At 43.3% G+C, this 144179-nt stretch overlaps 6 protein-coding genes and 1 pseudogene across 9 annotated transcripts; 3 read left to right on the forward strand and 4 right to left on the reverse strand.

Annotated features, from left to right (window-relative positions):
* Window positions 1-36127: 36127 nt before the first annotated feature.
* LOC311131893 (protein N-terminal glutamine amidohydrolase-like) lies at window positions 36128-37444 on the forward strand (annotated as a pseudogene). Its single transcript has 6 exons — window positions 36128-36207; window positions 36289-36387; window positions 36479-36529; window positions 36853-37001; window positions 37084-37205; window positions 37343-37444. The product of its transcript is annotated as a protein N-terminal glutamine amidohydrolase-like (transcript).
* A 2922-nt stretch (window positions 37445-40366) lies between these two features.
* Window positions 40367-48193, reverse strand: LOC311132281 (proteasome subunit alpha type-2). Its single transcript, XM_084165514.1, has 8 exons — window positions 48138-48193; window positions 47333-47409; window positions 46833-46965; window positions 46455-46577; window positions 41164-41245; window positions 40992-41065; window positions 40799-40856; window positions 40367-40651 (listed from the first exon to the last, which is right to left on the reverse strand). Exons 1-8 carry the CDS (start codon window positions 48176-48178, stop codon window positions 40535-40537), a joined length of 705 nt encoding a protein of 234 aa, XP_084021640.1. The 5' UTR covers window positions 48179-48193; the 3' UTR covers window positions 40367-40534.
* Window positions 48194-50746: 2553 nt separating this feature from the next.
* On the reverse strand, window positions 50747-61499 carry LOC311132399 (succinate dehydrogenase [ubiquinone] flavoprotein subunit, mitochondrial). The gene is made up of 15 exons (XM_084165675.1): window positions 61147-61499; window positions 59565-59642; window positions 59210-59371; window positions 58757-58900; window positions 55628-55792; window positions 55288-55436; window positions 54944-55068; window positions 53930-54098; window positions 53186-53381; window positions 52751-52925; window positions 52494-52612; window positions 52207-52318; window positions 51909-52039; window positions 51510-51623; window positions 50747-51307 (listed from the first exon to the last, which is right to left on the reverse strand). The coding sequence occupies exons 1-15, from the start codon at window positions 61204-61206 to the stop codon at window positions 51221-51223; spliced, it is 1986 nt and encodes a 661-aa protein (XP_084021801.1). The 5' UTR covers window positions 61207-61499; the 3' UTR covers window positions 50747-51220.
* On the forward strand, window positions 61476-66918 carry LOC311132400 (coiled-coil domain-containing protein 127-like). Of its 2 annotated transcripts, XR_014613519.1 has the most exons (4): window positions 61481-61547; window positions 63735-63866; window positions 64223-64971; window positions 66586-66918. XR_014613519.1 is itself a non-coding variant. In XM_084165676.1 (3 exons), the coding sequence occupies exons 2-3, from the start codon at window positions 63740-63742 to the stop codon at window positions 64912-64914; spliced, it is 819 nt and encodes a 272-aa protein (XP_084021802.1). In that variant the 5' UTR covers window positions 61476-61547; window positions 63735-63739; the 3' UTR covers window positions 64915-66918. The 2 variants fall into 2 exon arrangements, 1 of the variants encoding a protein (XP_084021802.1); XM_084165676.1 differs by having other exon boundaries at window positions 61476-61547; window positions 64223-66918.
* A 5248-nt stretch (window positions 66919-72166) lies between these two features.
* Window positions 72167-78877, reverse strand: LOC311132160 (uncharacterized protein). Its single transcript, XM_084165380.1, has 9 exons — window positions 78721-78877; window positions 78501-78635; window positions 77893-78042; window positions 77579-77761; window positions 75211-75354; window positions 74947-75099; window positions 74668-74838; window positions 74388-74549; window positions 72167-74237 (listed from the first exon to the last, which is right to left on the reverse strand). The coding sequence occupies exons 1-9, from the start codon at window positions 78737-78739 to the stop codon at window positions 74080-74082; spliced, it is 1275 nt and encodes a 424-aa protein (XP_084021506.1). The 5' UTR covers window positions 78740-78877; the 3' UTR covers window positions 72167-74079.
* A 236-nt stretch (window positions 78878-79113) lies between these two features.
* Window positions 79114-84196, reverse strand: LOC311132282 (putative lysine-specific histone demethylase 1). Of its 2 annotated transcripts, XM_084165515.1 has the most exons (7): window positions 84127-84196; window positions 83709-83899; window positions 83436-83552; window positions 83004-83326; window positions 82166-82892; window positions 81462-81614; window positions 79114-81192 (listed from the first exon to the last, which is right to left on the reverse strand). In XM_084165515.1, the coding sequence occupies exons 5-7, from the start codon at window positions 82565-82567 to the stop codon at window positions 81154-81156; spliced, it is 594 nt and encodes a 197-aa protein (XP_084021641.1). In that variant the 5' UTR covers window positions 82568-82892; window positions 83004-83326; window positions 83436-83552; window positions 83709-83899; window positions 84127-84196; the 3' UTR covers window positions 79114-81153. The 2 variants fall into 2 exon arrangements, with proteins under 2 accessions (XP_084021641.1, XP_084021642.1); XM_084165516.1 differs by having other exon boundaries at window positions 82166-83326; window positions 84127-84195.
* A 3301-nt stretch (window positions 84197-87497) lies between these two features.
* On the forward strand, window positions 87498-96985 carry cfap69 (cilia and flagella associated protein 69). The gene is made up of 19 exons (XM_084165517.1): window positions 87498-87568; window positions 87653-87829; window positions 87952-88104; window positions 88465-88642; window positions 88810-88933; window positions 89086-89134; window positions 89289-89410; window positions 92188-92419; window positions 92705-92869; window positions 93019-93134; window positions 93316-93434; window positions 93528-93609; window positions 93705-93897; window positions 94630-94770; window positions 94908-94984; window positions 95204-95401; window positions 95524-95610; window positions 95708-95812; window positions 96595-96985. The coding sequence occupies exons 1-19, from the start codon at window positions 87565-87567 to the stop codon at window positions 96766-96768; spliced, it is 2496 nt and encodes an 831-aa protein (XP_084021643.1). The 5' UTR covers window positions 87498-87564; the 3' UTR covers window positions 96769-96985.
* Window positions 96986-144179: the final 47194 nt, after the last annotated feature.

Raw genomic sequence — 144179 nt, forward strand, 5'->3', positions numbered from 1 at the left:
GGAAAAATGAATGTCCGATTCTTAGGTCTAGGGGTAAATTCAGTAAATCGAGGCCTGCAGCGTTAGCAGCGCCTGTTCCACATCAGTTCACTCCTGACGCATTGTCTCATGCCCAGAGCCAGGTGAAAGGTTATATTGATCCCGACTATTTACCTTTCGTTACGGAGGGTTTTGTGTCTATGGTAGGAAGTAAGAACCTAGTGCCAGTAAAGATCCTAAGAGACACAGGTGCCTCTGAATCATTTGTGTTGGAATCTGTGTTACCCTTCTCTGCGGAGACTGATTCGGGGAATAGTGTTCTAATTAGGGGAATAGGTTTGAACACTCTGTCAGTTCCATTGCATAAACTGATGTTGGATTGTGGACTGGTGAAAGGTGAGGTTGTTGTGGGGGTGCGTCCTTCATTGCCTATTGAGGGTATTGACGTGATCCTTGGAAATAACTTGGCTGGGGAGCGTGTGTGGCCTATCGCGTTTCCATCTTTAGTGGTTTCCATTAAGCCGTCAATTGTAGGGATTCCTGATGAGAGTGCGCAGAATTTCCCAGAGGTGTTTTCTGCGTGTGCAGTGACGCGTTCTATGATCCATGACGACCTGGTCACGGAGCTGGCTAACGAGAATACCACAAAGAAGTCTGTTACTGTTTTCCCTGTTATCCCGTTATCTATATCCCGCTCCGATTTAATCGAGGCGCAACGGACTGACCCTACATTAGAAGAGTTGCGGGACCAAATTGTGCCTGTGGAACAGTTGGGAGATGTCGCACAGGGCTATTTTCTCCAAGAAGAGGTCCTGATGAGAAAGTGGATGTCTCATGGTAGTTGTTTTCTGGGGGAGGCGATTAGTCAGGTGGTGGTACCAGTTAAGCTTCGTGAGTTGGTGCTAACAACTTCTCACAATGACGTTGCTGGGCATATGGGTGTGAGAAAAACCTACAATCGTATATTACGACATTTCTTTTGGCCAAGATTAAAGAGGGATGTTTCTGATTTCATCAAGACTTGTCACACCTGTCAATTAACTGGTAAACCTAATCAAGCTATTAAGCTGGTACCACTGTTCCCTATTCCTGTACTCAGTAAACCTTTTGAGTATTTGATTATTGATTGTGTTGGTCCTCTGCCTCATTCTAGAAAGGGTAGTAATTATTTGTTGACTGTGATGTGTCAGACCACTAGGTTTCCTGCTGCCTATCCTCTCCGGTCTATCACGACTAAGGCTGTGTTAAAAGCTTTGACTCAGTTTCTCTCACTGTTTGGAATCCCTAAGGTCATTCAAAGTGATCAAGGATCTAATTTCACCTCTAATCTCTTTGGTCAGGTTCTCCAACAACTCCATATTAAACACAAATTGTCTAGCGCCTATCATGCCCAAAGTCAAGGAGCACTGGAACGTTTCCATCAAACACTTAAGTCGTTGTTGAGAGCTTATTGTACTGAGATGGAAAAGGATTGGGAGGAGGGGTTGCCTTGGTTATTGTTAGCTGCTAGGGAGGTTTCACAGGAGAGCACGGGTTTTAGCCCAAATGACCTAGTGTTTGGACATCGGGTGCGTGGGCTTTTATCTGTTCTCCAGGATGACTGGAAGTCTCCCGAGCCTCCTCAGTCCCTGTTATCATATGTGGGTGATTTTCGGCGACGCTTGTATGCCGCTGGTGAAATGGCTAAAGAGAAGCTATCATCTTCACAGGACAGGATGAAGAGCATATATGATCGCCGAGCTGAGCCTCGTCACTTTAGTCCAGGTGATCAGGTTCTGGCTCTGCTGCCAATTGTTGGTTCTCCTTTTCAAGCCAAGTTTCAAGGTCCATATACAGTGGTGCGCCAGTACACTGAGCAAAATTATCTAGTTGCCACTCCAGAACGGAGGAAAGCACACCAACTGTGCCATGTAAATTTGTTAAAACCCTATTATGCACGTTCCTCTGAGACTGAACAGTGGGAGTCTACAGAGGACGGTAAGGCTGTTCTTTTGGCTGATACTGTTTATTCCAAGAGTTCTGGTCATGCTAGGTCTGTGCAGGAGCAGGAAGATGTTTCTGGTCCCGACGATTGCATACTGCAGGGTAGATTGAAAAATTCTTAGACACTGGAGATTTTAGATAGCCTTCTTACTCATCTACCTGTTGATGGGCGGAAAGAGATAGTTGGTTTGATTCGGAGATTTCCAGGGTTGTTTTCTGATACACCTACACGTACAAACTTAATAGAACATGATTTTGACATTGGAGATGCTGACCCCATTCGTCAACGGTTCTATAGAGTTTCTTCAGAGAAACTGCGTTGTCTGGATGCTGAGGTCCGGTACATACTGGAGAGTAAAATAGCAGAGCCTTCTTTCTCCAGTTGGGCTTCTCCCTGTATCTTGGTCAGTAAATCGGATGGAACAAATAGATTTTGTACGGACTACCGTAAGGTAAACGATGTCACTAAGCCGGATTCATTTCCTCTTCCTCGGATGGAGGACTGCGTTGATCAAGTCGGCGCAGCTAAGTTTGTGAGCAAATTTGACCTGTTAAAGGGCTATTGGCAGGTGCCACTGACGAGTAGGGCACGTGAAATCTCTGCCTTTATTACACCTTTTGGTCTGTACTCGTATTCGGTTATGAGTTTCGGACTGCGTAATGCGCCTGCCACTTTTCAGCGACTTATGAACAGGGTTGTCTCTGGTCTGGCCGGGTGCGCTGTTTATCTGGACGATGTAGTGATATATGCAGATACTTGGGAGGAACATCTGTCCCGTATTCAAGCCTTGTTTGGACGTCTGGCTGCGGGTCGCCTCACGATAAATTTGGCTAAATGTGAGTTTGCTCAGGCGACTGTTACATACCTTGGAAAGGTGGTTGGGCAGGGTGAAGTGCGTCCTGTTCGGGCTAAAGTGGTAGCTATTGATGCTTTTCCACTACCAGCTACTAAAAAGGAACTGATGCGTTTCTTGGGAATGATTGGGTATTATCGTGGTTTTTGTAGGAACTTCTCTACTGTGGTCGCTCCCTTGACAGATTTGCTGAAAGCTAAGGCTGTGTACGTATGGTCTTCTCATTGTCAACAGGCTTTAGAAGATGCAAAGAGGTTGCTTACTTCAACTCCGGTACTGGCTGCTCCTCGTGTGGATTTGTCATTTACCTTGCAGGTGGATGCTAGTCATCTGGGGGCGGGTGCAGTTTTGCTGCAAGCAGATGTGGCTGGGGTTGAGAGGCCTGTTAGTTTCTTTTCCAAAAAGTTTAACCATTATCAGTTGAACTATTCGGTCATTGAAAAAGAAGCATTAGCACTTATATGGGCGCTACAACACTTTGAAGTGTATGTTGGGTCGGGTGTAGTACCTATTGTGGTCTACACCGACCATAACCCTCTCACCTTTTTGAGGTCCATGAGGTGTCCTAATCAGAGGATAATGAGATGGTGTTTATTTTTACAATCCTTCCATCTAGATGTGCGGCACATCCGGGGGACTGATAGCGTGATTGCTGATGCGCTCTCTCGTGCGCCCTGTTCATGAATATTGATGTGACCGACCATTGTTTGATTTTGTCATGTTCTATCTTTCCTGTTTGTCCCTTCCTAGTCTTGTGTTCTTCTTTCCTCTTAAAGGTTGCTTCCTGTGTAAAGGTTGCTGAGGTCTGGAGAGGAGGATGATGGGTGGGGCAAGTGGAGGTGTGAACATGTACAATTTGTCGGTTTGGGACGCAGGGGCTGGTACGTTGGTCCGGGGTCCTTGTTGGGCCCCGGTCTTATGGGGGGGGGGGGGGGTGTGACGACCCTCCCACTCTGTCTGCCGTATTCTCTCTTTGCTCTTGTTTCCTTATTAGGATGCCGGTGGGCGGAGTTGGGAGGGTCGTCAGCTACATGGGAAACACCTGGGCCGGGTGTGTCCCAGCATAAATGGACCTCTTCCACATTCATGAAGGAGACTCTCTCCAGGCAGATACTTTGACTTTGGTTGTGGTATTTTTGTGGCCTTTTTGGTTGTTTGCTTTGGCACCTCTCAACACTTTTCCATATTACATTTATGCAAGCAAACACTCACTTACACTACTGATTACTGATTACACACCCCATTGTTATTTGAGTTAGTTTACTTTAGTTAATAAATATGTACTTTAAGTATTCCTTGTCTCCACGTGTCTCCCTTTTGTTACGAACTTGAGCCGGTTCGTGACAAGTCTAACAGTAATCCTTCTACACCCCCACTCCCCCAGTGGTGGTTGTCCCACTGGCTATCCTAAGTTGAATGCACCAATTTGTAAGTCGCTCTGGATAAGAGCGTCTGCTAAATGAATTAAATGTAAATGTAATCCAATGGTCCCCTGACACCTAAATTTAACTCAACATTACATTTTACATTTTACATTTTAGTCATTTAGCAGACGCTCTTAACCAGAGCGACTTACAGGAGCAATTAGGGTTAAGTGCCTTGCTCAAGGGCACATTAACGTAATTTAGCAGACGCTCTTAGCCAGAGCGACTCACAAATTGGTGCGTTCACCCTATAGCCAGTGGGATAACCACTTTACAATTTGGGGGGGGGGGGGGGGGGGGGGGGGGGGTTAGAAGGAATACTTTAGCCTATCCCAGGTATTCCTTAAAGAGGTGGGGTTTCAAATGTCTCCGGAAGGTGGTGAGTGACTCCGCTGTCCTGGCGTCGTGAGGGAGCTTGTTCCACCATTGGGGTGCCAGAGCAGCGAACAGTTTTGACTGGGCTGAGCGGGAGCTGTGCTTCCGCAGAGGAAGGGGAGCCAGCAGGCCAGAGGTGGATGAACGCAATGTCCTCGTTTGGGTGTAGGGACTGATCAGAGCCTGAAGGTACAGGGGTGCCGTTCCCCTCACTGCTCCAAAGGCAAGCACCATGGTCTTGTAGCGGATGCGAGCTTCAATTGGAAGCCAGTGGAGTGTGCGGAGGAGGGGGGTGACGTGAGAGAACTTGGGAAGGTTGAACACCAGACGGGCTGCGGCATTCTGGATGAGTTGTAGGGGTTTAATGGCACAGGCAGGGAGCCCAGCCAACAGCGAGTTGCAGTAGTCCAGACGGGAGATGACAAGTGCCTGGACCAGGACCTGCGCCGCTTCCTGTGTAAGGCAGGGTCGCACTCTCCGAATGTTGTAGAGCATGAACCTGCAGGAGCGGGTCACCGCCTTGATGTTGGCGGAGAACGACAGGGTGTTGTCCAGGGTCACGCCTAGGCTCTTCGCACTCTGGGAGGAGGACACAGCGGAGTTGTCTACCGTGATGGCGAGATCATGGAACGGGCAGTCCTTCCCCGGGAGGAAGAGCAGCTCCGTCTTGCCAGGGTTCAGCTTGAGGTGGTGATCCGTCATCCATACTGATATGTCTGCCAGACATGCAGAGATGCGATTCGCCACCTGGTTATCAGAAGGGGGAAAGGAGAAGATTAGTTGTGTATCGTCAGCGTAGCAATGATAGGAAAGGCCATGTGAGGATATGACAGAGCCAAGTGACTTGGTGTATAGGGAGAAAAGGAGAGGGCCCAAAACCGATCCCTGGGGGACACCAGTGGTGAGAGCACGTGGTGCGGAGACAGCTTCCCGCCACGCCACTTGGTAGGAGCGACCGGTCAGGTAGGACGCAATCCAGGAGTGAGCCGCGCCGGAGATGCCCATTTCGGAGAGGGTGGAGAGGAGGATCTGATGGTTCACAGTATCAAAGGCAGCAGACAGGTCTAGAAGGACAAGAGCAGAGGAGAGAGAGTTAGCTTTAGCAGTGCGGAGAGTCTCTGTGACACAGAGAAGAGCAGTCTCAGTTGAATGACCAGTCCTGAAACCTGATTGGTTTGGATCAAGAAGGTCATTCTGAGAGAGATAGCAAGAGAGTTGGCTAAAGACGGCACGCTCAATAGTTTTGGAAAGAAAAGAAAGAAGGGATACTGGTCTGTAGTTGTTGACATCAGTGGGGTCGAGTGTTGGTTTTTTGAGAAGGGGAGTAACTCTCGCTCTCTTGAAGACGGAAGGGACATGGCCAGCGGTCAAGGATGAGTTGATCAGCGAGGTGAGGTAGGGGAGAAGGTCACCGGAGATGGTCTGGAGAAGGGAGGAGGGGATGGGGTCAAGCGGGCAGGTTGTTGGGCGGCCTGCAGTCACAAGTCGCAGGATCTTATCTGGAGAGAGAGGGGAGAAAGAAGTCAAAGCATAGGGTAGGGCAGTGTGAGCAGGACCAGCAGTGTCATTAGACTTAACAAACAAGGATCGGATGTCGTCAACCTTCTTTTCAAAGTGGTTGACGAAGTCATCCACAGAGAGAGAGGAGGGGGGGGGGGGGGAGGGAGGATTCAGGAGGGAGGAAAATGTGGCAAAGAGCTTCCTAGGGTTAGAGGCAGATGCTTGGAATTTAGAGTGGTAGAAGGTGGCCTTAGCAGCAGAAACAGATGAAGAAAATGTAGAGAGGAGGGAGTGAAAAGATGCCAGGTCGGCAGGGAATTTAGTTTTCTTCCATTTCCGCTCCGCTGCCCGGAGCTCTGTTCTGTGAGCTCGCAATGAGTCATCAAGCCACGGAGCTGGAGGGGAGGACCGAGCCTGCCGGGAGGATAGGGGACACAGAGAGTCAAAGGATGCAGAAAGGGAGGAGAGGAGGGTTGAGGAGGCAGAATCAGGAGATTGGAGGGAGAAGGATTGAGCAGAGGGAAGAGATGATAGGATGGAAGAGGAGAGAGTAGTGGGAGAGAGAGAGCGAAGGTTGCGGCGGCGCATTACCATCTGTGTAGGGGCAGAGTGAGTAGTGTGGGAGGAGAGTGAGAGAGAAAAGGAAACAAAGTAGTGGTCGGAGACTTGGAGGGGAGTTGCAGTGAGATTAGTAGAGGAGCAGCATCTAGTGAAGATGAGGTCAAGCGTATTGCCTGCCTTGTGAGTAGGGGGGGACGGTGAGAGGGTGAGGTCAAAAGAGGAGAGGAGTGGAAAGAAGGAGGCAGAGAGAAATGAGTCAAATGTGGACATAGGGAGGTTGAAATCCCCCAAAACTGTGAGGGGTGAGCCATCCTCAGGGAAGGAACTTATCAAGGCGTCAAGCTCATTGATGAACTCTCCAAGGGAACCTGGAGGGCGATAGATGACAAGGATATTAAGCTTAAATGGGCTAGTGACTGTGACAGCATGGAATTCAAATGAGGAGATAGACAGATGGGTTAGGGGAAAAATTGAGAATGTCCACTTGGGAGAGATGAGGATTCCTGTACCACCACCCCTCTGACCAGATGCTCTCGGGGTATGCGAGAACACATGGTCAGACGAGGAGAGAGCAGTAGGAGTAGCGGTGTTTTCAGTGGTGATCCATGTTTCCGTCAGCGCCAGGAAGTCGAGGGACTGGAGGTTGGCATAGGCTGGGATGAAGTCAGCTTTGTTGGCAGCAGAACGGCAGTTCCAGAGGCTGCCTGCGACCTGGAACTCCACGTGGGTGGTGCGTGCAGGGACCACCAGATTGGAGAGGCAGCAGCCACGCGGTGTGGTGCGTTTGTGTAGCCTGTGCAGAGAGGAGAGAACAGGGATAGGCAGAGGCATAGTTGACAGGCTGTAGCAGATGGCTACAAAAATGCAGAGGAGATCGGAATGAAATGGGCTAAGCATCTGGGAGTGGAGAGAGCAGGGCCTCCCTCACCAAAACTTCTACCTCGGAAACTAAAATTGTTTCACTGAACCACCCGAAGAAAAAACTCTCCCAACTTCCGCCTTTGGAAATCAGAATTGTTGTGAACCACAGCGGTTCAATGTTTAAAGGAGTAGACTCAACCCACTTTGTTCAGCTAGCCAACTATGACTCCATAGCCAACTAGCAGACTAGCATCCAATAACAATAACACACCGTTTAGCGCCAACACTTGGTCACAACAAACCACCAATATTGTGATAACACACTAAACAGATCATTCGTGTCTGTGTCAAGTTCCTTACATGACGCAGCAATGATTAGACGTTGGCTAGCTAGGACAAGTAAATTGTGGTTAGCTACTTCAGTACAGCCAAATGGTCATGTTGGGTAGCTAGCAATGGCCACTGTGTCGACTCTGTTTGAAGAACGGCTAGCTAGCTAGCTTCGTGCTACAGCTGGCACGGCCGAGGACACTGCCAAGACACAGTAACTACCCACAACAACCCACGAAGCCTAGCTATGACGCCGTAGCCAACCTGCAAGCTAGCATCCATTAACACACAACTTAGCATCAACACCTGGCCACAACAAACTGCCAAGAGTGTGTCAGCACACCAAACAGACAATTCAAGTCCGTGTCGAGTTCCCTTCGCAACGCAGCAAAAAAAATAAAATAAATAATAATAATAATAATAATAATAATAATTAAACGTTGGAACCAGCTCTCCAGCGTTGCTAATCGTTACCAATAGCTACCCGCTAGCTAGCTAGCTTCGTGCCTCAATTCTAACCCACAATTACCCACGGAAAGCTACAATAACAACAATACTAACCTACAATAAATACAATACCTAACTACAGCTAACTACCTACCTACGATCTAGTACATGGTTAAGCAAAAGTTAAACGTTGGGTAGGACTACATTACCGTTGGAACCAGCTCTCCAGCGTTGCTAATCGTTACCAATAGCTACCCGCTAGCTAGCTAGCCTCGTGTCTCGATACTAATCCACAATTACCTATGGAAAGCTACTACAACCACAATACTAACCTACAATAAATTCAATACCTAACTACAGCTAGCTACCTACCTACGATCTAATACATGGTTAAGCAAAAGTTAAACGTTGGGTAGGAGTACATTACCGTTGGAACCAGCTCTCCAGCGTTGCTAATCGTTACCAATAGCTACCCGCTAGCTAGCTAGCCTCATGCCTCGATACTAACCCACAAATTACCCACGGAAAGCTACAATAACAACAATACTAACCTACAATAAATACAATACCTAACTACAGCTAACTACCTACCTACGATCTAATACATGGTTAAGCTTTACTCAACACTACATGTAGCTTACCCCTACTTACCTCCAGCCAGAGAAAAACACGTCCTCTCCCGTCAGCACTCAGCACTCAGCACTCATGACCAGAGGTTGGGTAGAAACCCATCATGCATTATTTCATCGCTCCTGCGCTTCCTGTCATACACCGCCTGATGTGGTAGTGGGTGACCAGTGACCACACATACACACACAGACACACACACGTCCCGCACCGCCTGAGTGGTACTGTTACTGTAGTAGTGACCAAAGATAATCTCATTAGATTGGTGTGGCTAGCAGAAGATCACACGCACCCGAACTCACACATACCCTTATGCACACACATCCTCATCACCTCATTACATTCCACCAATATGCCCGACGGCCGTAACGCTGTGGTAACAAGGTCTGAACAACATCCCCTCCGAAAGGATAACCCGACCGAAAGCACGGACCTATTGCCCTGCCAGCCTCGGTCAGTCCGATTGATCCCTCTGGTCCTGGCCTTATACTGTAACACCCTCCACTCTCCCTCTTTTCCTCCCTCCTTCCCACCCTCCCAAATTCCCTCCCTGCCTCCTGGTGTTATTGTTGGGGGGTTGTTTCGAGAACTACAACAGACTAGTCCTCTGTGGTGCCCCATAGCTGCATACAAACATGGTCTCTTTTTTGCTTTCTTGAGTAAGGCAGCTCCAAAATGCAGGTGTTTCAGCCTACCTCAGTGCTTTCTGTGGTGGTAGGGCAGCCAGCAGAAAATATGAAGCGTAGGGGTTGGTAATGTTCTCTAGTTGTGCCGTGATTGGCTCAGTGTTCTGTCACTCATGGGGACACTATGTCAATGCAAGATCTACGGGTAGAGCTCTAAAATTCAAGCCCCTTGGGTGCTGTCATAGAGTTACATTAGAAGTGCCCATCCAAGAAGGCTCAAGGTCATTGGCCACATAAATGACGTCAAATCACGTTATATCTATCGTAGCTTTGATTGGACTGATTATGTCAACATCATACTTTCAAAATCTTAGCATGCTAGCAGTCATCATCATGAATCAAGTCAACAATCTACTGGCTAATCCTTTTCAATCTTTGTCATATGAAGAGAAATGATGAAGAGAAATGATAGATAAAACGTATCGGTGCTCATCGGCCATTGCACATAAACATTACACAACAAGTTGGAAATCACAAATTCAACAATGAGTGGTTTGGAAGGAATCAGTTGCTAACTGCAAGCGTTGCAAAGCAATCACTAGCCTGCTATTCAGTGGAGTGGGTGTGTGGTCCAAGTCTGGGTTTAAGGGTCTCTTTTCCAAGCTTAAAAGGATAAACATTCAACATTGGCCATGCTGTCAAACCAGCATGACTTCTGCCGCGCTCAGAACAACTGGAAACTCGGAACTGGGAAATCTCAGACTTCAGTTCAAGACAACTGGGAACTTGGAAAAAAACGAGCTCCGACTAAGAAAATACGTTTTGAACGGTCATCCAACTCGGAACTCCAAATCAGGAACTCGGCCCTCTTTCTAGAGCTCCGACCTGAAGAACACTGACGTCATGATTCAACCTTGTTTTTTTCAGAGTTCCCAGTTGTCTTCAAAGCACCACAAATCCAGATAATGCCAGACTTTAATGACAAAGTTTGATGACAAAATTTGCCCACAAAGGACCGTCGTGCCACCTTCCTGTTCAAGTGAGGAAAGCACAACAACGTGAGTCCAAAAATGTATTGTATGCTGCTGATGTAATATGCCAGGGAGATATGTATACTGTAGCTAAGAAAGTAATACTAAGTGTATGTTGTGTAGTAAGCTGTTAGTAGCCCATGTGCCTTAACCTAATAATTTGGTCCCTTTCCCCCTCACAATTTCACCTACTGTTCTGTCTTGGTGGTGCATATGTAGCCTATAGCCTGTTTTAGAGAAATGTAATCATCGCATATTGTAAGAGCTTTCATTGTCTGCTTATATGCCCCCTTTATTTATCCTACGGTTCTGACTTGGTGTACAGGGAGAATACTGTACGAACGGCCCATGTTCTGAATTCTGTCGCTGTTCATTTCAAAAGTGCTGAACAAATAGTTACAGTGCATTCGGAAAGCATTCAGACACTTCCCTTTTTCCACATTTTGTTACAGCCTTATTCTAAAATGGATTAAATACTTTTTTCCCCTCATCAATCTACACACAATACCCCATAATTACAAAGCGAAAACAGGATTTTAGACATTTTTGTTAAACATTTATTAAAAATAAAAAACAGAAATACCTTATTGACATAAGTATTTAGACCCTTTGCTATAAGACTCAAAATTGAGCTCAGGTGCATCCTGTTTCCATTGATCATCCTTGAGGCCAGCTCTAGGAAGAGTCTTGGTGGTTCCAAACTTCTTCCATTTAAGAATGATGGAGGCCATATTTTGGTACCCTTTCCCAGATCTGTGCCTCGACACAATCCTGTCTCGGAGCTCTACGGACAATTCCTTCGACCTCATGGCTTGGTTTTGGAAAGGTGTGTGCCTTTCCAAATCCTGTCAAACAAATTGAATTTACCACAGATGGACTCTAATCAAGTTGTAGAAACATCTCAAGGATGATCAATGGAAACAGGATGCACCTGAGCTCAATTTCGAGTCTCATAGCAAAGGGTCTGAATACTAATGTAAATAAGGTATTTCTCTTTTTAATTTTTAATAAATGTGCTAAAATTTCTAAAAACCTGTTTTCGTTTTGTCATTATGGGGTATTGTGTGTAGATTGATGAGGGGGGAAAATCATTTAATCCATTTTAGAATAAGACTGTAAAGTAACAAAGTTTGGAAAAAGGGATATGTCTGAATACTTTCCGAATGCACTGTACACTGAGTATACCAAACATTAGGAACCTCTTCCTAATATTGAGTTGCGCCGTCAGAACAGCCTCAATTCGTTGGCGCATGGAGTCTACAAGGTGTAGAAAGCGTTCCACAGGGATGCTGGCCCATGTTGACTCAAATACTTCCCACAGTTGTGTCAAGTTGGCTGGATGTCCTTTGGGTGGTGGACCATTCTTGATACACACAGGAAACTGTTGAGCGTGAAAAACCCAGAAGCGTTGCAGTTCTTGACACAAACCGGTGTGCCTGGCACCTACTACCATTCCCAGTTCAAAGGCACTTAAATCCACATACACAATCCATGTCTTAGAAATCCTTTAACCCGTCTCCTCCCCTTCATCTACACTGATTGAAGTGGATTTAACAAGTGACATCAATAAGGGATCATAGCTTTCACCTGGTCAGTCTATGTCATGGAAAGAGTATACTGATAATAATAATAATATTAAAATGTATTTGAAAAATGCCTTTCAGGACACTCAAGGACATATTTCTTTACAATTTGTTTTAAAAGTTTTTTCCCTGGTAAATAGTCAAGCATAATTCAAATTCATTACATAGGCCTACATGTAATTTAATTATGTACAGCACTAGATTTTATGTAACAACAATCAGCTTATCAATTTCTAAATAATGGGCAGGTTCTGGCACGTGTCACACCGCACTGATATCATGTGCAGTAACAGTAGCTATCGCTGTGTAGGCTAGGCTACACTGTGTAGGCTACTCACCGTTAGCTAGCTAGCGAAGACTCACTAGCCAACTTGGATAGCAAAAACAAGTAAAATGGCCAAACAAAGCTCACTGTTCAATTTTTTCAAGAGACCTGTATAGAAGACGATGTTGGAGCATTTGCCAAGTTATTTGATATCAGCGATTTCGCCATGAAGGGCCTCCAGTCCCCCTCTATATCAATCACTGATTGCATTGATCTAATCCAGGGCCTTAAAGACAGTTTTAGTACATTCAGAGACAATTCTAAAGTTGCTCAGCACTGCAATGCTTTATTTAGAAATCACTTTTAGAAATCATGAAACACGCTTCTCCACTTCGACTTGCACTCTCTCTCTCCCTCCGCTGAGACATGACCATCAGTCCAGTGAAATAAAAAATATTTTATTTCAATTTATGCTCCGATGTGCCACGCAAGTAGGCTAATAGGCTACAACAACTGACCTATAACCAGTGTTATCATAGCCTAGCTTGAGACTTGAGTTTTGAAATATAAGGGACTCTACGTTATTTATAATAAGAGGTGGGCATTCATGGAGAAAATCAGACCTCTCTTATTATACATGAAAATAAGCAAATGCATGGAGCAATATTTATTCCCAGTCAATGTAAATAGCCCATACATTTTTGGAATTTAATTTAATTGGAAATAGATCTTCGCCCTGTGCTTCTCCGCCCATTCACTATAGTTAGGCCCTATAGGCCATTGATCATTTCATTGATATCACACAATACATTGTAGGAGCACTTGATCTCCAGCACCCAGCAGAGAATTACACTCGGCTTGCATTTTAAAGTGATCTCGACTAAGAAAACGTTTGTGACCAGTGTTGTAGCCTATAGGCTATGCCTGCCGATTGTGATTATTACTGTTATATCTAGTCCCATAGTCTATGAATTATAGGCCTATGATTTGTTATGTGTAGGTCTATGTGAGTCACATGTTAAATGCAAGAGTCATGGATTTACATATTTTTACAAGACTGTCACATGTTAGATGGTTTGTTGTGCGATCGATAGGGTAGGAATGGGTAAGTTTGTTGGGGTGGGGGCCACAAAAAAACGGAATTCATCATGAGGGGCCACAGTGGCTCGTGTGTCTGCGTAACCACATCCATACCACCCGCATTTTAGCAGCCCCCCTCGTGACAGCGAAGAGAAAAAAATATACATTTTAAAGTTAATTTCCCTGCAATTCTACACATTTTGTCATGGGGCGGAGAGAAGGTTTTGCAATTTAATAACTAATTTCATGCAATTCTACACATTTTGCCATAGCGTGGAGGCAAATGTTTTTAGTTTTTAATATGGTAACTGATGATCAATGATCAGTTGGTAATTCAACCATGCTTACTACAAGTTTAGATAGCTGGTCGCTAGACTAACTTACCAATACAACAAACAAAAAAAATGCTGGCATGCGCTAATTAAGTGACTGCAATTTCTAAATTGCACCTTGAGTATTTTATTATTCTTACTCTCAACAGGAAGTTGAGACCAAGGCCCGTGGGCCGCCAGTTGCCCATCCCTGCAGTAGGGTATAGGGTAGGCTTTTATGATAATTTAATTATGATGATTTGAGTGCCCATTTTGGCCCACCTACAATAGTGCTGGCCCTGAAATTAAGAGAGAAAGCGCTAGAGAGAGGGGGTGTTGCAAAAGCGAGAGAGATAGAGTTAGTCTGTAGTGTTAGCCTCCATTTTCCCAGTTAGCCTCCATTTCCCAGGACCCCCTGGGGGCAACCTTTAGGCTACATTAGAACAACATGACAGACGCACATATGCCCAGGCCGTGAGCAGAGCAACAGGCCCAACCCCCACTAATAAACCCGCCCAAGCCCCATCTGCGACCTAACGGGTATGTATCAAATCCTTAATATGCTCCATAATATGACTTTTGAAATGTCTCTATTCCTTTGAAACTTTTGTGAGTATAATGTTCACTGTTCATTTCTGATTGTTTATTTCAATTTTGTTTATTATCTATTTCACTTGCTTTGGCAATGTAAACATATGTTTCCCATGCCAATAAAACCTTTTGAATTGAATTGAAAGATAATTGAGAGAGTGCGAGAGAGAGAGAAAGAGAGAGAGAGAGAGAGAGAGAGAGAGAGAGAGAGAGAGAGAGAGAGAGAGAGAGAGAGAGAGAGAGAGAGAGAGAGAGAGAGAGAGAGAGAGAGAGAGAGAGAGAGAGAGAGAGAGAGAAACTGATAGACCTCTGCATTATTTTGGGGTCTGGAGTGGAGTGGAGTGGTAGAGAAAACAGCTGCAGGCAAAAGGAGCCCCACATGACTGTGATAAGCACGGTACCAAGTCAAGCAATGCCGAAGCCGGCCAGAGTATTGCAGAAAAATCGGATGAATCCCAGGCTTATAGTTGGAGCAGGGATGTGATTCTGTCAACAAAGCACTATTGATTTCTAAATCCAGAGCAGTGTTAATTTCATAAACAATAACTATGACAAAAAATATTAGTCAACAACCTATTTTTCCAGATGTAAACTAATGACGATAATTAGACGCCATGAAAAAAACGATTACTATAAAAAATTAGTTTTCATTTTAGTTGACGAAAATGTGACGAGAATTCCAAGTGAGACTAATGGACATTCAATTTGACATGAAGCTCATTTTCATCTGTTTTGTCCAATCATAAGCATGCATGGCTTTGGAGAATATGTAACGCAATCCTCTAATTGGAAGAATTAATGTATTTCAGTTGCGCAGTCTGATTGAGCTGATCTGCCTGGCTCTCCCACACAGCTCCTGTGTAGTCACTTCAGTCACTCTTCAATCTTTTTAACTGATGCGCAGCCAGCGAGCCAAGACACTTAAATTATAACTAACCTCAACTAGAAACAATCATGTTTACTCTCTCTTACTTTCATGTAGGCTATTTTTGCTTTGATCAAATGCGAGTCCAGTAGAATTTTTCTGATTGAAAATATAAATGCTATTTTCTGAATATTAGGAGTACAATAATAATTCCGAAATTGTTGTAAAGCTCAGATTATTCCCTTTTTAAAGGAAGCACTGTTATTTATCCCCATCACAAGGTTATGATTGGGAGAAAAGAGCTGTATGCCTAAATTGTTTAACCTGTAGTCAAGGCTTTGTAGCCTACATATTTTAACAGTGGCGTGTATTCATAAATTCCAAGGGAAGCCAGGCTTCCCCCAAAAACGTACCAATGAAACAAATATATATACAGTGCCTTCGGAAAGTATTCAGACCCCTTTACTTTTTCCACATTTTGTTACATTACAGCCTTATTCTAAAATGGATTAAATAAAACATTTTCCTCAGCAATCTAAACACAATAGCCCATAATGACGAAGCAAAAAAAAAAAGGGGGAAATTTTAGCAAATGCATTAAAAATGGAAAACAGAAAGACCTTATTTACATAAGTATTCAGACCCTTTACTATGAGACTCAAAATTGAGCTCAGGTGCATCCTATTTCCATTGATCATCCTTGAGATGTTTCTACAACTTGATTGGAGTCCACCTGTGGTAAATTCAATTGATTGGACATGATTTGGAAAGGCACACACCTGTCTACAGTGAGGGAAAAAAGTATTTGATCCTCTGCTGATTTTGTAAGTTTGCCCACTGACAAAGACATGATCAGTCTATAATTTTAATGGTAGGTTTATTTGAACAGTGAGAGACAGAATAACAACAACAAAAATCCAGAAAAATGCATGTAAAAAAAAATATAAATTGATTTGCATTTTAATGAGGGAAATAAGTATTTGACCTCTGCAAAACATGACTTAGTACTTGGCAAAACCCTTGTACTTGGCAAAACCCCTTAGTACTTGGCAAAACCCTTGTTGGCAATCACAGAGGTCAGACGTTTCTTGTAGTTGGCCACCAGGTTTGCACACATCTCAGGAGGGATTTTGTCCCACTCCTCTTTGCAGATCTTCTCCAAGTCATTAAGGTTTCGAGGCTGACGTTTGGCAACTCGAACCTTCAGCTCCCTCCACAGATTTTCTATGGGATTAAGGTCTGGAGACTGGCTAGGCCACTCCAGAACCTTAATGTGCCTCTTCTTGAGCCACTCCTTTGTTGCCTTGGCCGAGTGTTTTGGGTCATTGTCATGCTGGAATTCCCATCCACGACCCATTTTCAATGCCCTGGCTGAGGGAAGGAAAAACACCCCAAAAGCATAATGTTTCCACCTCCATATTTGACGGTGGGGAGGGTGTTCTTGGGGTCATAGGCAGCATTCCTCCTCCAAACATGGCGAGTTGAGTTGATGCCAAAGAGCTCCATTTTGGTCTCATCTGACCACAACACTTTCACCCAGTTCTCCTCTGAATCATTCAGATGTTCATTGGCAAACTTCAGACGGGCCTGTATATGTGCTTTCTTGAGCAGGAGGACCTTGCGGGCGCTGCAGGATTTCAGTCCTTCACGGCGTAGTGTGTTACCAATTGTTTTCTTGGTGACTTTGGTCCCAGCTGCCTTGAGATCATTGACAAGATCCTCCCGTGTAGTTCTGGGCTGATTCCTCACCGTTCTCAGGATCATTGCAACTCCACGAGGTGAGATCTTGCATGGAGTCCCATTTGCGAATAATCGCACCAACTGTTGTCACCTTCTCACCAAGCTGCTTGGCGATGGTCTTGTAGCCCATTCCAGCCTTGTGTAGGTCTACAATCTTGTCCCGGACATCCTTGGAGAGCTCTTTGGTCTTGGCCATGGTGGAGAGTTTGGAATCTGATTGATTGATTGCTTCTGTGGACAGGTGTCTTTTATACAGGTAACAAGCTGAGATTAGAAGCACTCCCTTTAAGAGTGTGCTCCTAATCTCAGCTCGTTACCTGTATAAAAGACACCTGGGAGCCAGAAATCTTTCTGATTGAGAGGGGGTCAAATACTTATTTCCCTCATTAAAATGCAAATCAATTTATAACATTTTTGACATGCGTTTTTCTGGATTTTTTTGTTTTTATTCTGTCTCTCACTGTTCAAATAAACCTACCATTAAAATGATAGACTGATCATGTCTTTGTCAGTGGGCAAATGTACAAAATCAGCAGGGGATCAAATACTTTTTTCGCTCACTGTATATAAGGTCCCACAGTTGACAGTGCATGTCAAAGCAAAAACCAAGCCATGAGGTCGAAGGAATTGTCCGTAGAGCTCCGAGACAGGATTGTGTCGTGGCACAGATCTAGGGAAGGGTACCAAAAAATGTCTGCAGCATCGAAGGTTCCCAAGAACACAGTGGCCTCCATCATTCTTAAATGGAAGAACTTTGGAACCACCAAGGCTCTTCCTAGAGCTGGCCGCCCGGCCAAACTGATAAATCGGGGGAGAAGGGCCTTGGTCAGGGAGGTGACCAAGAACCCAATGGTCACTCTGACAGAGCTCTAGAATTCCTCTGTGGAGATGGGAGATCCTTCCAGAAGGACAACCATCTCTGCAGCACTCCACAAATCAGGCCTTTATGGTAGAGTAGCCAGACGGAAGCCACTCCTCAGTAAAAGGCACCTAAAGACCCTCAGACCATGAGAAACAAGATTCTCTGGTCTGATGAAACCATGATTGAACTCTTTGGCCTGAATGCCAAGCTTCACATCTGGAGGAAACCTGGCACCATCCCTATGGTGAAGCATGGTGGTGGCAGCATCATGCTGTGGGGATGTTTTTCAGCGGCAGGGACTGTGAGACTAGTCAGGATCGAGGCAAAGATGAATGGAGCAAAGTACAGAGAGATCCTTGATGAAAACCTGATCCAGAGCGCTCAGGACCTCAGACTGGGGGTGAAGGTTCACCTTCCAACAGGACAGCACACAGCCAACACAACGCAGGAGTGGCTTCGGGACAAGTCTCTGAATGTCCTAGAGTGGCCCTGCCAGAGCCCGGACTTGAACCCAATTGAACATCTCTGGAGAGACCTGAAAATAGCTGTGCAGCAACACTCCCCATCCAACCTGACAGAGCTTGAGAGGATCTGCAGAGAAGAATGGGAGAAACTCCCCAAATACAGGTGTGCCAAGCTTGTAGCGTCATACCCAAGAAGACTCAATGCTGTAATCGCTGCCAAAGGTGCTTGGCAGTGAAAGCATCTCACTTTTTGTCTGGTCAAAAAGAGTATGATATCCTGAGAGGATGGAAGTTCAATATGTACTGTAGCTAGATGTAGTAGACTAATGTTAACTAGCTGGCTAATCGTTGCCCATGAAAGGAAGTTAGGCTAGCGAGCAAGCATTTTAGCCAGGTAGCCTATGACAACATAAACTAAAAGCATGTACTGTATGACAGAGTCATAGACCGTTTCAGCATCATGAAAGAGAGGAGGATGGCATTGGCGTTTCTATACAAGTAGGGTGAGTCAACATGTTTTTTCTACTTACGCACACACACACAGAAATCAGTACCATGGACAGCCACATTATATTTAGGTTATGTTGATTGGAATAAATAGTTTTGGGAATCTTTTAGTTGTCACTTTATTAGACTAAGCATAGGTGATTTGATGATGTTGAAATATTTTATTCTGCCACTGTGTCTTCTTATTGTCTCGGCCTTAGTCCTATATATCACAGTGGCAAGGCATATGAACTAACAGGTTATAGAGCAAACAACACAATTATCACAACACATAGGTTGTAATATGGCTTTTATTCGCTGGCTTGGCGCATGATCACAGTTCTGGATCCAACAGTTGAGCGAGTTCAAAATATGGATTGGTGCTAATCAGTCAACTTGCTGCCCTCTAAACAGAGTTAGATGTGGCTGCAGGGCTAAGCAGGCTTTGGACAGCTGCCATATGATTATCAATCAGTGGGCGCAGTTGGCGCTGGGCCGGATGGGCAGACTTTCAGGAGGCTCAGAAGGGCACATTTTCACCTCTCACAACACACACACATACAATATTCACTTATACACATGCCGTACACACACATATTCATATGTTAGACTTGGCTTTCCTGTATTGTGGCCTGATTCACCCCTTGAAGTAGCTAGTGAAAGTATACACACCCTTTGCACAGTCTTCACATTTAACTGCCTTAAAATGTAATCCCTTTTTAGATTACATTTTATTTGAATTTCTTCCTACAGATCTATACAACTTATTCCACATTTTCAAAGTGTAAGAAACATTCTAGAAAAACTTCAAAATTATAAAAAAAAAAAAAAAAAATGGAAGATATATTGATTGCGTATGTTTTCACACCCCAGAGTTAATACTTGGTGGAAGCACCTTTGACAGCCACTATAGCTGTGAATCATTTTGAATAAGATTCCACCAACCTTGCACAACTCTTAGGGCAGGGGTGTCAAACATACGGGCCGCAGCGAGGGGGTCCAATCCAGCTCGCGGTTAGTTTGAGTAAACACAACAAAAATAAACTCACTATACTTTAAAATGACTAAAACCAAATCGAAACTGTGTAGAAATTATAATGGACCTACATTCATACATTCATACAGTTTCGTGACTGTCCAGCTCGCTAATAATCACTAGACAGTCAAGGAGCATAGGGAATTCCCAAAACGATGGATAGAGGACTATTCTTTGCAAATTTTGACGACAAGGAAATATACCACATTTTCAGTGTGGCCCCCGGAAGAACAAGGCAAAATGAGTTCGACCCCCCTGTCTCAGGGCAACATATAGCCATTGTTTTTAGTCAAAATTGCTCAAGCTCAGTAAATTTGGTTGAGAATCATTGATGAATTACATTTTTACATTTTAGTAATTTAGCAGACGCTCTTATCCAGAGCGACTTACAGTTAGTGAGTGCATACATTTTTTGATGAACAGTAATATTCAAACCTCTCAGATTTAAGTCAGGGCTGAGACTGGACCATTCAGGAGCACATACCTCTCGGAAAGCTATTTTGGTGTGTTTTTGGCATTAAAATGTGTGTGACTGTCCAGCTGAAAAATAAAACTCTATCCCAGGGTTTTCAGAAGACTGTGGTGGGTTTTTCTTCTAACATTTTACCTGGGCTTTGCTCCTTTTATATTTATTTTGATCCTGACAAACTCCCTATTCCCTGCCGGTGACAAGCATACCCATAACATGATGCTGCCACCACAATATTTGAAAATACAGAGGGTTTCACTCTGTGTTGTATTGGATTGGATTGGAGCCTGTAGTTTTTAATTTAGGCCAAAAAGTGAAATTCTTTGGTGTGTTGTGTTGCAGTATTACTTAACAGCCTTGTTGCAAACAGAATGGATTAAGTGAATTTCTAAATGCAGGCTTCCTTCTTTTCACTTTGTCATACAGGCCAGTAATGTGGAGTAAATACAATGTTGTAGATCCTCTGTATTTTCAAGTATTGTGGTGGCAGCATCATGTTGGGGAGTATGTCAGGATCAAAATAAATATGACAGGAGCAAAGCCCAGATAAGTGAAAAATAAACCCTGCCTCAGTCTTCTGAATACCTAACCCTGGAATAGGATTGTATTTTTCCGTGTTACAACTACACACCAGAATGGCTTTCCAAGAGGAGTTGAGTGTTCCTGAGTGGTCCAGTCTCAGTCCTGACGTAAATTTGCTTGACAATCAGAGACAAAGTTTGAATATTGCTGTCCATCACTAATTCCTAACCAAATTTACTAAGCGTGAGCAATTTAGATATAAACAATGGATATATGTTGCCTTGAGAGTTGTGCAAAGTCTGTAGAATCTTATTCAAAATGATTCACAGCTGTAACGGCTGCCAAAGGTGCTTCCACCAGGTATTAACTCTGGGGTGTGAAGACATACGCTATCAAGACATCTTAATTTTTATTGATTTTATTCATTTGGAAAATGTTCTATCATTTTCTTTCACTTTGAAAATAGTAGGTTGTGTAGATATGTATGGGAAACAATCTAATTTAATCCCTTTTTAGATTACATTTTAAGGCAGCAAAATGTGAAGACTGTGCAAGGGGTGTGTAAACTTTCTCTAGGCACTGTATATGCATATGTTACACACACACACACACACACACACACACACACACACACACACACACACTCACACAAATAGAAACACACATACTGTATCCAGCTGACCTTGTGAGAGAAACCCCACTATCACTTTCCGATGAGTATTATATTATATTTTTGCTCAGAACTGAGCTTAAATTTGTATTTGTATTACTTTTTAACCTATTTTTTAACTATTTGCGTTTCAGATCAAATCATTTTCCCCCTAGCTCGACTGCCATGACCTGTTTACACTGCTGGTAGAGACTGCTGCAGAAGCAGAAAACAGGGACAACTTCCCATAGTCAGTCGCTTGCCAAACTCCTGAGGGAGACAGAAAGAGAGAAAATGGGAAAGGAAGAGAGAGGAAGAGAGAGTGTGTGTGTGTGTGTGTGTGTGTGTGTGTGTGTGTGCGTGCGTGCGTGCATGCGTGCGTTCGTGCGAGCGAGCGAGCAAGAGAGAGAGAACTGAAACGGAGTCCTTGGACAGGTCTGTATACATGGTTAATAAGGCGTGAGAAGGTAACACCAGTAAAAAAAACACCAGACATCCTCTGAATCATTAGTTCATGATACACAGGCCTCCTGCAGGGTACAGAGAAACACCATACACCTACATCTGGAATAAGACCAGCAGAAAGAGAAACACCGGAGTCTGGATCAGGACCAGGAGAGAGACAAACACCTGAGGCTGAGTTCTGATTCTCCACCTTTCTCCCAGAGTGAACACTGTGGTGCAAGCATTGGCTGAAGAGAGTTTATACCATTGTTAAATCCATAACGGGAAGTGTGCACTCTAGGGTGGAGAACTGGAACTCAGCCTAAATCTGGATTAGGCCCAGCAGAGAGAGGACCGCAGGTGACCCAGACTTAACACCTCTCTCCCTATTCTACAGAGTGTCAGGAATTCAGGTTTTGTAGCATTCCCAGTGTGTAACTGGGTAAGAAACACCTAAGTCTGGATCAGGACCAGCAACGAGAGGAACACAGGTGACTCAAGACAGCACCTCTCTCCCTATCCTCTCTCCCTACGCTACAGTGTCAAGAATCCAGGGAGGAAGTGAGAATAATTAAAATAGGTTTAAATAGGTTTAGGCTATGTCATTCCCTATGTATAACTGAGTAATTACCAAACACATTCTCCAAAGAATCTATGATGAGTTATAAAGGGCAGAAATTCATACGAAGTAATGCTAGACTACAGTAAAAGGTAGATTCAGAGTACGAGACAGTATAGATTACATTGCCCGGTTTCTACTTGTGAAGAGAGATTTCAATATCTGAAAATGCTAAACTAGAGTATAGCTTATGGCAGTCATGTAGTTTTCAAACTTGACACAAAGTAGAAAAAATGCTCAGAAGGTATGCAGGGAGTATACATCAAGAACCATAGAAAGTGTACGAACCCCTGGGGACTCCTGTCCCTCTCAGCCCTGGGGCTATAGTCCTAGTCTTGGCCTGTCAGGGTGAGCCTTCCCTCCCTCAGGGAGAGAAAGGATCAGGGGAGGATTGGGCCACTGTGGCCAGGTAAAAGAGGAAAAGCAGGTCACCTGTCTTTCACACACACACACAGTCTTCTACAAGGTCTTCAGGGTTCAAGAGAGCACTGAGTGCTGCTCCCCTGGGTCTGTGTGTCAACCAGGCTGTCTTGCACAGCTCCATCCACACAGGAAAACAATGTGAATACTGAGAGACAGGAGGGCTAACACAGTAAGAGAGCAGTGGAACAATATCTGTTCATAATGCTGCTGCTGTAAGACATTCCCTGCTTAGACTGTTAGTGGCACTAGTTATGAATTCCATTGAATAACCTATGACTATAGGGAAGGTGGTCTGGGTTGTTTAGCCAATGGCAATACTCTTCCATACATACAGATAAACACAAATATACTGTATTTATACACTGTGCAGACACAACAGTATGCGTGCATGCAGGCACACTCGCACGCACACACCAAAACTGCAGCCCACCAGACACTACAGAAGTCGTTCAAGTTTTGTTTCTTTCCTCTTCTGCCTGCCTCTCCCTGCCAGCACCGGCCAGGCAGCCTCTCCTCTCCTCAGAATCCTCTCTCAGCATTACAGACATCAATCTATTTTACGCAGGCTTCAGATGTGTGCAGGGCTTTACAGCCAAATCAAGTCTTCCATCCCAACTATTAATCTGTGTCTCGGGTGAATCGTCCCTGACCTCTCCAGCATTTTACAGTGACCCTCAGGACAGCTGCATGGTGCACACTCAGATCTGGACCTCATCTTTACTTTCTGAGCTTTCTGTAGTCCAAAGAGAAAGCTAAAATAACACCAGGGACATGTGAATTATAGAACAGGGGCTCCCATGTCATCCATCTTAAATTGTGATGTGTTAGGCTACGTCTCCCACAGGGGATGCCGGGTAGGTAGTGTGACCACCCAGAGTTCGAACCCAGATCTCCTGAGTACCACAAGACTGTGTTAGCCCACTGAGCTGAAGCCTATGCATAGCTCGGGGAGCTAACACAAGGCTTCAGGTCTCAAACAAGGTTACTTGTCATGCAAGTGTGGTTCTGAACCACCTCCCTTACATTAGCTCCTCTCCATGGTAGGGCATTGGACCTCTGGGAGCCAGAGAGAGAGAGAGAACAAGCGAGAGAGAGAGAGAGAGAGAGAGAGAGAGAGAGAGAGAGAGAGAGACGAGAGAGAGAGAGAGAGAGAGAGAGAGAGAGAGAGAGAGAGAGAGAGAGAGAGAGAGAGAGAGAGAGAGAGAGAGGAGAGAGAGAGAGAGAGACAGAGAGAGAGGAGAGAGAGAGAGAGAGAGAGAGAGAGAGAGAGAGAGAGAGAGAGAGAGAGAGAGAGAGAGAGAGAGAGAAGGGGGTTAACACCCAGGCCCAGGTCCTCTAACGCTGTCACCCCCCTCACCTTCCTCACCCGCCCACCTGCCACCAGCTTCTGATGATCAGAGCAGTAATTAACAGTGCCAGTTTCAAAACAGAGCAGATGCTTATTTTAAAAACCTGATCGATTGGCCACTCGGTCAGCATGGCGCTCCGACTCCGTAGAGAAGGCCAATTACAACAACAACAATCGCCCCTGAAAAAATGTGCACCACTTAATCAGTGGTCAGAGTATAGCTAGCTAAATATTGGCTAATCGAGTTGAGAATACAAAATGATTTTTTTTCAAATCATATTGACACCCCTCTCCCCCCTGCACCTGGCTCGCTGGCTCTCTGTCATTCTGTCCCATCAGTAGGGCTATCGTGGTAAACTTCCAGTCTCAGGGGGGAAGATAAACACCAACAGCTGGCTGCCTAATAGGGTTGAGAGGGACTGCCTCTGACCTCCGTCAGCTTGGCACGGACATGTCGGTTCAATGGATAATCAGTATGTTAAACAGTCATTTATCTGCTTGTTTCTCTCTCTCTCCCTCTCTCCTCTCTCTCTCCCCTCTCTCTCCTCTCTCCCCTCTCTCCTCTCTCTCCCCTCTCTCTCTCCTCTCTCGCTTCTCTCTCTCCTCTCTCTCTCCCCTCTCTCTCCCCTCTCTCTCTCTCTCTCTCTCCTCTCTCTCTCACCAAGCATGTCTGTTCATTACCAATCACAACCCATTAACTCTTGATAGTGGCTAATCTATCATGCATATTCAGCCTACAGTAAAGTATATGGAAGCATGGGCAGCACATACTCAAGGAGTACTGTATGTTTAGGCAGATCTTTAATAGTAAAAAAACATATGGCGATGGACAGCACATACTCAAGCAGCAGCTCCAACACAAGCGACCAAGCAACAGACGGAAGGTCAGCCACTCCATCAGCCTCGAATGTAAAACAATTGAGGGGAAAAGTCAATTGGAGAACTCTAGAGAGTCTGCCTGGCTTTAATTGTATTTTTTGCCTGAACCAACCCTTGGAACCTGATGAATGAGAAAGGGACCTCTTCTCTCTGTAGGCTTGGGTTCCTCCTTCTCGTCTACAGCCCTCCAGGCTACGACCTGAACCGCTTGCAGTGCATGGCTATGTTTAAACTAGAACCCCTATATACATTACATGCAAACACTTGTACTGTTAAATACCCTTTTGAGTGGATCACTTACGCCCCCTTTTGGTCTACACAAAGGACTACAGGGACCTAGTTCTAATGCAACGGACTATTGCAGTGATATACCAACTTGTCTCCCTTTTATTCTTGATAACTATGAGTGGAAAAAGGGCAAACCATGCCCAAATGATCATATTTGGCAAGAAGCACGTTGGTCACATAATGTGCAGTCAATTGAACCCAAATCTATTTGGCTAGAGTAATTGGAGTTTAATTGACTAGTACACACTTTTTTGCTTTACCAAGCAGAGTTCAGATCTATGGCTCATTTACTTGGCTGTGATTTCATTCAATTTACCCTCTAAGGAAAGATGCTGCTAAAAGTTTAAGTCTGAAGGGTGGGGAGGCAAGAGTGCGTGCATTCAAACCTAGTCTGTGGCCTCACTAAATATCTCTCTAAGAGAAATTAAATCTTCTGTGAAAGAAGTGCTTCTCAGATGTGACATGTAAACAAACATCTGAGCAACAAAACATCAAAAACAGCATCCAGCTTTACAGAAAACTTCAAGTTGTTTTCATAATAATGTGTGAAATGCGATGGGAAGCATTGGGTCTCTTCCACAGAGGTCGAAAAGCTAAAAGCTTCACATTGCAGTAGCAGAGAGAAAAAGTACCAAGAGGCAAAAAGGGAGGGTTAGTATTTACTTGTGATACATATTATACCCTACCATGCAAGGATTTCTAGCGAGAGCTCTTCGTTTAAGCAGCTTATGCACCCCAAGCAGCCAGGCACTGCTAATCCACCGTGCACCTGTTTTATATGTTTATTTACAGTATGTATTCATTAAACAGACACAAATGTTTAGCTGTGAGGATGACGACGCGGCCGCCCTCATCGGCTTAAAGAGCAACAACAATGAATGAGGAAGTTGAACTCTGAAACTTCAGATGAAACCAGCGGGTGGGTGTCTGTTCAAATGAAACAAGTTGTTTTTCTGCTATTGAGGGGAGGATGGAGGGAAACAACCGTGTCTAACTTAAAGTCTTGCAGCAGCAGAGGGGCATCATGGGGGGTTGTGTCCCAAATGGTACCTTATTCCCTATATAGTGCACTACTTACAACCAGAGCCATATGGGCCATGGTCAAAAGTAGTGCACTATATACGGATATGGTGCCATTTGGGATGCTCCTTTGAGATTCCAGCTACTCTCCCCTATCTGACCTAAAATAATGTTTCTGTAAACTAATATGTATGTATGCAAGCATTTAGGCAAGGCCTAATTGATAGATGTGACTGAATGTAGGCCTAGAGTGCACTCTTAGAAAAAAGGGTTCCAAAACGGTTCTTTGGCTGTCCCCATAGGAGAACCCTTTTTGGTTCCAGGTAGAACCCTTTTGGGTTCCATGTAGAACCCTCTGTGGAAAGGGTTCTACATTGAACCCAAAAGGGTTATTCAAAGGGTTCTCCTATGGGGACAGCCGAAGAACCCTTTTAGGTTCTAGATAGCACCTTTTTTTTCTAAGAGTGTATAGGCATCTCTGTCTTCTCAGTGTTTTGTCTGTACAGGACCTTTTGTATTTCTATATTTATTTTAAATGTATGTAGCTCTGTCCTTGAGCTGTTCTTGTCTATTGTTGTTCTGTATTATGTCATGTTTCATGTTTTGTGTGGACCCCAGGAATAGTAGCTGCTGCTTTCATAACAGCTAATGGGGATCCTAATAAAATCCTAAATCCTATTCCTACAATAAATAACTCGTCTCCCAATGGTTTTATTTTCCACACACAAAGCAACGGAGCATAAAAACTAATCTCTGATCCAATAAGAAAACATTGTGAATACTGTAAGTACAAAAGGACTGAACATAATGTATGTCTATGAGCTAACAGGCCTACACTATACCAGACCCTAATATTGGAGAACACTAACACAATACCATATACTACTGCACACTATACTAACCATGCACTATACCAGACCCTAATATAGGAGAACACTAACACAATACCATATACTACTGCACACTATACTAACCATGCACTATACCAGACCATGTAACCATATTACTACTTCTATGTAACATTACAACTATAACAATATTCTGTATACTCTACCAACACCCTAATATAAAACCATGCCAGAACCAGTCCTGCCATAGGTTTTAATCTAATCTAAGAAATATGGGGAATGTTCATCCTTGCCGAGATGTCACCTCTCTCTTATGAACCGTTCTGTGATATTGAAAGATAACGGCACTGACACTTCAGAGCAGCAACCAATTAGTGGAGTGAGTGCCGGGGGGATAGATGGCCACAGAGCGGGGATAAAAGCACACACAACCGCACACAAGAACACACTCACATGCACACACAGACACACACACACACACACACACACAGACACAGACACACACACGCGCACACACAGACACACACACACACAGACACACACACACACACACACACAGACGCAACGGGGGATAAAAGCAGCTCTACTGAGGGAGGCAACCTGGGTGACCCTGACACGCAGCACAATGCACCGCAGCACAGGAACATCCAAAGACGACGACCTGTCTTCTCCCTCTCACTCATATTTCTCTGGGAACCCAAAGAAGAGAGAGCTGATTAGAGAGCTGGTCCCGCACCCACACACAGTCCTGAGGGAGCTGGCAGAGTGGTGGCGTTTGGCCCTGGCTGAACCACTTGAGACAATGAGCCAAAGTCTATGTACCGCCACTGCTGCAGTGATGAAGACTTGAGTGGTGTCCTGAATATGCCAACCACTTCAGGTTCACTGGTTTGTTGATATCTGACAAACAGTGTGGCAGAGAATATGAAGACGTGCTGAAGAGGATTAGTAGTGGTAGTGTGAAGTGGGACCAGATATATATATATATATATATCTATATATATATATATAGATAGATAGATAGATAGATAGATAGATAGAGAGATAGAGAGATAGAGAGATAGAGAGATAGAGAGATAGAGAGATAGAGAGATAGAGAGATAGAGAGAGAGAGAGAGAGAGAGAGAGAGCAAGATCATTTACACTGAGTAGAAACTCCATTGTTATTCAGTGCCGGTCTGTGGTTCTCTGAACAGCCTGTTCTAACTCTGTCCGTGGTTCTCTGAACAGCCTGTTCTTTGGTTAAGAACCCACATCTTCTAGGCTGATATGTATTCTACAGAGCAAGGACCCCACCTGGGTATGTTGTTTTAACCACCCCTGATGGAAAGAGCTGATTGTACAAGGCTTACAAACGTGATAAACAAACATCTACAGTATGTCAAACTTGAGGTGGGTAAAATTTGATAAAACTACGTGAAATACAATCTTTACCCACACTGATAGAGGCAAACACAAAGAAAATTCCTTATATGAGAGTGAAAACACGGTGCGCTGCAAGCCAAAAGAAGAATCTATGAGACTAACAATAGCAGCTTTTGCTTGGAGCAGGAACAGTGAGGATCCCGCTTTTTAATGCTTACTGAGCAAAGTACCTACCAGCTTTTTGAGTGAGCTGAGAACAAAACAAAACAAGTCTATGTCGGCCCTAACAACAAGATCGGCATACATTGCACCCAGGGCAGCAGAAGAAGGAAGCATCTGAAGAGTGGATGCTGTTGAGTCATACTCAGTGAATGATAGCAGGGCAGAGATGATTATTCTGCAAATAAGGAGGAATTTAGTTTATAGGGTACTCTCCGGGAACAGGAGGGAGATAATGATGTCTATGTACGAGAGAGAGAGAGAGAGAGAGAGAGAGAGAGAGAGAGAGAGAGAGAGAGAGAGAGAGAGAGAGAGAGAGAGAGAGAGAGAGAGAGCGAGAGAGAGATAATTAACTGATGCTCTGGGAGACTCCGAGGAAGTAGGCCTACATGGTATTGAGTTTGCACTGTATCGCCAAGCTACAAAGTAAAAATAGGCTATCTCTCACAATATTGGAATTATGACATCCACAGACCAGTAACAGAGCCCAGAGAGGCCTACATCTAGAGCCATGTGTTGTTGTTTTTTGGATGAATCTCATTTCCGTGGCTTCAGTGGGAAGTTGTTAAATATTGTCATGGACATGCAACCAATTCTGGGGACAGTTTACCCTAACCCATCTAATTTTGCCTCGGATGACTTCTTCTTTAAATTGTTTGGGTGGATCACATCCAACTAAGAGGTGCATACACCGCCACCTACTGTACTGGAGTGTGAGGCTATAAATATATACAAACAGGGGAGGGGAAAAGGAAGGTGAAAAGGGAAGAAAACATTTTAAGGGAAGAAAAATGGTCATACCAACCTACACTACACCCATTAAAACCTCTCCACCAAGGTGCAAATTCCAGGGGAGCCAGGAGGGGCTCAGCTCCCCTTAATGAGAAGTTGAGAAGTTATCTTCCCTTAATAATGCTAATTTAAGCATTCTACTATTTGTTTAAACTGTAGTGGTCAATATTTGAATAAAAGCTTCCAAATGAAACGAACACCCCTACCTCTCCGTCATGGTTTAAACCAGTTTTCTATGTGGCGGTGCTGTCCACTCAGTAGTGCTGCATTTCGACCTCAGCTGAGCTCCTTTATATACAATATATAGATTTTCCTTTGTACTTTTTTTTATTTTTTATAGCGTTTATTCTAATGCATTAGATTTTCACAGAAGTAGTAGACCAAGGGTATTCAACTCTTACCCTACGAGGTCCGGAGCCTGCTGGTTTTCTGTTCTACTTGATAATTAATTGCACACACGCAGACAAAAATATATATATTTGGCCCGCGCTACAGACGGCTATAAAGTTCTGCTAATACAGGACTAGTAAAGGCCTAGTGCACTACGTTGGTGAGAAAAGAAAAAAATATATATATTTTTTAAATCATATTGTATTTTTATTCTAATTTTTCAGGGGGTGCTGCAGCACCCTCAGCACCCCTACTTTCTGACCTTTACAACAATTCCAGAATTATTACTGTACTCCTAATATTCAGCAAAAAAAGCATTAATATAGCCAATCAGAAAATAACTACTGGACTCGCATTTGATCAAAGTAAAAATAGCCTACATGAAAGTAAGAGAGAGTAAACATTATTGTTTCTGGTTTAGTTACAATTGAAGTGTCTTGGCTCGCTGGCTGCAAATGTGATGAGTGTGATTAGAAGGAGTCAGGCACAGGAGGGTAAATCACTGAATACAGAGTTTATTCCGTCGTACACAGTTGCGCTGGATAGCGACAACAAAATACAGGCATAGGGGAACAATCTACCCCGGCAATACAAGGTACTGGTAGCTCCAACAAAATACAGGCACACATTGCGTTATATATTCTGCAAAGCCATGCAGGCTTATGATTGGACAAAGATGAAAAGGAGCTTCATGTCAAATTGAATGTCCATTAGTCTCACTTGGAATTCTCGTCTCGTCACATTTTTGTCAACTAAAATAAAACAAATTTGTTACAGTAATCGTTATTTTAATGGCGTCTCGTTGTCATCATTCGTTTTCGTCTGGAAAAATAGGTTGTTAATATTTTTCGGCATAGTTATTGTTGATGAAATTAACACTGCTCTGGACATAGAAATCAATAGTGCTTTGTTGGCAGAAACGTGTCCCTGCTCCAACTATAAGCCTGGGATGAATACGATTTTCATTTAGGACTCTGGCCGGCTTCGGCCTTGCTTGACTTGGTACAGTGCTTATCACAGTCATGTGGGGCTCCTTTTGCCTGCAGCTGTTTTCTCCAGCGCTCTGTTTCGCTCTTTCGCTCTCTCTTTCTCAACCTCCCCCCCTCTCTCTCTCTCGCTCTCTCTCTCAATTCAATTCAATTTCAATTCAAAGGGCTTTCTCTCTCTCTCACACACTCGGTCTGCGTTTCATTCTCTGTACTGTGATTAAAGGTCTCTGTATGGGGTAAACATGCAGACCTACATTGGCAATCATCATTAACATATTGTATTATTTACTCAACCTCCATTTCCCAGGTCATCTTGGTTTTGCATTATAATGATTTGAATAAAGGGGAAGGTGACCCCTGGGGGCAACCAATAGGCTACATTAGAACATGAAGGATTACAACATGACCTTTAAGAGTATTTTTGTGGTTTCAACATTGTTTAAGCTACAATGGACTGACTTATTTGTGTCTGTATGTGTCAGTGGTGTAGGCAGACACCTGTTGATGGCAGGGCCAGCAAAAATGTAGGTGGGCCAAAATGGGCACTCAAATCATTATTAAATTATCATAGCCTACCCTATACCCTACTGTAATCGATCACACACAACAAACCATCTAACATGTGATTTCGCATTACAGACCAAATAGTCTTGTAGGCCTATGTAAATCCATGACTCTTGCATTTAACATGTGACTCACATAGACCTATCCTTAATAAACTATAGGTCTATAATTAATAGACTATGAGACTAGAACATAATGCCCTGATATAACAGTAATGATCACAATAGGCAGCCACAGCCTATATAGGTTAGAACACTGGTCACCAACCTTTTCTTAGACGAGATCACTTTATCAATCAAAATGCAAGCTGAGTGTAATTCTCTGCTGGGCGCACGAGATCAAGTGTCCCTAAAATGTATTGTGTGATATCAATTAAATTATCAGTAGCCCATAGGGCCTAACTATAGTGAATGGGCGGAGAAGCTCATGAAAAATATATACTTCCAATTCATTTAAATTCCTAAAAATGATAGGTTATTTACATTGACTGGGAATAAATATTGTTCCATGCATTTGCCTATTTTCATATATAATAAGAGAGGTCTGATTTTCTCCATGTATGCCTACCTCTTATCATAAATAACGTAGAGTCCCTTATATTTCAAAACTCAAGTCTCACGCTAGGCTATATGATAACACTGGTTATAGGTCAGTTGTTGTAGCCTATATTACTTGCGAGGCACATCGGAGCAGAAATTGAAATAACTTTTTGTATTTTTTATTTCACTGAACTGATGGTCATGTCTCAGCGGAGGGAGGGAGAGAGTACGAGTCGAAGTGGAGAAGCACGTTTCATGATTTCTAAAAGTGTGAATAAAAACAGCGTTGTACAGATGTAGGATCTTAATTTGATCACTCTTGTTGTTCAGGAAATGCAAACTTGTAGTGTATTAGAGTTTTAAAAAGGCCTTTAATTAATGTTTGTAATTTCCACTTTGAAATGTCTGACTTGATTTACCCTAATGAAGAAAAAAATTGCCTGCGCTACAGACGGCTATATCTGTCCGATAATACAGGACTAGTAAAGGCCGCGGCTATGGGTGTCACAGGTCTAAATCAGTGCCTGATTAGAGTGGAACAATGAAAAAATGCAGTGAAACTGGCTTCGAGGTCCAGTATTTAGTTTGAGGGTAGTAGACCATTTATTTAGCTTTTCTATTTTCTATCAATATTTGTTGTCTTTCCTGGATCAGCTGATGATGGTCGACAATATCACCAGACAACTGGCCTACAGTTTGAAACCAATATGCATCCAATCCATCCTATAAGGTGACTCTTTTGGTTAGAAGATGTTTTAACGTTTGGTTAGAAGCATTCGATTTTGCAATGGCAGAGGCCTACATTATTTTGGATTTGTGTGCCCATTATAACTGTTTTCACGGCGAAACATAATGAACTGTTACGTACGTATACAGTGAGGGAAAAAAGTATTTGATCCCCTGCTGATTTTGTACGTTTGCCCACTGACAAAGACATGATCAGTCTATACTTTTAATGGTAGGTTTATTTGAACAGTGAGAGACAGAATAACAACAACAAAATCCAGACAAACGCATGTCAAAAATGTTATGAATTGATTTGCATTTTAATGAGGGAAATAAGTATTTGACCCCTCTGCAAAACATGACTTAGTACTTGGTGGCAAAACCCTTGTTGGTAATCACAGAAGTCAGACGTTTCTTGTAGTTGGCCACCAGGTTTGCACACATCTTAGGAGGGATTTTGTCCCACTCCTCTTTGCAGATCTTCTCCAAGTCATTAAGGTTTCGAGCCTGACGTTTGGCAACTCAAACCTTTAGCTCCCTCCACAAATTTTCTATGGGATTAAGGTCTGGAGACTGGCTAGGCCACTCCAGGACCTTAATGTGCTTCTTCTTGAGCCACTCCTTTGTTGCCTTGGCCGTGTGGTTTGGGTCATTGTCATGCTGGAATACCCATCCACGACCCATTTTCAATGCCCTGGCTGAGGGAAGGAGGTTCTCACCCAAGATTTGACGGTACATGGCCCTGTCCATCGTCCCTTTGATGCGGTGAAATTGTCCTGTCCCCTTAGCAGAAAAACACCCCCAAAGCATAATGTTTCCACCTCCATGTTTGACGGTGGGGATGGTGTTCTTGGGGTCATAGGCACCATTCCTCCTCCTCCAAACACGGCGAGTTGAGTTGATGCCAAAGAGCTCCATTTTGGTCTCATCTGACCACAACACATTCACCCAGTTCTCCTCTGAATCATTCAGATGTTCATTGGCAAACTTCAGACGGCCCTGTATATGTGCTTTCTTGAGCAGGGGGACCTTGCGGGCGCTGCAGGATTTCAGTCCTTCACAGCGTAGTGTGTTACCAATTGTTTTCTTGGTGACTATGGTCCCAGCTCCCTTGAGATCATTGACAAGATCCACCCGTGTAGTTCTGGGCTGATTCCTCACCGTTCTCATGATCATTGCAACTCCACGAGGTGAGATCTTGCATGGAGCCCCAGGCCGAGGGAGATTGACAGTTCTTTTGTGTTTCTTCCATTTGCAAATAATCGCACCAACTGTTGTCACCTTCTCACCAAGCTGCTTGGCGATGGTCTTGTAGCCCATTCCAGCCTTGTGTAGGTCTACAATCTTGTCCCTGACATCCTTAGAGAGCTCTTTGGTCTTGGCCATGGTGGAGAGTTTGGAATCTGATTGATTGATTGCTTCTGTGGACAGGTGTCTTTTATACAGGTAACAAGCTGAGATTAGGAGCACTCCCTTTAAGTTTGTGCTCCTAATCTCAGCTCGTTACCTGTATAAAAGACACCCGGGAGCCAGAAATCTTTCTGATTAAGAGGGGGTCAAATACTTATTTCCCTCATTTAAATGCAAATCAATTTATAACATTTTTGACATGCGTTTTTCTGGATTTTTTTGTTGTTATTCTGTCTCTCACTGTTCAAATAAACCTACAATTAAAATTATAGACTGATCATTTCTTTGTCAGTGGGCAAACGTACAAAATCAGCAGGGGATCAAATACTTTTTTCCCTCACTGTAGTTACACTTACAGTACATTTTCTGAGATCTCCAAGATCCATGATTTGTACAGTTTTAAGTTCAATGACAAATAACACTGTTATAAATTTCATTAATTAAAAGAAAGAAAGTTGGTGTATTATGGCAAACGATCTGTGAAGACTCATTTTACATTTACATTTTAGTAATTTAGCAGACGCTCTTATCCAGAGCGACTTACAGTTAGTGAGTGCATACATTTTCATACTGGCCCCCCATGGGAATCGAACCCACAACCCTGGTGTTGCAAGCGCCATGCTCTACCAACTAAGCTACACGGGCCCTAGACTCCATGCATTAACTCATGAATTATGGACAACTCAAGAACTAGGGTGTAAAACATGTTTTGATTCAACTCATGTATTATATTGAATGTAGGCTACCTGTTCTGCACGTGTCCATGTGTGTAAAATTGCCTTGGCTGAGAGGGTTGGCTACCAGCGGTGGTGTAGGCCTAGGCCTAGCGGAGGGTAAACGCAAGTAAACGCCGTTTACCCACATTTTTCAGAAAAATACATTGAAAGTATTGGGAGCTTTATTTTATTTTTTACCGCAACCGGCAATCAGAGTTTACCCACCTATTTTTTTACCACTACCTAATTTTACTGTTTTTTACCACTACCTAATCTAGTAAATTGACCATGTGTGTTAGGGTGACCATCCCGTTTTCCCCGGGACATTGTCAGCCCCATTTCAGCATGTGTTCCGACTTTTCAGGCTACAAAAAAGGTCAATTTGTCAGCAGGATGCATCAATTAATGTAGGCCTAATCAATGGCAATCGCTGAATGCCATTTGGCACACTTTTTGGTGTTTTGTAACAGATGTCTATTTCCGTTCATCAAATGGCACCAGTATACATGCAGTTTGGATGCTGGAATTATTTTGGAGTGAACAAACATGCACAGGTAGCCTACTTTTTTAAGTGATTTGTTTGATGGAAATATCATGACTGGTTGTGTTCATGTCACATTAATAAAAGGTAATTCATCTGCAGTAAAATCTCGTACACCCAAGTACTTCTCTGCAGCTGACACCATAACATCTATTTTCTGTGATTTACGTTCCATTTCTGCGGTGCAGTTGATAACCATGGCTATGAACGCTAAGATGCAAACTAAAACATATTCTGTAAATGGAGAGGGAACACGTTCACATTTTGTAACGTGATGTCTTACCCTACTGATCAAATCCTGCGTAGCATGAAAGATGTGGCGACGTCAAAGTCGGCCACAATTTCCAGATGACTCTCGTCCTCTGTCGGACACTTATTAATGTAACGCCAAAATGTGTAGACTGCTGCAAAATCGACTGCTCGTTGGCTGATGTTTTTAAATGCAATTGTTTTGTAGCGTCAGTCTGTTATAATTGCAGGGAAGATATGCATAAAGAACACGTTTCATCAAAGTATATCAACATCACTCCATCCAGGGATGAATGCGTTTACACAAGCTGCTACTGGTAAATGTCAGCAATGCATGCATTATCAAAATAAAGCAAAATACGTACAATGGGTGCAAGAATTTCATCTAGCTTTTTCAGTGAGGAAATGTTTGGAAACTATGTGAACACATCAAGACTCAAACGCAAATACCATTGAACGAGGTGTATGCAGTCTTTATATCAAATGAAAGAAGAATGGTGAGTTGCTAGGTCATCAAATTGCCTAGTGATTGGGATTGTGAAATCTTTGTTAACCCTTCACTCTGTTATGAATTTCCATTCCTCTCAGATCCCTATGTGGAAACATAAGTCCAGTCGTGGAGATGAACCTGTTGTTTGGGTAGGCACTGTCATCAAGTCCCTTGGAATTCATTATCACACAGAGGATAGAACAATCCAGAATTAGAAAAACAGATGAAGCCACACCCTTTCCTTTAGCATTATGTGAAATACGGACATTTTAGATTTATCAAAAGGCCAATGGCAATGTGTGTAAACCAGTGGAGGCTGCTGAGGGGAGAACGGCTCATAATAATGGCTGGAATGGAGTGAATGGAATGGTATCAAACCCATGTTTTTGATACCATTCCATTTACTCCACTGCTGTAAACTGTCAACTATTACAATGGTCGCTATATAACATTCATTATTCTCTGTTTGTAGAGTTATCACGTTATTCTACTACATCAGAATTAGCAGGGACAAAGCTTTATTTATGACCTAGATACTGTCCTACCTTTCTCCTGTTCCTTCCATGTTTACACTACAGAAGCCTTCCAGACCGATCAGGGTCTTAAACCAGCTTTCTGGTGGTAAGCCAACCAGTATTCATATTCAGGTGATCGGTTCTCCTCAATGATAAACACTGTTGAATGCTTGTGTAACACTTTCCAGAAAGTTGCAAGTTATTTCTGCAGATACCTACTTAAAGAATTTTGCCTCCGACCGGTCACATATGAAAGATGCCAATGGGACGTGGCTCATGCCTCCAACTCTGTATCATTGTATTGAAACAGGTACATCTCAGTACTATTACATACTTATTTCTTCTTGCAACACTCAATATTTGAATATAAATAATTTTCTGTAGGGTGTCTGTGTGATAATATCAGGATTGTCTATCTTACAGAAGAATGGGTTTCTATCCTTCCAGACTCTAAAATGAACCTGGATAACTTAATCAGTATGGATTATAGTGGGATGTGGACACGTATACAGTCTCTCTGAATTAGTGAAACATTTTGCAGAAAAATGATTGCTGGTTTGAAATCTGGCCATTTATGCCTGTGGTATCTCCAACAGTGCCCATAGACCAGCTACAGGGTCATTAGCCAGGAACCAGCACTCAATGTTACGCTCCTTATCACGGTAGCTACAGTTGAAGTCGGAAGTTTACATACACTTAGGTTGGAGTCATTAAAACTCGTTTTTCAACCACTCCACAAATTTCTTGTTAACAAACTATAGTTTTGGCAAGTCGGTTAGGACATCTACTTTGTGCATGACACAAGTAATTATTCCAACAATTGTTTACAGACATATTATTTCACTTATAATTCACTGTATCACAATTCCATTGGGTCAGAAGTTTACATACACTAAGTTGACGGTGCCTTTAAACAGCTTGGGAAATTCCAGAAAATGTCATGGCTTTAGAAGCTTCTGATAGGCTAATTGACATCATTTTAGTCAATTGGAGGTGTACCTGTGGATGTATTTCAAGGCCTACCTTCAACCTCAGTGCCTCTTTGCTTGATATCATGGGAAAGTCAAAAGAAATCAGCCAAGACCTCAGAAAAAAATTTGTAGACCTCCACACGTCTGGTTCATCCTTGGGAGCAATTTCCAAATGCCTGAAGGTACCGCGTTCATCTGTACAAACAATAGTACGCAAGTATAAACACCATGGGACCACGCAGCCGTCATACTGCTCAGGAAGGAGATGTGTTCTGTCTCTTAGAGATGAACGTACTTTGTTGCGAAAAGTGCTAATCAATCCCAGAACAACAGCAAAGGACCTTGTGAAGATGGAGGAAACGGGTACAAAAGTATCAATATCCACAGTAAAACAAGTCCTATATCGACATAACCTGAAAGGCCGCTCAGCAAGGAAGAAGCCACTTCTCAAAAACCGCCATAAAAAAAGCCAGACTACGATTTGCAACTGCACATGGGGACAAAAATTGTACTTTTTGGAGAAATGTCCTCTGGTCTGATGAAACAAAAATAGAACTGTTTGGCCATAATGACCATCGTTATGTTTAGAGGAAAAAGGGGGTTGCTTGTAAGCCGAAGAACACCATCCCAACCGTGAAGCACGGGGGTGGCAGCATCATGCTGTGGGGGTGCTTTGCTGCAGGTGGGACTGGTTCACTTCACAAAATAGATGGCATCATGAGGAAGGAAAATTATGTGGCTATATTGAAGCAACATCTCAAGACATCAGTCAAGAAGTTAAAGCTTGGTCGCATATGGGTCTTCCAAATGGACAATGACCCCAAACATACTTCCAAAGTTGTGGCAAAATGGCTTAAGGACAACAAAGTCAAGGTATTGGAGTGGCCATCACAAAGCCCTGACTTCAATCCTATAGAAAATCTGTGGGCAGAACTGAAAAAGTGTGTGCGAGCAAGGAGGCCTACAAACCTGACTCAGTTACACCAGCTCTGTAAGGAGGAATGGGCCAAAATTCACACAACGTATTGTGGGACGCTTGTGGAAGGCTACCCGAAACATTTGACCCAAATTAAACAATATAAAGGCAACGCTACCAAATACTAATTGAGTGTATGTAAACTTCTGACCCACTGGGAATGTGATTAAATAAATAAAAGTTGAAATAAATAAATCGCTGTACTATTATTCGGACATTTCACATTCTTAAAATAAAGTGGTGATCCTAACTGACCTAAAACAGGGAATTTTTACTAGGATTAAATGTCAGGAATTGTGAAAAACTGAGTTTAAATGTATTTGGCTAAGGTGTATGTATACTTCCGACTTCAACTGTACATTTCCTGGTGGCAGAATATTTATAAACCATAGGAATAGCCAGGAATATTTCAAAGACATAGATAGATGCCACAAAAACTAAATTATTACACATTGTATAGTTAAAGGTGCAGAAATCTCGCTGCCATTTCCTGGTTACGGCAGTTAGCTTAGTGGTTAAGAGCGTTGTGCCAGTAACCGAAAGGTCTCTGGTTCTAATCCCCGAGCAGACTAGGTGAAAAATCTGTCGATGTGCCCTTGAGCAAGGCACTTAACCCTAATTGTTCCTGTAAGTCGCTCTGGATAAGAGCGTCTACTAAAATGTAAATGTTACATTTAAAAAAATAGTTTGCCTAATTTCAGTTTGTGACAAAACAAGCAAGTATAGTGTGGAGAGTCATTGTACCATCTAAACCGCTGTTTAATATTTTTTCCATAACTAAATAGTGTATTTTCAGCTGTTTGAAGCTGGTGTACAAAACCGAAAGTAAAAGAGACAAACGAAACTTAACGGGAAGCATAGAAATAGTGCATATAGAACAGCTCTACCACGTCTTAGAGGTGCTTTTTTTTGTTGTTGTTGTATTTAACCCCCTTTTTCCTCCACAATTTCGATCTTGTCTCATCGCTGCAACTCCCCAACGGGCTCGGGAGGTGAAGGTCGAGTCATGCTTCCTCCGAAACACGACCCGCCAAATCGCGCTTCTTAACACCCGCCTGCTTAACCCGGAAGCCAGCCGCACCAATGTGTCGGAGTAAACACTGTTCAACTGACGACCGAGGTCAGCCTGCAGGCGCCCGGCCCACCACAAGGAGTCGCTAGAGCGGATGAGCCTAAACAATGCAGTGCTCTGACCTCAACCCCATCGAACACCTTTGAGATTAATTGTAACGCCGACTGCGAGCCAGGCCTAATCGCCCAACATCAGTGCCCAACCTCACTAATGCTCGTGGCTGAATGGAAGCAAGTCCCTGCAGCAATGTTCCAACATCTAGTGGAAATCCTTCCCAGAAGAGTGGAGGCTGTTATAGCCGCAAAGGAGGGGACCAACTTCATATTAATGCCCATGATTTGGGAATTCGATTTTCGACGAGCCATATAGTGTATTTTGTCTATTGTGTGAAATGTTCACTTTTATTTTGTGAGAAGCTCAAGTTATAGATGTAAAATAAAAGACATGGGAGCTTCTTTACTTTCTGGAATTTATTGAAAGTTACTGAACTTGTCAGAAGGGAGGGACTGGAATACAAACGGGAAACAAATGCTGTTATGTTGGAAAATACAGTAGTCAACTTATTTTTGCAATAACCAAAGATAAACAATCAAATCACACTAACACGAGTCAAATTTGTATTAAGCGATGGCCGCCAAGTAGTCTTTCACTTCTGCAGGTGACAGTCGCCTGAAGCCGGCTTCATTGCAGATCCCCACTTCAATATTGTCTTCGGTCATCTGACCCTCAAAGCTTTCCTGTGAATAAAATATAGCATTCAGGATTCTGCTCATGACCCAAATGTAAAAAGACCACAAGAGGCTGCTGGTCTCTTAACAGATGTGTGTCTGACATCAGGAGCACATAGAAGCCCAGCAGGAGAGGCTTTCAAGAGAGTAACTCACCTTCAAAGTCAAGATTGCTGTGTGAATGGCATCTTCCAGTTCCAGGTCCTCATTGTATCTGAGTGAGACATTAATTTACCCCACATTTATAAAGGGTTACTAACAGCTGCAGTTTAACCTCAACTTCCACATGACATGCGTATGTTGTGAATTTGGTGCCAATTGGACGGGGGGGAGAAATAGATTGAAATACCTTTTCTCAAGGAATGTTTTACCATTGACGTAGTTCTTGCCCATAGCAGTTGCTTTCCAGGCGAAATATGCTCCCTGTGTGGAGAAATCAAACCATGATAGTCATCATGATCTCACAAAAAATACATAAGACAAACATGTTCATATCTCAAAAGGTGGTAACTAGCCCTTACAGATGGATCGGACTGGAAAAGGTATGGTCTGTCCTCATCCCAACCAGCGATTAGCAAGGATACTCCGAAAGGACGGACACCCCTGCAGCGGAAGACAAAAAACAACATTTAAGCCTACGTGAAACAAATTGACTCCCTCACGAAAGCCTTCATTGGTCAAATCAATTTACATTAATTGAATTATATCACATTAGAATAACTAAATTTTTTCCCCAGACAGTCATAGAATGTATGTCGCTGTACTTTTCTCCGTTCAATTTTCCCCTCGATCCCGATGGTCACTCTGACAGAGCTCTTCTGTGGAGATGGGAGAACTTTCCAGAAGGACAACCATCTCTGCAGCGCTCCACCAATCAGGCTTTTATGGTAGAGTGGCCAGACGGAAGCCACTCCTCAGTAAAAGGCACATGACAGCCCACTTGGAGTTTGACAAAAGACACCGAAAGACTCTTAGACCATGAGAAACAAGATTCTCTGATCTGATGAAACCAAGATTGAACTCTTTTGCCTGAATGCCAAGTCTGGAGGAAACATGGCACCATCCCTACGGTGAAGCATGGTGGTGGCAGCATAATGCTGTGGGGATGTTTTTCAGCGGCAGGGACTGGGAGACTAGTCAGGATCGAAGGAAAGATGAACGGAGCAAAGTACAGAGAGATCCTTGATGATATCCTGCTCCAGAGCGCTCAGGACCTCAGACTGAGGCGAAAGTTCACTTTCCAACTGGACAATGACCCTAAGCACACAGCCAAGACAACGCAGGAGTGGCTTCGGGACAAGTCTCTGAATGTCCTTGAGTGGCCCAGCCAGAGCCCGGACTTGAACCCGGCCGAACATCTCTGGAGAGACCTGAAAATTGCTGTGAGGATCTTTAGAGAAGAATGGGAGAAACTCCCCAAATACAGGTGTGCCAAGCTTGTAGCGTCATACCCAAGAAGACTTGAGGCTGTAATCGCTGCCAAAGGTGCTTCAACACTTACTTATGTAAATGTGATTTTAGTTTTATATTTCTTATCAATTTGCAAAAATGTCAACCTGTTTTTGCTTTGTCATTATGGGGTAGTGTGTGTAGATTGATGAGGGAAAACAATTTTATCAATTTTAGAATAAGGCTGTAACGTAACAAAATGTGGAAAAGGTGAAAGGGTCTGAATACTTTTTGAATGCACTGTATATACACACACACACTGAGTATACAAAACATTAACACCTGCTCCTTCCATGGCATAGGCTGACCAGTGAAAGCAATGATCCCTTATCGATGTCACTTGTTAAATCCACTTCAATCAATATAGATGAAGGGGAGGAGACTGGTTAAAGAAGGATTTTTAAGCCAAGACCATTGAGACCTGGATTGTGTATGTGCCATTCAGAGGGTGAATGGGCAAGATAAAAATGTTTCATCAGCTGAAATGAAAGACCCCAGAAACTTTCCATGTGCACAAAAAGCTTTATTTCTCAAAAATGTTATGCACAAATGTGTTTACATCCCTGTTAGTGAGCATTTCTCATTTGCCAAGATGATCCATCCACCTGACAGGTGTGGCATATCAAGAAGGTGATTAAACAGCATGATCATTACACAGGTTTACCTTGTGCTGGAGACAATAAAAGGCCACTCTAAAATGTGCAGTTTTGTCACAACAAAATGCTACAGATGTGTCATGTTTTGAGGGAGCGTGCAATTGGCATGCTGACTGCTGAAATGTCCACCAGAGCTGCTGCCAGATAATTTAAATGTTAATTTCTCTACCATAAGCCGCCTCCAACAGTTTGAGAATTTGGCAGTACGTCCAACCGGCCTCACAACCGCAGACCACGTGTAACCTCGCAAGCCCAGGACCTCCACATCCGGCTTCTTCACCTGCGTGATCGTCTGAGACCAGCCACCCGGACAGCTGATGAAACTGGGGGTTTGTACAACCGAAGAATTTCGGCAGAAACAGTCTCAGGGAAGGAAGCTCATCTGCGTGCTCGTCGTCCTCACCAGGGTCTTGACCTGATTGCAGTTTGGCGTCGTAAATGACTTCAGTAGGCAAATGCGCACCTTGGATGGCCACTGGCACGCTGGAGAAGTGTACTCTTCATGGATTAATCAGGGTTTCAACTGTACCGGGCAGAAGATAGATCGTGAGTATTGGGTCGTGGGGGCGAGCGGTTTTCAAATGTGCAGTTTTGTCACAACACAATGCCACAGATGTCTCAAGTTTTGAGGGAGCGTGCAATTGGCATGCTGACTGCAGGAATGTCCACCAGAGCTGTTGACAGAGAATGTAATATTCATTTCTCTACTATAAGCCGCCTCCATCAATTTAGAGAATTTGTCAGCACATCCAACCGGCCTCACAACCACAGACCACGTATGGCGTTGTGTGGGGTTGTGGTATGGGCATGCATAAGCTGTAGACAGCAAACATAATTGCATTTTATCGATGACAATTTTAATGCACAGAGACACCGTGACGAGATCCTGAGGCCCATTGTCGTGCCATTCAACCGCCACCATCACCTGTTTCAGCATGAAACTGATAATGTCCCAGTTCTTCCATGGCCTGCATACTCACCAGACATGTCACCCATTGAGCATGTTTGGGATGCTCTGGGTCGACATGTATGACAGCGTGTTCCAGTTCCCGCCAATATCCAGCAACTTCGCACAGCCATTGAAGAGGAGTGGGACAACATTCCACAGGCCACAATCAACAGCCTGATCAACTCTATGTGAAAGAGATGTCGCACTGCATGAGGCAAATGGTGGTCACACCAGATACTGACTGGTTTTCTGATCCACACGCCTACCTTTTTTAAAAGATATCTGTGACCAACAGATGCATATCTGTATTCCCAGTCATGTGAAATCCATAGATTAGGGTCTAATGAATTTATTTCGACTGATTTCCTTATATGAACTGTAACTCAGTAAAATCTTTGAAATTGTTTTATGTTGCGTTTATATTTTTGTTCAGTATATATACACACACACACACACACACACACACACACACACATATACGCACCAGGGTTTACGTTAGCTGGTAATAGCCGGCGTTTGTCCGATAAATTCTAAAAGCCCGATAAATACATTTTGTGCAGGTCAATTGTCCGGGAGTAGAATATAAAATCCCATTGCGAAATAATGCTTTTTAGCCTATTCATTGATGGAAATACATTTGACTGGTCATGCTTATTGGTCTATAGGTTAATTTGCATAATTTAGTCTAATTAAATTGCCGTGTGTAGGCTACAGTATATTAATTATGCATCTTATTTATCACAACCGTACAGCATACAGAGTCTTTGAGCAGAAAATCTGTCAGACAGGGCGAGAGCTGCTGCTGCAGCATCTCAAACAGCAACAGAAGGTAGGCCTCATCAGCACATCACACACCACTTTTCAATGAGCTGGAGGCAGTAGGCTACGCATTTTGAAACATATACTCAATTGTTTGAAACCAGAACGTTTTAATAAATGATGCGTGTCTTACCTTGCTTCAAAGTAGCATATTAGATCTCTCTAAATATCTAATGGATATTTTAATCTCTGTCACATGAAACTGCTCGCATGTGCGGTGCCCTTTCGACAATTGTTTTTCCCCGCTAATTGCATTATGGAGCGAACATTCGCACAAATTATAGTTTATCAACATTTTAAGCTAAATGTTCTGATCTTTTGCATCACTCATTGCTTTAAAAAATGTTTTGCCTAAGCCTACTGGTTGTATGATTTTGGGATACATCTTCCCACAACTGTCCCAGTGTTTGGAATTTCTTTCTCGACAAGCTGACCAATAGAAAAGGTAAACTTTTCTACTATAGGGGATAGAAGATTGACATAGGCTAGTGATTTTGCTGTTCATTATTCGTCTTCTTGGCTGAGGAAAAGTAAACGTGGACAGTTATTCTAACATCTTCAAAGGGAACATCAGAATTCGGTCAGAAGGACCGCACATTGTTAGACATGCATGTTCTGTTAATTAATATGAATTACCATAATCTAAATGTGATTACTGTCATTCTGAGCACTGTGGGTGGACGCCCTAATTAGCTTACGCACCCAATGCATATGGGTTCGGCAGATTTCTCAAATGTTGCCAGTCAAATGTCCAGCACCACATTTTCCTAACGGAAACCCTGATACACATATTGAGTTCCACCCCCCACCCCTTTTGTCCTCAGAACAGCCTCAATTCGTCAGGACATGGACTCTACAAGGTGTCGAAAGCGTTCCACAAGGATACTGGCCCATGTTGACTCCAATGCTTCCCACAGTTGTGTTAAGTTGGCTGGATGTCCTTTGGGTGGTGGACCATTGTTGAAACACACACGGGAAACTGTTGAACGTGAAAAACCCAGCAGCTTTGCAGTTCTTGACACAAACCGGTGCGCCTGGCACCTACTACCATTTTTTGTCTTGCCCATTCACCCTTTGAATGGCACACATACACAATCCATGTCTCAAGTCTTAAAAATCCTTCTTTAACCCATCTCCTCCTCTTCATCTACTCTTATTGAAGAGGATTTAACAAGAGACAAAAGGGATCATAGCTTTCACCTCGATTCACCGGTTCAGTCTATGTAATGGAAAGAGCAGGTGTCCTTAATGTTTTGTGTATATAACATTCTGTTGGTGGCAAGAATTTTGTATAATAATTTAAATTGAAAAACGTGAAGCGTTGAATCAAGTGTTGTTTTTTGTATCAGTTCATACACCATGTGCGGTGGAATCGGTACATCGAAAATCTCTTCCCAGCTATTTAGCAACCTGTATGGCGCAGCCGTCACCATTTTTGTCCTCAACTGAAACTGGTATATTTTTCTACTTATGCCAATATTTTTCAGCTAATATTTGTCTTTGATATATGGCAGACAAGTTCCCTACCTTCTCCCGCTTCCACTTGCCTCCTCCATTTTTGCAGTAATGCTGCAATCAGTTGGTTGTAACTTTGGATTGAGCAAACATTCCCATATATTTTCGTCTGGAGTAGGCAGCGCCGTAAGTAAACTGTGATTTTTCCATAAATGGTTGTAGAATCTTGTCTATTTTTGTAAACTTTCTATTGAAATTGGTTGTGGTAAATTCATTTATATCTTTAGGAATATGAATACCAAGTATGTCTACGTCACCATCAGCCCATTTTATTGGTAAACTACAAGATAATATAAAAATTGTGTATTTTAACATCCAATACATAATATGGTACACTTAGCATAATTGGGGTTTAATAGAGTTTTTCTATGATTCTTACTTAACAGTCTGAAAACAAACAGTTGACTTTTAGCCTACTCCATACCCTGATTGTGTGTATTCCTGCATGACGGAGGCCACCCTCTGAACAAGCTGAGCTGTGGGGATGGGCTCCTGGTACACCAGGAAGTACTGCTGGGCCAACTTCCTGGCTCTCCGGAGCAGCACCCTGTCAACACAACAAAAAGCATCTCTCTAAGTACTCATTACAGTCAAGGACTGTAGCTTTAGTTTACTTTGTTGATTTACCTTATTTGACCATGCACACTAAGAGATCATAAACCTTACAAATAGGCCTATTCAATGAAAAACAACATAATGTGCCTATTAAGTGGCCAGTATACTAGAGTGTCTAGGGAGTGTCATAAGAACAGTACATGCTATGTGTTTAAGTTAAATTCCAGTAAGCAGGAGGTCTCATTACCTGTAGTCAGGTCCCATGCCACTGTACACCATGCCGATGTGTTTGGTTATGGGCTCGACTTTGTGAACACTGGTCTCATCATACAGGATGGACTTCTGTTTCTTCTCTGTTGCCAAGACAACGCCATTTGAGGCTGGAAGAAGTGGAACAAAAATACATGAAATTCCAATGCTTGCAATCAGCTCTCATTAGGCTACTTGAGAATGTGATCAGTAAAGTGAATGTTGAGTAGTGACATGTACAACTCCTTTGTTGAGGCGTTTAATTGGGTGGACACTGATAAATGAAATCAGTCAAAACACTGAAAAAATAGTGGACACTTAGTATTTTTTTCGTCGCAGGTTCGGAGAGCATTTTCACTAACCTGCTACGAGAAAGTCACTTCGGTATCAAAGTGGCTTTAAAAGAGTGTTTCCCGAATAAATAGACAGTGGGTGTAAACTAACGTTACCTGCACCAAATCACTGTTTTTATTTAACTAGCTAACGTTAACTACTTACCTTTGATTCCCACAGCGGGTGCACCTGCGGCCACAGCTGCCAGGGCATATTCAATTTGGACCAGCTTCCCAGAGGGGCTGTTGGAAAAGAGGAAGATATGTAGCATGGAAATGTTCTAATTCAATCTTAATTACAACAATTTAACGTTAGCTAACTTAACTAGCTAAATATCTCACTAGCTAGTTAGCTACTCATCTATCTAGTTAGCTAACTAACGACAGCTGTGTAGCTAGTAGCCAAAACCCGAATAGTTTTGTTTATGTAGCTAGCTAACGTTAGCCAGTTAACGTTACACAGTAGCTATGGGGATTGTAGCTAGTTTGCTAACGGGTTTTTTATTGGGAAAACAAAAATAGATAGCAACTGCAGTGCCAGTACAAATATTATGACATTAGCCTACATTAGATATGTTAACTATCTATCTTATATCTGGGTTCGATCCCCGATGACCACCCATACACAAAAATGTATGCACGCATGACTGTAAGTCGCTTTGGATAAAAGCGTCTGCTAAATGGCATATTATATTATATTATTATATATTAGTTAGCTTAGGCTAGCTAACCCGCTTCAAGCTATACATCATCAGTGGCTTCAACTCTTCAACAGCGGTAGGAAGCTAGTTAGCTAAGCATTCGCTAACATCGGCGTGACACTGCATCTCTTGTAGTGTTGCCTCAAGTGCATTTAATGGCCATATAGTTATAATAAGATCACAACTATCGCAGATAATGGCTTCATGGTAAGGTGTTAATTGCGTACGTTTTGGATTGCTACGCAGAAATCTATTGTACTTTTAATTTACCTGAAAGTAGTGAGGGAGAAGCTGTATCCTCGTTCAGCCATTGTTGATCTGTCTTGGGGAAAGTTTTTGCTTGACGGACCAGATAGCGGAAATGAGTTACATGAAGTTCCGCTCATTTCGCTGCTTCTTCTTCGTTTAGGTTTAACGGCGGTTGGCATCCAATAAATGTTGCATTACCGCCACCTACTAAACTGGAGTATAACTCCCTTATACTTTGCTTGAAAAAAAAACAAAAAACGAAGACCCTACCATCTAACCCTACACTCACTAAAAACCCACCACCCTACTCCACTATTTACATCTATCTAGTCCTACCTCAGGCCAACAGCCTGAAAGGACTGGACATCACCACTCAACACACCCTGTAACTCTTCTGACGTCAAAGGCTCGTACACCCAAATACCTCTCTGCAGCTGCCACCACAACCTCAATTTTCTGAGACTTACATTCCATCCCTGCAGTAGTTGATAACCATTGCAATAAACGCTACAAATTAAATCTTACTGATGCATATATCACTTGTTGGCCTATCCCTCTGTACTGGTACATATCTACTACTCACACCACTCCTCTCAGGATCCCCGCCCCCTTGACTCATCTTCCTTTACTTTCTTCACTGCCTCAACATACAACAACTTCTGCACTACTCTAACCCTGGAAACCTCAACCTGACTCTCTCGCACCAGACATTTCTGATCCTCAGCCCCATGGGTACCCTTACAATTAACACATACCACTACTTTCCCCAATGCTACACAATCTTTTGTCTCATGCTCTTCTGCACACTTCTCACACCTAGGAACCTCCATCCTACACACTGCTGCCACATGCCCATAAGCTTGACACCTGTAACAATGTAATGTACTCAGCACAAAAGCTTGTATGGGATAACTTATACAGTGCATTCGGAAAGTATTCAGACCCCTTTACTTTTTCAACATTTTGTTACATTACAGCCTTATTCTAAAATTGATTAAATTCTTTTTTTCTGCAGCATTGAAGGTCCAAAAGAACACAGTGGCCTCCATCATTCTTAAATGGAAGAAGTTTGGAACCACCAAGACTCTTCCTAGAGCTGGCCGCCCAGCCAAACTGAGCAATCGGGGGAGAAGGGCCTTGGTCAGGGACTTGACCAAGAACCCGATGGTCACTCTGACAGAGCTCCAGAGTTCCTCTGTGGAGATGGGAGAACCTTCCAGAAGGACAACCATCTCTGCAGCACTCCACCAATCAGGCCTTTATGGTAGTGGCCAGACGGAAGTCACTCCTCAGTAAAAGGCACATGACAGCCTGCTTGGAGTTTGCCAAAAGGCATCTAAAGGACTCTCAGACCGTGAGAAACAAGATTCTCTGGTCTGATGAAACCAAGATTGAACTCTTTGGCCTGAATGCCAAGCGACACGTCTGGAAGAAACCTGGCACCATCCCTACGGTGAAGCATGGAGGTGGCAGCATCATGCTGTGGGGATGTTTTTCAGCGGCAGGGACTGGGAGACTAGTCAGGATCGAGGGAAGGAGGAACGGAGCAAAGTACAGAGAGATCCTTGATGAAAACCTGCTCCAGAGCACTCAGGACCTCAGACTGGGGTGAAGGTTCACCTTCTAACAGGACAACAACCCTAAGCACACAGCCAAGACAACGCAGGATTGGCTTCGGGGCAAGTCTCCGAATGTCCTTGAGTTGCCCATCCAGAGCCCGGACTTGAACCCGATCAAACATCTCCAACCTGACAGAGCTTGAGAGGATCTGCAGAGAAGAACGGGAGAAACTCCCCAAATACAGGTGTGCCAAGCTTGTAGTGTCATACCCACGAAGACTCGAGGCTGTAATCGCTTCCAAAGGTGTTTCAACAAAGTACTGAATAAAGGGTCTGAATACTTACATAAATGTGATATTTCAGTTTTTTATTTTTAATACATTTGTAAAAAATTTAATAAACCAGTTTTTGCTTTGTCATTATGGGGTATTGTATGTAAATTGATGAGGGGAAAAAAACAATTTAATCAATTTTAGAATAATCCTGTTACGTAACAAAATGTGGAAAAAGTCAAGGGGTCTGAATACTTTCCGAATGCACTGTAGCTACTTTCTTTATGAAACACTATTTTCCACCACCATGCTACAGTCAAAGATTTTCATAACTATCTGTGCTACAGTGGCTAATGCTAGTCCCAGATGTTGCATATAGCTTTCTACCCTTAACCCTTTTAAATTTCAACTTCAATGGGGTAATGTCAGAGTTGGGATGTCCCAAGGAACCCAGATAGCAAGGACCCTATATTTGTTGCAGCAGTCTGTTTTTTCACCCCGGTCTGATAGTTTAAAAACACTACCGTGGACCGGGGCTAGCATTAGCCACTGTAGCATGGTGGTGGAAAATGGTGTTTCATAAAGAATGTACTCATATTTTCCCCGTTTTTTTCCACCTTCTCGCCATTAAATTGAGTTGAGACACTCGATGCCTTTGCAGCCTGAACGGAGAATGTATAGCCGGCTGCATACCATTCCCTTTGGACAGTAAGATGAAACGACTCAATATCGTCATCTGCAGGCCTTTGGGCGATTTCCAACCAGTGTAAAAACAATTCAACGCAACCTGCATAAGAGATAATTTACAAAAGTGCCATCTTTATTGAAGATAAATCCTACAAAACAGGAAGCATGCAAGATAAACAGAACTTTACATAGATTAGAAATGTATTTTTCCTTGACCAAGGAAAGCCACCAACTGAAGAAATTGACTATTGTATTGGCACTTTGTGGATATCTTCAAAATTAGGGTTTTAATTGTTTTCTTTAAAAAAAAAGATTTCTACAAATCATTCAATATCTAAATATGAAATATGTATTTATTTGCCCGTAAGAACTATAGCAAATGTGGTGGAAGTTTAAAGTACACACAAAACACTCAATTTACTTCAGTTTACAGTAAGGTTTATTATCGAACATATCAAATATTCCACATACAGTATTTATTATTAGCAATATGGGAGTCCTGTTGAAACTTTATAAAGGATAACTGCAAAAGCATAAATTCTGATAATAAATAAAATAGTTAAATCAGCATCGGATAGTTATGTGCTTAATAGGAACGGATGGCGGGAGGGATAGCAGCACAGTCCTCTGCATCCAGAGAGTTATCAATAACTGGTCTGTATTTCAGAGTTACCTATAACACAAGCACAAAAAGGGAGAAATGGGTGAGTGATAGCAAATGAACATTGGCAAGCACATAGACTCTGCTATTATTGTGTTGTAAGAATGAAAGTATGTTACAATTAATCCTGTCATTTATATTTAGAAAAATAAATTAAGAAACTCTGAAGTTAAAACAATCATTAGGCATTGACCGGTTTTGTGAGCGTACTTACTTTTCCCGTCTTAGGATCCACAGTGGACATAGTGTGTTTCCTCCAGTGCTCTTCAATGGGTTTCCTCACTTGTCCCGCCAGAGGCTTGGCGTAGTCAAGCTCATCCATACGGTCCTGCAATATTACATAGGAATCTTTCAGAATGACACAGTCTACAGACTGGTCCAACTACTGCTGGAGAGAGCTCCTATAGTTTATGGTGGATGTTTGTGTGTACACAAAAGCAGTGTCTGTCAATATGCATTACTTTCAGCTCCAAAAAAACATGTCCACATCGAGACCCCTACTATGAAACAAAATGGAACCGTATGCATACGAGTAATATCGCTTTCCCAGACAACACATTCTCATTGCAGGCCAGGCTAGTATAGGAGTGGTTTCTGTGTCTTCAGTTCTTACCTTGAAGTCCTCTCTGGAGTGGGCTCCCCTGCTCTCCTGGCGCTGCTCGGCGGAGTTGATGGTCTGCACAGCATTCAGCATGAGGTTCTGCAGCTCCAGGGTCTCCACCAGGTCAGTGTTCCACACAATACCTAAGGGGAGGAGACAGAGGGAACGATGGAACTTTAACATTGCTTCAGAACATCATCACTGCTGCAATCAAGCCCAACAATGGGACAACAAAGATCTTCTGCCCTTGCGAGAAGGGGCAATTGAAAGACTATTCATATCACATCAGCAGAGGGAATGAGATGCTGACCTCTGTCAAAGGTCTTGATGTCGTCCAGGGTCTGGTAGACGGCGTCCATCTTGTCACACCCCTCCTTCAGGACCTTGCCAGTACGGAACACAGCGGCGTGGTTCTGCATGGTCTGACAACGGAGAGAGGAACACAGGTTTAGAGAAGAAGTGATGGTACTGTACAAGTATTTAACGCTCGTTACCAGTAGATTTGATGACCATCCAAAGTAAATTCCTAATATGGATGTGCTGCACATCAGTTCCATTCCCCCCCCCAAAAAATATTTTGATTTTTTAAATCCATACCTTCTGCATGTTCAGTCTGATCTCGGACGTCCTCATGCTGCCGTCAGCAAACCTCAACTTGTCCAGGTTGGCCACAGACTCCTCTCCTGCGTTGGGCTTCAGGGGGGAGAGCTTCTCTCCTGCAGAAACATCACATTGCCAGGATTGTCAAACTATTTTTCCAAGGGAGCCTTGGCCTGGCCATTACATTAAAAAGCTGTGGGACAATGTGCTTTTGTCTTGACATACAGGTAAGGGTTAAAGAAGAGAGTTGTTACCTGGATTGCAGATGTCAGCGATGGTGTGGGCGCAGGCACGTCCAAACACCACCAGATCCAGCAGGGAGTTGGCTCCCAGGCGGTTGGCACCATGGACACTGGCACAGGCAGCCTCGCCACAGGCAAACAGCCCTGGCACCACCTTGTCACCCTCCTCGGGCGTGTAGGTGATGACCTGTGGAGAACAGGACAGTAGATCATTATAAAATGATCTGCACTACAGCAGACATTACATCAAGGCTGACAATACATATATTATATGATAAGATATTAGATTGTTTGATTACATTAAACCCAAGGGAGGTCCAGTTTTAAGACTCACTACATATGTCTCTCATTAGATCTGCTTACTTATATTAGGGTCATTTCAAAGGACTTTTAGTTAGAAAACATGCAAATGTATTGCACTTCTTTTCAATGGGTGCTCCTATTTACCTGTCCCTTGTAGTTGGTAGGGATTCCTCCCATGTTGTAGTGGACAGTGGGCAGGACGGGGATGGGCTCTTTGGTGACGTCCACACCAGCGAAGATCATGGCAGTCTCGGAGATGCCTGGCAGGCGGGTGGCCAGCTGCTGTGGAGGGAGATGGTGCAGCTGCAGGTACGCATGGTCCTTCTCTGGGCCACATCCCCTAGGAACACACAGATAAAGGTCCGTTAGCGTGACAGTTGTCTTTCACCTGAAACTCATAGCAAGGTGGGCACATTTCCATTGAAATTTGTGGGTAGATTCCATGTGAATTCCATTTCCTGTCATTCAGCAGGTAGCCCCAAGCGGTTAAGAGTGTTGGGCCAGTAACCGAAAGGTTGCTGGTTCGAATCACCGAACAGACTAGGTGAAAAATCTGTCGATGTGCCCCTGAGAAAGGCACTTAACCCTAATTGCTCCTGTAAATTGCTCTGGATAAAAGCATCTGCTAAATGACAAATGTAAAATTATTCAAATTCAACTGCAATTCTTGAGGTCGATTTTTGTTCACCAAAGCATGAATAGATGGATTCTAGATTGACCATCTATTTTAAGCCATTTTACTCCTTCTTTTGAAACTGTGCATGCCGATATCAATCACTGGTCTGACATCCATAGAGCATGCAGTCACACATATACATCAGTTATCCAGCATCAGTACAATACTTCTGTGGGTGCTCAGGGACGGCAGGGCCTTGGCGGTGATCTTACCTGCCCTCTCGGATCTCGATGGTAATGGAGCGGGACACAACGTCTCTGGAGGCCAGGTCCTTGGCGTTGGGGGCGTACCGTTCCATGAAGCGCTCGCCCTCACTGTTGATGAGGATTCCTCCCTCACCACGGCACCCCTCTGTGATCAGACAGCCGGCTCCATAGATACCTAGAGGGATTACGTTACGTCATAGGAAACCAGCACTGAGGGAGGGCACCGAAGGACTTCATTTAACCCCCAATTATATTTATAGTATGATTATGTATCCACAGTATGTAAACAGACGTGTCTGCCAGCCCTCGGACTTCTATGACCATGTGATTGAATTATCAAACACCAACGATACTGGCATGTCATGAAACGCACATGATTATTCAGCAGTTACCTTCCGACTAAGGACAGAAACACTTTCAAGATTACACTTCTATAATTTTTTTTGTATTTTACCCCCTTTTTCTCCCCAATTTCGTGATATCCAATTGCGATCTTGTCTCATTGTTGCAACTCCCCAACGGGCTCGGGAGAGGCGAAGGTCGAGTCATGCGTCCTCCAAAACATGACCCGCCAAACAGCGCTTCTTAACACCTGCCCGCTTAACCCGGAAGCCAGCTGCACCAATGTGTCGGAGGAAACACTGTTGAACTGACGATCGAAGTCAGCCTGCAGGCGTCCGGCCCGCCACAAGGAGTTGCTAGAGCATGAGCCAAGTAAAGCCCCCCTGGCCAAACCCCCCCCTAACCCGGATGACGCTGGGCCAATTGTGCGCCGCCCTATCACGGCCGGTTGTGACACAGCCTGAGCTCGAACCCCGGTCTGTAGTGACGCCTCAAGCACTGCGATGCAATGCCTTAAGACAGCTGCGCCACTCGGGAGGCCCCTCAAGATTACACTTCTAATGGATAGGTCTATTCTGAGTGTTTATCAAATCTTCTCAAATAAAATTTTATTTAATGTTCTTAAGTTCACTCCCTAGCAGACAGGCCTCTATTGCCAATCCGATATGAGACACTGACCTGTGGGGTGGAACTGGACAAACTCCAGGTCTTGGCAGGGCAGGCCTGCACGGGTCACCATGGCATTACCGTCTCCTGTGCTGGTGTGGGCTGACGTGCAGCTGAAGTAGGTACGGCCGTAACCACTGCAGATTGAGCAGAGGCAGGAGTAAGACTCGGGGCAAAATAGGAGCACTTTACATCGTCATCAAGGAGGCACCTTCTGTTCAGGGTGAGGATGTTAAAAAGTTAACATTACAACTTGGTATAACTGGTAAGACAAACCTCCCAGATTACTTGGAACAAGCATTCTAACTGTATACTTATTCACTACAGAAACATCTACTACAGAGCCAGATACATACCCTGTGGCGATGACTGTGTTCTTGGACCTGAAGCGGTGGATGGATCCATCCTCCATACACAGAGCAATCACTCCTTTGCACTCTCCTTCCTCCATCAGCAGGTCCAGGGCAAAGTACTCCACAAAGTAGCTGGTGTCGTACCTCAGAGACTAAATAAGTGAGAAGTGTAGAAGAGTGATAGATGACTGAATCCAGCAAAAACAGGACAAAATTTGAGATTCAAAAAGCAGAGTTTGTCAGTAAAATGGGATTCAGAGGAACAGCAGAGAAAAGGTATGGAAATTTAGCTTGACTGCAAGTGGTGGATTATGGGATTTTGAGTCAAGACATTGTGACGTACCCGTCCGTAGAGTGTGTGCAGGAGGGAGTGGCCGGTTCTGTCAGCTACGCAGCAGCACCTGTGGGCCTGGCCTCCCTTGCCAAACTTCAGACTCTGGCCACCAAAAGCCCTCTGGTAGATCTTGCCATCCTCGGTACGGCTGAAGGGCATGCCAAAGTTCTCCAGCTGGGGACATCAAGAAGAGCTGTTAAATCACTGGCACACCAGCTTTCAGTTATTTTCACAACAGGAAGCTAGAAAAAGTAAGTTAGCCAAGAAATAATACATTATTGTTTTCATTTTATCAGCCTATCAGTGTTTGTTTTGATGTTGTGCCAATCCTTTGTGATTGGGGAAGGGGGTTCAACTTAATCCCAAAATAATTATAGGCTATATAATTACACTAATACGCTTGCACTTTAGCTAATTATTTAATTACACAGAATATATTAAATCAAATTGTTTAAGTCTACACTACCGGTCAAAAGTTTTAAACCCTTGAATGAGTAGGTGTTCTTTCTTTCTTTTTACTATTTTCTACATTGCAGAATTATAGTGAAGACATCAAAACTATGAAATAACACATGGAATCATGTAGTAACCAAAAAAGTGTTAAAGAAATATATTTTATATTTGAGATTCTTCAAATAGCCACCCTTTGCCTTGATGACAGCTTTGCACACTCTTGGCATTCTCTCAACCAGCTTAACCTGGAATGCTTTTCCAACAGTCTTGAAGGAGTTCCCACATATGCTGAGCACTTGTTGGCTGCTTTTCCTTCACTCTGCAGTCCAACTCATCCCAAACCATCTCAATTTGGTTGAGGTCGGGTGATTGTGGAGGCCAGGTCATCTGATGCAGCACTCCATCACTCTCCTTTTTGTTCAAATAGCCCTTATACAGCCTGGAGGTGTTTTAGGTCATTGTCCTGTTGAAAAACAAATGATAGTCCCACTAAGCCCAAACCAGATGGGATGGCGTATCGCTGCAGAATGCTGTGGTAGCCATGCTGGTTAAGTGTGCCTTTAATTCTAAATAAATCACAGACTGTGTCACCAGCAAAGCACCCCCACACCATAACACCACCTCCTCCATGCTTTACGGTGGGAAATACACATGGAGATCATCTGTTCACCCACACCGCGTCTCACAAAGGCACGCGGTTGGAACCAAAAATCTCAAATTTGGACAAATTCCCACCGGTCTAATGTCAATTGCTCGTGTTTCTTGGCCCAAGCAAGTCTCTTCTTATTATTGGTGTCCTTTAGTAGTGGTTTCTTTGCAGCAATTTGACCATGAAGGCCTGATTCACGCAGTCTCCTCTGAACAGTTGATGTTGAGATGTGTCTGTTACTTGAACTCTGTGAATCATATATTTGGGCTGCAATTTCTGAGGCTGTAACTCTAATGAACTTATCCTCTGCAGCAGAGGTAACTCTGGGCCTTCCATTCCTGTGGCGGTCCTCATGAGAGCCAGTTTCATCATAGCGCTTGATGGTTTTTGCGACTGCGCTTGAAGAAACTTTCAAAGTTCTTGACATTTTCCGTATTGACTGACCTTCATGTCTTAAAGTAATGATGGACTGTCGTTTCTCTTTGCTTATTTCAGCTGTTCTTGCCATAATATGGACTTGGTATTTTACCAAACAGGGCTATCTTCTGTATACCTCCCTACCTTGTCACAACACAACTGATTGGCTCAAACACATTAAGAAGGAAAGAAATTCCACAAATTAACTTTTAACAAGGCACACCTGTTAATTAAAAAGCATTCCAGGTGACTACCTCATGAAGCTGGTTGAGAGAATCCCAAGAGTGTGCAAAGCTGTCATCAAGGCAAAGGGTCGCTATTTGAAGAATCTCAAATATAAAATATATTTTGATTTGTTTAACACTTATTTGGTTACTACATGATTCCATATGTATTATTTCATAGTTTTGTGTCTTCACTATTATTCTACAATGTAGAAAATATTAAAAATAAAGAAAAACCCGCGAATGAGTAGGTGTTCTAAAACTTTTGACCGGTAGTGTACGTAAAGGCAGCTACACAACATTGCAGAGAAGATTAAGGGCATTTTCACTTGTTTTGGTACATCAGAAGGGCTGAAAGAGGACAGGACACATTGACTCTGTACCGGTACCCTCTGTATATAGCCTCCCTACTGTTATTTTACTGCTGCTCTTTAATAAAAAAAAATTTAACTTCACCGTTTTATTTCTTAAAACTGCATTGTTGGTTTAGGGCTTGCAAGTAAGCATTTCACTGTAAGGTCTACCTACACCTGTTGTATTCGCCGCATGTGGCAAATAAAATTTGATTTGATTTAATTAATATACCAAGTCTGAGGGGCCCTTGAGTTCTGCTGCAGCTCTTTTAAAGCTGCAATATGTCATTTTTTGGGCAACACGACCAAATTCACATAGAAATGGGAGTTATAGGCCTGTCATTCTCATTGAAAGCAAGTCTAAGAAGCGGTAGATCTGTTCTATGTATGCTTTGTCTATGCTTCTCGTTCTTAACTTTCCTTTTTGCGTCTTATACGTCCGGTTTTCTACACCAGCTTCGAACAACTGAAAATACTATATCTTTGGTTATTGAAAATATATTTCACAGCGGTTTAGATGGTACGATGATTTTTACCAAACTAAAAGGCCAACTATTAGAATTTTTGCAACCAGGAAATGGCGGAGCAATTTCTGCATATTGCACCTTTTAGCATGGGACCTTTGCTTACACCACCACTGTTAGCATGCATTTTTACATTTTTCTAATTTAGCAGATGCTCTTGTCCAGAGCGACTTACAGGAGCAATTAGGGTGAAGTACCTTGCTCAAGGGCACTTACACATTTTTCACCTAGTCGGCTCAGGGATTCAAACCAGCAAACCTTCGGTTACTGGCCCAATGCTCTTAACCACTAGGCTACCTGCTGCCCCATGCATGCCACATTCCCCTACTGGCCCCTTCCACCAACTCCCTTTCAAGAGGCTGGTTACCTTTCCATACATTAGTTTTTTAACAAAGAACCGTCAGAGGCATAGTTTAATTTAAGTTATTGAGTGTCCTGCTTTACCATTTTAGTGAATGTCCCGCTTTACCATTGTGTTTTCTTTGACATATCTAAAAAGTTGTGTGTGCGTGTTTCACCTCCACCACGGCATGTGGGGCCTGCTCTGTCATGTAATGGATGGCGTCCTGGTCTCCCAGCCAATCAGATCCCTTCACCGTGTCATAGAAATGCCACCTCCAATCATCTCCCTCCATGTTTCCAAGGGCTGCATTGATCCCACCCTAAATGCAAAAACAACTGTTCAGGACCACTTGAAGAAAGATCAATCTTAAATCATGAACTTTGGACGTTTTTTTGTAGATATTGCATAGAGGTAGGCCTAATACAAGTGTAAAACATTAAGGTGGCTGATAATGCCACCGCAGTGGGAAATTGTTAATTCATTGTGACTTTACATGGCATTGCTTCCTTCTGTGTCTAATGCAAACAGAGTGAAGGAGACTTGTTATCATGCAACACAATCTGGGATATTTCCTGCTTTTACATGGTCATTTCCCATTTAATCTTGTAGAATATATAACTTGTTATACCTGTGCAGCCACCGTGTGCGACCTGGTGGGGAACAGCTTTGTGACACAAGCTGTGTTGAAGCCAGCCTCAGACAGGCCAAAAGCAGCACGCAGTCCTGCCCCGCCGGCACCCACAACCACCGCATCAAACTCATGGTCTACGACGGGGTACTGTGTGGTGATCTGTAGGGACCAGCAAAAACACAAGCACAAAACATTAACATTTTAGTATTTTCTCTACCTAGAGTTGTATAATACAAATTGTCTCGATAAGCATAGAGACAAATTAAATCTAAAATAAAATATATTTTGTGCAAACATATTGAATCCATTCATACAGTAATGTCAATGATGAACATGGAGTATGCAGACTTACGCCATCTGACACTTTAGCCTTGTTCTTCCCGTAGATGGAGAAGTGGAGCTTCCTGGAGCTCTGGGATACTGCCGGAATCTAAATGGAAAAAGAAAGGTAAATATAGGCCTATATCACAGGCTGTGTGTGGCTATTGATGAAAGTACTCAATTGCAAGAACTAGACTTATCCACAAAATGTCAAGTCAATGTATGCCTTGTCTATGGGCCTCTAACGTTAGTGTAGTTTGCTCAATGTTTTCAAATGCAGCGAAAACACAGCCAGCTGATGGTTACATAATTAAGGTGAGACTGCTGCAGCAACATGTAGCCTAATTGTGTTAAAAAATCATTTCACAACATGCATAATAGTGCTTCTTAGCAGCATCCCAACCAATATTTCTGAGGCGAGAGATACACGTGTGGGTGTATGAAGTGTTTTCAGACTTATTTACATAATGCGACAAAAATATTGATTTAAAATCATATAGATCGTTAAATGCTCTCTGGGATCATATATTATCTCACGTCCTCCAATCTAAACAAATAACTTCCTTGCTTATTCCTCAGCAAACATCCTCAAAACACACCCAGTCCCAAATTCAGGAGAAGGGTGCAACTGCAGCCCGCAATTCAGGGCGTTCCTGCATGTGGGCATTTCAGCATCTGCCTAAACCCATCTTTATACTTCTATTGGTCCATTTTTAAACTATGACTCCAGTACATAGGTGGGAGACAGGGGCGCTCCAGTACAGTCGATGACGGTAATGCACCATAACGTTGGATGCCAACTACCGATAAACCACACAGAAGAAGAAGGCGGGGGCTACAGCTAGCACACACCGGTAGAGTGTCTTTCGCCCCTGCCTGTCGGGCACTGTTTTCCCGCAGGGGTGGGCGCTTCATGCAGGAACCAATGGGACGCTCGGGAGGGGAACGCCCCAAATTGCAGGAATGCCCCAAATTGAGGGCTGCAGTTGCACACTATTAAAATTAAGAGCTGGCCAACTCTAGTTAAGTTGCTAACGTTAGATAGCAAAGTTACCAATTTGCCATAGTTTCAATATCCCCTCTTGAAACACAGCATGCATTCAAAAGAAAGGTAGCCGAGAGACATTATTTGTCATCAAACATAAAATCTATGACTGACAGACAACACAAACAAACTCATCAGACAGCCAACACTGGAAAATAGCCTACTGCTTGGTTAGCCACATTGTTAACAGCTTCTTAGCTAACTTGCCTTGCTTGACCTTCAATGCACTGATGTAATGCACTGATGTTTATGGCTACTGCCAGGTTTAATTCAATCGTCATACACGAGCAATAAAAAGTATATTTATCAAGCTATTCGTCAGAATCGAATTGCCATGGATATGAAAACCATTAAGCTAGCTCCCAGTATTGCATAGCAAATGATAGTTAGGTAGCTAGCTACGAAACCCCGTCAATGGTGAGATATTGACCAGCTGATGTTACAAAACAGGGTGGGTTAAAGTTAAATTATCTGCGAATACCAGCTCATATGGACACATTCCTAAAGACAAAAGATAAAGTAGTTCATAGTGATATTCTATAGCAACAGTTTATCTCCAAATACTTACCGCCTTAGCTGACAGGACCTTTTTGGTGAGGACACGCGAGGCAGTACACACCGCGGCCATGATGGGTGCTCTCGTTTGGGAAAATCAACTTTACCAAACTGCTCTGGCACATGCCCCGGCGCCGGAGCATACCATCTCAAGAGAAGGGCTAATTTGGTCAAAAGGAAAATAAATAGTCCTCATTTATATATTTATTAAATCATCAAGTAACTTTCTATATAACTGTTTTGATATTTCACAACTCATATAATTCGGGTTACGTCATTATATTGACAATATCTAAATTAACTCCAATTGAACTCCCCTCTGCAAAGTCTGGTTGGGAAATTACACTATGTTTAATCCGGAAGAGAGACGAATGCAGTTCGATTGAGGAGACATTGTCATTCTTGAACAGAAAGGTATCTGCAATATTACTTAAGCCATGCTTTTCTTTTGGTAGCTAACACTTTCTGCAGGTTATGTATCAGGCCTATTAACTAAGTTGGTTTGAATGGAACTGAATAAAAAATGCATCGAGCCAAGGTCAGTAAATAAAGCTAGCTAGCTAACAAACCAGTTCTGATTCCGGTTTATAAAAAGCTCCAGTTTGACAGTCAACCATCGAGTCATTTCTGTCAACTTGTAGTTCATGTAGATAGTGTCATGACTTGCCCTCATGGGTTGAGGATCAAACATTCCTGCTAGGCAAAGGTTTGAACATCCCCTTTCCTGGGGGCCAGTTTTATGACTTAACAGCCGGTCATAAATAGTTTGCAGAAAAATACTCATTTTGGTCTCTAGTATGGGAAGAAAGAATTTCCCTGTGAGACAAAGGAAGTCTTCCCGCCAAGACTCCAACATCCAAAAGTGGATAATGAAACAATATTCCTACTTAAAAGAATGTGGGAAATGGTCAGTGGGGATCTAAAGAATAATCATGTCATATTGCTTATTATTTTGTGATGTCATTAAGGATGGTATCAAGTAATAACTGTAACTCGGAAAGTGTACATATTCCATCTATCAAGTTTACATCTAAATGTTGTATAAAATATATGATTAAGTATGAGAGTATTTTGGTGAAGATAGGAATGGGATTTTAGTCTTCTAATGAGATAATAGTTTTTCATATAAACTATGCACAGTGACTAGCCACGCCCCGAATTACATCAGAGATCTTGTAAACATGATGGAACGTCCCTTTTACCCCGAGTGCATAAAAAGCCTTGAAAAACAAATTGACCTTTAGACCAGCAGACGTGAAGAGTGAGCTAAACGTTGCAAATGGTTGAAACTCTACAGACTAGCAGACGTGAAGAGTGAGCAAAACGTTGCAAATGGTTGAAACTCTACAGACTAGCAGACGTGAAGAGTGAGCTAAATGTTGCAAATGGTTGAAACTCTACAGACCAGCAGACGTGAGGCGTGAGCTAAACGTTACAAAATGGTTTAAAATGACAACTCCATTACCAAAGGAAGACCAGCAGACGTGAAGCGTGAGCCAAACGTTGCAAATGGTTGAATTTCTACCCAGACCAGCAAGCCCCAGAAAACGTGAGACGTTAGTCCACACGTTTGAAATGGAGAAACTCTGAAACTCTCAACCTCTACACGAGTTGAAGAAGAAGACAATGCACTAGACCTTATCATTTCAGTCTGCAGCTGCCATGTATAGTTGTCTAGAGAACTTTCACCATAGACACGAAGTGGGAAGGACAATCCCTCAGACAACCGCTGGTACATCTGAAGTATCCATCTAACCAGCACTACGACCAGAAACTCTACCAAGGACATTGGGATCTCTGGTGGGCAAACCAGAGTCCTACATCATCAACTCAACTATCGAGGACAGCTACACGTAAATACATGTTGCATTTCTAATCCGAATGAGCGTTATTAGGGTGCGTAAGTATTATGATTACTGTGAGCATAGTCTCCAAAGGAACCACGATAGTTTGAATCCGTCTCTCCCTTCCACTCTGACCCTCCTTCTACCCAAGCAGTCATGCGATTGTTAGTCCAGTCCACTAGGGACCTGTTTTCATTGTATTACGTTAGTAATCAATAACCTATGTTATGTTATTATTTAGTTAGCTAGTAAATAAATAATTAAGCCAATTTGTGTATTGCTGATTCATCAATAAGGTTAGGGTTCTTGCAGGTTCAAGGATTATGCAACGTTCAGAATGAGACTGATAAGAGGTAATTATTTGATAAGTGTCTGTTATCGATATATAACATATCTTCTAAGAGTTTAATTCTGGAGATGGTAACTCATTAAACAACTTATTCCGTGGTGCCCCAAATTCCTAATGAGTTAATTGTTACATGATTAATTTAAATCGAGTGACAATTAAACATAGTTAGGTGATTCGATAAATAAGTCATACATGAAAGTAAGTCACGTCACGACAATATTAAGTAGGAATAGTAGAATAATGACGAATATGGTAATTTGCAATACCCCATATTTAAATGCTTGAGTCAATAAATAATTTATTGGTTGTGTTCTCACCAGTGCAGTTTACCCCAGATTGTGAGCAGTTCATGCACATTATTAATAGGCAGAGATTATGTCACTCATTGAATTTATGCTACCTCTGCAGGCCAGATGAACAACCTGAATGACCCCCAGGAATGGAACATCAGGCCAGAGCAGAGAGGGGGTGGTGGTGGTGGCGATTTGAACAAGTGGAACTATGCCCTACTGGTGCCAATGATTAGCCTCGCTGCCTTCCGTAAGTACTGAATTACATAAGTTGCCTGCTCAAGACTTCAGAAGCACAGAGCAGGTTGCCTGTTATGACTAGACATAATAACAATGTTACTGACTCTGCATTACTGGGCGATCAGAGGGCCACTGTGCTCAGTTTACAGACATCAGTTTTAGGCCAATAAAAATGTACTGTACTGCTGATGTCTTACCATATGCATTAACTCTCAATGCACATCCTGAAATCCAAGATTGGCATGTCTGATGACAAACTTTCCTTACTTTCATTTGGTAAGATAAGGTCTAAGTAAGTGGCAACATTTTGCATCCACAACTTGTAAGACACAGGTAGATAGCAAGCTAAATGCAAACATCTTTCAGGGTGGATCTGGTCCAGGGAGTCACAGAGGGAAGTGTTGGAGGTGAAAGAAAAGTACGACAAGAGCATGCAGGCCATCCGCGATGACATGGAGCTGAAGTACAAGGACACGCTGAGAGAGAACCGACGGGAGACGGTCCACCTGGAGCTGGAACTGGAGAAGGAGAAGAACCGCGTGCAGGGCTACCGCCAGGCCATAGCCTCCCAGAGCCAGCAGCTGATGGAGGAACGCAGGAGGCTTAGCCAGGAGCGGGAGGCCCTGACTGGGGAGAAGAGCCGGCTGCTGCAGGCGGGCGCAGCAGGGGCCCTCTTCCACACGGCTCTGGAGAGGGAGAGTGAGAGCAAGTGGCACCGGAGAGCCATAGCCGCTCTGAGGGAGGTGGAGGAGGGTCTGGTGGAGAGGCAGGGGGCTTTCTGCAGCATCATGGTGCCCCGGGAGAAGAGGCTGGAAATGGAGAAGGACGTGCTGGTCAGAGCTGGCAGGGAACGGGCTCTCGCCCAGCTGGACATGGAGGCCGGCCTGAAGGACATCTTTAAAAATGACCGCCACTGTGCACAGTACCTGAACACTGACAAGCGCAAGAACGGTAGTCTGATGTGGATCTACCTCAGATACTGGCAGCTGCAGGTCACACTACAGAAACACAGGAGAGCAGAGGCCATGTTGTTAGAAACACAGTCTAGCAATCTATGATGTCGCTGGGATTATGATCCAAAGTGATATTTATTAATGATGTATAATACACTACCAGTCTAAAGTTTGGACACACCTACTCATTCAAGGGTTTTTCTTTATTTTTACTATTTTCTACATTGTAGAATAATAGTGAAGATATCATAACTATGAAATAACACATATGGAATCATGTAGTAAACAAAAAAGTGTTAAACAAATCAAAGTATATTTTATATTTGAGAATCTTCAAATAGCCACCCTTTGTCTTGATGACAGCTTTGCACACTCTTGGCATTCTCTCAACCAGCTTCACTTGGAATGCTTTTCCAACAGTCTTGAAGGAGTTCCCACAAATGCTGAGCACTTGTTGGCTGCTTTTCCTTCACTCTGCCGTCCCACTCACCCCAAACCATCTCAATTGAGTTGAGGTCGGGGGATTGTGGAGGCCAGGTCATGTGATGCAGCACTCCATCACTCTCCTTCTTGGTAAAATAGCCCTTACACAGCCTGGAGGTGTGTTGGGTCATTGTCCTGTTGAAAAACAAATGATAATCCCACTAAGCCCAAACCAGATGGGATGGCGTATCGCTGTAGAATGCTGTAGTAGCCATGCTGGTTAAGTGTGCCTTGAATTCTAAATAAATCACAGACAGTGTCACCAGCAAAGCACCCCCACAACATAACACCTCCTCCTCCATGTTTTACGGTGGGAAATACACATGCGGAGATCATCCGTTCACCCACACCGCGTCTCACAAAGACACGGTGGTTGCTCCTGTAAGTCGCTCTGGATAAGAGCGTCTGCTAAATGACTAAAATGTAAAATGTAAATGGTTGGAACCAAAAATCTCCAATTTGGACTCCAGACCAAAGGACACATTTCCACCAGTCTAATGTCCATTGTTCGTGTTTCTTGGACCTAGCAGGTCTCTTCTTCTTATTGGTGTCCTTTAGTAGTGGTTTCTTTGCAGCAATTCGACCATGAAGGCCTGATTCACACAGTTCCCTCTGAACAGTTGATGTTGAGATGTGTCTGTTACTTGAACTCTGTGAAGCATTTATTTGGGCTGCAATTTCTCAGGCTGGTAACTCTAATGAACTTATCCTCTGCAGCAGAGTTAACTCTGAGTCTTCCATTCCTGTCGCGGTCCTCATGAGAGCCAGTTTCATCATATCGCTTGATGGTTTTTGCGACTGCACTTGAAGAAACGTTCAAAGTTCTTGAAATGTTCCGTATTGACTGACCTTCATGTCTTAAAGTAATGATGGACTGTCATTTCTCTTTGCTTATTTGAGCTGTTCATGTATATGGACTTGGTATTTTACCAAATAGGGCTATCTTCTGTATACCCCCCCTTACCTTGTCACAATACAACTGATTGGCTCAAACGCATTAAGAAGGTAAGAAATTCCACAAATTAACTTTTAAGAAGGCACACCTGTTAATTGAAATGCATTCCAGGTGACTACCTCATGAAGCTGGTTGAGAGAATGCCAACAGTGTGCAAAACTGTCATCAAGGCAAAGGGTGGCTATTTGAAGAATCTCAAATATAAAATATATTTTGATTTGTTTAACACTTTTTTGGTTACTACATGATTCCATATATGTTATTTCATAGTTTTGGTGTCTTCACTATTCTAAAATGTAGAAAATATAAAAAATTAAGAAAAACCCTGGAATGAGTAGGTGTGTCCAAATTTATGACTGGTACTGTATGTCCAATGAGGAAGGACATGCATTTGAAATGAGTACAGAAAACTATTGTTGTTGATAATCTAAAAACGTGTATCTGAAAGACAAAGTAAAAATTTAAACAATCATATGTAAACAATATGGTTAACCATGTAAAGCACTTATTGAACCTAAATTGTTATTTGCATGACCAATATCCTATTCATAGAATCCTATAGTGTTTGTTTGTTATTAAACTAAATGTTTCCATCATACAGTACATCTCAAACCTGTGTTTGTTGTGGGGTATGCAAATAAAGTACCACACTGGCACTGTGTATATCAGTGTATGGATTTGTGTATTAAGTAATTTCACTAGTAGGTGTCAATGTTGTATTACAAAACAAAAAAACATGTTGAGCAGTTGCTGGGGCGCTACGTTGAGGAGCATACAAACTGTTTTAACATGTTTCATTACAGGTTTTTTTTATCGCTTTGGTACTATTTTGGTGAATTTTCAAAACTCTTAGTACAAAACTCCAAACTGGTAACACTTATAACACAGCCAGTCTTACATTCAAAATTCATTTTGTTTGTAGACATCTTTCACCACAGAACAATTGATCCAAAACATGTTTACTGTGAAATATGAGTACATTGGTTTAATCACCAAAACACAACATAATGATATCTTCTCAATTTAGTTATTTTAACAACCAGTTAATCCAATAGCAAAACATTTAAGATACATGTTTCAAAATTGCCCTTTGAATGTAGTATGCTACAGTACTGTAAACTGTAGTACATTACACTGATTTCACATTAGGCAATACACTTGCACAACCCATTAAAATTGACTGAACATTACATTTCCATAATTTCTATCCCATGTGTGATCATTGAAGACATATTTCACAATGTAATCAAATGAAAGTAAATGAAAGAAACAATGTTTATCAGGCACTAGTTTGCATCAAGCCTGTCTGGAGCATTTGGCCATAGGTTCTCACAAAAAATTGCAGTAAATATCTTCATTGTTCATTCACCAGGGGAAAAATATTTTGGCATGGCGAATCCACACCTGACATACACTGAGTGTCAGTGGAGGCTGCTGAGGGGAGGACAGCTCATAATAATGGCTGGAACGGAGTAATGGAATGGCATCAAACACACAGAAACCATGTGTTTGCTATATTTGATACCATTCCACCCATTCTGCTCCAGCCATTACCACGAGCCCGTCCTCCCCAATTAAGGTGCCACCAACCTCCTGTGCTGAGTGTACAAAACATTAGGAACACTGACTCTTTCCATGAAAAACTGACTAGGTGAATACAGCTGAAAGCTATGATCCCTTATTGATGTCACTTGTTAAATCCACTTCAATCAGTGTAGATGAAGGGGAGGAGACAGGTTAAAGAAGGATTTTTAAGCCTTGAGACAATTGAGACATAAAATGAAATCAAATTTTATTTGTCACATGTGCCAAATACAACAGGTGTACCATGAAAGAACAGTCTATGACTAGGGTGGCTCGAGTCTTAGGGCCTTCATCTGACACCGCCTGGTATAGAGGTCCTGGATGGCAGGAAGCTTGGCCCCAGTGATGTACTGGGCCGTACGCACTACTCTCTAGTGCCTTGCGGTCGGAGGCCGTGCAGTTGCCATACCAGGCGATGATGCAACCAGTCAGGATGCTCTCGATGGTGCAGTAGTATAACTTTTTGAGGATCTGAGGACCCAAGCCAAATATTTTAGGCTTTGTCGTGCCCTCTTCACGACTGTCTTGGTGTGTTTGGACCATGATAGTTTGTTGGTGATGTGGACACCAAGAACTTCAACCTCTACAGCCCTGTCGATGAGAAGGGGGGCGTGGTCCTGTAGTCCACGATCATCTCCTTTGTCTTGATCATGTTAAGGGAGAGGTTGTTGTCCTGGCACCACACTTCCAGGTCTCTGACCTCCTTCCTATAGGCTGTCTCATCGTTGTCGGTGATCAGGCCTAACACCGTTGTGTCGTCGGCAAACTTAATGATGGTGTTAGAGTCATGCTTGGCCATGCAGTAATGGGTGAACAGGGAATACAGGAGGGGACTAAGCACGCACCCCTGAGGCCCCCATATTGAGGATCAGCGTGGCAGATGTGTTGTTACCTATCCTTACCACCTGGTGGCAGCCCGTCAGGAAGTCCAGGATCCAGTTGCAGAGGGAGGTGTTTAGTCCCAGGGTCCTTAGCTTAGTGATGAGCTTTGAGGGTACTATGGTGTTGAACGCTGAGCTGTAGTCAATGAACAGCATTCTCACGTAGGTGTTCCTTTTGTCCAGGTGGGAAAGGGCAGTGTGGAGTGCAATAGAGATTGCGTCATCTATTGGGGCGGAATGCAAATTGGAGTGGGTCTAGGGTTTCTGGGATGATGGTGTTGATGTGAGCCATGACCAGCCTTTCAAAGCACTTCATGGCTACAGACGTGAGTGCTACGGGTCGGTAGTCATTTAGGCAGGTTACCTTGGTGTTCTTGGGCACAGGGACTATGGTGGTCTGCTTGAAACATGTAGGTATTACAAAATGTCAGTAAAGAACACTTGCCAGTTGGTCAGCGCATGCTCAGAGTACACGTCCTGGTAATCCATCTGGCCCTGCGGCCTTGTGAAGGTTGACCTGTTTAAAGGTCTTGCTCACATCGGCTATGGCGAGCGTGATCAGACAGTCGTCCGGAACAGCTGGTGCTCTCATGCATGCTTCAGAGTTGCTTGCGTCGAAAGCACGCATATAAGTAATTTAGCTCTTCTGGTAGGCTTGTGTCACTGGGCAGCTCGTAGCTGGGCTTCTCTTTGTAGTCCGTAATAGTTTGCAAGGCCTGTCACATCCGACGAGCTTTGGAGCCGGTGTAGTAGGATTCAATCTTAGTCCTGTATTTACGCTTTGCCTGTTTGAATGGATTGTGTGTGTGTGTGCCATGCAGAAGGTGAATGGACAAGACAAAATATGTAAGTACCTTTGAACGGGGTATGGTAGTAGGTGCCCGCCAGGCACACCGGTTTGTGTCAAGAACTGCAATGCTGCTGGGTTTTTCACACTCATGTGTATCAAGAATGGTCTACCACCCAAAGGACATCCAGCCAACTTCACAAAACTGTGGGAAGCTTTGGAGTCAACATGGGTCAGAATCCCTGTGGAATGCTTTCGACAGCTTGTAGAGTCCATTCCCCGACGAATTAAGGCTGTTCTGAGGGCAAAAGGGGGTGCAACTCAATATTAGGAAGGTGTTCTTAATGTTTTGTACACTGTGTAGGTCTGGATTGAAATTATTGCATGCGTCATCCATTGTATTTTACAGTGTTGTGCTTATGATTTGTAGTGGTCCAGTACGTGGCTCAGTTCATAAGAGCATGGCACTAGCAACACCAGAGTTGTGAGTTCAATTCCCACTGGGGTCACATACCAAAATGTGTGGACTGTTGTCACTTTGGATAAAAGTGTGTGCTACATTAGACCAGGAGACCCATGAGGCGGCGCACAATTGGCCCAGCATCGTCCTGGTTAGGCGAGGGTTTGGGATGTCCTTGTCCCATCGCGCTCTAGCGACTCCTTGTGGTCGGGCCGGGCGCATGCACGCTGACTTTGGTCGCCAGCTGTACGGTGTTTCCTCCAACACATTGGTGCGGCTGGCTTCTGGGTTAAGCGAGCAGTGTGTCAAGAAGCAGTGCGGCTTGGCAGGGTCGTGTTTTGGAGGACGCATGGCTCTCGACCGTCGCCTCTCCCGAGTCCGTACGGGACTTGCAGTGATGGGACAAGACTGTAACTACCAAAAAAGTGGTAAAAAGTACCCAACATAAAAAACTAAAATAAACACAAAAATATGAAATTAATTTAAAATAACAACAAAAATCTTGGTTATATCAGACCAGAGAATCTTGTTTCTGCGAGTCCTTTGGGTGCGTTTTGGCAAACTCCAAGCGGGCTGTCATGTGCCTTTCACTGAGGCCACTCTACCATAAAGGCCTGATTGGTGGAGTGCTGCAGAGATGGTTGTCCTTCTGGAAGGTTCTCCCATCTCCACAGAGGAACTGTGGAGCTCTGTCAGAGTGACCATCAGGTTCTTGGTCACCTCCCTGACAAAGGTCCTTCTCCCCCGATTGCTCAGTTAGGCCGGGCGGCCAGCTCTAGGAAGAGTCTTGGTGGTTCCAAACTTCTTCCATTTAAGAATGATGGAGGGCACTGTGTTCTTGGGGATCTTCAATGTTGCAGACATTTTTTGGTACCCTTCCCCAGATCTGTGCCTCGACACAATCCTGTCTCTGAGCTCTACGGACAATTCCTTCGACCTCATGGCTTGGTTTTTGCTCTGACATGCACTGTCAACTGTGGGACCTTATATAGACAGGTGTGTGTCTTTCCAAATCATGTACAATCTATTGAATTTACCACAGGTGGACTCCAATCAAGTTGTAGAAACATCTCAAGGATGATCAATGGAAACATGATGCACCTGAACTCAATTTCGAGTCTCATAGCAATGGGTCTGAATACTAATGTAAATAGGGTATTTCTGTTTTTTTATAATTTAGCAAACATTTCAAAAAACCTGTTTGCTTTGTCATTATGGGGTATTGTGAGTAGATTGATGAGGGAACAAAATAATTTAATCAATTTTAGAATAAGGCTGTAATGTAACAAAATGTGGAAAAAGTCAAGAGGTCTGAATACTTTTAAAATGCACTGTATATTATGGCATTACAGTACCATATTGGCCAATGCAATTTTAGTAAAGCAGTGTGAACCCTGCCCCCATCAAAAAGACCTCAGCAACTTCCTTTTGGATACATGTTTACTGTATAGGGGATGCATTTATTTATTGTTTTGGACTTTCTGGATTATTTGCATATTGGTATTGTATTACTGCACTGTAGGAGCTAGAAACACAAGCATTTATGTGCACCTGCTGTAACATCTGCTAATCTGTGTACACGACCAATAAACGTTGATTTGTTACATACAGTGAATCTCTGATCTTGTCAATATCAGATTTTTACAGTACTGTGAAGTAAAATCATATTAGTCATCATCATAGTAGTACATTCAAGTATCATACTTTTTTATGTTTCTACTTTACAGACATACATTTTCATTAAACTGGTTATGTAGACAAACCATTTTTCATGGAAAATCGATAGATTTACCAAACGTTTAAGGGATCATCAATTAACAGCAGTCTATAAAGTAATAATAAAATGTATTTTAAGAAAAGAGAAGAGAATCATATCAAAAGAAATGTGAGCATTGCATTGTGGAAGGTAATTACTTTATATGAACATGTATTGCAATGTGAAACATGTATTTCTAGATGAAACACTGATTAGGTTTGGTAAAAAAGTGACTATGCTTTTGTGTTGTACTTGAACTTTTGAAACTGCCTTTTGATTATCTATTTTGAGTTTTGTACTAAGAGTTGTGAAAATTTATCACATCCTTGTGAAAATTGCACCAAAGCGATACTTTTTTTTCTTCCTAAGACCGGGAAACCAACAATAGAGGAGCACCTGAAAAAGACGGAAGAAACTGTTGATTTATGCCAACTCGGGAAAAAGTCACAATGAAGGGAATTTTTTAATAAGTCGTTCTACTCCATCTTTATGAATTCATTCATTCATCAATGCTCATTCATTTCCTTATACTGTACATTGTATTGTCTATATCACATAAGGTTTCATTGTTCATGTCATACATCTCAGGTTTCTGAAGCGTACCCATGTATCACTATGACTGATATACGGTTGTCTGTCTTAGCTACCATATTGTTTTCATGTTGGGTTGCTACCTTGCTGTGTTGTCGTGTGTAGCTGCCATGCTATGTTGTTGTCTTAGGTCTCTCTTTATGTAGTGTTGTGTTGTCTCTCTTGTTGTGATGTGTGTTTGGTCCTATATTTATTTGTTTAATCCCAGCCCCCGGCCCCGCAGGAGGCCTTTTGGTAGGTCGTCATTGTAAATAAGATTTGTTCTTAACTGACTTGCCTAGTTAAATAAAGGTAAAATTAAAAAATAAAGATGAATGCACTAACAGTAAGTTGCTCTGGATAAGAGCGTCTGCTAATTGACAGAAATGTATTACACGCTCTTTCAGTCACACAAATTCTAGTGGATTTACAATATACATTTGAGGGTTTCCAGTCCACCATAACATTATGTGTTCCAACTTCGACACAAAATTAGCCTCATTTTACAGATGCTGTCTCAGTGAAGAAGCTGGAATCCTTTGCCAATTAATATCTCCCATAGAAGTGAAGGTGTTTTTTTTGGTAATGACTAAGACAAATAGGAAACTTCTGTTCTTTTAATAAAAATTGTGAAAACAATCCATGAATAAAAAAACGTGTAATGTCATCTCACACAATTGAATGGTAAGCCATTACATAGGTGGACTGAAACAAGCACATCTATAGTTTCAGTTTTCGAAAATGAATAGTACTGCTCCCTATTTGATGGTACATTCCAGTCTAAATGAATAGTACTGCTCCCTATTTGATGGTACATTCCAGTCTAAATGAATAGTACTGCTCCCTATTTGATGGTACATTCCAGTCTAAATGAATAGTACTGCTCCCTATTTGATGGTACATTCCAGTCTAAATGACTAGTACTGCTCCCTATTTGATGGTACATTCCAGTCTAAATGACTAGTACTGCTCCCTATTTGATGGTACATTCCAGTCTAAATAAATAGTACTGCTCCCTATTTGATGGTACATTCCAGTCTAAATAAATAGTACTGCTCCCTATTTGATGGTACATTCCAGTCTAAATAAATAGTACTGCTCCCTATTTGATGGTACATTCCAGTCTAAATGAATAGTACTGCTCCCTATTTGATGGTACATTCCAGTCTAAATGAATAGTACTGCTCCCTATTTGATGGTACATTCCAGTCTAAATGAATAGTACTGCTCCCTATTTGATGGTACATTCCAGTCTAAATGACTAGTACTGCTCCCTATTTGATGGTACATTCCAGTCTAAATGACTAGTACTGCTCCCTATTTGATGGTACATTCCAGTCTAAATAAATAGTACTGCTCCCTATTTGATGGTACATTCCAGTCTAAATGAATAGGGAGGAGTCGGGTACTGCATTTATCACACAAATGTACTCTAATTCATTATGCTGGAGACCCATAATTGGCAACAATTAAAAATAATCAGGCCTATTGTTTGGAGTGAGTCAACTTTTGCATGGCCATAAATATACTATAAAACATGCTACCACGAGCATCCATGTGGTAAACATGATACAAAAATAAATAAAAGTTATACAAAAAATTAAAACACTAAAGATTCAAACATGAAAATAGTTATCCCAGATCACCTAATATTTAGAAAACTCACATATTTTCACCATAACACAGTAAACTCAAGCAAGAAAAAAAGGTGTTGTGTCAGTAACTATTGTGCCATCTTCGACAAGTTTGTTACTGAATGCTGTCGTCCTAAAATGTACTATTCCTGTATCTATACTAGTCCATGATAATGACTGGGTTTCCAACCATCTTTATCAAAGGTTCATCGTCAGAGAAGTCTTGTGACTGATTTCTCTTCTCTGCCATAGCTTCTGATGAAGAATGAGGGGGATTCGTGACCATTTTTAACAAGATTTCATCATCGGAGTTCTCCTCTTCCATATAAATACACAAAAAACAAATAAGTACAGCATAATAGGTAGACAATGACAGATTTCAATGTTATTTATCAAACAGTGCAGCTCTCGACTACGTCAAAGATACTCCAAATGGGAAGGGAAATATACAATAAGAGGAATTCTTACCTGCACTTCTTTCGCCCGCGTTTCCCACATTGGCTCTACAGTGATCTTCCAAGGCTTCTTTAGTGTCACATCTCTCCAGAATAACCATCAGGGTCTTCATTGGTGGATTTCTCACCATCTTCTTAATCAAGGGCTCATCATCTGATCTATCATCCAAAGACCCTGATAAAGCAATACAAATCAACTGTTGCATAACAAGACTCAACCTAATCTATTCTAGGGTGTTTTTAGGATTGCTTTGAAATCCCTGCTTTGACAAGTGCTGAAAAAGTATTAACACCTTCACTCGTGCTTTGAACATATTTGGTGCTCCATCTATTGACTGCTTTGTTTGTCTTTCCTGGCACACTCCTCTTCTTTACTGGTGTCGTGGTCTTCTTTACAGCTTTAAGAGGCTTTTTAGCTAGACTAATTAAGGGCTCATCATCAGAATCAGAATTCACCTCTTCCTCTGAAAATTCAAACAGGATAAAAGGAAAGACAGAGAGACCCATCTAAAACATGATCTGCCAGCATACTCAGCAATATTTGTAAAAATGTGCTCTGTAGGAGAAGTTACCTCTGCTTGTTTTGCCTTCACTTCGACTACAGTTGTTGCCATTGGACTCCTTAGCGACACACCTCTTCACTATTGTCCTCACAGTGTCTTTAGATGGAGACCTCCTGGTTAGATTAATCAATGGTTCATCATCTGAGCTGTCATTGGAGGACTCTGACCATGCAATCAGAACACAAGACTATTGGATTAGAATCAAGGATACAACTGTCAGAAATATTATGCCATAGTGAAAGCATATAGACAAGAGGTGCTATGTGTTCTCACCTATACTCCTGTTGTGTTTTTTAAGAACTTTACTGGGCTTTTTAATGCCGTGTGTTTTTCTGGCTGTTGTAGGGAGCGTCTTTGTTCGGGTTTGTGTCTTGATCTTGATCAATGGCACATCATCGGAGCTGTCACCTGATGAGTCTGGTTACATAGACGATAAGATGAACAGGAAAAGCAAGTTTAGTACCCGCTAAAGCCATTTAGTAAATTTCTCTATATGAATCAAATCCAATTTTATTGGTCACATGCGCCGAATACAACAGGTGTAGACTTCACAGTGAAATGCTTTCTTACGAGCCCATTCCCAACAATGCAGAGTTAAAAAAGTAGGCAAATATTTGCTAAATAAAAAGGAAATAGTAACAACAAAAACAATAACGAGGCTATATGCAATGAGTACCAGTACCGAGTCAATGTGCAGGGGTACGAGGTAGTTGAGGTAATACATGTGGGTAGGGGTAAAAGTGACTAGGCAATCAGGATAGATAATAAACAGAGTAGCAGCAGCGTATGTGAAGAGTGTGAAAGTGTGAGTGTGTGAGTGTGTGTGGCGTCAATATGTATGTGTGAGTGTGTTTTGTGTCTGAGCGTATGTAGTGTGTGTGTGTGTGTGTGTGTGTGTGTGTGTGTGTGTGTGTGTGTTGGAGTGTCAGTGTAGTATGTGTGAGTGTTTGGGTAGAGTCTAGTGAATGTGCATAGAGCCAGTGCAAAACAATTAAGATAAATAAATGAAAGGGGATCAATGTAAATACTCCAGTTGGCCATTTGATTAACTTTTCTGCAGTCTTATGGCATGGGGGTAGAAGCTGTTCAGGTGCCTTATGGTCCCAGACTTGGCGCTCCAATACTGCTTGCCGTGCGGTAGCAGAGAGAACAGTCTATGACTAGGGTGGCGGGAGTCTTAGGGCCTTCCTCTGACACCGCCTGGTATAGAGGTCCTGGATGGCAGGAAGCTTGGTCCCAGTGATGTACTGGGCCATACGCGCTACCCTCTGTAGCGCCTTGCGGTCGGATGCCGAGCAGTTGCCATACCAAGCGGTGATGCAGCCAGTCAAGATGCTCTCAATGGTGCAGCTGTATAACTTTTTGAGGATCTGAGGACCCATGACAAATCTTTTAAGATCAGCCAGGGGGAAGAGGCGTTGTCCTTGGTCCTTAGTGATGTGGACACCAAGGAACTTGAAGCGCACGACCCGCTCCACTACAGCCCCGTCGATGTGAATGGGGGCGTTCGGCCCTACGCTTCCTGTAGTCCATGATAGTCTTGCTGACGTTGAGGGAGAGGTTGTTGTCCTGGCACCACACTGCCAGGTCTCTGACCTCCCTATAGGCTGTCTCATCGTCGTCTGTGATCAGGCCTACCACCGTCATGTCGTCGGCAAACTTAATGATGGTGTTGGAGTCATGCGCGGCCACGCATTTGTGTGTGAACAGGGAGTACAGGAGGGGACTTAGCAGGAGGGGACTGTGTTGAGGGTCAGCGTGGCGGATGTGTTGCCTACCCTCACCACCTTGGGGCGGCCCGTCAGGAAGTCCAGGATCCAGTTGCAGAGGGAGGTGTTCAGTCCCAGGGTCCTTAGCTTAGTGATGAGCTTGGAGGGCACTATGGTGTTGAACGCTGAGCTGTAGTCAATGAACAGCATTTTCACGTAGGTGTTCCTTTTGTCCAGGTGGGAAAGGGCAGTGTGGAGTACAACAGATATTACATAATCTGTGGATCTGTTGGTGCCACAGGAGGTTGGTGGCACCTTAATTGGGGAGGATGGGCTCGTGGTAATGGCTGGAGCAGAATAGGTGGAATGGTATCAAATACATCAAACACAAGGTTTCCATGTGTTTGATGCCATTCCATTTGCTCCGTTCTGGCCATTATTATGAGCCGCCCTCCCTCAGCAGCTCGTCTGGTAGGCTCGCGACACTGGGCAGCTCTCAGCTGGGTTTCCCTTTGTAATCCATGATAGTTTGCAACCCCTACCACATCCAATGAGCATCAGAGCCGGTTTAGTAGGATTCGAGCTTAGTCCTGTATTGACACTTTGCCTGTTTGATTGTTCGTCTTAGGGCGTAGCGGGATTTCTTATAAGTGTCCGGATTAGTGTCCTGTTTCTTGAAAGCAGCAGCTCTAGCCTTTAGCTCAGTGCAGATGTTGCCTGTAATCCATGGCTTCTGGTTGGGATATGTACGTAAGGTCACTGTGGCGACAACGTCGTCGATGCACTTATTAATGAAGCTGGTGACTGATGGATGTGGTAAACTCCTCAATGCCATCTGATGAATCCCGGAACATATACCTGTCTGTGCTAGCGAAACAGTCCTGTAGCTTACAAATATAGGCTAGATACAAGAATTGAGGAACTAGTCTCACCTGTGCATATGTTATGAGTGTTCTGGATGTTATTTCTGCGCTTCTTCACATCGTTCACCTCTCTGGCTGTGTTGAAGGGTCTCTTTTTGAATGGTAACGATGTCTGTTTAGGGAGCTTTTTAACCATCTTTATCAAGGGTTCATTGTCTGAGCTGTCATAGGAGTCCTCATCCTGGGTTGAACCTATAATTACAACATAGACCAAACAAATTGATGCCTCCTTCCATTCATCCATTCAGAATAGTAGTGTGTGTGTATATGTATTTTACAGTATTCAGGACATACATTTAGAGGAGCTAGAGAGAGGTTCTCACCTGCGATCTTGTTGTTTGTCTTCTGGATGCCATTACCTGTTCCTCTTTTGATATAAGTAGTCCCTGGCCTCTTTGCTTGTACAGTGGCTTTTTTAGGTCTGGGAAGTCTCTTCAACAACTTCATCAAGGGTTCATCATCTGAGGTGTCACCTAACCCGAATCACACAAACAGCAAATATCAACATATTACTCTAAATAAGGTACATTCCCTTACGAAAAAGAATGCAGTTAGAGTGCGGTATAACTGCAGTATGCTGCAAATACTGCGTCCAAAATACGTTTTTTTTTTTAGTTTATCTGCAATTACTGCGTCCAAAATACCACAGTTGACTGCAATTACTGCACTTTGTAAGGGCTGCTTTATTTAATAGGTGTTTATAAAGGTTTTCATTTCACATGTTCTCTTCACATGGGGCGGCAGGTAGCTTAGTGGTTAAGAGCGTTGTGCCAGTAACCGAAAGGTCGCTGGTTCTAATCCCCGAGCCGACTAGGTGAAAAATCTGTCGATGTGCCCTTGAGCAAGGCACTTCACCCTAATTGCTCCTGTAAGTCGCTCTGGATAAGAGCGTCTGCTAAATGACCAATTTATTTTTATTTATTTCTCTTACCTGAATCTTGTCTAGTGATGTTCAGCCTTTTTTTACCCTGGGTCTCATTGGGCTGGGGCATCTTCTTTATTAATGCAATCAATGGTTCATCACCGGAGGAGCTTTCATTTAAGGACTCTGACGGTAACGTTACAGCTATAAAAAATAAAAACATGTTAGACGTGAACACAAATAATAAAACGAATATAGGTCATTGTATAGATTCAAGGGGCATATTCACCTGTGCGTATATCCACCATGTTTTCGCCTTGTAATAATATGACAATGTAGCGAGCTATTTACGCAAAAGGTCGATGTGCCAAGAGCCTTTTCCACGAGTTGCAAGACTGCAAGATTTCAATGTCCTTTTGTTTACACTTGCTAGAAAGCCCGCTGTCCTTCTTTGATGACGTCATGGTCCAGACTTTTGTTTTCAAAATTGAAACTACCGCGACGTATTCATTACGCCGATTCTGTTGCAAAACGTTTCTTAAACGGAAGCAAACGGAACGGGACCTTCCTGAATTTGTCCAATGGAAACTCTGTTTGGACTAATGATTACAACCCTGTAGTGTGTACTTTGCAGCTAGTTAGAAATCATTGCAGTCTACATTAAGTGAGGCAGTCGTAATTTAGGGCAGTTTGGTTCATTTATTAACCTACACGTTTAATGAATGACATGTTCAAACATGGTAACATCTGACAGAATATGGAGGAACATGATAGAAAACAAAACAACAAACAAACCCATGTTGTGGTAGCCTACCAATAAAGCCTCAATTACTTGAAGAGAGAGTAAGGGTAGGATGTAAAAAGCACACCTGAAAGACCAGGTCATGATTCCTGCATTTTCACAGACCATGTAACCACAATACATGTTTCTGGTCTGTGTTAATGGTTCTCTGCTTTTTTGCAGGTACATTCATGAACACTTCCACAGAAGGGTTAGCTGACAACGTCATGAAAACAATGTACAAGCTTCCATGTGGCAGAAGTCTGTGTGTTGTTGTGATTCTGGATTGCCAGATAGCTAGCTAGCAACAATGAGTATGGTTACATGCACACAATAATGCAATTATTGTGAACAGTTAGATTAAAACGTTTACAGGCTTTGCACGTTTTAAGAAAAAAGATTTCCCTAATAATCCTGTTTACATGGACACATCTGAAATCTGGCTACCTGATGGCACTCTAATAAATGCAGAAAATCTCCAATCAAAATAAACGTTCTACCACAGCGAGCATGTTATTTTTAGGAAGCATATTTGATTCCGAGGGCGAACATATAAAATGTGTATGTGAAAACTACTTTAAGAAGCATGCATTTAGTTGTTCCGAACTCACGCTCGGCTGGTGCTAGCGCATGCAAATCAAAAACACCGCTGGAACGCCGATTAAGGGGTTTACGTGTCCTAATAATTTGAATGATTGCTCAGAAAACCAGGTGTTTTAATCAGCGTATGCTTACTTCGATTTGGACCTTACGCCGATTAAGATAAGCAGAGTCAGGTGTTTACATGACTATTGCATAATCTCCCTATAATCAGTTTAATAGCTAATTATTACGGTGTATGTAAACGTACTCAATGACAAGAAGCTGCAATGTGGGGAATCGTAGGTGGCTCGTTTCAGCTAGATTTATCTTGTTCTTGATACCATGTCTTGTTTTGACTTCTATCCTAATATGGCAAAAATTCGCTAGCTAGCTAACCAACAACTGTAACGATGTATTTGAGAGACAAGTGCTCATTGTGCAAACGTATTCATGTTTTCAATAAACATTGGAGACTAAATATACTTTACATGTTGTCAACAATCTAAGACAACCTCGTCTGTTTTGCCCCATAGTTGCGCACGCGTCGGTTTTGTTGCTAAACAACCAACCCGTCTATTGTTTAACACCTCTCTAATTTGAAATGCAAACAGCCCGCATGGTTTAACAAACCCCCCCCTTTCTGAAAACAGAAATTATAATGAATTTATTCATCATTATTAAACAAGAAAAGTGCTATTGCAAGAAGAACTCATTTATCCGTTTAAGTTATCAACTATTATTACTGAGACAGTTAAGCGCTCATTGTACCAACACATTGGAACTTTGAAAGCCATTGATGATGTGTGCACAACATTGGCAGGCACCTCACTCAATAGATATTGACAAACAATCCACATACTATATAAATCCTATTTGTCAATTTCTACATCAAAATTAATTGTTTAGGAGCATAATTGCGCTGCCGATCTTTAATTTCTTATTATAGTGATCTCCAACTAAACCAACACTCTGTGTCCCACTTGGCACAGATGTCAGTTCAATGTCTAGTTTTGATCTGGTTGAGTTGTCAACTAATGTGAAATCAACAAAACATTTCATAATGTCACTGGATTTAGGTTAAAAGCTGGGTAAGAAAAATATGAAATTCCCTTCCGTTAATGAATTTTTGCAAATCCAATCAGTTTACCCACATTGATTCAACGTCCATAACATTTCAAACAGCATTGGTCATCTCTGCTCACACACGAGGTACAGTACACACTGGTTGAAAACACCACTTAAAAGAGTAGTGACTCAGTTGAGTGAGGAACTGAAGCTTTGCTCTGTACGACTGAGATGTCTTCATGCTGGTATTGTGTGACTGACTGCTCACAGGGAAGGAGTTACAAAGCGTCGATTTTACTCGCTTCTCGGACGCCACTCAAATAGGTTGGTTGCCTGAAGAGAGAAAGAGAGGAAGAAGGAAATGCATTGGAAATCTACTCTCACGGATATTATCTTTGATGTGAAGACCTGGGCCCATATTCATAAAACGTCTCAAGAGTAGGAGTACTGATCCAGGATGGGTTGTGCCTTTTAGATAACAATGAATAAGATTACATGGACTGGTGGAACCTGATCCTAGATCAGCACTCCTACTCTGACACTTTATGAATATGGGCCCTGTAGTGTGATACATTGGGGTAGAATAATAAAAGGAATCTTACCTCCCCAGCAAAGAACACTTTTCCTTGGACATCTTCAGCGATGATGTTATAGGCCTCCCTGCTGCCTCCAGTCTTCACAAAGCTGTATGACATCTGAGACCACAAGTCTCTGCTCCACCACGTCACAAAGTACCTCACTGGCTCTGGGAACTCCTAGCCAAGACAATGAAAAAGACGTGAGGATAAGATACAACATAATACAAAAAAGTTACATTTGCAGCTTTAACCTTTATTTATCCAGGAAGTCCCATTGAGGTTAGGAGACCTCTTTTACAAGGGAGACCTTGAATATCTTGAAAATCTCATGTGTAGTAATGTAATCTGTGTAGTAATGTAATATGTGTAGTAATGTAGTAGTGTAATATGTGTAGGAATGTAATCCGTGTAGTAATGTAATCCGTGTAATAATGTAATCTGTGTAGTAATGTAATCTGTATAGTACTGTAATCTGTATAGTACTGTAGTAATGTAATGTGTGTAGTAACTAACGTAATCTGTGTAGTAATTAACGTAATCTGTGTAGTAACTAACATAATCTGTGTAGTAATATAATCTGTGTAGTAACTAACGTAATCTGTGTAGTAACTAACGTAATCTGTGTAGTAATGTAATCTGTATAGTAATGTCATCTGTGTAGAAATGTCATCTGTGTAGTAATGTCATCTGTGCAATATTCTCTTCATAGTAGAGGGTTATTCCATTACCTGCTCCTTGAAGAGTTCACGCAGGACCTTCATGCACTGACAGGCAACATCTTTGTGGCCAAAGTAGTCTGTCCCAAAAGCGGTACGGGAACGGCAGAGCAACCTGAGGAATAGGTGTGTCCAGACGCTTCCAGACAAGCTAAACACCTTCTTCGCCCGCTTTGAGGATAGCACAGTGCCACCGACGAGGCCCACTACCAAGGACTGTGGCCTCTCCTTCTCCGTGGCCGACGTGAGTAAGACATTTAAGCATGTTAACCCCCGCAAGGCTGCCGGCCCAGACGGCATCCCTAGCCGAGTCCTCAGAGCATGCGCAGACCAGCTGGCTGGTGTGTTTACGGACATATTAAATCTCTCCCTTTCCCAGTCTGCTGTTCCCACATGCTTCAAGATGGCCACCATTGTTCCTGTACCCAAGAAAGCAAAGGTAACTGAACTAAATGACTATCGCCCCGTAGCACTCACCTCTGTCATCATGAAGTGCTTTGACAGACTAGTCAAGGATACACGTGTTTGATTTGATTTGATTTGTCAAGACACCGTTTTTGGTGACAGGATAAACCAGTTTCTTTTAAATCACCCAAAAGATATTGCAGCTCTAAACCCTTCCCTTTTCAATGAGACCTGCTTCAAGACTGTGAATGGCTTTCAACTTTCTCTCAGGAAGTGGAGGGTTGAATGTAATTATATTCTTCTGAAGTAAAGTCAGTGGGACTATCACCAGAACCTAAAAGAAAAATACATTTTAAGACAACTGCAATCATGCAATCCCTTTTATACAAACTGATAGGACGTTAGTTGCTCTGTAACATGACTTATTAAGTGAATGAGTCCTTACATTCTGTGCTGTCCACTGAGTCCCATCGGATGAGGTAACTTTGACGACATCTCTTGAGTAGTCGATAGTTACCACCACCATATTTCTCATACCTGTAATTTCCTTTCAAATCAGTGAAGGGAATTGAACAAGTGCACACGTTGGGAGGAAGGAGAGATAATTGGGACATAGCCATAGTCCTTAAGTGGCTCACCGGGCTCTTAATGCGGATGTCGAGGCCCTCGGCAAGTTTGTTAAGCACAGAGGAGTAGCCCTCTGCCATCAGTGTGTGGTCTCCTGAGAACTGGGCAAAGAACTCATTGTGGTCCAAGGATCGAGCCGACCTGCGAACACACACAAACACACGTAAGGACTATGTTCTCATATCTCTCCTACAGTCTCACTACATTGACTATTACAAGAGCCAAGGTAAGAATTATCTCAGCCTCAGACCTGGTCCAGTGTGCTCAAACAGGCATACTCCAGGTTGCTGAGATGGAACTGAAGCACTTTCTCCTCAAACTGGCTGAACTAGATCCCAGACTCCCGAAGGAAGTTCTTGTAGACCTCCTGGATTTTTTGGGAAGGGAAAAATATCAAATGAATAGACCAATTGGAGACTTCTTCTATCACTTTGTAGATGTTAGCAAATCATTGAAAGGGACTCGCCATAATAAATGTTAACCCATAGACAAATATATTCGCATAATATAATATTTTATTTACATCTCATATACAGAATGTGTAGCACCTCCCAGAGGGGTGTCCTGGTTCTGAGACTTGTCCTTCCTCCACTCTGACACCATATCCAGGATGGCGTTGAAGTCCATGCAGTTGTCGATGGCTGGGTCTGTGGCCCTGCCTCCCTCCTGGAACAGGTCACACCTCTCCCCAAGCTTGTGCATCTTAATGCTCAGCTGTAAAGACGAGCTTGTTAATTTAATGGCCATTTGAGTCCTCTTAACAGTTACACAATACCATGTTCTAAACAGAAGGAGCAGGGAGAGGGAGGCAGCATAATAATAAAAACGGAGATTTGGGAGTTGAACTTTGGTTGAACGATGAGGAATCTTGACATTAAAAAAGGTATTATAGTGAGTGCCAATAGTCAGTGTTGTCAGTGTTGTTACCAAGAATTTCTCACCTGCTCGCTCATCAGTGCAATGGGGTTGTTCACACAGCCGTTCACAATCCGAGCCTCCCGACCCACAGTGACACACGCCCAGCGATGTATCGTGCCACACGCCCTCAAATCCACTCCCTCGCCTCCAGCAACACCACCTGTGATTGGGTCAAACACTAGGGAGTCATCATCCCCTGATGATGACTTCATTGTTGCTGTGCCTGCCCAGCACCTGAAGCATTCCCTGTATAATCTGCAAATTGATCATAAAATGTCATTGAATGTGAGGTGACTGTATAGAGGGTGGTGTGGACCTATATGAAAATAGCCTAGGCAGCCAATAGTGGCCGCTAAATCTATATGAAAATAGCCTAGGCAGCCAATAGTGGGCGCTAAATCTGCACTATCGTCTAGGATTGATGTGCCCATACGGTAATACACTCATGTCCCCCGTGGAATGTCTCGTACATAAAGCATCCTCCATTCAGGCTGCAAAGGCATACTTTTTCTCCTTAACTAGCTTTAATGACGGGCAGTAGGAAAAAAAGTGTGTACCGTCTTAATAAAAACACAATTTTCCACCATAATTTTCGGATTTTCGGCAATTTAGGATGTTGCACACATTTGGCTGAACGCAGTGTCCAACATCCTAAATTGTCCAAAAATACAAACATGGTGATGGAAAATTTTGTTTTATTAAGACAGTACCTTTATATATACAATGTATGGACAGTACACATATTTTTCCAGTTTTTTTCTGACGGCCCGCCATTAAAGTTAGTTTAGGAGGGAAATAATCCCTTGCAACCTGAATGGAGGATGCTTTATGTACGAGCAGGTCCACGGCGGACACAAGTGTATTACCACAGACAGAACAATGAGAACGATATTTGACCAGATGTATAAATGTGAAGCATCCGCTTATCGTTTCCACTCAATACCAAATATGGTAGTGAGGGGAAGCCCACTGGCTGGCAGTGGAAGAAGATAGAATGAGATGGATTTTGGCCGACATTCTGCAAAGTTTCTCATAGATGAAATATTTGATCTCAATACAGTTTCTGTTCCCCAAACTAAAATAGGTTATGAATAGAGTGGACTAAGTTTTGTAGACTTTACCCTTTGCAAAAGTTTTTTTAAAATCGCGTTGTTTAGGAGTGCAAAGGCGAATTGAGTTATTCCACACGCGCACTTCAAAGGAGGCGTTCCCTAATGGAAATATGCAGATGATAATAATATGCCATTTAGCAGACGCTTTTATCCAAAGCGACTTACAGTCATGCGTGCATACATTTTTTGTGTATGGGTGGTCCCGGGGATCGAACCCACTACCTTGGCGTTACAAGCGCCGTGCTCTACCAGCTGAGCTACAGAGGACCACCAATAAGATCTCCCTAGCTCGTGCTTGGCTCTGCCCATCTCCTTGCTTGTTCTGCCCACTATGACTCATTTGTTCCTATTGGACAAGACAGGCTGTGGTCTATCTTGGTTTAGTTATAACAAATCTTTGGTATTACCGGCTGGGTTTATCAATCCTAGATGATACATTTACATAATTTAGCAGACGCTCTTATCCAGAGCGACTTACAGTTAGTGAGCGCATACATTTTCATACTGGCCCCCCGTGGGAATCGAACACACAACTCTGGCGTTGCAAGCGCCATACTCTTACCAACTGAGCTACAAGGAGGCCAGATAGTGCAGATCTAGCGCCCACTATCGGCTTTCTAGGCTAATATGAAAACACAGGGACAGACCGAGCAATGACCGAGCAATGAGGTTTAGTTATTAAAAAATCTTTGATTATAGTAATAGAGATTGCCAACATGAAGCTAACCTGCTGCCTAATTGATCATTACTCAGCTTCCCACAACTAACAGATGCGTGCAATTTGGATAGATGCGCACTAACCTGCATCTGTCAGCATTGCTGACTGTGCTCTCTCTCCGATTCAGGGTTTATTCCTTTGTTTGAGACGATTGTAAGAATGACTTGTTATCAATCTGTCTTTGTTGTCGTTATTCTGTCGAGGAAATAAAGGCGAAGTTGTCACCAAAAACCCACTTCCCAGTGTGTCAGAACGGGAAAAGTGGGCGTTTCGAAATGTGGTATCTTCTGTTTGCCGTAGTAGGGAGATAACCATAGTAACGGATACACGCGCAAATAGGTTGGTCCAGAAGCCAACACAGAAGCAGGTGTTTTTGTGAGAGGCATCGACTATAGTTATTTTCTTCCATGTATTTGCGATGTTTGTTATGTCAACTAGCTGAAAACCTTCAGTTGTACACGCGGAACTCTGTAAAGCAGGTATTTTTGCACAAACGCGTTTGCAATGATTGCATCAGAGGCTGCAATGACTAAAAGTTATTTGACAACTTCAACTGGCTCGAAAGCAAAAGTGCATCGAAGAAAACCTGCGATCCCAGTTATCAAACATATAGCAAAAGACAATGATCAAGAGAAACAGCAGGTAAATTATTTCTATTTTTCTACTTTGACATGTTTTAAACTACTTTGTCATGCATTTCAAATAATGGTTAACTTTGTCTTATAAATCTGGATTCATGTGAATTCATCAAATGCATTCATGTGCTTTTTCAGGTTCTCATTAAACCTATTGAACTCAGTCGTGTGATACATTTTCTTGAGGATCCTTTAGCAGTAAGTGATAAATATTGTCAACAAAATCATTAAACTATCAATAGCTATTGATTATTATTCATCCAATGGAATTTCCAAATGATAATCAACATTTCTATCTCTGCTTCAGGCTACTTTGAAAGAGAGACATATTTTTGCGTTGAAGAAAGTAGTGAAGAGATGTCAAAAAGGCTTTGTATCCTTCTTACCTGACTTTTACTTGACTTCAATCAGTTGATTGATTATTTTCTTGTTCAGAACTAATTTTGCCATGGTGTAAACTCTTCTGACTCATATCCCCTAATGATGTTTTGGAAATAGATATGGCTATGTTTTTAGGCATTGTCATGTCCTCAGAGTCCCAAATGTAGACGTCCCTAGATCCCAATTACCAGCAAAAAATTGTTTGGTTCAGCATTTTTCTTGCCCAGAAATAATTATAGTTATGACACATTGCATGTCTCCATGGGGTATTTATAGACACCATTATTTCCATAGTTAGTCTACTTCTTCACATGCTTATTTGTACTTAAAATTAATTTGTCAAGCTTTTGAAAGAGCTGGCCGACGTTTTCAAGATTTTAAATATCTGTGCTGAGAAGTCCAGAGATCACCCTGAATATACTTCAGTGCTATGTGACTTACTGAAGATTTGTAGGTAAGTTGTTGTTGTTGCTTGTTCAATCGGTTGTTCTTGCTTATTCAAACCAAATAAAAGCTTACAGACTGTAACTTGTATTACTTAGGCTTCCCTTTCTAAAGGAAAAGACCTCTGATGAAGTGACCTACGCACAGACTGTCAAAGAATCACTCTCTCAAATGGGTACGTAACACATGCAGTGCTGCTGTGGTCATACAAGCATCTATGGTCATTCAAAGGTGATACCAATTTATTTTATGTCTGCAGGGTTTCTGATGAGGGTGCCAAATGCTGAAGTGAGGAACCAAATCTGCCGCTCTATTGTATCCTTATACAGCTCTGGGACATCAACACACAGTGTGGACGGTGTGGACAGTCTTTCAAAGCTTGCGGCTGCCTCAAAGCCAGCTGATCCCTCTCACAGATTCTCTAAACATTCAATGAGTGAGCCATTTTCAATGATATTGTGGTTATGTTCGTTCTAAGACATTCACCTGTCTGGAATAGCGTACCACTTCACAGAAATATTCACCTTGTTTTCTGTTATAATATCCTATTTTCTGTAGGACTCCACCCTACCAGCCTAGGCTACAGGGTGCAGCTGTTGGAGCAGAGTGGGCTGGCTGAGACTCTGGTCCTGTCCATGGCCCTCCTGGAGAACCAGCCTGCAGTCAAGCTCCAGATCCTGCAGACCCTTCAGATGCTCTCCAGCTCCTCTGGTAAATAACAAATGCAATTCAAACATTAATTGCTATAAAGGACTGGTGAATTAGTTTCTGTATGTGTCCCAAATGGCATAGTCTCAGAAATCCCAGACCTAGGGAAAGTCAGAACATTGGTAATGTGGGAGGCTACCCATCTGCCTAGGGAGACTACAAATGGCACCCTATTCCCTGTATAGTGCACTACCTTTGACCAGAGCCCTTCATCCTTCATCAGAGAAAGTAGCTCTTGAGATAATGTAGCTCTTTAAAGAAGGACCAATCATAGCAGTAACTTACAGTTTACCTCTGTCAATGTCAAGGAGTCATTCTCTATTCATTCCACCTCCTACAGTCACATGTATGTTTTGTACACAGATGTGAACTGTAGCCTAATGTTAAAGGCACAGGGGGCACAGCAGATCTGTTTCCATATGAATGAGCCAGACCCATCAGGACAAGTCCTGTTTCGCTCCTCGGAGATCCTGTGGAACTTGCTGGAGAGAGGTTGCAAAGAGGAGGTTACATCTCAACTCAGCAACATGGACTGTATTATGTATGTGACTTTTACCTACATTTTTAAAGAGCTCATTCACATTCTGCATGAGTGAGTGCAATAAACAGTACTCACATTGAATAAGTGTTTACAACCATATGACAAATTAACTGTGTAATATGTGAAGGGAAAATGAAGTACTATGATTATTATTGTCTCAAACATAGGGTTCTGAAAGAGGCATTTTTGCACCAGCTGTTGAATGGCTTTCGACATTATGACCTCCAACTCAGGAATGATCTACTGGTGATCACAACTCTCATAGCTGAAAACCCTAAATCTCCACTCATTGTAAGCAGAGTGCATTACTAAATCAATGCAATAAGTGAATAACAGGAATGTAATGAATTGTCAATAATCATACCAGACTCCTTAACCACACCTCAAGCATCACGTTATGGATATTTCTTTGTCTTCTCATCAGTGGTTGTCCTCATTTACAGGAGAGTTTATTTGCCAAGCAGCTCATTCTTTTTGTTACATTTCCAGAACGTAAGCCTCTTTTTGCTTCATATATAAATGATGATGTGTTTGTAAGTAGTGATAATTATTTATGCATTATAAAGTAAATCTGTTTCATTTTATCTTCCAAATAAAGTTGGAATGGTCATGAACTATTTTGACATTCTTTTTCTTTGTATCCAAGTCAAGAGTCACAACCCGTTGGTCCGCAACCTCAAGCTATCCTATAACAATGAAGATTTTGAGATGAAAAGGTTGCTACTAAATCTGGTTGTTGTCATGTCAAAAGATTTATCTGCTCTGCAGGTGAGTTAGTATTTTACTTCCATAATGTGAACGATCGATTAGCTGCATTATATAACGTTAGTCTGCCATTGATAGTCTGAAAAACGTGCTCTTATTCCAGAAAGCACACCAGATATACCCTGACATTATGTGGCTGAGCAATGAGGAGAAACTGAAATGTTTTTTTGTGTATTTCCGTTTGTAGAATATTTAGATGAAGCCTGGAATAAAATAAAAAGGGCTACCTATAATTAAATGATATGTGGTAAATGGTACGTGTGTGTATATAGATTGTATAGGCTTGTCTCCCACATGAATCTTCTCTTTGTGCCAGATTGGGTTCAAATGCCTTCTGTTTCATTTTTCTGTATTTATTAATCCGTATACAGTGGGGGGAAAAAGTATTTAGTCAGCCACCAATTGTGCAAGTTCTCCCACTTAAAAAGATGAGAGAGGCCTGTAATTTTCATCATAGGTACACGTCAACTATGACAGACAAAATGAGGGGAAAAAATCCAGAAAATCACATTGTAGGATTTTTAATGAATTTATTTGCAAATTATGGTGGAAAATAAGTATTTGGTCAATAACAAAAGTTTCTCAATACTTTGTTATATACCCTTTGTTGGCAATGACACAGGTCAAACGTTTTCTGTAAGTCTTCACAAGATTTTCACACACTGTTGCTGGTATTTTGGCCCATTCCTCCATGCAGATCTCCTCTAGAGCAGTGATGTTTTGGGGCTGTCGCTGGCAACACGGACTTTCAACTCCCTCCAAAGATTTTCTATGGGGTTGAGATCTGGAGACTGGCTAGGCCACTCCAGGACCTTGAAATGCTTCTTACGAAGCCACTCCTTCGTTGCCCGGGCGGTGTGTTTGGGATCATTGTCATGCTGAAAGACCCAGCCACGTTTCATCTTCAATGCCCTTGCTGATGGAAGGAGGTTTTCACTCAAAATCTCACGATACATGGCCCCATTCATTCTTTCCTTTACACGGATCAGTTGTCCTGGTCCCTTTGCAGAAAAACAGCCCCAAAGCATGATGTTTCCACCCCCATGCTTCACAGTAGGTATGGTGTTCTTTGGATGCAACTCAGCATTCTTTGTCCTCCAAACACGACGAGTTGAGTTTTTACCAAAAAGTTCTATTTTGGTTTCATCTGACCATATGACATTCTCCCAATCCTCTTCTGGATCATCCAAATGCACTCTAGCAAACTTCAGACGGGCCTGGACATGTACTGGCTTAAGCAGGGGGACACGTCTGGCACTGCAGGATTTGAGTCCCTGGCGGCGTAGTGTGTTACTGATGGTAGGCTTTGTTACATTGGTCCCAGCTCTCTGCAGGTCATTCACTAGGTCCCCCCGTGTGGTTCTGGGATTTCTGCTCACCGTTCTTGTGATCATTTTGACCCCACGGGGTGAGATCTTGCGTGGAGCCCCAGATCGAGGGAGATTATCAGTGGTCTTGTATGTCTTCCATTTCCTAATAATTGCTCCCACAGTTGATTTCTTCAAACCAAGCTGCTTACCTATTGCAGATTCTGTCTTCCCAGCCTAGTGCAGGTCTACAATTTTGTTTCTGGTGTCCTTTGACAGCTCTTTGGTCTTGGCCATAGTGGAGTTTGGAGTGTGACTGTTTGAGGTTGTGGACAGGTGTCTTTTATACTGATAACAAGTTCAAACAGGTGCCATTAATACAGGTAACGAGTGGAGGACAGAGGAGCCTCTTAAAGAAGAAGTTACAGGTGTCAGGTGTTGCTGTAGATTGGTGTGGTGTGGAATCAGGCGCAGGACGCAGAAGTTAAGTCCAACAAAGACTTTTAGTAGAGCACACAAAAATACAATCCAAACAGCCCGGAGGCGAGAAAAGCGCACACAGGCGTAAACAAACGAGCGCACAAAACATGTGCGAAAATCCTCTCCTAAAATAAACAAGGAGGAAAGCTACAAATAGCGCACCGAAACGGGTAGCGCAACAACATGACAACGGGAACAATTACACACAACACCTAAACTCACAACAAGGAACTAAATAGGGTGCTTAATGAGACATAACACAAAACAGGTGTGACAAACAGACAAAACCAATCAAACATGAAACATAGAACGGTGGCAGCTAGTACTCCGGAGACGACGACCGCCGAAACCTGCCCGAACAAGGAGGAGGGGCCGCCTCGGCCGAAACCGTGACAACAGGTCTGTGAGAGCCAGAAATCTTGCTTGTTTGTAGGTGACCAAATACTTATTTTCCACCATAATTTGAAAATAAATTCATTAAAAATCCTACAATGTGATTTTCTGGATTTTTTTTCTCAATTTGTCTGTCATAGTTGACGTGTACCTACGATGAACATTACAGGCCTCTCTCATCTTTTGAAGTGGGAGAACTTGCACAATTGTTGGCTGACTAAATACTTTTTTCCCCCACTGTATGTTATGTATGTATGTATGTATGTATGTATATATATATATATGTATGTATATATGTATATGTGTATGTGTGTGTGTGTGTGTGTGTGTGTGTGTATATATATATATATATATATATATATATGCGTGTATGTATTTTTTTTTTTTACTGCTCTAGGGATATAAGTATTGTTTGGATAACCTTATTTACTAACTGACGATTTGACACATTTATTTTCTTCATTCATTCATTCATTCTTTCATTAATTCTTTCATTCATTCTTTCATTCATTCCAGAGTACAATGATTAATACTTTCTGACTATTTAGTTTTTAATGCGTTATAAACTGTAACTTCATACATGATGTTTGTGTCTACCAGCTGTTCAAAGAGGGCCATGTTGTCCTGGCCCTGCTCCACCTGGTGAAGCCCACTGCTGCTCCTCCAGAGGGCCAGTCAGGGCCACGCAACTGGACCCCTGTCCAGCAGGAGGAGCTGCAGCTGCAGGCTCTGGCCACTCTGGCCACCGTGGCTCCACTGATGCTGGATGACTACATGACCTGTCAGGGAAACACCTGCCTTCTTCTGCTGCTGGAGTGGTGCACTGAGCGAGGTGAGGAGAGGGGACACACCAGGAACTTACTGCAAACTGGGGCAGGAGTTGAACAGAAGTAGTGGTGTGTAGACGACGTTAGTTGCAGATGGACTTCTCCAAAACAATGTTCTTAATTTCATATCTTTGGCTTGTATGGTGGGAATAATTCAAAGAGTGGTACCTCATAAACATTTGTTTGGCCACTTATGATGACTTAGCTATGAATTTAATGGAACTTGAAATTGGTCACTTGGTTTGATCTGCAACTGTTGTTTGCATCACATCATTGTTTATGCCCAACAGATGCCTACTTTGGACAGGGCCATAGTTTCCATGGCACTGGAGGGAGGGGCAGTAAGAAGGCTCAGATGCGTTACTGTGTGAGGCTGCTGAGATCCATGGCGTCCCTAGGCAACGAAGCAATCAACCAGGACCTCTTTGATCAAGGAGCCATCAGCCAACTGCTTGGTAATGACAGGCGGAACCTCCCGTTTTGGAATATTGCAGCTGTGTTGGATATTTTGATTTTGATTCCAAATGCAAGCTTCACAAAGTCTCATAAAAGGCAATTATCTGAACATCTGTGTTGTCTATAATATTGAGCACAACTTTCTCAGGGATCATTATGCAGATGGAGGGGAGTCCTGAGGAGGAGGATGTTATTACCTTGGAGATCAAGGCTGACATTCAGCTAATCCTGTCAGCACTCTGTGAGAACGATCCACACAGAAAGGTAAAACTAAGATCAGGAACCTTGATCACAACATCATCTTCAAATAGGATATTGGAGAATGATGTGTTACTTACCCTCATAACAGCAGTTAAGAAGCATCAATGCGCTTTGATGTTTTCGCTTTCATTGAATATAAATGGAGACTAAAATGGGTATAACTCCACGCTATTATATGCCTCAGGAATTGTTTGGCTCGGAGGGAGTTGAGATGACGGTGCATTTCCTCAAGATGAGCACTGAGAAGTTCTACAGCGGCCTGGGACACAACAAACTCATCCTCTCCACCGTGGATTGTGTCTGGTCAGTTCACTTACCAATATGTCAGAGTTTCGTTCTTCCATCTGCGACTCTTGTACTGTATGTTCTCATTTGTGGGCTATTTCTTTACTGTAGGTCCTGTATCGTTGGATGCTACACCACAGAAGACGTGTTTTTGGAAAAAGAAGGCATTTTCCTTCTGCTTGACTTGCTTCATGTAAGTACACTATTTGGTGTGGCATCCTTAGGAGTAGCTCAAGCAAGAATTTTCTGCTGCACCATGTTGAATTTCTGAACCCATCTTACCTGCAGTCGAGCCCTAGGAACATGCAGAACGTGGTCCTTGGAACCCTGCTGGAGCTGTGTGACAACCCCAAGACGATGTCTCACATCCTGGCCTGGAGAGGGCAAAAGGGCCTGACCACCTCGGGGCTCCTCTTACAGCTCTGGAGGCAGGAGGAGGCAGAGCTGGGGGTGAGCAGAGACCTCTATGGAAGGATCTCAGGTGAGTCCATGGTATCACTCTCATTAAGTGGGGTTACTGCTGTTAACAGTCACACAATGACAGTGAAATGCTATGCAGTGAGGTCAATACTCTTTGACTAGTACAGTAAATGTTGCCTCTGTTTCATAGGGTGTGTTCGTAAATTCAATCTGGAGTGCCAGAGTGCGCTCAGAGTACGCTCTGGGCGTTCGTAAATTCAGAGCGTTGTCAGATTGTCCGTTCGTAAATTCAGAGCGTTTCGCTCTCAGAGCGTTCAGAGCGCACACTGGACGCTCTGGCCGAGGAGTAGGGTTGATCTGAGCGTTCTGACCTCACAACGGCAGTCAAGCACCTAATTTAACTGGCTAACGTTGGCTAGCTTGCTAGCTACTTCCAGACACAAATGAGAGAACAACCTCACTCTGACCATTTTACTCGTCCTAGCAGAGCTGATTAGGCTGTTTTCATGTTATCCAGAGCGTTGGTGACTGTAACTGTGCTGCTGGCAACAATTTAATTACACTTTCTTTGCCAACGTTTACCTACACCGGCCATATTCAATGGGTGTTGAGCGTTCGTAAATTCATCAGTTATTCTGCATTCTGGCACACTCAGACGAGAGTGCTCTGAAATCGGAGTAGATAGCCAGAGCAAATTTACGAGCGCACCCATAATGGAGTCACAATAACATCCTACTACTAAACTACTAAAGCTAGAACCTTTTTTTTCTTTTTTTTTCTATTTAATGGCTAGATCCCAAGAAGCCTATTCTGTGTTATTACCAAGAGGAGGAGGATGCCCAGGTGTCACTGCCTGCTAACAGGCCTAGTGCTGCAGTGATGGATGTGTCTGAGAACCTTCGCTCCAAGATCTACTCTGTCTTCTGTAAACTTGGTAAAGGACAATTGACTACTATTTTCAAGGAACGGATTACAGCCTGAAATGTTGAAATTATTACAAATTTATGCTTTACAGTAATGTGTGTTTGTGAGTTGATGTTTCCTTCGGTAAAATAAGGCTTCTGATTTCAGGTTTTGAAGCCCTGCCTGGATTGTCAACTGAGGATTATATCACTCTAAGCATTGTCACCAGATATCTGGACTTTAAGGTGACCATTTGTGTCCTCTCTTAGCCTATCCTAGAATGTACACTTATAACAGGTCAGTCACACACAAATAAGCGTGATATGATATCCGTATCAGTTTAAAATGACAAGGAAAAACAGTCAGAAACAGTGTCAAACTGACAAAGACAATAAGAAAAAAATACATGTCAAATAATGAGGAAAAACTGTTAAGCATTTTTGAACGGTAAGCTGTCTCAATAGGTTGGCGAGGTGTGGGATGAGATCTCCAGAGAGTTGAGCCTGGAGGGAGTGAGACCAGTCACACCTGACGAAGAGGCCCTGGATACTATCGCTAAGATGACAGAGGACACAGCCAGGAGAGTCACCACACAGCAGAGCAGCATGCTGGAGCAACAGGACAAGGTGGACGTCAGTGAGGAGAAACACATGTACACAGAGGTGTGTGTGTGTGAGCGTGCACAACATTATAACAGCTGGGGTTAAATGGCCCCAATGTGTGAAAGGGCTCTAAAATAATTACGGTCTGACTAAATTATTATGTTTATTTCTTCATTTCATAGATAAGTTCCAACTGGAAACAGCAGGAGCTTACAGCCCAGTCTTGGGAGCATTTTGTGGCAAAGACATCAAACTACAAGATTTTAAAGGTTAGCCTATATCTGCCTCTAGCTCTTAATCTTTCTTTGAAAGTGATATTTGTAGAGAAGACTTTGTGATTTATTACTTTATCCATTTCTATTTCAGGAGACAAAAGAGCATCAGGAAATATCTATTGACTCTTCCAGACCTAAACCAAAGCATAAGGAAGCAATATTCCATCCTACACACATCCCTGGCTTACAAATTACAGTAAGTCCTTGTGATGCAGATATTATACTGTACTATATTTAAGCAAGGGGGTGTGGTATATGGCTAATATACCACGGCTAAGGGCTGTTCTTATGCACTACGCAACGTGGAGTGCCTGGACACAGCCCATAGCCGTGGTATATTGGCCATATATCACAAACCCCAGAGGTGCCTTAATGATATTATAAACTGTTTACCAACATAATTAGAGCAGTAAAAATAAATGTTTTGTCATACCGATGGTATACGGTCTGATATACCACGGATATCAGCCAATCAGCATTCAGGGCTCGAACCACCCAGTTTATAATGATTATAAACTGGGTGGTCGAGCCCTGAATGCTGATTGGCTAAAAGGCGTGGTATATCAGGGGTATACCACGTGTATGACAAAACAATTATTTTTACTGCTCTAATTACGTTGGTAACCAGTTTATAATAGCATTAAGGCACCTCTGGGGTTTGTGATATATGGCCAATATACCACGGCTATGGGCTTTGTCCTGGCACTCCACGTATATATATACTATATATACTCGTATATATACACGTATATATATACATATATACTCCATGGTATATATGGTCCTCTGTAGCTCAGCTGGTAGAGCACGGCGCTTGTAACGCCAGGGTAGTGGGTTCGATCCCCGGGACCACCCATACACAAAAATGTATGCACGCATGACTGTAAGTCGCTTTGGATAAAAGCGTCTGCTAAATGGCATATTATTATTATTATAATAGCATTAAGGCACCTCGGGGGCATGTGTGTGTTGTTTCAGAAATTCTGTGGGCGTGTGATGACTGTGGAGAGCACTCCAGCCCACCTGACGGGAGGGCCCCTGGCCAACACAGAGCTGGCCCTGGAGAGGGTGTCCATCCAGGGTGGAGCCCTGAGGAAACTCCCCCCTGCCACTGAGGACCCAGAGTATTTCAACACCGTTTCAGTCAAATAAATACTCCACGTCCTCTTATAGCTTTGCTCAGTGTTTGTTTACTTTTTACTACAGGTCTCCATATACAATTTGGTGTGTTAGCTTGAGAGTGAAAATAAAGAAAATAATTCATCAATCCAGCATGAACAATCAAAATTAGACTACTAGTATCTACTAGGAACAGGTATTAATGGATGGATTAAACAGATTTGAAATAATTAAAATTGTGCCGTAACTGAATTTTGTCATTGTGTTTATGACTGATTTTTTGTGTGGAATTTATCAATATTTAAATAGTGATGTAGCAATCGACTGGATTCACAATCATTTGTGAGAACATCGCCTCATTGTGACCTTCAGTGCAGAAGGTGTTTCATTTGTGATGTCAGAGATACATTTTATGATGAAGATTCTACTTTAGTGTCTGCATACATAACCTGCTAATTTATTATAATAATAATCTATTTCTTTTATATAGCGCTTTTCTTTATACAGATAATCTCAAAGATGCTTAAAAACCAAAGTGCATGTAGTTCTTGAACCATTTACTGTGGTTGTGTGCTTATATTTCTGTGAATATTTGGATAAGTAATTTCCTATTAGATATTTGAAGAATATAAGTAAAATATTTCAGTATAAATTACAGCCTGCCATCCTGTTATTGTTGAAGGTTATTCATTGGTGGTAAGTAAATGTCCATATTTTTGTGTTTTCAGTTACAAACCTAGCTTTCTTACCTTGACTTAAATTACATTTGAGAGACATCAGATAGTCTTTGCCTATCAGTTTCTTTTAATTTACTTTATTATATTTTGCAGTCATCATTACTCAAGTCTAACAGGAAAGAAAACTGATTCTGTAAAGAGCCTGCAGAAAACTGTTCACTGAAGGTTTGTGTCTCTGTTTTACTATAAATGTATTGCCCTAAATAATTCTCACTTTAGGACCAAATAATTCGTTTATAATTGTTTTATGGTTCTGTGGGCCATTTGGTGCTCACGTGTTTTGTGATGGTATAAACTATTTTGTGATGCAATTAGCAGTTTACATCAAGACCAATATGTTACCAGCATCTGCTTTTGACAATCATGTTTCAGTTTACTGAGTGTGCAGACTGACGAATGAAGTCATTTAGGAGGCCACAATCAACAATCTGTAGTCTATCTTCCCCTCCCCCACCGAATTGACTGGCTTTTGTGGCCAAACTGAACGTGACAAAACACATGTTTGTATTCTGCAGACTGTGGACAAAGACCCACATGAAACAAGGCAACTAGTGTGTCAAGTTGGGGAAGATGGCACTTTCCTGCTTTTCTTTGGTTTGAAAATATTGTTTCCATAAAGGAAATGTCTTTGGTTGTGCTGTGGTCAGGCAACTAGTTATGGATGTGTTGGATGAAGATTTTTAAAAATCCACATAATGGAAGGTTATAGACCCCTTTCCAGTACACAACACTCTGACATCACGCACAGATGCGCGTGACTCTTCGTGGCAGTAAGAAAGCCATCGCCATCTGCGCCCATTCAACATAGCCTAGATTCACGTTTTCATTACTTCTAAACAAAATAACTTTTGGGGGTTCTCATCTGCTTACAATGATGTTTTGATTCTTGCTTGAACAGTCGCAAAGATTATATTTGTGTGTGATCTTTGCAAAATAACTATTTTGGATGCAGTAGTTGTTAGCTAGAATGCTAACGCTCATTGATATAGGCTTTAGCAAAAGCCAAAGAGCCATTTTACTGGTTGAAGTGTTTAAAAAATATATATAATGCAGTTGATTTGCGATGATGACACAAACATTATATTAAGCAGGACATTTACACGAGCCTTAAAATCCAATTATAATCCAAAAGTAGTGTGAAATGCACTCATAAGCAACATGTAAATAGAGGCTTTTTTTGGTGGAGTTCTATTTGTTCTAGCACAGGGGTGTCAAACGTAGGGCCCGCGGGCCGGATGAGGCCCGCAAACGGGTTTAATCCGGCCCGCGAGATGATTTCGAAAAAAGAAAAAAAAAAAACTTTTTTTTTGTTTGTTTGTTTGTTGTAAAGTATAAAAATGCGCTGCAATTTTTCAATAAAATAAACTGCTGTTCCAATTGCGTCCACTGGATAGCAATTGTGTTAAGCAAGCAAACTGTTTATACCGGGGCAGAGCAAGTAGATCAAGCACGTGCAGCCAATGAGCTACTTTGTTTTGCCCGCGATATTTATTACGGCTTCTAGTTTTAACATTATGTGCTTTGGCACCCTCATTGCCCCAATATGTCTCTGTCAAAAAAGAGAAAAGTGGACGCAGAGTGCAGAGTGTTCCAAGAAAAATGGTCATCCTATTTATTCACGGAATTGAATGGGAAAGCTGTATGTTTGGTGTGTTCAGAGCATGTTGCAGTGCTGAAAGAATATAACCTTCGTCGCCACTATGTGAGTCTTCATGCCGACAAATATGACAATTTTCAAGGACAGCGGAGATGAGAGAAGGTGAATGAACTGTTGGCGGGTCTGAAGAAACAGCAGTCTGTGTTTACTCACAGCCGAGACATCAGTGACGCTGCAGTGAAAGCTAGCTACCTCATTGCTAATGAAATCGCAGTGGCTTCAAAACCATTTAGTGAGGGTGAATTTGTAAAAACATGCATGATGTAGGCAGTGGAGATTGTGTGCCCTGAAAAGCGGCAGGCTTTTGCAAATATCAGCCTGACAAGAAACACAGTTGCAGACAGGATTTCCGATCTTTCAGTGGATTTGGACAGCCAGTTGAAGCAAAAAGTAAAGTCATTTATTGCGTTTTCGGTTGCAATTGATGAAAGCACGGACATTACAGATGTTGCACAACTGGCCATTTTCATCCGCGGAGTTGATGACACATTGACCGTCACCGAGGAGTTCGTGGAGTTGGTGCCGATGACAGATACAACGACAGCAGCTGATATTTTTACCGCACTCGTCGGCGCGCTGGACAGGGTCGGAGTGGACTGGTCCCGCGCTGTCAGCCTGGCTACAGATGGTGCGCCCTCAATGATCGGGAAAAAAGCAGGCGTTGTGACAAAGTTCAGAGAGAAAGTGCAATCTGCAAATGGAGGACGTGATTTTTTGACTTTTCACTGTATTTTGCACGAGGAGGCTTTGTGTTGCAAGTCATTAAAGATGGATAACGTCATGAAGGTGGTCATCCAAACTGTTAATTTAATCCGATCCAGAAGCCTGAATCCCCGTCAGTTTGACAGCCTTCTCAGAGAGAAAGACCACATCTATGGCCTGCCATACCACACTGAGGTAAGATGGTTAAGCCGAGGTGCTGTGCTGAGGCGTTTCTTTGATTTACGAGAAGAAATTGAACAGTTCATGGAAGAAAAGGGCAAACCAGTGTTAGAATTTCATTCCGCAGAATGGATGCAGGACCTTGCATTTATGGTGGATGTTACAGAGCACCTGAATAACTTGAACAAACAGCTGCAAGGGCGCAACAAAGTTGTCACGCAGTATTATGACAGCATACGTTCTTTCAAGTTGAAGCTGTCATTGTGGGAGACGCAACTTGCCGGTGGTGATGCAGCTCACTTCCCCTGTCTGAAAAATGTGTGCGCGACCCAACATGTGGCAGACATGAAGCGGTTCAAAGATAAAATAACGGGACTGTTACGGGAGTTTGAGCAACGCTTTCAGATTTATGTTTATATGTTTTTATGTTGATGTGCTATTGTTTTTAATTGATTTTATTTTATTTGTATATTTAACCTATTCTTGACTCTGTGATTCTTGCATTTGTTTGGGGAACAGGATTTCATTATTTTTATCTACATTTCTGCCTGAGAAATGACACCCTGATATAGTTCTGTGATCTGTGATATACTTCTGTGAATCACTGAGGCATTGTGTGTTTGTGTGTTCTTTGTCCTCAGAACTTTCAAATAACTTGAGGTGTTTTATGATTAATAGTGATGTTGTGCTTTTGGACACTGTCCTCAGGCTCCAGCTTTATGTTTATATGTTTTTATGTTGATGTGCTATTGTTTTTAATTGATTTTATTTTATTTGTATATTTAACCTATTCTTGACTCTGTGGTTCTTGCACTTGTTTGGGGAACAGGATTTCATTATTTTTTATCTACATTTCTGCCTGAGAAATGACACCCTGATATAGTTCTGTGATCTGTGAAACAGTTCTGTTAATCACTGAGGCATTGTGTGTTTGTGTGTTCTTTTTCTTTAGAATTTTCAAATAAACTTGACGTGTTTTATGATTAATAGTGATGTTGTGCTTGTACTATTTTGGACACACTGTCCTCAGGCTCCAGCTTTATGTTGTATGTTGATCGTATTAAAACAAAGAAAACAATCTGAAGTTGTTTTTTTAAAGTTATATATACCATGATTTTTCCGGTCCGGCCCACTTGGGAATAGATTTTCCTCCATGTGGCCCCTGAGCTAAAATGAGTTTGACACCCCTGTTCTAGCACCAACTTGCGCACATCACCCTCTTGCAGCAATGTAAGCAAACACAGAAAGGGGTCTATGCTTTATAAATGTCACACCCTGGTTCTGGGACTCGTTATGTTGAGCCAGGGTGTGTGCATTCTATGTGTTTAATTCAATGTTGGTAGTTCTGTTGTGTCTATTTCTAGGTTGTTGTATGTTTGTATTGAGTGACTCCCGATCGGAGGTAACGAGTGTCAGCTGTCGGCTCGTTATCTCTGATTGGGAGCCATATTTATACTGTGTGTTTTCACCTTGGGGTTGTGGGTTTTTGTTCCGTGACGGTATGTTTAACCGTGAACTTCACGAATCGTGTTTTGTTTATATTTAGGAACTTTAATTAAAGTCATGTTTATTTCACACGCTGCGCCTTGGTCTACTACTCCTTACCCAGACGATCGTGACAGAAAAACCCACCATCAAAGGACCAAGCAGCGTGTCCAGGAGTCGGCAGCCTGGATGTGGGAGCAGCGTCGGAGGGACGAGAGGCACCCCCAAGAAATTTTTAGGGGGGGGCACAGGGCATGGACGACGGGGCTGACGGAGGCAGAGAAGGGGCGAATTCAAAAGGCCACCAGGTTACGGGGGCTACTGGTCAAAGTAGGGAGAGGAGATGTAGAGGCACGGCGAGTGGTACTGGGGTGTATTACCAGTCCGGTCCGGCCCGTTCCAGTTCCCGGGGTAGAGCCAGTGGTGTGTGTCCCCAGTACGGTCCGGCCTGTTACGACCCCTCGCACCAAATGGACAGTGCGCGTCGCCAGCCCAGCCCGGCCTGTCCCTGCTCTACGCACTAAGCCTACGGGGTGCGTCGCCAGCCCTGTCCGGCCCAGTCCTGCTCCCCGCACCAAGTCTACGGTGTGCGTCGACAGCCCTGCCAGACCTGTTCCTGCCACCCGCACCAAGTCTACGGTGCGCGTCGCCAGCCCGGTCCGGCCTGTTCCTGCCACCCGCACCAAGTCTACGGTGTGCGTCGCCAGCCCGACCCGGCCTGTTCCTGCCACTCGCACCAAACCTACGGTGCGCGTCGCCAGCCCGGTCCGGCCTGTTCCTGCCACCCGCACCAAGTCTACGGTGTGCGTCGCCAGCCCGACCCGGCCTGTTCCTGCCACTCGCACCAAACCTACGGTGCGCGTCGCCAGCCCGGTCCGGCCTGTTCCTGCCACCCGCACCAAGTCTACGGTGCGCGTCGCCAGCCCGACCCGGCCTGTTCCGGCCACTCGCACCAAACCTACGGTGCGCGTCGCCAGCCCGGTCCGGCCTGTTCCTGCCACTCGCACTAAGCCAGGGGTGCGAGAAGTCAGCCTGGTAAGGCCCGTTCCTCCTCCACGCACAAAGCCAGGGGTGCGAGAAGTCAGCCTGGTAAGGCCCGTTCCTCCTCCACGCACAAAGCCAGGGGTGCGAGAAGTCAGCCTGGTAAGGTCCGTTCCTCCTCCACGCACCAGGCCTACGGGGTGCGTCGTCAGCCCTGTCCGGCTCGTTCCTGCTCTCCGCACCAGGTCTGTGGTGCGCGTCGCCAGCCCATTCCGGTCCATTCCTGTTCCACGCACCATGCCAGGAGCGCGTGTCGTCAGTCCGGCTCCGGCCAGCGGGGCTAGACAGGACCAGGGGTACTGTGGGGGGTGTATCGGAGGGTGGTGGTCTAGGCCGGAGCCAGAACCGCCACCGAGGAGGTATGCCCGCCCAGCCCTCCCCTGTTTGGGGTTTTTGAGGCGCGGTCACAGTCCGCGCCTTTAGGGGGGGGTACTGTCACACCCTGGTTCTGGGACTCGTTATGTTGAGCCAGGGTGTGTGCATTCTATGTGTTTAGTTCAATGTTGGTAGTTCTGTTGTGTCTATTTCTAGGTTGTTGTATGTTTGTATTGAGTGACTCCCGATCGGAGGTAACGAGTGTCAGCTGTCGGCTCGTTATCTCTGATTGGGAGCCATATTTATACTGTGTGTTTTCACCTTGGGGTTGTGGGTTTTTGTTCCGTGACGGTATGTTTAACCGTGAACTTCACGAATCGTGTTTTGTTTATATTTAGGAACTTTAATTAAATAAAGTCATGTTTATTTCACACGCTGCGCCTTGGTCTACTACTCCTTACCCAGACGATCGTGACAATAAATGATATACACTAGACGACTAACTGGGCGCTGTGTTGAGGCCACCGTGCCTCCATCTTCACACTCCCCCACCGTTGTAAAAAATATTTTGGAAGCTATAGAAATGCATTTATTAATGTCTACATTCGTTTTTGCCACATTTATTCTATTATAGACACCTTAATGCATACTTTTCAATTATATTATGTGAGCTAAACATAAAAATAAAAAGATATATATATTTTTTTAAATCCTTAAAGTGTATTTTGTTTAGATTACTGATGTTACTGTCCCCACTACAACAACAAAAAAATACTTAAATACATGTAATTTTGTCCTTGAAACATTTAATTTCAATACTGTAGAATTTAATTCTTCACTGACTTGCCTAGTTAAATAAAATAAAAAATAAAATAAATACATTCATTCCTATGGAGGACTGCTCCTACTAGGGAGTGTCAATATGCCCTGACCGGTGGCTTCAAAGCCTCTCAATGGCCATTAAATAGCATCAGCAATCCAGGGTTTATATACACCATTGGTTATAACTGTAAAGGACGATTATAACCCACTGGGCCAAAAATGGTTGAATCAATGTTGTTTCCATGTAATTTCAACCCCCAAAAAATCTATATGATGATGTTGAATCAACTTGGAAAACTGATTGGATTTGCAGAAAGTCATCAACATCAGGGCATTTCAGTCTTTTTTCACCCAGTTGTTTTCCTAAATCCAATGACATGGTCAAATGTTTTGTTGATTTCACGTTGAATTCACGTTAGTTGACAACTCAACCAAATGTAAATCAAAACTAGACGTTAAACTGACGTCTGTGCCCAGTGGGAATGGTCATGCCATAAAAGAGAAGGCCTATTTAAAAATGTCCCACAGATAAACCTATAGTGACATCATAGAAACGGAAAGTCCTTATGTAACATCAAAACCTTCAGACAATCATTTGAACATATACAATGCAAGAAGTCTTCCAGAAATGGCAGATACAGTGAGGGAAAAAAGTATTTGATCCCCTGCTGATTTTGTACGTTTGCCCACTGACAAAGAAATGATCAGTCTATAATTTTAATGGTAGGTTTATTTGAACAGTGAGAGACAGAATAACAACCAAAAAATGCATGTCAAAAATGTTATAAATTGATTTGCATTTTAATGAGGGAAATAAGTATTTGACCCCCTCTCAATCAGAAAGATTTCTGGCTCCCAGGTGTCTTTTATACAGGTAACAAGCTGAGATTAGGAGCACACTCTTAAAGGGAGTGCTCCTAATCTCAGTTTGTTACCTGTATAAAAGACACCTGTCCACAGAAGCAATTCATCAATCAGATTCCAAACTCTCCACCATGGCCAAGACCAAAGAGCTCTCCAAGGATGTCAGGGACAAGATTGTAGACCTACACAAGGCTGGAATGGGCTACAAGACCATCGCCAAGCAGCTTGGTGAGAAGGTGACAACAGTTGGTGCGATTATTCGCAAATGGAAGAAACACAAAATAACTGTCAATCTCCCTCGGCCTGGGGCTCCATGCAAGATCTCACCTCGTGAGTTGCAATGATCATGAGAACGGTGAGGAATCAGCCCAGAACTACACGGGAGGATCTTGTCAATGATCTCAAGGCAGCTGGGACCATAGTCACCAAGAAAACAATTGGTAACACTACGCCGTGAAATCCTGCAGCGCCCGCAAGGTCCCCCTTCTCAAGAAAGCACATATACAGGGCTGTCTGAAGTTTGCCAATGAACATCTGAATGATTCAGAGGAGAACTGGGTGAAACTGTTGTGGTCAGATGTGACCAGAATGGAGCTCTTTGGCATCAACTCAACTCGCCGTGTTTGGAGGAGGAGGAATGCTGCCTATGACCCCAAGAACACCATCCCCACCGTCAAACATGGAGGTGGAAACAGTATGCTTTGGGGGTGTTTTTCTGCTAAGGGGACAGGACAACTTCACCACATCAAAGGGACGATGGACGGGGCCATGTACCGTCAAATCTTGGGTGAGAACCTCCTTCCCTCAGCCAGGGCATTGAAAATGGGTCATGGATGGGTATTCCAGCATGACAATGACCCAAAACACACGGCCAAGGCAACAAAGGAGTGGCTCAAGAAGAAGCACATTAAGGTCCTGGAGTGGCCTAGCCAGTCTCCAGACCTTAATCCCATAGAAAATCTGTGGAGGGAGCTGAAGGTTTGAGTTGCCAAACGTCAGCCTCGAAACCTTAATGACTTGGAGAAGATCTGCAAAGAGGAGTGGAACAAAATCCCTCCTGAGATGTGTGCAAACCTGGTGGCCAACTACAAGAAATGTCTGACCTCTGTGATTGCCAACAAGGGTTTTGACACCAAGTACTAAGTAATGTTTTGCAGAGGGGTCAAATACTTATTTCCCTCATTAAAATGCAAATCAATTGATAACATTTTTGACATGCGTTTTTCTGGATTTCTTTGTTGTTATTCTGTCTCTCACTGTTCAAATAAACCTACCATTAAAATTATAGACTGATCATTTCTTTGTCAGTGGGCAAACGTACAAAATCAACAGGGGATCAAATACTTTTTTCCCTCACTGTATGTTCTCGTAATTAGAAATCATTACAATGACTTCCTGCTGGGATCATTGAATGCTTCTTGCAGTGGATCCTATTGGATAGGGTCCTGTTTTGGAGAGGAGTCCGAAGTTTTACATAACACCACTGCAGCGTGTTAACATACATGTTTCTTCAAGCGTGGACCATGCTGCGCAGAAGCACACTCCCCTCTCCCTCACATTTTTTGACTGGATGACAAAAGAGTCTTTTATGCAGTAGAGCGAGTGTGTGTGTCTATGCGAGACTGTCCATTGAGCCCATTGGATGGGACTGGGGTGTACAAAGACCAGGGGCACATAGGAGCTTCCTCAGTATCACGGGATTTCACTTTCTTCAGGTGATTCGGATGGTGTCTGGGCGTTCTGCTGCTGCTGCAGGGCTTGGTGAAGGTGAGGATTCACCGGGATTCCTTTGGATCCTTTCCTGGATCACTTCTCTCTCTCTCTCTCTCTCTCTCTCTCTCTCTCTCTCTCTCTCTCTCTCTCTCTCTCTCTCTCTCTCTCTCTCTCTCTCTCTCTCTCTCTCTCTCTCTCTCTCTCTCTCTTCTCTCTCTCTCTCTCTCGCTCTCTCTCTCTCGCTCTCTCTCTCTCGCTCTCTCGCTCTCGCTCTCTCTCTGCCCAAGGCTCTCCAACTCCATGCTGTGAGATTATATTTTACTTTTCTCCTAAAATTCAGGGAATTTCTGAAGTTATTTCTCAATTGTGGGATTGGTCTCATGTCATGGTTATCACTGGTTTTGTTATTTTGCTGTCATCATGACTTGAAGTTTGCTTGATTCTCTGCCTGTAAAAGCTCCAATGGGCAATGTCTTTCTCAAATGTTGAATTTGAGTTTGAAGTGTAGGACTCATTGGTTTCGCTGTGATGTAAGAACCAGGGCACCATTCTAAATAGGTGGTCAGTGGAAAATTACATAAAAGAGGCTTTGTTGGCAGCATTTGTGTACCTTTGGGCTGCATTTTTTTGTAATTTGCTGGTTAACTCCTGTACTAATATGCAACATGAATGCAGTCATTGTTGCAGAACAAATTGCATGGACATGAGATTCTAAAAGTGGATTCTACAGAAGTTTATGCTGGGTATTGTTGCCAAGGAGTTTAGTTCCCTCTTAGAAAAATGTGGTGGTAGGATCCCATGTCTATAAAAATAAATAAAGAGAGTTGCACACTCTATATATACAGTGGGGAGAACAAGTATTTGATACACTGACGATTTTGCAGGTTTTCCTACTCACAAAGCATGTAGAGGTCTGTAATTTTTTATCATAGTTACACTTCAATTGTGAGAGACGGAATCTAAAACAAAAATCCAGAAAATTAAATAATTTGCATTTTATTGCATGACATAAGTATTTGATCACCTACCAACCAGTAAGAATTCCGGCTCTCACAGACCTGTTAGTTTTTCTTTAAGAAGCCCTCCTGTTCTCCACTCATTACCTGTATTAACTGCACCTGTCTGAACTCGTTACCTGTATAAAAGACACCTGTCCACACACTCAATCAAACAGACTACAACCTCTCCACAATGGCCAAGACCAGAGAGCTGTGTAAGGACATCAGGGATAAAATTGTAGACATGCACAAGGCTGGGATGGGCTACAGGACAATAGGCAAGCAGCTTGGTGAGAAGGCAACAACTGTTGGCGCAATTATTAGAAAATGGAAGAAGTTCAAGATGACGGTCAATCACCCTCGGGCTCCATGCAAGATCTCACCTCGTGGGGCATCAATGATCATGAGGAAGGTGAGGGATCAGCCCAGAACTACACGGCAGGACCTGGTCAATGACCTGAAGAGAGCTGGGACCACAGTCTCAAAGAAAACCATTAGTAACACACTACGCCGTCATGGATTAAAAGTTTGCCAATGACCATCTGGATGATCCAGAGGAGGAATGGGAGAAGGTCATGTGGTCTGATGAGATAAAAATAGCTTTTTGGTCTGAACTCCACTCGCCGTGTTTGGAGGAAGAAGAAGGATGAGTACAACCCCAAGAACACCATCCCAACCGTGAAGCATGGAGGTGGAAACATCATTCTTTGGGGATGCTTTTCTGCAAAGGGGACAGGACGACTGCACCGTATTGAGGGGAAGATGGATGGGGCCATGTATCGCGAGATCTTGGCCAACAACCTCCTTCCCTCAGTAAGAGCATTGAAGATGGGTCGTGGCTGCGTCTTCCAGCATGACAACGACCCGAAACACACAGCCAGGGCAACTAAGGAGTGGCTCCGTAAGAAGCATCTCAAGGTCCTGGAGTGGCCTAGCCAGTCTCCAGACCTGAACCCAATAGAAAATCTTTGGAGAGAGCTGAAAGTCCATATTGCCCAGCGACAGCCCCGAAACCTGAAGGATCTGGAGAAGGTCTGTATGGAGGAGTGGGCCAAAATCCCTGCTGCAGTGTGTGCAAACCTGGTCAAGACCTACAGGAAACTTATGATCTCTGTAATTGCAAACAAAGGTTTCTGTACCAAATATTAAGTTCTGCTTTTCTGATGTATCAAATACTTATGTCATGCAATAAAATGCAAATTAATTACTTAAAAATCATACAATGTGATTTTCTGGATTTTTGTTTTAGATTCCGTCTCTCACAGTTGAAGTGTACCTATGATAAAAAGTACAGACCTCTACATGCTTTGTAAGTAGGAAAACCTGCAAAATCGGCAGTGTATCAAATACTTGTTCTGCCCACTGTATAAACTCTATTAATTTATTGGGTAAAACACCAACGTTTCGGCATCACTGTGCCTTCTTCAGTATAATGTCATGAATTCTTGAACCAGGTTATGTAGACAAACAGTGCAATTAGTGCAACCAATTACAATGTTGAGGGGTGAGTCATAATTATTAGATTGATTAGAATGAATTGAGTGAAACTGTTAAAAGACAATAGTTTACAGCATATTGAATATATTAGGCTATTGTTATCATATGGAAACATAATTAGATATTGTACATAATATTTGTATCAACATACATTATTATTTAATTTAATTTCACATATATATTTAATTGTTTCCAATTTCTTTAAATGTTTGTTACATGTAATCTTTTGGTTCAACCATAATGCATAATGCATAATCAACAGGGGGAACATATTGGGTGTACGCTGATAAGCTGTAGAAATAATATATTAATTTATGAACAAGTCTTTCTACAGCTTATCAGCGTACACCCAATATGTTCCGTACACCCAATATGTTTGTCACGGTTTCGGCCGAGGCTGCTCCTCTTCCTTGTTCGGGCGGACTTCGGCGGTCGTCGTCTCCGGAGTACTAGCTGCCACCGTTCTATGTTTCTTGTTCTTTTGGTTTTGTCTGTTCATAACACCTGTCCCTTATTTGTGTCTTGATTGTTCCCCTTATTTAGTTTGTTTGTTTGGGTCAGGTGTTATGCGTGATTGTTTTTGTCAGCCTGCCTCTTGGAGTTTGTTCTCTCGTTGTGGTTTTACGAGAGCTCGCACTGTGTGCGCTTTTCCTTGTTTTCTCGCACTGTGTATTTTCGTGCGTAATTGTTCGCGCCACCCGGTTGGGTTGGCGACGTATACTTGTGTTTTGGACTCAGTAAAGTTCTGTTGACGTCCTCCTGGTTTCCTGCGCCTGATTCCTATCATCCACCTACACCACTCTGACAGAATCACGCATCACAATGGAATCAGCAGGAGCGACCGCGCCGACCGCCGATATGGACGAACGTCTTCGTGGTCAGGAGGACCGAATGAACCAGGTCTGTCACGCCCTAGAGAGGGTGATGAACACTCTACACCGATGGGAGACCAGCGGGGTGCCCACACCTCCAACCACCGACCCAGCTCCAGCGGTCAGCCCTCCGGTTTCATCTCCGGAACCCAGTGGGATTCGGCTCTCGCTCCCGAGGGCGTACGACGGCTCCACCGCCGGGTGTCAAGGGTTCCTGCTGCAGGTGGAGCTCTACCTCGCCACCGTACACCCGGCGCCCTCGGGACACGAGAGCGTCTCAGCCCTCATCTCCTGTCTCACCGGCAAGGCGTTGGAGTGGGCCAACGCCGAGTGGAGGAGAATGGACGCCGCAACCACGAACTATGCGGAGTTCTCCCGCCGCTTCCGTGCTGTATTCGACCATCCACCAGAAGGGAAGGCGGCGGGGGAACGTCTGTTCTACCTCCGACAGGGGATGAGGAGCGCACAGGACTTTGCCTTAGAGTTCCGGACCCTAGCGGCTGATGCAGGGTGGAATGAGCGGGCCCATATTGACCATTTCCGCTGTAGCCTCCGAGAGGACGTCCAGCGAGAGTTGGCGTGCAGGGACACGTCGCTAACTTTCGACCAACTGGTCGACATGGCCATCCGGCTGGATACCCTGCTCGCCACCCGTGGGCGTCCCGGAGGGGGGGGTTCGCCCATTCCACTCTCCAGCGCCTCCGAGCCGAGTCCTATGGAGCTCGGGGGTGCTGGCGCTAGGGAAAGGAGGAGGAGGAGCCCACGGGGACCCGGCCCTTGCACCAACTGTGGTCGTGGAGGGCACACTGCGGCTAGGTGCTGGGGCGGGTCCTCCAGGGGAGGAGATGGCAGGTCTAGCATTGGGGGGTCCCCCCAGGTGAGTAGGCGCCCTGCTTACCCAGAGCTTTCTGTCGTGCACCTAACCTTGCCTGTTTGTTTCCCACAGGTTGCACCTCGTTCCCAGCATAAGGCGCTGGTAGATTCAGGCGCAGCTGGGAATTTTATAGATCGCCAGTTCTGTTTAGAGTTAGGGATTCCCCTTCTTCCAGGGGATAAGCCTTTCCCCGTCCATGCCCTAGATAGCCGTCCGTTAGGGTCTGGGTTGATTAGGGAGGTCACAGCACCACTTCAGATGATGGCGCAGGAGGGTCATGAGGAGAGAATTCAGCTTTATCTGATTGACTCTCCTGCGTATCCGGTGGTGCTGGGTCTTCCCTGGTTGATGACTCATGACCCTATTATTGGGTGGCGAGAGAAAGCTCTTAAAGGGTGGTCTGCTCAATGTGAGGGGCGGTGTCTGGGTGTTTCCATAGGGGCGACCTCGGTGGAGAGTCCGAATCTAATGCCAGCACTGCAGATTCCCCCCGAGTATGAGGATTTGGCATTGGCGTTCAGTAAGACTAGGGCTGCGCAGCTGCCGCCTCATAGACGGGGGGATTGTGCGATAGATCTCCAGTCAGGCGCAGCTCTCCCGCGGAGCCATGTGTATCCCTTGTCTCAAGAGGAGAAGAAATCTATGGAGACATACATCTCTGAGTCTCTTAGCCAGGGATACATACGGCCCTCCGTTTCACCCGTTTCCTCAAGTTTCTTTTTTGTGAAGAAGAAGGATGGAGGTCTGCGGCCGTGTATTGATTACCGCGGTCTCAATCAGATCACAGTGAAGTACAGCTATCCACTTCCTCTGATTGCGACTATGACGGAGTCACTGCACGGTGCGCAGTTCTTTACAAAATTGGATCTTAGGAGCGCATATAACTTGGTGCGCATCCGAAAGGGCGATGAATGGAAGACAGCGTTTAGCACGACTTCCGGGCACTACGAGTATCTAGTCATGCCATATGGGTTGATGAATGCTCCCTCAGTCTTCCAATCCTTCGTTGATGAGATTTTCCGGGACATGCAGGGACAGGGAGTGGTTGTGTACATCGACGACATTCTGGTGTATAGTCCTACCCGTGCTGAGCATGTAGCCCTGGTGCGCCGAGTATTGCGGAGGCTGTTGGAGCATGACCTATATGTCAAGGCAGAGAAATGTCTGTTTTTTCAGAAGTCGGTCTCCTTTCTGGGTTACCAGTTATCTGCGTCAGGGGTGAAGATGGAGGTAGACCGAGTGTCAGCTGTGCGTAATTGGCAGACCCCAACCACTGTGAAGGAGGTGCAACGGTTCTTGGGTTTTGCGAATTACTACCGGAGGTTTATCCGGGGTTTTGGACAGGTGGCAGCTCCCATAACGTCTCTGTTAAAGGGGGGTCCGGTGCGCTTGCGGTGGTCAGCTGAGGCGGACAGGGCATTTGGGAGACTGAAGGACCTGTTTACCTCGGCGCCGGTGTTGGCGCATCCGGATCCCTCTTTACCGTTCCAAGTAGAGGTGGACGCGTCAGAGGCCGGGATAGGGGCCGTTCTTTCCCAGCGTTCTGGTACTCCACCTAAACTCCGTCCCTGTGCATTCTACTCTAAGAAGCTCAGTCCGGCGGAGCGGAATTATGACGTAGGAGACAGGGAGCTGTTAGCCGTGGTACAGGCCCTAAAGGTGTGGCGGCATTGGCTCGAGGGGGCTCAACACCCTTTCCTCATTCAAACTGACCATCGTAACCTGGAGTACATCCGGGCAGCTAGGAGACTGAATCCTCGCCAGGCTCGTTGGACTATGTTCCTGGCCCGGTTTGTGTTTAAGATCACATACATCCCGGGGTCCCAGAACGGGAAGGCAGATGCTCTGTCCCGGCGGTATGACGCAGAGGAGAGGTCAGTTGAGTCCACGCCCATACTACCGGAGTCTTGTCTGGTTGCTCCGGTGGTGTGGGAGGTTGATGGTGAGATCGAGCGGGCGTTACGCACCGACCCGAGTCCTCCTCAGTGTCCAGTGGGTCGGACGTACGTTCCGCTCGAGATACGCGATCGCCTCATTTGTTGGGCTCATACGTCCCCCTCCTCTGGCCATCCGGGTATCGGCCGGACAGTGCACTGCCTTAGCACGAAGTACTGGTGGCCAACGTTAGCTAGGGATGTGAGGATTTATGTCTCCTCCTGTTCGGTGTGTGCCCAGTGTAAGGCGCCCAGACATTTGCCCAGGGGTAAGTTACAACCCCTGCCTATTCCACAACGACCCTGGTCCCACCTCTCGGTGGATTTTGTTACCGACCTTCCCCCCTCACAGGGGAATACTACCATCCTGGTCGTTGTGGATAGGTTCTCGAAGGCCTGTCGTCTCCTTCCCATGCCGGGTCTACCCACTGCCCTACAGACCGCTGAGGCTCTGTTCACCCATGTCTTCCGGCATTACGGGGTACCCGAGGATATAGTGTCTGACCGAGGCCCCCAGTTCACCTCTAGAGTGTGGAGGGCATTTATGGAACGGTTGGGGGTGTCGGTAAGCCTTACCTCGGGTTACCACCCGGAGAGTAATGGGCAGGTTGAACGTGTCAACCAGGATGTGGGTAGGTTTCTGAGGTCATACTGTCAGGGCCGGCCGGAGGAGTGGGCGAGATATGTGCCCTGGGCCGAGATGGCACAGAACTCTCTTCGCCACTCCTCCACCCAACTAACCCCGTTTCAGTGTGTGTTGGGGTACCAGCCGGTGCTGGCACCATGGCATGAGAGCCAGATCGAGGCCCCCGCTGTGGATGAGTGGGTAAGGCGCTCGGAGGAGACGTGGGACGCTGCACACGTCCATCTGCAGCGTGCCATACGTCGACAGAAGACGAGCGCCGACCTACACCGCAGTGAGGGGCCAGTGTACGCACCTGGAGATCGAGTCTGGCTCTCAACCAGAAACCTGCCCCTCCGCCTGCCCTGCCGGAAGCTGGGTCGGCGGTTTGTGGGGCCGTTTAAAGTCCTGAGGAGATTGAACGAGGTGAGTTATAGGTTAGAACTACCTGTTGACTACAAAAATATTAACCCCTCGTTCCATGTGTCTCTCCTCAGGCCGGTGGTAGCTGGTCCACTCCAGGACTTTGAGATTGAGGAGACTCCTCCGCCCCCGTTGGACATCGAGGGGGCTCCGGCGTACACCGTGAGGTCCATCCTGGATTCTAGACGCCGGATGGGGGGTCTTCAATATCTCGTGGAGTGGGAGGGGTACGGTCCGGAGGAGCGGTGCTGGGTGCCAAGGAGGGACGTGTTAGACCAGTCCCTACTGACCGATTTCCATCGGGGTCATCCTGCGCGCCCTGCTCCGCGTCGTCCGGGTCGTCCTCGAGCTCCGGGTCGGCGCACGGCTGGAGCCGCGCGTCAAGGGGGGGGTACTGTCACGGTTTCGGCCGAGGCTGCTCCTCTTCCTTGTTCGGGCGGACTTCGGCGGTCGTCGTCTCCGGAGTACTAGCTGCCACCGTTCTATGTTTCTTGTTCTTTTGGTTTTGTCTGTTCATAACACCTGTCCCTTATTTGTGTCTTGATTGTTCCCCTTATTTAGTTTGTTTGTTTGGGTCAGGTGTTATGCGTGATTGTTTTTGTCAGCCTGCCTCTTGGAGTTTGTTCTCTCGTTGTGGTTTTACGAGAGCTCGCACTGTGTGCGCTTTTCCTTGTTTTCTCGCACTGTGTATTTTCGTGCGTAATTGTTCGCGCCACCCGGTTGGGTTGGCGACGTATACTTGTGTTTTGGACTCAGTAAAGTTCTGTTGACGTCCTCCTGGTTTCCTGCGCCTGATTCCTATCATCCACCTACACCACTCTGACAATGTTTCCCACTCAGACCACTCCTAGCAAAATTCTTGCTTGAGAAATTGCTGTTTGCTAAGAAGCTATTTTTGTTTCTTTTTGACCATTTTAATTGAAAACAATCACAGTAAGGTACTTAATTGTTACCCAGAAATGATTTGATATTGAGGTCAAAATGGCTGCATTGGACCTTTAACGTTGTATTGGAGCAACTTACCCTACGGTATCCACCACAAATAGCCCCCAATTAGGGCTTTCTTTGTTTATCCTGGCCTGCAAGTATACTGAACAAAAATATAAACGCAACATGTAAAGTGTTGGTCCCATGTTTCATGAGCTGAAATAAAAGATCCCATACATTTCCGATACGCACAAAAAGCTTATTTCTCTCAAACTTTGTGCACAAATTTGTTTACATCCCTGTTAGTGAGCATTTCTCCTTTGCCAAGATAATCCATCCACCTGACAGGTGTGGCATATCAATAAGCTGATTAAACAGCATGATTATTACACCGGTGCACCTTGTGCTGGGGACAATAAAAGGCTATTCTAAAATGTGCAGTTTTGTCACACAACACAATGCCACAGATTTTGAAGGAGCGTGCAATTGGCATGCTGACTGCAGGAATGTCCACCAGAGCTGTTGCCAGATAATTTAATGTTCATTTCTCTACCATAAGCCGCCCCCAAAGTCGCTTTAGGGAATTTGTCGGTATGTCCAACCGGCCTCACAACCTCAGACCACGTGTAACCACGCCAGCCCAGGACCTCCACATCCGGCTTCTTCACCTGCGGGATCATCTGAGACCAGCCACCCGAACAGCTGATGAAGCTGAGGAGTATTTCTGTCTGTAATAAAGCCCTTTTCTGGGGAAAAACTCAGTCTGACTGGCTGGGTCTGGCTCCACAGTGGGTGGGCCTGGCTCCCAAGTGGGTGGTCCTATGCCCTTCCAGGCCCACCTATGGCTGGCGCTGCTGCCCAGTCATGTGAAATCTATAGTCATGTGAAATCAATTTATATTTTTGTTCAGTGTAGTTATGAATGTACTGTCCTTTGATAATTGTCTTAGAATATCATTCTGGTCCTTATTCGTCTGTATGTTAACAGTGGAACATATTTTTGATTAGCTTGTTTACCTCCAAGGTTGAGTCAGGTGACTTTGTGTTTGTGCTTTTGGGTTAATATGGGAAGAGAGCTTGCTTATTGAGTCTAGTATTTCAAACTTAATTTTTCATTGTGTTCTACTGTATCTACTGAGGACTCTGGTGATTATATTTATATTTGATGTTTTCTCTGCAGGCAGATGCTGGACTTGTCTGAGAACTCACAATCGCAGACATGTTCATTAGACTGGGACGCCTGACCCCTGGATACTTCCATCTCCTCCAGGTGTGTGTGCTTGTCTATCTAGGGATGATTTGAAACCTTGGTTTGTAGCTTATTTCCTGCACACACTGTTTGTTTTTAGAGTTGATTTGGAAAGTTGATGAGTTGATATATTAGCATAGTGATCCATTGTACTGTAGGCTAGTTGTGATGGATAACAACACAGTGAAAAGTGGACATTAACATTTCATAGTGAACTACTGATGCAGACCTTAAGTGATTATATAATACAACCCTTATGACTGCTTTTCTCACTGAATGAACCAGCTCATATCATTTGAAGCTTCTGCTGAATTGTACTTTCTTAAATAAAGGGTCATTTTGAAGTCAGTGTATTATCTTGCATGCCTGCCTCACGGATGTGAATAAAAGAAGACCAAAGACTTATTCAGGAAACAGAGTTGTGTTTTTATTTTTATTTTTGTATATATTTTTTTAGGGGGTAGATCAGCTTTAATATTGCAGATAGATTGTAACTTCCATCAATGTAATTGTCTGCATCACTTCCAATCCCCCATATGTATTTTTTTCTCGTAAATATATATATATACACACATACATACATACATACATACATACATACATACATACATACATACATACATACATACATACATACATACATACATACATACACATACATACATACATACATACATACATACATACATACATACATACATACATACATACATACATACATACATACATACATACATACATACATACATATATACACATACATATACATATCCTTTAAAAAAATGTATGTCCCTTTATTACTTTCCAACCCCACCACCCCTTCCCTAATTGGAGTAAACTAGTGAACAACAATGCTTAGGCCTCTACTTCCAGAATTGTGTTACCGTGGTGTGGACCTGTCCGATGAGAACTGTAAATATGAGAGACAGGCAACCTCTGGGACACTGTTTCCTGTCTACTGCCTTTGTGATCAGTGCCCTTTCTACTGTGTGTGGAAAGAACAGTGTGTGTCCTTAACTCAAATCCATAATTTCCTTGTTCAAATATTCATAGTGGGTGCCAGCGTATATTGTTCTGTAAAGGCAACTTGAAAAGTAGGCAACAACAGAACAGGATTGTTTCACAGTTCAAAAACAGTGGGGGCTGTGTGAACTAATGCCAATATAAATTGACCAGACCTCGTGTGTGTGGGTATGTGTGTTTGTTTGTGTGTGTGTGTATGTGTGGGTTTGCGCGTTTCTTCCCCCTGGCAGAGACAGGTCTCAGGTGAAGTCCACATACAGCCGCAGAACAGGTTCATCAACCAGATCGCCATGACGATGGCCACGGTGGGCATCAGTGTGTCCTTCTACAGCGCCCGGAGGATGGCGGAGAAGGTCCATCTAAAAGAGAATGCTCCCTGAACAGTCAGACAGTGTGACCCGTCAACTGGACCAGAGAGATGGGGGAGAGAGAGGAAGAGAACCAGAGCAGGCTGCAGTGATGCGCTCCATCACCATGCATTGCAGCGGTTGGCACCTTCACTAGAATTCAGGCCCACTCAAAGCTGCCATGCCAAGATGGTTCTGTGGGCTGAGTGTTTGTTGTTGTTGTTGTTGTTATTGTTGTTCGAGAGATTGTCTGTGTTTGTTGGAAGAGGATGGTTATCGGGAGCAGTTTTGTCTTGACAGTGAGACCATGCAGTCCTTAATAAAGAACTGCTGGGTTTGAAAGACGTTTATCTTTGTATTGTGATGGTGGGAAATGTAAGTGTACTGTTGGGAAATGGAAATGTGAATTACCAGTAGTAATGCCCTATAGATTAAAATGACCTAATTACATTTTTACCTAAAGACATTGTTGGAAGATATTAGGCGATCTATACATATCTGCTTTATTTGAAAGATTTCACCATGTAGGCCTAGCCTACTTACTTAGGCTCCATACTAGAATGTCTTTGAACATAGCATGAAGGGATATCACAAATGCGGGACCCTAGTAAACGTTTATTATTTGCTTTAGCGCTTTATCAGTTGAACATGGATGCCATGATAATACTGTAGCTCTGGGTTTAATGACATTTATTTGTATCTTTTATTAACAAGTATTTTTAATAGTTAACATTTTTAACTACCAAATAAAACTCTCTATTAACTCAAAGAAGTTTCAATTATTTATTTGGCTGTAAAATACATATGAAAATAATTTAATGTAATGTAATCATCATAGTCACTGATTTATTTCTGTTTTTTCTGTTGATAAATGTGTGTATATGTCAGTGGTATGTGACCTATCGAGACTTGAGTATTGACCCTTTGTCATTCAACTCTTTGAAACAGTTATGCAATGCCAAAGTGTTGTTGTGGAAATCATTCTAATTCTATGGGGTTATCCATGTGGATGGTACAGTACATTAGGTTAGGGAGTGATATTGTCACACAGTCGGACGGCTGCACTGACTTTTATTGGGTGATTCATGTGAAAAGAAACTGAAGGAGAAAAATGTGGTTATGACACTACATGAATGAGATATCCCATCCAGGGTTGGAAAATTCCAGAAACATTCAATAAATTCCCTGGTTTTCCCGAAATCCCAGTTAGGAGGTTTTCAGATTTCCTGCTTATTCACTTCTGATTCCAAAGTCCTCCAAAGGGGATTTCTGGAAAACCAGGGAATTTATTGAACGTTCCCGGAATTTTGCAACCCTAATCCCATTACAGTGATGCGACTTGCTGCATGTCCTACAATGTGCCCCAATACAAAGTTACAGGTTCCTCATGATCTTTATTGCAAAAAATCTGTGGAAATCTGTGTCTATTGTTCCGTGATTCTCTGGCATCTGCCTGAAGCTCAGTCAATTAGTCAGTCAGTGAGCCAGAGTCGACTGTGAGAACACATACTGGGAATAGACGTGTGATGCTGTGGGAACCGACCATGTTTGAGGAAGAATACTGTGCCTAGTTAAACAGTAATCCTCATGGTACGAACTGTTGTCTTTACTGTCGTTGGGTTGAGGCAGCGCAGACAGTCAGACAGATAATGATGACGTGGGGCGATAGCAGAGAGCACATGCGCTCACTCAGAGAGGGAGATGGGATAAACAGACAGGAGCCAGGACTGCATTGGGGGACACAACGCTCCACCTTCCTGCACTGTCCTCATTATGCATCACTGGACTAACTGCTACTAAAAATTCCTCTGAGGAACTCAGCAGTGCAGAGACTGCAGTGGTAGACAAGGAAGTTGCAGTTGGTTTGATGGCAGAACAGAGTACTCCAATGATATTACAAACAGAATCATATAAAGCTTTAGGCTTTTTCATTCCTTTACGCTTCACACTGCTTTCTCCCACCTGGACAAGAGGTGAAAGATACCTAAATGAAAAATCACAAATATGAACAAGAATAAAATAGAGAGAGAGCGTGAGAGAGAGAGTGTGTGTGTGTGTGTGGGGGGGGGGGTGTGGGTGGAAGGACAAAGCTTTCCTACGCGGCTCAAATTGGGCACCCACTGTAGATGATGGGATCTCCCACACAGAGCCTCTGTTTCCTGGTGTCTTCCTCTTTGGCTTTCATTGGGTTCATCCAGCCTTTAATGTGGTTGCTATAGTATTCTGTCTGTTTGGTATGGCCGCAGCCACCCAGTTGTTATCAGGGTTGGGTAGGTTACTTTCTATATGTAATCCATTACAGTTACTAGTTACCTGTCCAAAATGGTAATCAGTACTATAACTTTTGGATTACTCAAACTCAGTAACATAACCTGATTACTTTTGGATTACTTTCCCCTTAAGAGGCATTAGAAGAAGACAAAATGGATCCATCAAACGCATTTGGTTTGTCATCGTAGCCATCTCTGACTTGTGGTCGGACTCGCTCAGGTGGAACAAACTTAAACTTGCGCCTTTTTTCCAATGCTGAATTGAATGTCATTGAGAAAACAGAAAGGTGTCATAATGTATTATTTTCCGCAAACATCCTTTCTGAAAGTAATCCAAGGAGTAATCATCTAGTTTTTCAAAAGTATCTGTAATCTGATTACGACATTTTTGCTGGTAAAGTAACTGATTACCGTTACAGGTTTTTTGTAATCTGAATACATGTAACTGATTAAATGTAATCAGTTACTTCCCAACCCTGGCTGTTATGACAATCACACAGAGGTGTTTTCATAAAATGGGTATCTCTGACTGCCAATAAGAACTGAGAATATTAAATACAGTAGAATGGAATGTAATTTTACTGTCCATGTTTTGTGAGAAAATTAAAACACACACACCAATTGAGAGGATGGAAGCAGGGGAGATGACATCAGCAGTCCTCTGGTTACAAGCTCATGTCCCGTTTGGTTGGAAACCAATTAGTAATACACTCTTGGACTAGAGTCTTTTGAGCTCATACCACAGAGACTACACTTTATACAGTGCATTCAGAAAGTATTCAGACCCGATCCCTTTTTCCACATTTTGGTACGTTACAGCTTTATTCTAAAACTGATTAAATTAAAAATGTTCCTCATCAATCTACACACAATACCCCATAATGACAGAGTGAAAACAGGTTTTTAGAAATTTCGGGAAATGTATTAAAAATAAAAACAGAAAGACCTAATTTATATTAGTATTCAGACCCTTTTGCTATGAGACTCGAAATTGAGCTCAGGTGCATCCTGTTTCCATTGATCATCCATGAGATGTTTCTACAACTTGACTGGAGTCCACCTGTGGTAAATTCAATTGATTGGACATGAATTGGAAAGGCACACACCTGTCTATATAAGGTCCCACAGTTGACAGTGCATGTCAGAGCAAAAACCAAGCCATGAGGTCGAAGGAATTGTCTGTAGAGCTCTGAGACAGGATTGTGTCGCGGGAAGGGTACCAAAAAATGTCTGCAGCATTGAAGGTCCCCAAGAACACAGTGGCCTCCATCATTTGTAACATCCAAGACTCTTCCTAGAGCTGGCAGCCCGGCCAAACTGAGTAATCGGGGGAGAAGGGCCTTGGTCAAGGAGGTGACCAAGAACCCGATGGTCACTCTGTCAGAGCTCCAGAGTTCCTCTGTGGAGATGGGAGAACCTTCCAGAAGGACAACCATCTCTGCAGCACTCCACCAATCAGGCCTTTGTGGTAGAGTGGCCAGACAGAAGCCACTCCTCAGTAAAAGGCACATGACAGCCCGCTTGGAGTTTGCCAAATGGCACCTAAATGACTCTCAGACCATGAGAAACAAGATTCTCAGGTCTGATGAAACCAAGATTGAACTCTTTGGCCTGAATGCCAAGTGTCACGTCTGGAAGAAACCTGGCACCATCCCTACGGTGAAGCATGGTGGTGGCAGCATCATGCAGTGGGGATGTTTTTCAGCGGCAGGGACTGGGACACTAGTCAGGGTCGAGGGAAAGAGAGATCCTTGATCAAATCAAATCAAATCAAATTGTATTGGCCACATGCGCCGAATACAACAGGTGTAGACATTACAGTGAAATGCTTACTTACAGCCCTTAACCAACAATGCATTTATTTTTTAATAAAAAAAGTAAAATAAAACAACTACACAAAAGTGTTGAGAAAAATAGAGCAGAAGTAAAATAAAATAACAGTAGGGAGGCTATATATACAGGAGGGTACCGGTGCAGAGTCAATGTGCGGGGGCACCGGCTAGTTGAGGTAGTTGAGGTAATATGTACATGTGGGTAGAGTTAAAGTGACTATGCATAAATAATTAACAGAGTAGCAGCAGCGTAAAAAGATGGGGTGGGGGTGGGGGGGCAGTGCAAATAGTTTGGGTAGCCATGATTAGCTGTTCAGGAGTCTTATGGCTTGGGGGTAGAAGCTGTTGAGAAGTCTTTTGGACCTAGACTTGGCACTCCGGTACCGCTTGCCGTGCGGTAGCAGATAGAACAGTCTATGACTAGGGTGGCTGGAATCTTTGACAATTTTGAGGGCCTTCCTCGAACACCGCCTGGTATAGAGGTCCTGGATGGCAGGAAGCTTGGCCCCAGTGATGTACTGGGCCGTACGCACTACCCTCTGTAGTGCCTTGCGGTCGGAGGCCAAGCAGTTGCCATACCAGGCGGTGATGCAACCAGTCAGGATGCTCTCGATGGTGCATCTGTAGAATGTTTTGAGGATCTGAGGACCCACTGAAAACCTACTCCAAAGCGCTCAGGACCTCAGACTCGGGCGAAGGTTCACCTTCCAACAGGATGTTGTATCTAAATAATAATGCTAATTATGCTGTGAGACCAAGGAGTCCGCTTACACTGTACTTTGATTATAAAGGTTTATTTATATCACAAGATTTCAGCGTAAGTTTACAGACATCTGCAGGCATCTGGAGAACAACGGACTCAAAATAATATGTTGTTCTGTCCTCCTTTGTTTTAACCGTGGTATTTATATCCTATGCCCTATGTAACATAATATGGGTGTTTTCCCCTACAGACCAATTCCAGGACTCCACCTAACAGACTTCCTCGGCTTTAGGGTGCCCCTATAGAACTACTCCCCAGATGCTCCCTTAAGCTGAGTCAACATCCTCTAAAACCATTTGAAACCATTAGCAAAGTCATAAATTCCTCAGATACCACATATTTCCCCCCTTCGAGACGAATTAAGTCTCGAAAACAAAAAGAATAGGATTATGACAAATAACAATTTTTCTCTTATTGAGTAACTTTTAACAATTAACCAAATTTTATGGGGAGTAAACACCTTTTTCTATGGAGTGTAAATACATTTCTATGAAATACGAACAAATCTCTATGGAGTGTGAATACATTTCTATGAAATATGAACAAATCTTTATGGAGTGTGAGAGCGAAAAACCTGTCTGGCAGCTTTCTTTCCAAATATCCCTCCATCAATCAAGACAGTAAAATTCTCTCACGGCCCCTCTGCCCCAGGCAACCACCTAAGTACTCCAGATCAATTCATAAATCTTCATCAATGCATTTTAAACTATGATGCAATTTGAATACACATGAAAGCCTCAGCAAACAAAATACAATAAAAAATTTCCACATTCAGGCTGGTCGACCCATCGGACCCTCCTGTGGATTCTCTCTATCCCTGCCTAGACCCAATATCCCTAAGCATCCACGAAATAAACAAAAACATCTGAGATCCCCACATGTACCCAATAACAGCAAATATCATTCTTCAAAAATGAATACAGAAAGAATATGACACAAATTATGTATTACACATGCAAATATGTCTATATATCATTGCAGACACTGGAATGTAGTCCACTACACTTCATCTCCTCAGCAGTGTCGACTTCCAATGCTACTTCGATGATGGAATCTGAACCTTTCCACACATCACCTTCCTTGTTCCACTTCCTCCAGTCCCTTCATATTGTCCTTTCATATTGTCCCTTCATATTGTCCATGTTTGAGTATTTGAATCCCCTCTACACATTCCCCCATATGCTTCTGGAAGAAAAGAAAAGACCAAACAGTATATTTTGCAAAACAACACATTCAAATTAAAACATCAATATCAACTAAAAATGATATATAAAATGAATCACATTCCATTTCCCCCCTTTGATTCATCACAAAATACCAAAATCACCATAATATTTAAAACCATGTGAAAAATTCAAAATTGATATCTATCCATCAATACTCCTTTGAGTCTTGACAGAAGGTTAAACCCTCTTATCGTTTCATTTTCAAAACCCTTCAAATTGTAGGTAATATTATCTATGTTATCTCCCCAAAATTTTACACCATACCATGGAAAAAATCCAAGTCCCCACTTCTCTCCTAGACTTATCCTCCAATGGTAGGCTTCCCAGACTATTAAACTTCTCTCTTTCAGAATCAGATTTATCTCTTTCCCCGAGCTTCCCCTCTTTTAATTTTAAAAACCTCATATGGAAGCTTCAACTTCAACATGTAACAACATCCTTTCCATCCATAGGGTAAGAATATATTCTCTCACCACAAACCCCAGATGTTTCTAAAATTCCCAATAGTCACATTACCATGCAAAACTTCTCTCTCCATCAAAGTCCTTCTCTTCTTACTAAATGAAACATCAAAAGTTATATTATATTTCTCATTACTAACCTTATGTTCCTGCTTACCCCAAAGTCATCATATAATCATCACCATCTGCTATTCCCCTAAACATCCCCTTTCCATCATATGTTTTATTTAAACAAAAACAGCTTTTAGCCCTCACTGGTTTCCCCTCCAATTCTTCATGAAGCGCTGTTAACTGATTTTCCTTCCTATCTAACAAATTCACATAGGTTAATTCACTTAACCAATAACACTTAAACCTAGGCCTAAACAAATGCTTCCACAACAACATTATTTTATCTCTTAATGATTGTTGCTGATACAACAGCCATAATAAAGCATAAGATTTACACATACTTGATAGAGGTTTAGCTACCTTCTCTAAGATTCAACCCCATGTTCCTAGTGCTGGAATTCTCAACAGACATGGACCCTCAAGATTCCTCACTGATCTTACAGTATGAGTTAACTGCTTGAACCAAAGATTCCTACCTGCCCATCCATCTTTAATTTGCAAACAGAAAAATCAAATCCATATGCCTTCCATTTAGTTTCTCTCTTCCCTAACGAACAGTATTGATCAGATATATCTTCTTGTCTTCCATCAAAATCAAAGAACTCATCCTGTACCTCCATGATAGTATTCTCCCTAATCTTTCCCTGTAACATTACTCAAAATAAGTTAGCAATCACTCATAACCCTCTTCCACTTCATATCATTTTACAAAATATACTTCCTTTCACTAGATGAAACAGCTTCTACTTCTTGTCCTCATAACAACACTTCTTCTCCATAATTATCTCTCCACACGAGAGGAATCTCACCTCTACACATTCCTTCTCTCACATCTACAAGGAAAATGAGCTGTACCACCCATCCTAACCCTAATGACAGTCTTTTCCTCTAAAATTGGTGCTGGAGCAATTGGCTCCCTTGTAATCAAATGTGATACATTTATAGCTTTAATAACTGTCAATGTTGAAAGAGTTGAATTGCTTCTCACTGTTGTTATAATAGGCTGAAGTGTTGATGTCATTGTTGTTTATTCATCCATTCTCCCTAAAGCTTTGAACTCTTTACTTGTATTTCCATCTATCACCACTAGTGTCACTACATTAACTCTCAGTCCCAACTCTAATCCCTCACTTTCAAACTGTTGATTATAACAAATACATTTATAATCACCTTGATCCCCCTGCTGGGAATTGTAAATATAGATACTGCAATCACCCTCAATCTTCACTCTTCTCTTATCATTCAACAACGCATACTTTCTCAATGCAACTGCTCCTAACAGATCTAAACTCCTACTATATCTATCTTCCCACTGAACTCTACATTTCCCTTCCCCACTGTTCTCTCTCTCTTACTACTAACATTGAAACTGAGCTGACTATCCTAGAGTTCCTTCAACCCTAGTTTTCATAACTTTTTAGTCTGACTTTTCCCCTAATTTTTTCCCAAAGACCATTTCACTGATTTATCCACAAATTCCTTTCCCTCTAATTTTTCAAAAACCATTTCACTGATTTATCCACAAATTCCTTTCCCACTAATTTTTTTTAGGATATTTGATCCGGAAGTCCCCACCTGCTTATGACTTCTTTACACAAAAACTTGGCAAATGATTGAGCATCTTTTAGCTTAGTTTCACATCTTATTCCCCTCTTGGTGTAGGAATGTAACCAAGAATAACAGTCACCCCCTTTTAAACATCACTTTTCAGACAGATTGTCCTCCTTCCTATGATATAGTCAATCTTTTCAAGCAAATATGGTTCCCAAAAACCCTACTCCTTTGTAATCTTTCTCCTAATCTCCCCCCTTGCAACATTAGCTAATCCCTAGCTTCCTAAATCATCAGACCTAATAGGTCTAGAGGCGCTACTATCAACCCCTCATGGTTTCTCCCAAAACAACAATTGATTGCTACTCTAAGGATTTTTTCTTTTGTCTTCAAAACACCTGCTTTTGAAAGTTCTTCAATTTCTGGTTCAATCCCTTGGATTGCTTCATCTTTCAATGGATACTGATTCTTCCAAGGAGGTCTGGCTCCTCGTCGAAGTTCAACTTTCACCTCAATTGGGCTGATTTCACAAATCCAATATCAGTACTACTTTGATATCACAAACATTCTTGAACTTTTTGCAACATCTTTAATAGATTCTCAATCCATCTTCACACTTCAAACAGATTCATTTGTCTTCCGTACAGTTTATGACTCTCCTTGTCCTTGAGCCAAAATCATCATTTTCAGAAATCGCTGATCTTCACTCCTCCAAATCCCCCAATTCTCTTCCATCATTAACTATTGGTAAACCTTTTCCTTTGGCACTTCTACCAGACAGCTGTCTGGTGTACATCTTATTGTACAATTCAATTTCCACAATGCATCTCTTCCCAACAATGCAATAGGTATATGTTCTGATACCAGTATGGGTATTGTAATTTTCAAATTTTCATAGCAGAGCTCAATTGGTTCCTTAAGAGTAATCAACTGTTTTACTCCCTAAAATCCCTATCCTAATTAGTTAATTTGACATAGTGAGATGTGTAACCTCTTCAGGCTGAACACAGATAAAAGCCTTTCCGCTATCCATCATCACTTCCAATGGTCCGTTGTTTATTTTCACTTCAATTGTAGGATCTTTTTTCCCTAACTGGTGCTACCAGCTGACACCCCCCTTTCGGATCTTCTATGCACCCCTAGAATCCTTGCTCCTTGCCCCTATAAGGGTTCACCTGTCCTCCAGATGATCTTCACTTGCTCCTGTATCTTCCTCTGAAATTCTTTCTTGTGTTTCCTTCTGGCCCATTACACTCACAGCAAAGTCACCAACCTGTCCACAATCATAACACACTTCTCAAGATTGCTGGAAGTATGGCTTAAATCTTCCTACTCTTCCTCTTTCTAAGCCTTCTCATCCTCTTCCTCTCCAATTCTTTCAGTCCAGAAACTATCTATGGATATGAAACAGCTTGTACCACTAGTTGTGGCTGGTACAATTGCATTTGACCTTGTTCAGTTGAAGCTGTGGTAGTGATTGTTGATTTGGTGCACACTGATTCTTCATAACCAAAGCTTATTTCTTCTCCTTCTTCTTCTCCCCCAGTTGTATTTCATCAAGTTTTCTGAGAGTTTCTTGGTCCTGTTCTTTCTAGTTGTGTTCCTTTTTCCTCTACAGATCCACTTGATGGGCTATATGATCTCTATAGACACCTTTTGTCATGCTTCCAAGTCCAACCACCTCTGCCAGTTTGCTCCTTACTTGTGAGGGCAGTCCCATCTGCAGTTTAGCTCTCAAAATTGACTTCTCAATTTGACTCACATCTGGATCATTTCCAGCAATATTTCTCCCTTGATGAACTCTTGACACATAGGCTCTCAGATTTTCTTGTTGTCCTAGTGGATCAGTCAGAATGTTGTCAATTTGCACATTTGTTGGAAACGTATCTTTCAGTGCTCTCCACAGCCGATTCCTACTTGCAGCCAACAAATCAGAGTCATTCACTTCAGTCCCCACATATCTATTAAGTCCCGCTCTCTGAAATATTTCTTCCATATCTGGAATCCCAAAGAGATTAGCCAAAAGTCTCTTAATGTCTCCTATGTCTCCCAGGGATGTAGCTCAGTTGATAGAGCATGGCGTTTGCAACGCCAGGGTTGTGGGTTCGATTCCCACGGGGGGCCAGTATATATAAAAAAATATATATGTATTCACTAACTGTAAGTCGCTCTGGATAAGAGCGTCTGCTAAATGACGTAAATGTAAATGTCCTATGGCTGACTGTGTTCCCACCGTAATTTCTTCCAATTTTGAAATCCAAGGATATGCTCCATCTTGAAGAGTAGACAGCTTCTCAAGTATATCTGACATATCAGTATTTTGCAAAGGCTTATATTCTAAGTTCTGTCCTCGAAATATCATCTTCCATCATCTTCTTACTTGTGCTCTCTTTCCTTTCCTCAATGTATTATTCTTCTCCAATTCTTGGGATCCTTTTCTCAGCAGTTTTTTCTTCTCTTCTGTATCTTCAGCTTCTTGAGTTGTTCTTTGCAGTTCTTACTTCTTCTAAATTATTCGCTTTATCCAGGCATGATACGCATCAGTCTATATCTCTTTCTATTTCTTCTGTGCTAGTCATTGTAGGATAAAATCCTCTTGAACATAAAGCACCTTTAATCTCCAAATCTTCATCACTTTCTCCATCTTCGCTTTCATCAGAACTAGAATATCTTGTATTCTTCTTCTTCAAACATCCATCACCCCTTCTTTCCGCTCTGGCCAACCTCCGTCTGATCACAGGGTCATATCCACCCATGATCTCTTCTCAATCACTCTGATCATCATCATCATCTTCATCTTCTTCAAGTTCCATCTTCCTGAACCTCACTCCACCCTTAGTTTCCAGACATCTCGTTTTCTTCTTAATTTTGGAGTTTGGATTCATCTTTATGGTCGTTTCTGCTTGATGACGTCAGGGTTAAAAGTCCCTTCCACTAGCCATGGTTGTTCAATGTCAGGCCAACGTTTATTCCCTTTTCCAGATAACCTTGCAATACCATTAACTAAAGGATTACTATTTTCTACTACATCAACAGGAGTAATTACTTTCATAGTTTTTATGTCCTTTTTCCCCCTTGTAACAACTCTTTTATATTCCTTTATTGTGAATTATTTAATTTTTTTAGACTATGTAGCTTATAGTTCCCTCTTTTTTATTTTTATTTTGTTTTTTTCTTCCCCAAATTAATTAATTAATCAATTAATTTATTCATCAATTTATTTATTTGTATCAATTTATTTTATTTTATTTTATTTTACCAAATTATTGATTAGTGGCCATCTTACCACATCCGATCAGGAAATAAATGAAAGTAGTCACCTTAGAGCAATCCAAAAAATAAAGACCTCTAATCCTGCAACACTACAGCACTCACAAACCCCATTGCTTAATAAGCACCCAATTACCTTAATTTTACAGAATAATGTCAGTACTCGATTTCCCCCTCAACTCTAATCAAACCCACTCATGCACAAAAACTCCAAAATGCAATTCTTAATTACATCAATTGATCAGTCTGTTGCCAAGTCCTTGTCAAATTGTCATAACATCAAATATGCTAGGCACCCAAAATATCCTCTATGGGAAGGTACGTTTTGTGAATAGAACAGTACTAGCCTTGATTTGACTTGATCCGTTGCAGCACACTCTGTCGCATGATGCACTCGTCAGCACTTCCTCTCTCTCTCTGTCTCCTCCTTCTTATCGTCTCTCATATCACAGAAGAACAAAGAAACAGACAAGAATTTAGTAGTTTATGCACTCACTGGGTTATTTCAACCATTCAATACTCCTCTAGTCACATTCGCTCTAAAAAATAAGCAAACAACTTAACTCAAGAATAGTATAAATAGCTCAATAACATTTTATTTTATTTATTTTTAATCCGTCAACATATCTCTAGTTTTCAATTCAAGCAAATAGTTTCATCGTTAAACAACAGTCGATTTAACAAACAGACTACACTATTAGTGTCTAAATCTCTTCTTTCTTCTCTGTCTGCTCTGAGTCCGCGTCTCCCAGCAGCTCAGTGCAGGCAGAGGAGTGGCACATTTGCTCTACGTAACTCTAAAGTCATAAAATCACACGCATGCGTAGTACATTCACCAGTGCGATTTCAGAGTGGAGGGAGCTCTCTCCCAGCTCTCTACCAGCTAGACAACAGAAAGTAGACAGTCCCGCTGTACTTCCTCTCTTTCCCCTCATAGACAAACAGTAACACTTTAACAGAGCTCACAAACCAACATAAAACATTGAACACAAATCCTACTTTCTTCTACACACATACACATACCGTTTAAGAGGCTTATCTCCATTCCTATGGACCCCTAAGGCAGTATGCTACCTCCATTGCGCCGTATATTTCCATTGTTCCTAAATTTCTGCTACCACGAGTTCGCGGACATTCGATGAGCGGTCACATCAATCATTTCATTCGTCAACTATAAGTTGAGCGGTAACTTGCAACCGAATATATATACCACAACGTCAAGTCCCCGGGACTTACCTAAATTCACCTAACGTGCTTGTAGGATTTTTCGGCCCATCCTAATGATCGCCTCGTTAGAGGGCTTTCCTAGATTCGCAATGTCCTAATTTGTATACATTTACCTTGGCCTTATTCCTTCATTCTATTCTTCAATAGTTATAGACACTCCCCCCTGTTTGCGTTGCTTTCAACGCAAACAAATTTAGAACGGACTCCTATCCCACAGCAAATAACAGCAAAGCACACACGCAAGTTCTTAACGGTGCATTCATTCAACGCACACACACAGACACACGAACTGACCAGTGCCCAAAGTAGTGAGAAAACTCACCCTTATCTGCCGGACTCTGGCGCGAGAGTCAGCTCGGCGCCCATGAATGGAACGCTGAGAAAAGACGCAACACGACCAAATACCTCGTCGCCATTTCTGTTGTATCTAAATAATAATGCTAATTATGCAGTGAGACCAAGGAGTCTGCTTACACTGTACTTTGATTATAAAGGTTTATTTATATCACAAGATTTCAGCGTAAGTTTACAGACATCTGCAGGCATCTGGAGAACAACGGACTCAAAATAATATGTTGTTCTGTCCTCCTTTGTTTTAACTGTGGTATTTATATCCTATGCCCTATGTAACATAATATGGGTGTTTTCCCCTACAGACCAATCCCAGGACTCCACCTAACAGACTTCCTTGGCTTTAGGGTGCCCCTATAGAACTACTCCCCAGATGCTCCCTTATGCTGAGTCAACATCCTCTAAAACCATTTGAAACCATTAGCAAAGTCATAAATTCCTCAGATACCACAAGGACAACGACCCTAAACACACAGCCAAGACAATGCAGGAGTGGCTTTGGGACAAGTCTCTGAATGTCCTTGAGTGGCCCAGCCAGAGCCCGGACTTGAACCCAATCGAACATCTCTGGAGAGTCCTGAAAATAGCTTTGCAGCGACGCTTCCCATTCAATCTGACAGAGCTTGAGAGGATCTGCAGAGAAGAATGGGAGAATCACCCCAAATAAATTTGTGCCCAGCTTGTAGTGTCATACCCAAGAAGACTCAAGGCTGTAATCGCTGCCAAAGGTGCTTCAAAAAAGTACTGAGTAAAGGGTCTGAATACTTATGTAAATATGATATTTCAGTTGTTGTTTTTTATACATTTGCAAAAAAATCTAAAAACCTGTTTTTGCTTTGTATTGTGTGTAGATTGATGAGGAAAATAAACAATTTAATCAATTTTAGAATAAGGCTGTAACATAACAACATGTGGAAAAAGTCAAGGGGTCTGAATACTTTCCGAATGCACTGTACAGTCGTGGTCAAAAGTTTTGAGAACGACACAAGTATTGGTCTTCACAAAGTTTGCTGCTTAAGTGTTTTTAGATATTCTTGTCAGATGTTACTATGGTATACTGAAGTATAATTACAAGCATTCCATAAGTGTCAAAGGCTTTTATTGACAATTACATTAAGTTTATGCAAAGAGTCAATATTTGCAGTATTGACTCTTCTTTTTCAAGACCTCTGCAATCCGCCCTGGCATGCTGTCAATTAACTTCTGGGCCACATCCTGACTGATGGCAGCCCATTTTTGCATAATCAATACTTGGAGTTTGTCAGAATTTGTAGGGTTTTGTTTGTCCACCCGCCTGTTGAGGATTGACCACAAGTTCTCAATGGGATTAAGGTCTGGGGAGTTTCCTGGTCATGGACCCAACATTTCGATGTTTTGTTCCCTGAGCCACTTAGTTATCACTTTTGCCTTATGGCAAGGTGCTCCATCATGCTGGAAAAGGCATTGTTCGTCACCAAACTGTTCTTGGATGGTTGGGAGAAGTTGCTCTCGGAGGATGTGTTGGTACCATTCTTTATTCATGGCTGTGTTCTTAGGCAAAATTGTGAGTGAGCCCACTCCCTTGGCTGAGAATCAACCCCACACATGAATGGTCTCAGGATGCTTTACTGTTGTCATGACACAGGACTGATGGTAGCGCTCACCTTGTCTTCTCCGGACAAGCTTTTTTCCGGATGCTCCAAACAATCGGAAAGGGGATTCATCAGAGTAAATGACTTTACCCCAGTCCTCAGCAGTCCAATCCCTGTACCTTTTGCAGAATATCAGTCTGTCCCTGATGTTTTTCCTGGAAAGAAGTGGCTTCCTCGCTGCCCTTCTTGACACCAGGCCATCCTCCAAAAGTCTTCACCTCACTGTGCGGGCAGATGCACTCACACGTGCCTGCTGCCATTCCTGAGCAAGCTCTGCACTGGTGGTCCCCGATCCCGCAGCTGAATCAACTTTAGGAGATGGTCCTGGCGCTTGCTGGACTTTCTTGGGCGCCCTGAAGCCTTCTTCACAACAATTGAACCTCTCTCCTTGAAGTTCTTGATGATCCGATAAATGGTTGATTTAGGTGCAATCTTACTAGCAGCAATATCCTTGCCTGTGAAGCCCTTTTTGTGCAAAGCAATGATGACGGCACGTGTTTCCTTGCAGGTAACCATGGTTAACAGAGGAAGAACAATGATTTCAAGCACCACCCTCCTGTTAAAGCTTCCAGTCTGTTATTCTAACTCAATCACCATGACAGAGTGATCTCCTGCCTTGTCCTTGTCAACACTCTCACCTGTGTTAACGAGAGAATCACTGACATGATGTCAGCTGGTCCTTTTGTGGCAGGGCTGAAATGCAGTGGAAACGTTTTTTTGGGGATTAAGGTCATTTTCATGGCAAAGAGGGACTTTGCAATTAATTGCAATTGATCTGATCACTCTTCATAACATTATGGAGTATATGCAAATTGCCATCATAAAAACTGAGGCAGCAGACATTGTAAAAATTAATATTTGTGTCATTCTCAAAAGTTTTGACCACGAATGTACATCCATTCCAGCTGGTCATCATATTTGCACAAAAATGTCCTCTGTCAATTTCCTCAATGCACCATGAGAAAAAGGTATTGAAATTCAGCCATGCCCATGTGCCCATCCCAACAACTCTCATCTTGAAATAGGATATAGGCCTACTACTTTCATCTTCATCTGTCTTCCAGCATCAAGAAAAAGGACATGGTGCTGTCTACAGTTTTCCCCCTGCCCACTAGATGTCTCCAAATACCACTAATCTGCACAACTCCAATTAGAGACGTCAAAAGAGAAAGAAGCTAATTTGCTCACTGGACTGAAGAAGTGAGAGGCTATAGCTCAAGAATGATTTTTGCACCACTCACTGAATGCTGGAAAGTTCAAGGAAACATTGTAGACACATCATTTGGGTTGACTCGCATCAGACAAAGTCTGTGTTTAGACCAATGATGTATATAAACCCTGGATTGCTGATGCTATGTATTGGCCAATGAGAGGCTTTGAAGTCACTGGTCAGCCATATTGGCACTCCCCAGAAGAAGCAGTCCTCTACACAGTATTTCAATTACATGTATCAAGGACAAAATTACATGTATTTAAGGAATTATATACAGTGAGGGAAAAAAGTATTTGATCCCCTGCTGATTTTGTACGTTTGTCCACTGACAAAGAAATGATCAGTCTATAATTTTAATGGTAGGTTTATTTGAACAGTGAGAGACAGAATAACAACAAAAAAATCCAGAAAAACACATTGTCAAAAATGTTATAAATTGATTTGCATTTTAATGAGGGAAATAAGTATTTGACCCCCTCTCAATCATAAAGACTTCTGGCTCCCAGGTGTCTTTTATAGAGGTAAAGAGCTGAGATTAGGAGCACACTCTTAAAGTGCTCCTAACCTCAGCTTGTTACCTGTATAAAAGACACCTGTCCACAGAAGCAATCAATCAATCAGATTCCAAACTCTCCACCATGGCCAAGACCAAAAAGCTCTCCAAGGATGTCAGGGACAAGATTGTAGACCTACACAAGGCTGGAATGGGCTACAAGACCATCGCCAAGCAGCTTGGTGAGAAGGTGACAACAGTTGGTGCGATTATTCGCAAATGGAAGAAACACAAAAGAACTGTCAATCTCCCTCGGCCTGGGGCTCCATGCAAGATCTCACCTCGTGGAGTTGCAATGATCATGAGAACGGTGAGGTATCAGCCCAGAACTACACGGGGGAATGATCTCAAGGCAGCTGGGACCATAGTCACCAAGAAAACAATTGGTAACACACTACGCCGTGAAGGACTGAAATCCTGCAGCGCCCTCAAGGTCCCCCTGCTCAAGAAAGCACATATACAGGGCCGTCTGAAGTTTGCCAATGAACATCTGAATGATTCAGAGGAGAACTGGGTGAAAGTGTTGTGGTCAGATGAGACCAAAATCGAGCTCTTTGGCATCAACTTAACTAGCCGTGTTTGGAGGAGGAGGAATGCTGCCTATGACCCCAAGAACACCATCCCCACCGTCAAATATGGAGGTGGAAACATTATGCTTTGGGGGTGTTTTTCTGCTAAGGGGACAGGACAACTTCACCGCATCAACGGGACGATGGACGGGGCCATGTACCGTCAAATCTTGGGTGAGAACCTCCTTCCCTCAGCCAGGGCATTGAAAATGGGTCGTGGATGGGTATTCCAGCATGACAATGAGCCAAAACACACAGCCAAGGCAACAAAGGAGTGGCTCAAGAAAAAGCACATTAAGGTCCTGGAGTGGCCTATCCAGTCTCCAGACCTTAATCTCATAGAAAATATGTGGAGGGAGCTGAAGGTTCGAGTTACCAAACGTCAGGCTCGAAACCTTAATGACTTGGAGAAGATCTGCAAAGAGGAGTGGGACAGAATCCCTCCTGAGATGTGTGCAAACCTGGTGGCCAACGACAAGAAACGTCTGACCTCTGTGATTGCCAACAAGGGTTTTGCCACCAAGTACTAAGTAATGTTTTGCAGAGGGGTCAAATACTTATTTCCCTCATTAAAATGCAAATCAATTGATAACATTTTTGACATGCGTTTTTCTGGATTTTGTTGTTGTTATTCTGTCTCTCACTGTTCAAATAAACCTACCATTAAAATGATAGACTGATCATGTCTTTGTCAGTGGGCAAACGTACAAAATCAGCAGGGGATCAAATACTTTTTTCCCTCACTGTATACAGTACCAGTCAAAAGGTTGGACACACCTACTCATTCAAGGGTTTTTCTTTATTTTTACTATTTCCTAAATTGTAGAATAATAATATATAGCCTCTGTTGAAATTGTCTTCAGATGTGAAATACATTGTTTAAAAGACTGTGCCTGTAGCAAGAAGTGGATATAGGTATTTTGAGTTCACAGTATACACATACAGACAACTTTCACTGGGGACAAGGGAGGGGGGGGGGGGGTGGACATGTCCCCCCCACATTCTGAAATTGCATTTGTGTCCCCCCCAGTTTTATAATTGGAATGTGATACAAAACACGGCATTGGTGTGCTTTAGGACCATGCGGTCGCTTCCGAGCGGTCAGGTAGGCTGTTTGGAGTGTTTATCCGACTGGATAAAAAATATATACAGTACCAGACAAAAGTTTGGACACACCTACTCATTCCAGGGTTTTTCTTTATTTTTACTATTTTCTACATTGTAGAATAATAGTGAAGACATCAAAACTATGAAATAACACATATGGAATCATGTAGTCACCAAAAAAGTGTTAAACAAACCAAAATATATTTTAGATTTTAGATTCTTCAAAGTAGCCATCCTTTGCCTTGATGACAGCTTTGCACACTCTTGGCATTCTCTCAACCAGCTAAATGAGTAATGCTTTTCCAACAGTCTTGAATGAGTTCCGACATATGCTGAGCACTTGTTGACCGCAGAGTGAAGGAAAAGCAGCCCAACTCATCCCAAACCATCTCAATTGGGTTAAGGTTGGGTGATTGTGGAGGCCAGGTCATCTGATGCAGCACTCCATCACTCTACTTCTTGGTCAAATAGCCCTTACACAGCCTGGAGGTGTGTTTTGGGTAATTCTCCTGTTGAAAAGCAAACTATAGTCCCAGTCAGCGCAAACCAGATTGGATGGCGTATCGCTGCTGAATGCTTTGGTAGCCATGATGGTTAAGTGTGCCTTGAATTCTAAATACATTCTAAATAAATCATCAACAATGTCACCAGCAAAGCACCCCAACACCATCAAACCTCCTCCTCCATGCTTCACGGTGGGAACCACACATACAGAGATCATCCGTTCACCTACTCTGCGTCTCACAAAGACACGGCGGTTGGAACCAAAACTCTCAAATTTGGACTCATCAGACCAAAGCACAGATTTCCACCGGTCTAATGTCCATTGCTCGTGTTTCTTGGCCAAAGCAAGTCTCTTCTTCTTATTGGTGTCCTTTAGTAGTGGTTTCTTTGTAGCAAATCGACCATGAAGGCCTGATTCACGTAGTCTCCTCTAAACAGTTGATGTTGAGATGTGTCTGTGACTTGAACTCTGTGAAGCATTTATTTGGGCTGCAATCTGAGGTGCAGTTAACTCTAATTAACTTATCCTCTGCAGCAGAGGTAACTCTGGGTCTTCCTTTCCTGTAGCGGTCCTCATGAGAGCCAGTTTCATCATAGCGCTTGATGGTTTTTACGACTGCACTTGAAGTAACGTTCAAAGTTCTTGAAATTTTCCGGATTGACTGACCTTCATGTGTTATAGTAATGATGGACTGTCATTTCTTTTTGCTTATTTGAGCTGTTCTTGCCATAATATGGACTTGGTCTTTTACCAAATAGGGCTATCTTCTGTATACCACCCCTACCTTGTCACAACACAACTGATTGCCTCAAATGCATTAAGAAGGAAAGAAATTCCACAAATTAACTTTTAAGAAGGCACACCTGTTAATTGAAATGAATCTCCATTTTAAAATATATTTAGATTTGTTTAACACTTTTTCGGTTACTACATGATTCCATATGTGTTATTTCAAAGTTGATGTCTTCACTATTATTCTACAATGTTGAAAATAGTAAAAATAAAGAAAAACCCTTGAATGAGTAGGTGTGTCCAAAACAGCGCCCACTGACAGTCATCTCGTGTATATATAAATCATTGGTTTAGACAGGCAGCCCATTTCTTTTTTATTTCTTTTTACTTTTACCCCTTTTTCTCCCCAACTTTGTGATATCCAATTGGTAGTTACAGTCTTATCCCATCGCTGCAACTCCTCTACGGACTCGGGAGAGGCGAAGGTCGAGAGCCATGCGTCCTCCAAAACACGACCCTGCCAAGCCGCACTGCTTCTTGACACACTGCTCGCTTAACCCGGAAGCCAGCAGTACCAATGTGTCGGAGGAAACACCGTCCAACTGACGGCCGAAGTCAGCTTGTAGGCGCCTGGCCCGCCACAAGGAGTCGCTAAAGCACGATGGGACAAGGAAATCCCGGCTAGCCAAACCCTCCCCTAATCCGGACGACACTGGGCTAATTGTGCGCCGCCTCATGGGACTCCCGGTCACGGCCGGCTGTGACACAGCCTGGGATCAAACCCGGGGCTGTAGTGATGCCCCAAGCACTGTGATGCAGTGCCTTAGACCGCTGCACCACTCGGGAGGCAGGCAGCCCAATTCTGATATTTTTTTTCACTAATTGGTCTTTTGACCAATCAGATCAGCTCTGAAAAAGATCTGATGTGAAAAGATCTGATATGATTGGTCAAAAGACCAATTAGTGGAAAGAAGATCAGAATGACGAACATGGTGAAACAGAAGATACACTGTCTGTCCTTTAGAGTTTTGAGAAGTCTTTACCCAACAAAGTCATATTAGGATATGTCAGTTATCCCGTGAGAGCTTTTGTGCTGAATTGACAACGGTGTTTCAGGTGCCAAGCTTATGGTCATGTTGCAGCAGTGTGTAGGAGGGAGATTCTTAGATGTGAGAAGTGTGCATGGGACAAAGGAATGTTGAGTATCGGTGGAAGAAGCTGTATGTGTAAACTGTAGGGGTGCCCATGTTGCTGGAGATCAGAAGTGTCCGGTGCGAAAGAGGCAGGTTCAGGTTGCCATGGTTGGAGTATCAAATAAAATAAAATAAAATTTTATTTGTCACATATCCTCTGATTAGGACACCTCATGGACCTCAAAAAGGTGAGAGGGTTATGGTCGGTGTAGACCACAATAGGTACTACACCCGACCCGACATACACTTCAAAGTGTTGTATAGCCCATATGAGTGCTAATGCTTCTTTTTCAATGACCGAATAGTTCAACTGATAATGGTTAAACTTTTTGGAAAAGAAACTAACAGGCCTCTCAACCCCAGCCACATCTGCTTGCAGCAAAACTGCAACCTCTTTGCATCTTCGAAAGCCTGTTGACAATGAGAAGACCATACGTACACAGCCTTAGATTTCAGCAAATCTGTCAAGGGAGCGACCACAGTAGAGAAGTCCCTACAAAAACCACGATAATACCCAATCATTCCCAAGAAACGCATCAGTTCCTTTTTAGTAGTTGGTAGTGGAAAAGCATCAATAGCTACCACTTTAGCCTGAACAGGACGCACTTCACCCTGCCCAACCACCTTTCCAAGGTATGTAACAGTCGCCTGAGCAAACTCACATTTAGCCAAATTTATCGTGAGGCGACCCGCAGCCAGACGTCCGAACAAGGCTTGAATACGGGACAGATGTTCCTCCCAAGTATCTGCATATATCACTACATCGTCCAGATAAACAGCGCACCCGGCCAGACCAGAGACAACCCTGTTCATAAGTCGCTGAAAAGTGGAAGGCGCATTACGCAGTCCGAAACTCATAACAGAATACGAGTACAGACCAAAAGGTGTAATAAAGGCAGAGATTTCACGTGCCCTACTCGTCAGTGGCACCTGCCAATAGCCCTTTAACAGGTCATATTTGCTCACAAACTTAGCTGCGCCGACTTGATCAACGCAGTCCTCCATCCGAGGAAGAGGAAATTAATCCGGCTTAGTGACATCGTTTACCTTACGGTAGTCCGTACAAAATCTATTTGTTCCATCCGATTTACTGACCAAGATACAGGGAGAAGCCCAACTGGAGAAAGAAGGCTCTGCTATTTTACTCTCCAGCATGTACCTGACCTCAGCATCCAGACAACGCAGTTTCTCTGAAGAAACTCTATAGAACCGTTGACGAATGGGGTCAGCATCTCCAATGTCAATATCATGTTCTATTAAGTTTGTACGTGTATCAGAAAACAACCCTGGAAATCTCCGAATCAAACCAACCATCTCTTTCCGCCCATCAACAGGTAGATGAGTAAGAAGGCTATCTAAAATCTCCAGTGTCTCTGAATTTTTCAATCTACCCTGCAGTATGCAATCGTCGGGACCAGAAACATCTTCCTGCTCCTGCACAGACCTAGCATGACCAGAACCCAGGGAATTAACAGTATCAGCCAAAAGAACAGCCTTACCGTCCTCTGTAGACCCCCCCTGTTCAGTCTCAGAGGAACGTGCATAATAGGGTTTTAACAAATTTACATGGCACAGTTGGTGTGCTTTCCTCCGTTCTGGAGTGGCAACTAGATAATTTTGCTCAGTGTACTGGCGCACCACTGTATATGGACCTTGAAACTTGGCTTGAAAAGGAGAACCAACAATTGGCAGCAGAGCCAGAACCTGATCACCTGGACTAAAGTGACGAGGCTCAGCTCGGCGATCATATATGCTCTTCATCCTGTCCTGTGAAGATGATAGCTTCTCTTTAGCCATTTCACCAGCGGCATACAAGCGTCGCCGAAAATCACCCACATATGATAACAGGGACTGAGGAGGCTCGGGAGACTTCCAGTCATCCTGGAGAACAGATAAAAGCCCACGCACCCGATGTCCAAACACTAGGTCATTTGGGCTAAAACCCGTGCTCTCCTGTGAAACCTCCCTAGCAGCTAACAATAACCAAGGCAACCCCTCCTCCCAATCCTTTTCCATCGCAGTACAATAAGCTCTCAACAAAGACTTAAGTGTTTGATGGAAACGTTCCAGTGCTCCTTGACTTTGGGCATGATAGGCGCTAGACAAGTTGTGTTTAATATGGAGTTGTTGGAGAACCTGACCAAAGAGATTAGAGGTGAAATTAGATCCTTGATCACTTTGAATGACCTTAGGGATTCCAAACAGTGAGAGAAACTGAGTCAAAGCTTTTAACACAGCCTTAGTCGTGATAGACCGGAGAGGATAGGCAGCAGGAAACCTAGTGGTCTGACACATCACAGTCAACAAATAATTACTACCCTTTCTAGAACGAGGCAGAGGACCAACACAGTCAATAATCAGATACTCAAAAGGTTTACTGAGTACAGGAATGGGGAACAGTGGTACCGGCTTAATAGCTTGATTAGGTTTACCAGTTAATTGACAAGTGTGACAAGTTTTGATGAAATCAGAAACATCCCTCTTTAATCTTGGCCAAAAGAAATGTCATAATATACGATTGTAGGTTTTTCTCACACCCATATGCCCAGCAACGTCATTGTGAGAAGTTGTTAGCACCAACTCACGAAGCTTAACTGGTACCACAACCTGACTAATTGCCTCCCCCAGAAAACAACTACCATGAGACATCCACTTTCTCATCAGGACCTCTTCTTGGAGAAAATAGCCCTGTGCGACATCTCCCAACTGTTCCACAGGCACAATTTGGTCCCGCAACTCTTCTAATGTAGGGTCAGTCCGTTGCGCCTCGATTAAATCGGAGCGGGATATAGATAACGGGATAACAGGGAAAACAGTAACAGACTTCTTTGTGGTATTCTCATTAGCCAGTTCCGTGACCAGGTCGTCATGGATCATAGAACGCGTCACTGCACACGCAGAAAACACCTCTGGGAAATTCTGCGCACTCTCATCAGGAATCCCTACAATTGACGGCTTAGTGGAAACCACTAAAGATGGAAACGCGATAGGCCACACACGCTCCCCAGCCAAGTTATTTCCAAGGATCACGTCAATACCCTCAATAGGCAATGAAGGACGCACCCCCACAACAACCTCACCTTTCACCAGTCCACAATCCAACATCAGTTTATGCAATGGAACTGACAGAGTGTTCAGACCTATTCCCCTAATTAGAACACTATTCCCCGAATCAGTCTCCGCAGAGAAGGGTAACACAGATTCCAACACAAATGATTCAGAGGCACCTGTGTCTCTTAGGATATTTACTGGCACTAGGTTCTTACTTCCTACCATAGACACAAAACCCTCCGTAACGAAAGGTAAATAGTCGGGATCAATATAGCCTTTCACATGGCTCTGGGCATGAGACAATGCGTCAGGAGTGAACTGATGTGGAACAGGCGCTGCTAACGCTGCAGGCCTCGATTTACCATAAGCACCTGTACTGAATTTACCCCTAGACCTAAGAATCTGACATTCATTTTTCCAATGACCTAATTCTTGACAGTAGTGACACTCTTGACCAAAGTCAGTTTTACCATGGGTATCTGTCATGAACCGTCGTGGATGTGGTGGAGGAGTTAAGCGCAGGAAGCAGAGGTTTAGTCCAACAAGACTTTTAATAGTCTCAAATGCAAGATAACAAACCCCGACCTCGATAACACGAAGTGGCGAGGGAAAATTACGCACACGCGTAAAACACTAAACATGGAAAAATGACATGGAAAACAAACACGTATCATAAACAAAGTGGCAACGGAAAAACAACACACAAATACCCTAGATTACAACACGGAACTTATAAGACACGTAATCAACTCTCAAACAGACACAGGTGTGACAGACAGACAAAAGCAATCAAACTCAGAAACATAGAGCGGTGGCAGCTAGTACTCCGGGGACGGCGAACGCCGAAGCCTGCCCGAACCAGGAGGAGGAGCAGCCTCGGCCGAAACCGTGACAGTACCCCCCCCCTCGGGGACGGCCAGGAGGACGCGGACCCGGGCGCGTGGGATGCCCATGGTGAAACTCAGTCAGGAGGGATGGATCGAGTATATCCCTCCTGGGCACCCAGCACCGTTCCTCCGGACCGTAACCCTCCCACTCCACGAGATACTGGAGACCACTCCTCCGGCGCCTCGAGTCCAAGATGGTCCGGACCCTGTACGCCGGGGCCCCCTCGATGTCCAAAGGGGGCGGAGGGGTCTCTCCTATCTCATCTTCTTGGAGTGGGCCAGCTACCACCGGCCTGAGAAGAGACACATGGAACGAGGGGTTAATATTTTTATACTCAATTGGCAGTTGTAACCTGTAACACACCTCGTTCAATCTTCTCAGGACTTTGAAGGGCCCCACAAACCGCCGACCCAGCTTCCGGCAGGGCAGGCGGAGGGGCAGGTTTCGAGTCGAGAGCCAGACTCGATCTCCCGGTGCGTACACCGGTCCCTCACTGCGGTGGCGATCAGCGCTCGCCTTTTGGTGACGGATGGCACGCTGCAGATGGACATGGGCAGCGTCCCACGTCTCTTCCGAGCGCCGAATCCACTCGTCCACCACAGGGGCCTCGATCTGGCTCTCGTGCCATGGTGCCAGGACCGGCTGATAACCTAAAACACACTGGAAAGGTGTTAAGTTGGTGGAGGAGTGGCGGAGAGAGTTCTGGGCCATCTCTGCCCAGGGGATGAACCTCGACCACTCCTCCGGCCGGTCCCGGCAATAGGACCTCAAAAACCTACCCACATCCTGGTTGACACGTTCCACCTGCCCATTACTCTCTGGGTGGTACCCCGAGGTAAGGCTTACCGAGACCCCCAACCGTTCCATGAACGCTCCCCAAACTCTGGAAGTGAACTGGGGACCTCGGTCAGACACAATATCCTCGGGGACCCCATAGTGCCGGAACACATGGGTAAAGAGGGCCTCAGCGGTTTGTAGGGCAGTAGGGAGACCCGGCATGGGAAGGAGACGACAGGCCTTAGAAAACCGATCCACAACGACCAATATGGTGGTATTCCCCTGGGAGGGGGGTAGGTCAGTTACGAAATCCACCGATAGGTGGGACCATGGTCGTTGTGGAACGGGCAGGGGATGCAGCTTACCCCTGGGCAAATGTCTAGGCGCCTTACACTGGGCACACACCGAGCAGGAGGAGACATAAACCCTCACATCCCTAGCTAACGTTGGCCACCAGTATTTCATGCTAAGACAGTGCACGGTCCGGCCAATACCTGGATGTCCAGAGGAGGGTGATGTATGAGCCCAATAAATAAGACGATCACGGACCTCGAGCGGAACGTACGTCCGCCCCACAGGACACTCGGGGGGAGTAGGGTCGGTACGCAGTGCCCGCTCGATTTCCGTATCGACCTCCCATACTACCGGAGCCACCAAACAAGATTCCGGCAATATGGAAGTAGGCTCGTTGGACCTCTCCTCCGTGTCATACCGCCGGGACAGGGCGTCTGCCTTACCATTCTGGGACCCTGGGATGTATGTGATCTTAAAAACAAACCGGGTTAGGAACATATTCCACCTAGCCTGACGAGGGTTCAATCTCCTAGCTGCCCGGATGTACTCCAAGTTACGGTGATCAGTCAGAATGAGGAAAGGGTGTTGAGCCCCCTCAAGCCAATGCCTCCACACCTTTAGGGCTTGGACTACGGCTAACAACTCCCTGTCCCCAACATCATAGTTGCGCTCCGCCGAGCTGAGCTTCTTCGAGTAGAAAGCACAGGGGCGGAGTTTAGGTGGCGCGCCGGACCGCTGTGACAGGACTGCCCCAATACCGGTCTCGGACGCGTCTACCTCAACCTGGAATGGTAAAGAGGGATCCGGATGCGCCAGCACCGGAGCCGAGGTGAACAGGTTCTTAAGTTTGACAAATGCCCTGTCCGCCTCAGCCGACCACCGCAAACGAACCGGACCCCCCTTTAGCAGGGACGTAATGGGAGCTGCAACCTGTCCAAAACCCCGAATAAACCTCCGGTAGTAATTAGCAAAACCCAAGAACTGCTGCACCTCTTTTACAGTGGTTGGAGTTTGCCAATTACGCACGGCCGATACCCGGTCTACCTCTATCTCCACACCAGACGCGGACAACCGATAACCCAAAAAGGAGACGGACTCCTGGAAGAACAGGCATTTCTCTGCCTTGACATACAAGTCATGCTCCAACAGTCTTCTCAACACTCGGCGCACCTGGGCTACATGCTCGGCTCGTGTAGAAGAGTACACTAGGATGTCGTCGATGTAAACTACTACACCCTGCCCATGCATGTCCCGGAAAATCTCGTCAACAAAGGATTGGAAGACTGACGGAGCATTCATTAACCCGTATGGCATGACGAGATACTCGTAATGACCCGAGGTGGTGCTAAATGCTGTCTTCCATTCATCCCCCTCCCTAATGCGCACCAGATTGTACGCGCTCCTGAGATCCAACTTTGTGAAGAACCGCGCTCCGCGTAATGATTCCGTCATCGTCGCAATCAGTGGCAGTGGGTAGCTGTATTTAACTGTGATCTGATTGAGACTACGATAATCAATACACGGGCGCAATCCCCCGTCCTTCTTCTTCACAAAGAAGAAACTCGAGGAGACTGGGGAAGTAGAGGAC

The sequence above is a fragment of the Coregonus lavaretus genome (genome assembly GCF_964263955.1).
Source record: "Coregonus lavaretus genome assembly, chromosome: 7".
Taxonomy (NCBI): Eukaryota; Metazoa; Chordata; class Actinopteri; order Salmoniformes; family Salmonidae; genus Coregonus; species Coregonus lavaretus.

What these genes read in the sequence shown, in the direction of transcription:
- LOC311132282 (XM_084165515.1), bottom strand. Translation starts at nt 82,567, where the DNA reads ATGGTGGCCATCTTGAAGCATGTGGGAACAGCAGACTGGGAAAGGGAG. An exon ending in GTGAACTCTTCAAGGAGCAG is followed by an intron (nt 81,615 to 82,165) that starts GTAATGGAATAA and finishes TGTCTTGGCTAG; the next exon opens with GAGTTCCCAGAGCCAGTGAG. An exon ending in AAGTGTTCTTTGCTGGGGAG is followed by an intron (nt 81,193 to 81,461) that starts GTAAGATTCCTT and finishes TTCTCTCTTCAG; the next exon opens with GCAACCAACCTATTTGAGTG.
- LOC311132399 (XM_084165675.1), bottom strand. Translation starts at nt 61,206, where the DNA reads ATGGCCGCGGTGTGTACTGCCTCGCGTGTCCTCACCAAAAAGGTCCTG. An exon ending in CGCACACGGTGGCTGCACAG is followed by an intron (nt 58,901 to 59,209) that starts GTATAACAAGTT and finishes TTTTGCATTTAG; the next exon opens with GGTGGGATCAATGCAGCCCT. An exon ending in TGCACACACTCTACGGACGG is followed by an intron (nt 55,437 to 55,627) that starts GTACGTCACAAT and finishes TCACTTATTTAG; the next exon opens with TCTCTGAGGTACGACACCAG.
- LOC311132281 (XM_084165514.1), bottom strand. Translation starts at nt 48,178, where the DNA reads ATGGCTGAACGAGGATACAGCTTCTCCCTCACTACTTTCAG. An exon ending in TTCTCCCTCACTACTTTCAG is followed by an intron (nt 47,410 to 48,137) that starts GTAAATTAAAAG and finishes CTTTTCCAACAG; the next exon opens with CCCCTCTGGGAAGCTGGTCC. An exon ending in CAGGAATACACACAATCAGG is followed by an intron (nt 41,246 to 46,454) that starts GTATGGAGTAGG and finishes CTTCCGCTGCAG; the next exon opens with GGGTGTCCGTCCTTTCGGAG.
- LOC311132400 (XM_084165676.1), top strand. Translation starts at nt 63,740, where the DNA reads ATGAACAACCTGAATGACCCCCAGGAATGGAACATCAGGCCAGAGCAG. An exon ending in GATTAGCCTCGCTGCCTTCC is followed by an intron (nt 63,867 to 64,222) that starts GTAAGTACTGAA and finishes AACATCTTTCAG; the next exon opens with GGTGGATCTGGTCCAGGGAG.
- LOC311132160 (XM_084165380.1), bottom strand. An exon ending in GACAAACAACAAGATCGCAG is followed by an intron (nt 77,762 to 77,892) that starts GTGAGAACCTCT and finishes TTGTAATTATAG; the next exon opens with GTTCAACCCAGGATGAGGAC. An exon ending in CGCGGGCGAAAGAAGTGCAG is followed by an intron (nt 74,238 to 74,387) that starts GTAAGAATTCCT and finishes TTTATATGGAAG; the next exon opens with AGGAGAACTCCGATGATGAA.
- cfap69 (XM_084165517.1), top strand. An exon ending in GATGCTCTCCAGCTCCTCTG is followed by an intron (nt 88,105 to 88,464) that starts GTAAATAACAAA and finishes TTTTGTACACAG; the next exon opens with ATGTGAACTGTAGCCTAATG. An exon ending in CTCTGTCTTCTGTAAACTTG is followed by an intron (nt 94,771 to 94,907) that starts GTAAAGGACAAT and finishes TTCTGATTTCAG; the next exon opens with GTTTTGAAGCCCTGCCTGGA.